At 31.3% G+C, this 144,179-nt stretch overlaps 4 protein-coding genes across 5 annotated transcripts in view; 2 read left to right on the top strand and 2 right to left on the bottom strand.

Moving 5' to 3' along the window:
• Positions 1-7,505: 7,505 nt before the first annotated feature.
• LOC124420216 (uncharacterized protein K02A2.6-like) lies at positions 7,506-9,746 on the bottom strand. Its single transcript, XM_046952429.1, has 2 exons — positions 9,405-9,746; positions 7,506-9,287 (listed from the first exon to the last, which is right to left on the bottom strand). The coding sequence occupies exons 1-2, from the start codon at positions 9,744-9,746 to the stop codon at positions 7,506-7,508; spliced, it is 2,124 nt and encodes a 707-aa protein (XP_046808385.1).
• Positions 9,747-14,876: 5,130 nt separating this feature from the next.
• LOC124420217 (uncharacterized protein K02A2.6-like) lies at positions 14,877-15,428 on the top strand. The gene has a single exon (XM_046952430.1). It carries the CDS (start codon positions 14,877-14,879, stop codon positions 15,426-15,428), a length of 552 nt encoding a protein of 183 aa, XP_046808386.1.
• Positions 15,429-25,315: 9,887 nt separating this feature from the next.
• Positions 25,316-84,348, top strand: LOC111683886 (sorting nexin-33). Its single transcript, XM_023446014.2, has 3 exons — positions 25,316-26,092; positions 61,723-62,375; positions 83,385-84,348. The coding sequence occupies exons 1-3, from the start codon at positions 25,382-25,384 to the stop codon at positions 83,677-83,679; spliced, it is 1,659 nt and encodes a 552-aa protein (XP_023301782.2). The 5' UTR covers positions 25,316-25,381; the 3' UTR covers positions 83,680-84,348.
• A 52,456-nt stretch (positions 84,349-136,804) lies between these two features.
• The window catches only part of LOC111687888, a 112,060-nt gene continuing 104,685 nt past the window's right edge, over positions 136,805-144,179 (bottom strand). For both annotated transcript variants that reach the window (XM_046953253.1, XM_046953252.1), the window contains exons 6-7: positions 137,011-137,190; positions 136,805-136,929 (exon numbers count right to left, since the gene is read on the bottom strand). In XM_046953253.1, coding sequence (XP_046809209.1) covers positions 136,888-136,929; positions 137,011-137,190 — 222 coding nt within the window. In that variant the 3' untranslated portion in view covers positions 136,805-136,887. The remainder of the gene's footprint in view (positions 136,930-137,010; positions 137,191-144,179) is intronic.

The following is a 144,179-nucleotide window of genomic DNA, read 5'->3' on the forward strand; positions in this document are numbered from 1 at the left end:
AATTAAATTAAAAATTTAAATTAAGTTAACATTAAGTTAGATTATTATCTAAAATAAGATAAAATTTAAGAAAATTAAAGTTTTAAGTTAAGATAGATGCAAGTAAAGTAGAAAAGTTTTAGTAATTTAACAAAAAGTTAGTTTTAAGATAAATTAATTAGATTTTTAAGTTAAATTAGAAAAAATTTAAGATAATTTTTTAGATAAAAAGATAATTTTTGTTGTTTTAAGATAAAATTAGTTTTAGTTTATCGTTTATATTAAACCAAATTAGTTTTAGAGGCTTTTTGAAGATAAAATTTGTTTAGATTTAGCGTTTAAGTAGGTTTTGGTGGTTAAATTAGATTAGATTTTTATGTTTAAGTAGGTTTTAAGTAAGATAATTAGTTGTAGTTTTGTTTAAGTTTGATTCTTGTAGGATTTAAGAAAGATGCTGAGAATTTATCGATGCTTGTTTCACAAAACTTCAAAGTAGAGATAATTATTCCGAATGATTCTTGTTCGATTTAAATTTATATTCAAATCCGGTGACAGAATTAAAAAGATTAAATTAACAAATCTTGATGTTCAAAATTGAATCATATAGTTATGTTTCGGATGAAAATTTCCTTTCCAAACCTATGCAAAAAAATCCTCAAATATGGTCACAAAATTTTAAATTTATTATTGTTTACCTTAACTTCCTTCACGAAACCGTTTACTTCTAAATATCAGTAATCCCACAAAATTATATTTTAATATAACGGATATTCTTACAAATAGTTTAATCCGTTTTGCAGTATTAAAATTTTATTTTCAAATGAAAAAAAATGAAGTACAAATTTTTCAATACATACAAAAGTTTGTATAAAATTGTTATTGGAAAATTTTAAAGTATTTGAAACCCAATAAACAATTTGAAAACACATAGCCCTCACACAGTTAAATGACTGTCACTGTTCTTATAGGAATGTTAACAATCATTTTGGAATTTTATTTGCACAAAAACAAAATTGTATTTTATATAAGGGGAACCATAAAAGCAAGTTACCAAATGTTGTACAATTAATAAAAATAAAAAAATACAGTTGTAAATGAATTTATTTATTAAATTTAGAGTTTGTTCTCTTTTTAATTTGAAATTTTAAGACTTTTTGTTCTGCTCTCTTTAAGGTCACTACTAATGTAAAACATCTGTTTTTTTTCTTGGTTTATTGTTTGATTTCGCTAAGACAGAAAAGTTTTATATGCCAGGACTGGTTAAATCGTCATGGTCTTATTCATAATTAATAATTAATGTTCTTATGTTGTTAATGTTGAATGACAGCAGATAAGTGTATAATGGTGTGGTTGACGGGAATGCGTATAACTGGTGGATGGATGATTGTCTGAAGTTGTGAAGTTGTCAAAATTGGGACTGAAAACACTGGTAGTTCGGATAGACCTGGTTCACACTAGGAAACTTTTGATTTTTTTGTGTGATAGAAAGAGATAGAAATATCAACCAACTCTTTCTCTCACACACAAAATCAAAAGTTTCTCAACAAAATTTCCTATTGTGAACCAGGTCATACAGATGATATAGAGATACATTTAGTAGATGAAATATACAGGGATGTAATAGATAGCTATCAGCTACTGGTAGGAAACATTGCCAGTTGCGGCTTGTCTGTGAGTTGCAGTAAAATTTTAGACATATCGAGCTTTGTGTAGACATCATATCTTTTAGATTTCAGAAGGTCATGTATGTTGCTGAATTTTCCAAAAAATTAAATTGAGATCTAGTGATGTTATGTTTGATACAATGGAAGATAAAATGGTTATCGTTTTCCTATGTGTTTCAAGTTTCACACATATCTGATGTTCTACTCCAATCCGTTTGAGGTTTTATTATACGAAGAGTTAGTAGGAAGTCTGTTTATAATTTTTATGTGACGAAGAGGTAAAGGAAGAATGGATCTTGGAGGGCGATGTTTTTGTACTAATCATTCCATTGCGACCAAAGTTGGTTGTAGGCAGAACAGCAGGCATCCTTAAAGGAATGTTAAGCACTGATTTCTTGATCTGCGATGGCAGCAAGTTTAGCAGATTTGTCGGCTAGTTCACAAACACAAATCTCTTGTGTTTGTGCAACTTCAGTTTGACGGATTATGTTTGCTACTAGAAAGTTATATGAGGTATTTTTTCAAGAAGGAGACAGGCATTTTTGCTATCAGTGAAAATGACAGCGTTTGTGAAATCATTTTCGATATTATATCTATCGCCTTTTTAAGGGCGTAAATTTAACCTATTAGAGAAGAGACGCAGTTAGGGATTCGAAAAAGAAAATTTTCCCCACTGGAAATATTACAAACTGCAAAGCCTGTCGAATCGAGGTTAATAGAAGCGTCAATTGCAAGGATGACATATCCTTTTTTATAGTGTTGGTATTTTTCATAGAATACAGCTTTAATTGCTTCGGTCGGAGTTGAATACTTGGATTGGGGAAGTAGGTTTAGAATAATGCTGACCGTATTTGAAGATATCGGGCTTGTATTGGTGCATGTGTTGTCAAAGATTGATTTGATGTTGGGTAATTAGCAATTTGATCATATTATTTTCTGTTAAAAAGTTAAGATTCAACAGTTCCTTAAAGGCAAGATATTCCGATCTCTGCTTGGGGGTATAACTAGCCTAAGTGCATATATTTTAAAGATGGATTGAGACCTAGACATCTTCTTAACATGTGGTTCTGAAATGTCATAATTTTCGTATTAATGTATTTTGGGGCATGTGACATGGATGCCCGAGTATATTCAATTTTTGAGAATACTATTGATTTGGTAAGATTTATGGCGATATCTGGTTTTAAGCCACCCTTAATTGATGTTAGCATTTGATTGCTCTGGTAGCAGAGTGTGTCGGAGTGACTTTCATTGTTAAGCTGTTTTTGATATGTTTCCCAAGAAATTTAAGGCAGTTGACATTTACAATCGTTTGTAATGTGCTTGCACATATTTTAGATATATTTCTTTTGTGTGTTTTAATTCTTTTCAAAATTATTTTTTTTTTATTAACGATCATGGGTTTTTATTTGTTGCTATGCAAACGCCATCTATTTGTACGATACTTTTCATATAGTTTATTGGTGAATCTTATACTTAGTTGACATTTATATGAATTTTTATCAAATTTCTTTCAACATTTTTGGGGCGAAATCGCTAATCATCGGTTCGCGCCAACTTAAGAACCAAAACCGAGCTTTAATGGTAACGAAAACGCCATTTGTCGGCCATATTTTTTAAAACAATTTTCAGAACAAGTCTATTCCAAGCTTTAACTTGATAATCAAATTTTATAATTTAAAATAAATTGTAGTTAAAGGTTTTTTATTAAGAGGAAAACAAACTTAAATAATTTTTGTGTCTAAATAACTTCATTTTTGGAATCGTGAGTATGTAATTATACTAAAAATATTTGCATAATTTTATAATAGGCCAAATTTAATTTTATTAGAAACATTTCTGGCTGTAATTTCTGTTTTCAAGATTGTTTTAAAGGTTGAATAAGAGAATAATTAAAGTACATATTTGCACATATTTGCATGGGAAACGTACTTTTATTAAAGTCTTTATTTATTCCCCATTTTTTATCATTTTACTCCCTTGTGCCATCTCCAAAAGGGTAATATATCTATAATTTAATTCCTCTTTATATAAATTTTTTATTAGATTACTTTTGTTTTTGTAATCTAGATTTGGCATCTTGTCCATAATACAAAAGATTATAAATTGCTCAATTACTCTTGATGATATAAAAGAACAAGAAGAAGACCAGCTTTAATCCTCTCATCAACTCTGGCTTCAATTGTTTCTTCATCTCCACTTCACATATTTTATTGTTCTACCAGTTTCATTAATGCCAGTGAACATAGAACAATAATTAAAAAGTGTTGTGATTGAAAATTTAAGAAAACCAATATTGGTGATCATAATTTTGGACAAAAATATGAAGAAAATTATTTAATATTATTATGATACGAAATTATCTATCTATAATGTAGAAATTTTTTTTGCGTAAGTCGTAAAATTTAAAACACATGAAAATAATACCTAAAATGAAAAATTCCAACAAGAAAATTTAAATAACAGGATATATAAATGTTGAATTGTGATAATTAAAAGTGTTAAAATCGGTTCAAAATTATTAAATTTGGTTTTTAAAATTTGTTAAAATTGGCCTAAAAATTTTAAAATTTGTCTAAACTTGTTAAAATTGATTGTTAAAAATTTTCTATCATTGTTAAAAAGTTTCTATAATTGTTAAAATTTTCCAAGAATCGTTAATATTTTTCTAAAGTTATTAAAATTTGCCTAAAATATGTTAAAATTCTAAAAAAAAATTCCATAATAATTTTAGGTATTTTCTTTTGTTCATTTATTTGTTTTTGTTTAAATCGTGAAAAGAAATATTTAACGGTTATTATGTATTAAGTTTTTATTGTTCTTATATATTAACAGAAGCAAACGTCATAACTCATTATCAATTAATTATTTATTAATTATTTATTTATTTTGTTTTGTGCATTTTTGCCTAATTTGATGTTATCAACATCTAAAAACAAAATGTTGCTAATTATGACTTTTACTCCTGCTAATTACATATGTTCTGTTAAAAGTGTTTTTAAAGTTTTTTTTTAAATGTTAATTGTATCAGCATAAGTCAGTGTTTATAAACATTTATACAGCAACATCACTCAAATGTAAGAGAAAGAGATTCTGAAGCAACATCTACAAAGATCTTTGGATATGTGAGCAGCTGGATAAAGTGAGTTTTTATACGTTTTGTTTTTATTTTGTTCTTTCACTTACATTTTTTATTGATTTTTGTCCAAAAGAGTTTTTGACTTTTAAAAACATTTTTGGTAAATTATTTTAACTCTAATTTAGTCTTAGTGTTTTTGTTATTTCATTTTTTTTTAATTATTTTTTATATTTGTTTTTATTATGATTAAGTTTAATTCATTAAATAAGTATGCTTAATTTAAATTTGAATCTGTTTGTTTATTGGATCTAGGAATATACGTTGTGGTAGAATATTAAAGGGATCATAAATTGTTATTTTGTTGTGGAACATGTTTTGTTTATGATGATGGTAAGGTGGGCAAAGTCGTCATATTCCATCTAATGTCATATCATTTAAATTGAGTTCAGTTTTAAATACAGTTTACATATTTTTATATTCTTTATTTAATAACCATTTATTATATTCATTTGTAAATTCTATAAATTCATTTTATTTAACAAAACGTGTTCATACAAAACTTTAAAAGTAAAAGAATATAATGAAGAGTGTAAGGAACAATCCAAATGTAAAGTTAACAAAAACATAAGAGTTGCCATAGGCTTAATAAAAAATATAATACTGATTGAAGTAATATTTCATATACAACATTTCTTCCCTTGCCTAAGGAGAGAACAACACCCTGGGTCTTCTTTGTCTAGTCGAACGTCTGGGAGCTGCTGTTGGGTCATGTTTTGTCTTGTTTGCTAAATTGGAGGAGGGGGTTGACAAACCTTTTGCTGGCGGTATGTGTTCGGTTTCTTGTGGCCTTATCTCATCAGCGTCCTGCCAACTCCCTGCAGGTGGCGGTATATGTTCGGTTTCTTGTGGCCTCTCTTCAACATCCTGCAAAATTTCATCTTCCAATAATCTTGTATTCAACGTAGTGGACAGTCTTGCGCCGTTTGGTGTACTCGTAGGAAATTCGGTGTTCATGAAATGATCATTGTAACTATTTGTTAATTGAAAGTTTGAATGAGAATTTGATTGTCCAGTGCCACCACACACCGTTGGCATTGCGAATTCCTTATTTTTCGTTACATCATCTCTCTCTTGCCTTATACTACCACTTGAGCATTTAATCTGATCGACATGTCTTTTAAAGAGTTTGTTCCTGAATTCTATTTCATAATGTAGGTCGCCCAAGCGGCTCCTGAAAACACCTGCCATTTTTCCAATCTGGGGTTGCCGGATAAAAAGTAAACGGATTGGTTAAGTTCAAATGTTCTGAATTTTGGGTTGAAATCGATATATTGCATCTCTCTAATTTTGCTGGTAGCGCTATCTGGTCGGACCAAATCTAACCGTGAACGGAGTAGACGACCTAAAAATAGCATCGATGGTGCTTGGCCCGTTGTGGCATGTGGTGCATTTCTGTATTGCCTCAGAAACTGATTTAAATTGTTTTGAATAGTAGATTTTGTTGATCCCATAGCTTTAAGAGCATTCTTTACAGTTTGGACACTTCTTTCTGCCTGCCCATTGGTCGCTGGGTGGTACGGGGCCGTTTTCTTATGGTATATCACACCACTAACTTTCAGAAAATCACTAAACTCCACGGATGAAAAGTTGGTACCATTATCCGACACTACCGTTCGTGGGATCCCGTATGCAGTGAAGATTTCATATAATATTTTGGTTGTAGCACTTGTTGTAGTTGAAGTTGTAATTTTTACTTCTATCCATTTGCTGTAAGCGTCTGTCACAATCAGTAGCATTACTCCTAAGAAAGGACCAGCATAATCAATATGGATGCGCTCCCAAGGAGCGCTAGGATACTCCCATTGGTGATCACCAAACTTTACTGGTTTGTTCGCATGGATTGCACATGCGTTGCATGATTTTGCCACGTTCTCAATATCACTATCGATTCGGGGCCAGTAAACGAAAGAACGGGCCAGACCTTTCATTTTTACAATGCCAAGATGTGCTGCATGTAGATCATTCAAGATTTTATCGCGCAACTTACTCGGTATTACTATTCTGTGCTCAAATACTAGGCATCCAGAAGTTAGCCTGTAGTTGTCTTCTGGTGACGTATATCCGGCTTTTTTTAAACATTTTCCCGCCTCTAAGATTTGAACTATCTTCCCCAAATTATAATCTTTTCGCGTTTCTCGGGCTATGGTTTCTGCTCTAACTGGTAATTGATTTATTTGATTAATTACAAAACTATCAAATTCGTCGTAATCTTTTTCTAGAGGTTGAATACTAGAAATATTGTGTATTCTCTGAGGTATCCTCGAACAAAAATCAGCATTAGTGTTTGCTTTGGTAGGTTTATATATAACATTATAATTAAAGTTGCTTAAAAAATCTGAATAGTTTGCCATTCGACTTACGCATAACGCTGAGAGCCCTTTTTCGGGATGCAAGATTTGGGATAACGGTTTATGATCCGTTACCAATGTAAAGTGCCTTGCATATAAATATTTAAAAAATTTCTTTACAGCCCATACGATCGCCAACGCTTCTTTATCAATTTGTGTGTATTTTGTCTCTGTTGCCGTCATTGTGCGGCTGGCATAGGCAATCGGTCTTTCAAGGCCGTTTTCAAACTTATGCGATAAGACTGCACCTAGTCCATGCTTGCTGGCGTCAGTGGCCAATATCAAAGGAAGAGCAGGGTCGTAGGGTGTTAAAACTTGCGGAGATATAAGTATTTCCTTTATCTTATTATACGCCTCACTCGCATCTCTATTCCATTAAAATTCTTTCTCGAGTAACATATCTCTTAATGGCCTTGATATTGTAGACAAATTCGGTATAAAAGCATTATAATAAGTAGCTTTACCTAAAAATAGTTGAAGTTCTTCAGGTGTTGTGGGCTTCGGAGCATTTTTTATTGCTTCAATGTGTTTGTTTGATTTATGGATGCCATGGCTGTCGATTCTGTGCCCCAAAAATTCTACCATTGGAGTGGCAAATACGCATTTTTCTCGGTTTAGATGAAGTCCTTCTTGATTCATTTTATTTAGTATTACACGAAGATTCGAAATCATATGTTGAAAATTATCCGCATATACGAGGATATCATCAAAAAAACATATGACATTTGGTATATCACTTAGTAGACTCTCCATGCGCCTCTGCCAGATTGCTGGAATGTTAGCGGCGCCATACACTGCCCGTGTAGGCCGGATTAGTCCATGAGTTGGTGTGTTTAGCATTAGCACATGAGCAAGTTCATCGTCTATTGTTAGATGGGAATATGCGTCTGTTACATCAAGATGACAAAAAATCGTTGAACCTCGTATTTTGTTAAGCAGGTCTTCTATTTTCGGAATTGGGTGTTCGTCAATGATTATACGTGGATTAACTGTGGGCTTATAGTTCCCCGTTATACGAATGGCACCACCTTTTTTGGTTACTACATAAGTAGCTGAAGCCCATTCCGAGTACTCGACCTTTTTATAAAGACCAGATTTTATTTTCTCGTCAATTTCCTTTATATACGCATCTTTAAGTGCTAAAGGAACCTCACGGGCCCTAACGAAGATAGGGGTGGCATCTGGCTTCAAATGCACTTTTGATGGTGGACCTTTTAATTTACCCGCAACATTGCTGAACATATTTTTAAATTCTTCTAGAAGCTGATTTAGTTGTTCTTGTTGTTGTTGTGTCAACTCCGGAGATGTTGTATTGATACTATTAACTTGGTTTGGAGCCGTAAATATTTTGACGAAGTCAATTTCCTTTGCAAAATTTGTTATCCATTTTCTTCCCATTAATGTATCAGAATTGCCGTACACAATGTATAAATTAAGCCTGCACAGTGTGTTTCCAATTCGGAAATTAACTGGGAGACGACCCATACAATAAACTTTATGGCCCGAGTAACTCGTAAATTCTCTGTCTGTCGGTTGCAGTTTAAATAAAGGTTTTATTTTACGCAAACAATTTATACTCATTATCAAACAGGGAGAGCCGGTGTCGAGTTCCATATTCACAGCTTTTCCATCTATTAGTGTTGCTATTATTTTCCTCTCATTGGACTTTATCGAGTTTATATTCTCTATTCTATTGAGTTTTTGTACTACTACGTCAGCTGGTTCTTCTTCTTCTGATTCTGTAATGTGATGTGTTTTACTTCGACACATTTTCGAGATATGACCTATCTTGCCGCATCGATAACACTTAGCTTGTCTAAATTTACACTCGTTCTTAGGATGCCTACCACCACATCCAGAGCATTGTGTATTATGTGGAATTACCTTACCTTTAGTTATATTTCGTTTAAAATCCGTAGACGCCGGATGTAACCTGTGTATCTCCTCGTCGTGGGCATGTTCTGATATTGACGGATTTATTTCAGTCGTTGTAGAGTGTGTAAGTTCCATAATGTGAGCAATTTCATACGCTGCCGCAAACGTTTCGGGGTTCTTGTTGATGATTTCATCACATACCTCACGTGATCTCATACCACAAAGGAGTTGCTCTGTTAGCATTCGGTCCAGGAAATTATCATAATCACAGTGAACAGCACACTGCTTCAGACGTAAAGCAAAATTTGCAATGGGCTCACCTTTGTTCTGTACCACTTTACGGAATTTTATACTCTCTGCGTATTTATTTCTTTTGCTGTCAAAATGATTAATTAATACATTTTTTATTTCCTCGAATGTTAAAGTCTCTGGACTCTTCGGACTTATCAGTATCCTTAGTGCGTTATTGAGTTCTGCTCCCATGTGAACACGTGCGTAACTATGATATTCAGCAACAGGTATCTTAGACAATTGCAATGCCCATTCGAAACGTTGAAAGTAATCAGCAATTGTTGCACCGTCATCTCTTTTAAATTCAGGCATAGAAAAAACTGGGACCTTTGCAGAAACTCCCACTGGAGGGTTCATGTCTGCAACAGCGGCTTGTGTTGCATCTATAACTGCTCTACGAATGGCTTCTGCCAAAGAGTCCGTCAAATTTTTCAGTTCCGTTTTCTCCATTTTATCCTTAGAACACTTCTGACACCAATTTTATATTCTTTATTTAATAACCATTTATTATATTAATTTGTAAATTCTATAAATTCATTTTATTTAACAAAACGTGTTCATACAAAACTTTAAAAGTAAAAGAATATAATGAAGAGTGTAAGGAACAATCCAAAAGTAAAGTTAACAAAAACATAAGAGTTGCCATAGGCTTAATAAAAAATATAATACTGATTGAAGTAATATTTCATATACAACACATATGTTTGTTATATTTTTGAGCACGCATAATACTAAAGTTTGTTTGTGTATTCCGGTGGCTCTGGATCTATAGAAGACTAAAACGAACCCCCCTAATTTTCGATGAGCAATAAGGTCGGTGTAAAAGCGTGCCCCTTTTCATAAAGGTCCTATATACCATCTGCCATTGTTTGTTTCTATTTTCTGTGGATACAAGTTACAAATTTTTGGCGCCCAACGTGGGTCCTGAATACGTCAACATGTCTTTTAATAACATCTCTATCACTTACAAATATAAACCATGATTATCGTTGTTCGGCTCCTAATATTACATTTTAGTAATATTTATAGATTTTGATATATTGTCTGGAATTTGTTTATAATTCACATTATATATTTATAATCAACCGATAGTTTTTCAAAATTCTAATATTTTTCACAGCTTCTAGCTCTCCTGTCGACTGCTTGGAATACAGTTCGTTTTGGATAAATAATCTAAATCTGTCCACAGTCCACGTTTCCTAAATAATATTATTATTTATTGCTGTAAAAGGAAATATTGCTTTTCAAGATGAGCTTTCCTCAGCCAAATTTCGAACATATGTAAATATTACTCAATTTAGAAAGATTTTAATAATAATATTCTACGCAACGTATACCTAGTGAAAATAACAAACAGAGCTTTATATATATTTTGATTTTATATAAAATTTATTTTCTCCAATTTAAATATTTTTGCTATTTTAATAAGTTTACTTGTTTATTTCTATTTCCGCACTTCATCTTAGTTATAAATTATCATAGGGAATTATAACTCTATTTGTTTTCCTCATTCCTTATATCATTTCGATTATTTTCCTTCATATTTTCTCATTTTCGTAAAATATTTTTCCATTTATTTGAAATACCATTATTAATATTTTATATTAGTTAGTTTATATTACCTATTTTATCATTTTCGAGACATAATGTCAAATAAGGATCAGGAAACTGAAAATCCTGAGTCATTTTCTACTCCAAATAAAAATCAAAACTGCGAAGCTTGTCAATTAGTTATATCTGCTTCATAAAACTTGTTTATCAAAAGTTATTAAAGTTAGACCATATTGTCCTGTGTGTAATACAAGGATAGCAACTTCACAATCAGTTACAAGATCTCAAACCAAAACTTCTTCAGTAAGAGAACAGAATATGAAACCGCAAAATACTGAGACTAGTAATCAAAATATTTCCGTTTTACCACCTACTACAATTACTTCCGATTCATTGCAGGAAATAGTGACAGCCATAGTTTCCTCTCAACAGGCTCAATTGCTTACGTCTTTGAATAGCCAGATTACTAAATTAGTCGAAACTAATATACAAGCCAGTCTTTCTCGACTAAATCTTGTGAATTCTTCTATACCAGAAGCACAAATTCCCCAAGCTGAGGTACAGAGGAGTCCTTCTCATGGAATACTAACTTTTCCTGCCGTTGAAGAGAGAGCTTTTAGAGAAATGTTAGGTTTAGATTCTAATGGTACTAATACTGATAACAATAATGGCTGTCAATTAGGAGCTGTACCACCTAACGCAAGGCCTAACTCAACCTCTTCAAATGTTACATATCCATCGGATCTTAATGCACGTCCAGATAAAGAATTACAGATTATTTCCAATTGGAAGATTAAGTTTTGTGGAGGCTCTAGTAGTTTGTCCGTGGACAATTTTATATACAGGATAGAAGCTTTAACTGTTCAGACTTTACAGGGAAATTATGATTTGCTTTGTCGTAATGCTAGCTCACTATTTGATGGTAAAGCCAGTGACTGGTTCTGGCGATACCATAGGTCAGTTCCGTCTATAACATGGCCCGGTTTATGTAAAGCTTTAAGACAACAATATCGTGATTCACGCACGGATGTTGACATTCGTGAACTTATCAGGGACCGGAAACAGAAGCCAAATGAGACATTCGACTGTTTTTACGAATCGATAGTACATCTGACTGATAGGCTGAAAGAACCTCTACCCGATAAAACATTAGTGGAAATTCTACGTCGCAATTTGCTCCCTGAAATTCAGCATGAGATGCTCAATATGCAAATTTATTCGGTCGAACATCTACGAGACACATGTAGGCGACGTGAGTTTTTTATTCAGGATATGCGACGAAAACATAGCTCTTATGTAGCACGTCCATTCGGAACTCAGAGACGTATTGCAGAACTAGATAAAGACTTTGGCGAGGATATTTTTGAAGAAACTGATGTGGAGAACAGTGATATATAAGCGCTAAGTTTTATCTGCAGGAATTGTAGAATATCAGGCCATCGATATCAGGATTGCTTAGCCGATCGCACTATATTCTGCTACGGATGTGGTTTACCTGACACCTATAAGCCAAACTGTAAGAAATGCAATTCAAAAAACGGGAGAGCGAGTGCACAACGAAGTGCACCGAAGTCAACCGATCAGTCTTCATTGGAAGCCAATTTGATAGTTTAGATAATGAAAATGTTTTAAAAACAACCGAATGTGACAAAAATACTACCGGCCAGGACAATTGTTTTACAGAAAACCCTATTACGACAAATTTTACATCTTTCCATCATCAATTACAGCAATATTGTGAATCCCAGCGAAATTATCACGAAGATAGTGAGCATGATTATTGCGACAACAATACTAGAAAGCCTAATCGTTCTAGCAAACGTATTAAATCATTCTGGCAGAAAGTTAAAAGCTCTAAAAAGAAGATTATCTGCTCAGTTCTAAATAAACCGGGAGACATTAGGCCATATGCAGAAGTTTTACTATTCGGAGAAAAGTATTTAGGGTTAATGGATACAGGGGCATCTATTAGCTGTCTGGGATCAAAGGCAGCTGGAAGATTTTTGGAATCTGGTATAATTTATAAAAAGTTAAATTCTTCAGTTAAGACAGCTGATGGTAAAAGCCAGAAGATTGCAGGATTAGTTAATACACAAATCTCTTTCAAAGGAATAGAAAAAACCATAACCATTTATATTATTCGAAGTATGGAAAAAGATCTTTTTCTCGGAATTGATTTTTGGGAATTATTTGATTTACTGCCTTCAGGTGTGACCCAGTTTAGTGCTTCTCAAAATGTTCATGAGGTTCACGAATTAGGTTGCCAAATTCCTCTTAGTCCTAGTCAAAAACAACGCCTTGAGTTTCTAATTAATATGTTTCCATCGTTTGCGAAAGAAGGTTTAGGTAGGACTAATGTTTTATGTCATATAATTGATACTGGGAATGCGAAACCTATCAAACAGCGTCATTTCCCAGTGTCGCCTGAAGTAGAAAAACTAATTTATGAGGAATATTAGATCGCATGTTAGCTCTTGGGGTAATAGAGGAGTCCAGCAGTGCTTGGTCATCTCCAGTAGTTCTTCACCGAAAGCCAAGGAAAAACCGACTCTGCTTAGATAGCAGGAAGCTAAATGCTGTCACTGTAGGTGATGCTTACCCGTTACCACATATTGATGGCATATTAAGTAGGTTGCCAAAAGCAGAGTTTATAACGAGCTTAGACCTCAAAGATGCTTTTTGGCAGATTCCCCTTCGATTCAGGATCTAAAGAGAAAACGGCATTTACCGTTCCTGGGAGACCGTTATACCACTTCAGAGTCATGCCTTTTGGGCTATGCAATGCTCCACAAACAATGTCACGTTTGATGGACAAGGTTATACCCTCGGCTCTTAGAACGGAAGTGTTCGTCTATCTTGACGATCTTCTAATCATATCGGAATCTTTCGAAAGGCATCTTGAAGTCCTAAGCATCGTTGCTAAGAAAATTAAAGAGTCTGGTCTGACTATTAACGTGGAGAAGAGTCACTTTTGCGTCCCCGAAGTTAAATATTTAGGACATGTAGTCGGAAATGGTGTAATTCGGACAGATCCAGAGAAAATATCCGCAATAACAGATTTTTCAATTCCCAGGTCCGTTAAACAAGTCCGTAGGTTTCTTGGAATGACTGGTTGGTACCGGAAGTTTATTCGAAACTATGCAGATGTTACTATTCCTATAACTGATTTGCTAAAAGGCAAAAGAAAATTTGTGTGGACCGAAGAAGCTCAAAAAGCTTTTGAAGTTTTAAAGACCCATTTGAGTACAGCACCTGTTCTACATAGTCCCGACTTTTCACAACCGTTTTTCATACATTGTGATGCAAGTAGAACTGGTATAGGAAGTGTTTTGGTGCAAAAAACTGCGGAGGGCGAAGAGATTCCAATTGCATTTATGTCAAAGAAGCTCAATCAAGCCCAACGTAATTGTTCTGTCACCGAACAAGAATGCTTGGCAGCTTTGCTAAGTATTAAAAAATTCAGAGCTTATGTGGAAGGACATGAGTTTACTATTATCACTGATCATGCATCATTGAAGAGGCTCATGTCCCAAACTGATCTCAGTACAAGATTGGCTCGGTGGGCTTTAAAACTGCAGGGCTATAGATAGGCGTGGTACACAGAACATAGTTCCGGATACTCTTTCAAGGGCCAATACTGAAGACTTATCAGCGATTGACAACCTGACGGACAATGATAGTGGTTTATATATTGACCTAAAATCCAATAGTTTTCAATCAAATAAATACAAAGCTTTGCTGACTAAAGTAGGAGAGAATATTGACCGTACACCGGACCTTCGAATAATCGACGGATATCTTTATAGACGAACAACACATGCGACAGGAGATAAGGTGAAAGATGACCTAGCATGGAAGCTGTGGATACCTCGTGATATGATTCCAGAGTTATTAAAAAAGGCCCATGATAATCCGATGTCATCTCATGGAGGAATAAACAAAACCTTAGAAAGACTTCGAAGATTCTACTATTGGCCAAATTTGGTTATTGACGTCAAAAACTACGTCAACAATTGCGAAGTCTGTAAAATGTCTAAGCACCCTAATAAAACTCTTAGACCACCTATGGGTAAAATTGTAGGTACACCGAGATTTTTCGAGAAGCTTTATATAGATTTTTTAGGACCGTATACTAGATCACGTTCAGGCCATATTGGTATATTCATTGCTCTAGATCACTTTCCTTTTTTGAAAGCAGTGAAGAAATTTGCTGCAGATGTCGTGATAAAATATATGGAAACTGAATTGTTTCACACATTTGGAGTTCCGGAAACAGTAGTCTCAGATAACGGATCTCAGTTTAGATCAACGGAATTCAAGAACTTTTTAGATCGATATGGTGTTAAACATGTGTTTACTGCTGTTCATGCACCACAGGCCAATGCATCCGAAAGAGTCAACAGATCCGTTCTTGCTGCTATAAAATCGTATGTTAGGAGTGATCAGAAGAATTGGGATGAACAGCTTAGTAGTATTTCGTGTGCATTGCGCTCTGCTGTTCATTCGGCAGTTGGTACATCGCCTTATTATCTTGCCTTTGGCCAACACATGATAACAAATGGTTCAACATACGCACTATAAATGTTAGAAGATCGAGGAATACAATTTGATAGAGAAGATTCGATACAAATTATGGCCAAAAGAGCTGCTGAGATGATGGAAAAACAATTTGAAAGAAATGAGAAAACCTATAATCTTAGATCTAGGGAAGTATCATATGACACTGGTCAGGAAGTGTTCCGTAGGAACTTTAAACAAAGTAGTTTTGAGCAAGGATTCAATTCAAAATTAGCCCCTACTTTTGTAAAAGCTCGAATAAGACGCAAGTTAGGAAATAGTTATTATGAGTTAGAAGATTTGAAGGGAAAATTTATAGGAAAATTTCATGCAAAAGATATTCGTTAGTGATTTTTGTAGTGTGCAATTGTGCAAGTTGAATCTGTCGTTTCCGGTAATTACCCGTAAAGTCAGATTTTGGCGGGAGAGATATGTGCTTGCACATATTTTTGATATATTTTTTTTTGTGTTTTAATTCGTAATATTTTTTTTATTAACGATCATGGGTTTTTATTTGTTGCTATGCATCTATTTGTACGATACTTTTCATATAGTTTATTGGTGAATCTTATAGTTGACATTTATATGAATTTTTATCAAATTTCTTTCAACATTTTTGGGGCGAAATCGATAATCATCGGTTCGCGCCAACTTAAGAACCAAAACCGAGCTTTAATATTTTTTAAAACAATTTTCAGAACAAGTCTATTCCAAGCTTTAACTTGATAATCAAATTTTATAATTTAAAATAAATTGTAGTTAAAGGTTTTTTATTAAGAGGAAAACAAACTTAAATAATTTTTGTGTCTAAATAACTTCATTTTTGGAATCGTGAGTATGTAATTATACTAAAAATATTTGCATAATTTTATAATAGGCCAAATTTAATTTTATTAGAAACATTTCTGGCTGTAATTTCTGTTTTCAAGATTGTTTTAAAGGTTGAATAAGAGAATAATTAAAGTCAACAACATATTTGCATGGGAAACGTACTTTTATTAAAGTCTTTATTTATTCCCCATTTTTTTATCATTTTACTCCCTGGTGCCATCTCCAAAAGGGTAATATATCTATAATTTAATTCCTCTTTATATAAATTTTTTATTAGATTACTTTTGTTTTTGTAATCTAGATTTGGCACCTTGTCCATAATACAAAAGATTATTAATTGCTCAATTAATTGAAAATTTAAGAAAACCAATATTGGTGATCATAATTTTGAACAAAAATATGAAGAAAATTATTTAATATTTATATGATACGAAATTATCTATCTATAATGCAGAAATTTTTTTTGCGTAAGTCGTAAAAGTTAAAACACATGAAAATAATACCTAAAATGAAAAATTCCAACAAGAAAATTTAAATAACAGGATATATAAATGTTGAATTGTGATAATTAAAAATGTTAAAATCGGTTCAAAATTATTAAAGTTGGTTTTTAAAATTTGTTAAAATTGGCCTAAAAATGTTAAAATTTCCTAGAATCGTTAATATTTTTCTAAAGTTGTTAAAATTTGCCTAAAATATGTTAAAATTCTAAAAAAAAATCCATAATAATTTTTGGTAATTTCTTTTGTTCATTTATTTGCTTTTGTTTAAATCGTGAAAAGAAATATTTAACTGTTATTATGTATTAAGTTTTTATTGTTCTTATATATTAACAGAAGCAAACGTCATAACTTATTATCACTGTTAATTATTTATTTATTTTGTTTTGTGCATTTTTGCCTAATTTGATGTTATCAACATCTAAAAATAAAAAGTTGCTAATTATGACTTTTACTCCTGCTAATTACATATGTTCTGTTAAAAGTGTTTTTAAAGTTTATTTTTAAATGTTAATTGTATCAGCATAAGTCAGTGTTTATAAACATTTATACAGCAACATCACTCAAATGTAAGAGAAAGAGATTCTGCAGCAACATCTACAAAGATCTTTGGATATGTGAGCAGCTGGATAAAGTGAGTTTTTATACGTTTTGTTTTTATTTTGTTCTTTCACTTACATTTTTTATTGATTTTTGTTCCAAAAGTGTTTTTGACTTTTTTGTTTAGGGTGACCAGCTAAGATAATGATTTCTATAATTTTGCTTGATGATCAATTTTAGATTTAATTTTATTGTATAAAATATCATTATTTTTGCTGGAAATCTTCATAAAGAAATTAATTTTTATTCTGTTTAAACGTTTAAAAACATTTTTGGTAAATTATTTTAACTCTAATTTAGTCTTAGTGTTTTTGTTATTTCATTTTTTTTAATTATTTTTTATATTTTTTTATTATGATTAAGTTTAATTCATTAAATAAGTATGCTTAATTTAAATTTGAATCTGTTTGTTTATTGGATCTAGGAATATACGTTGTGGTAGAATATTAAAGGGATCATAAATTGTCATTTTGTTGTGGAACATGTTTTGTTTATGATCATGGTAGGGTGGGCAAAGTCGTCATATTCCATCTAATGTCATATCATTTAAATTGAGTTCAGTTTTAAATACAGTTTACATATGTTTGTTATATTTTTGAGCACGCATAATACTAAAGTTTGTTTGTGTATTCCGGAAGACTATGGAAGACTAAAACGAACCCCCCTAATTTTCGATGAGCAATAAAGTCGGCGTAAAAGCGTGCCCCTTTTCATAAAGGTCCTATATACCATTGTTTATTTCTAATTTCTGTGGATACACGTTACACGGTCTGTTATCCAGTGTTAGATCAATTTTTCGACGGGCGCCTTTGGCAATATACATAGCGACCGTTTTTCTATTGTTTAGTTGAAGGTTAAGATCATTGGCTGATGAATTAAATTGTGTGATTTTATGTTGTAGGTTGTTCACAGCAGTGCTAAAATCTTTATTAATAGAGACAATCACGAAGTCATCCGCAAACTGAAATTCAGTTACAAAGAGTATCCAGTGTTAAGGGCAGGAGAAATGTGCAGTATAAATTGAAGTCGGCTGAGATTAAATAAATAAAAATATACAAAAACTATTGTGAGATTCGTAGATAGGTTAGGTTAGGTTTACACAGGTAGCCAATTTCGGCTTTACTTGGGTCCATGTTGATCCCTTTGTAAAAATACCTGTAAGAAGAAAAAAAAGAGAAGAGAGGGAGAGATAGAGGAGAGTGAAAGAACAGAGACAGTTGCAAAGAGAAGGAGATGATGAGAAATGAGAAAGCCAGGGCAGCTGCCGTGGATGAGTAGTGTGAGTAATAGGATTCAAACCCATTTTGATAAATTAATGAACTCTAGAAAACGTTCTAATTGAATGTTTGACAATTCGGTTAGATCACCAAAGTAGGTCGATCCAAGCGTCTGAAAACGGGCCTCCGCCAAAGCAGGACAATCGCAGAGAAGATGAGTAATAGTCTCTTCTTAATCCTCGTTTTGACAACTCCTACAGTAATCGTTGAACGGGAGACCAATGCGTCTGTCATGGTTCCCAAATTTACAGTGGCCAGTGATTATCGATATCAACCTACTTAACTGCGGTCTTTGCAGACCAAGAATATATTTAGACCTTTGAGGATCCATTTGTGGCCACAGTACTCTACATGTTGCGCATGTATGTTCACGCGACCATTTGTCGCGAGCGATGCAGAGGCATTTTTCACTGATTTGCCTCTTAACTGCAAGTAGTGGTATACCGCAGAACTGATCTATGTCCATTCTGCTAAGCATAGTGCCAGCTCTTGCCAATGTGTCAGCAATACCGTTGCCATACGAATTCCCATGTCCCTTTACCCAAATTAGGGTGATGTTCGAATGTCTCGCCATCTCATTGAGAGACGTCCGGCATTCATGGACAATTTTGGATGTGGAGAACACACCAGTTAGGGATTTAATAGCAGCTTGACTATCAGTATAAATTCTGATATCCCTATTAGATATCCGATAGTACCTTAGCCAATTTACCGCCCTCCTTATCGCCGATATTTCAGCCTGAAGGATACTACATTCATCATTAAGTCGGAAGGAGATTTTCGTTCCAAATTCCTCGATGAAGATGCCACCACCAACTCCTTTCATCGTCTTGGATCCGTCTGTATACACTCGGAAGCAATTATTTGGCGGAAGGAGAGATTCCTCAGACTCCGAAGAGATATGATATTGGAACTTTCTCACTAGAGACGGTACTGGAATACAATAATCAACAATGTACTGATTATCCGGTATAAGATCTATGATCCTAGCATGGCCTATGGAGCATTGATTCCACTTGCCAGTTACACTCAATCTGGCCGCAGTTGACATAGCCAATTTCCTTGCAAGGAGATCGACAGAGAGCCAGTTGAGCATAGTGAACAGCGCCTTCGAAGGAGTTGTTCTGAGAGCGCCTGTAGATAGGTTAGTTGTTTCATAGATGAGGATTTCGAAAGGACTTTCGAAATTATACCTTTTTGGTTTTTATGGATTTTTTGAACAAGCAGGCCACCCCGCCATAATTGTTTTTAGCACGGTTTATAAATAGTTGATGGCTGCCAAAATTTGAACTGTCGTCAAACTCGAAAATTTCGCTTAATACACAGATATCGATGTAGGATATATTTAGGTAATGTTCAAGAGATTTTTTGTTTTGGGAAAAGCTTTGAATGTTGTGTTGTAGAATATGTACCATTTATGAGTGTTATATAATATTGTGAAATTGGGAAGGTGAGTATACAAAATAAAATAAAAAATTAGATAGTAGATTTGGAAGAGCCTGGCTCAGTTTCTTCGATCTGATTCTGGACTTTTATATCAGAAATTTCTTTAAGCCTTCCTGAAGATTGACTCCATCATCAGCATTGATATGGGGCATAATTGAAGATAATTGAGCAATAAAGTTTGTCATAATCCTCTCTACTTCCGAGACTTTAAAGTGATTGGGGTGGGCAAACACAGGGGCTGTGAAAACAATAGTAGTTGGATGTATAGAATATTTAATTAAGGCTTTTTTATTTTAATGTGTCTTTAACAAAGGTTTTTTATTTAATAATGAAAATTTGTATATAAAACGAAAAACAATGTTTGCTTCTTTCAAAATATTTTTTCATGTTATTAAAAACATAACAAAAGTATATAATTAAAAACAAATGACGTCACTACATTACCCTCCCTTCTAAAGTAAAGTTACAGACTTCTTTGTGTTAGTTGTTAGAGTTTTGTCTTCAATGAATGCTGGTTTCAATCTATCTATTGCGATATTCTTAACCACTGAATTAAATCTAATTTTGAAGAATTTTGATCACTTTTCTAGTATTTCAAATTGTCCTTCATAAGGATATGATAATCCTAGTTTATTTGAATCATTCCTCACAAATACATATTTACAATCCTTCAAGTGTTTAGGTGTATATGTTTTCATTGTATTTCTATGTGAGAAATATTGTTACGAACATCAGAAAAATATTAACTGTTTGTGCAGAATCCACCACTAATTCTCAAGGCAATCTTAAACATTGACCATAAACCATTTCAGCTGCTGATGCTTCAATATCTTCTTTTACGGATCGCAAACCTAACAGAATAAAAGGCAAGGTATCTTGATCACTAGTTATCTGATAAGGTACTTCAAATCTTGAAACATATTCATTAATAAATTTATAAGCTATAGTCTTAGCTGTAATATCCCTCAAGGGATATGCTTCCGTCCAACGTGGTTATCGATTATTGTTAATATGTATCGAAAACCATTTGATTCAGGTAATGGACCCGCGATATCAATATATATATGTGAAAATTTTCCTTTGGGTATTGGAATCTTTTCAATTTTTGTTTTAACATGTCTATGTACTTTAGCCCTTTGATAATTTAAACAATTTGAAACCCATTATATTTTTTCATTGTTGGCCAGAAATAACGAGACCTAATTAACCTTCTGAGAGTTCTTGCACCTGGGTTTGAAATATTATGTAATTTATCAAAAATCTCCTTTCTTAAAATTTGTGGAATGTATGGTCGTTTATGTCCTGATTCTTCGCACCAAATAGAGACATTACGTGCTACTTAATATTTTCTGTAAATCTAAATCTGTTTCTTGTTCTTTTGATAATCTAATCACACTAAAATTATCAGTTTCGATTGACTTTATTTCAGGAATTCTGGAAAGAGCATCTGCGACTACATTATTTTCTCCTTTGATATAACATATATCCGTCGTAAACTGTGCGATGAGAGTTAATTACATGCGTTAATGGTTTGTGACCTGTATGTGCAATAAAAGATCTTCCCTCCAACTTATGTCTGAAGTGTTTTATATTCAAATAAATTGCTAGTAATTCCTTATCAAATGAGCTGTATTTAATCTCAGTTAGTGAAAGTTTTTTTTGAATAAAATGCTAATGGTTCAATTATATCCCCAACTTTCTGTTGTGAAACTCCGCCTATTGCTATATTTGAAGCATCTACCATTAATGATAAAGTTGCATCATTGTGAAAGTAATCGAGCATTACTTTTAATGAAAAACTTTGTTTTATTTTTTTATATAATTCTTCTGCCTTTTCAAACCAAGTCAATGCTTTAACTTTGTTCTTAATATCTTCATTTAACATGTCATGGATTGAACATTTCACCTATGTTAGGTACGTACCTGTGATAATAATTAATCATTCCTATAAATTTCTGTAATTGTTTTACTGATAGCTGTTTATTATAATTTAGAATAGCCTTAATTTTATCGTTTGATGGTTTAATACCTTCAAAGGAAATGTTGTATCCCAAAAAATCTACATCTACACCGAAAGTACATTTGGACATTTTAATATTTAAACCATATTTAGATGGTCTATCAAAAACAATATTTAAATGTTCACAATGTTGATTTTCGTTATTACTGGCTACTAGAACATTATCTAAATAAACAAATATAAAGACTTACCCAGAAAACACTTCATTAATAAAATGTTGAAATGTTTGTGCAACATTTCTAAGACCGTAAGGAATTCTTACGAATTCATATAATCCAAAAGGTGTTTTTAATATATCAGATTCCGCGACCGGAATTTGATGATACACACGAACTAGATTTAATTTTGAAAATATATGTTGGTCTCTTAAGTCTATGTTTATATCCTGAATATGTGGTAATGGATATTTATCAGGCACGGTTACAACATTTGATCTCCTATAATCCCCGCAAGGACGCCAATCGTTAGGCTCTTTCTTTGGAACGAGAGGTAGTGGTGATGCTACATGTGAATTTGAAGGTCTACATATTCCTGATTTTACTAAAATTGCAAATTCATTTTTAGCTATTTTGTATTTGATTAAATAAAATCAAAGTCGTCTAGGTTTTAAAAAAGGAAGTGGACCACATGTGTCTATTTTATGAACTTTAACTACTTTGTTATAGTCAGGATTCGATGTGATGGATGGATAACCCTTTAAAATATTAATGTACTTATTTTCTATTGAAAATAATTTTGGAAGAGATACTGTAGTAAAAGCTTCAATTGTACCAATAGATAAGTTAGTAAGAGGATCAATCAACTTCTTATTTCTAAGATCAACTAAAAGTCCAAACTTTGTTAAAAAATCTGCGCCTATTATTATCTATAATATTGGCAATAGTAAATACAAACGTGAAATCTCTCCTTAGACCAAATTTTTTTTTTCAAAATTTTCGAACCAAATGTTTTAATTGTACTACCATTTGCAGCGTTTAATGTTGAGGTACGACTAAATTGTTTAATTTTGGATACAGGCATCACCGAAATTTCTGCTCCACTGTCAATTAAAAATTTGAGTCTATTTTCTAAGTCATGCGCAAAAAGACGACGTGTCGAATTATCATCTTTATTATCAGTCGCCAAAATAATAGGATTATTTAGTTTTCCTGATTGTCAGATCTATAGGAACATGGTTGAACGCATTTTTACTTTCAACTAATATATAATGGAAAAATAATAGAAATAGCAAAACCAATCTTGTTTTGTCTGTCGACTTCTGGACCTACTTCTACTACGGTAAGAAAATGTTGGTCGAAAAGAATTTTTAACTTCTGAAATGTTCAATGATAATTTGTTAAATTGTTCGGCGCATTGCAGAAATAATAAATCTTCAGTATTAACAATATTGGAACCAACAACTGCTATATTAAGTGCTTTTATAAGTTTTCTAAGCCAAACATTTTTAAGGAATTCAGAATTTATATTACGACCAGCTAATTGTAAAAGATACCTATAAAATTCTGAAGGTTTGCGATCTCCTATTACTGAATCTGAAAGTAGTTTATCCAGCTTTCTTTGTTCACTTAAAGAGTGGCGTTCCAAAAGCTTACTCTTTAAAGTTAAATAACGGTTTTATAATAGAAGATTTTGCCCTATAACTATGACTGACATAATAACTTCTTATGGAAGTGATATAAAAATATGTCATTCTGAATTCGTTTATTTCTGAACATTGTTTCTACATGTATAAAACAAGCTTCTCGAAAAGGTTTATGATATGAAAAACTTGAAGGAAAAATTGGATATTTATTAAAATTTGATTTATAACAAAAAATAGATATTTAAATATAACATTATCTTTTATTTTAGATTATCTTTTCATTCATGTTTTTCAATTTATAAAAATTTTGTCGACATTTAAGTTTTTTGTTCGTTTTCTTTTTCTCATTTTTCTTGTGTAGCGTCATATTTTTTAGAATTATTTAGGGAAAAACAGAGTTGCATCACTAAAAACTATTAGACTTCGAGTAGATTTAATTGAAATCTAGTTAGGAAGTAGATTTCGTTTTGTATTGGAAATCTGGTTAAAATCAACTCAAATGCAATATTTCATTAAGATGTTATTTTATTAGTTCATAAATTTATAAAGCAGGATCGCCAATATAGAGGATTTTAATTAAGGCTTTTTTATTTTAATGTGTATTTAACAAAGGTTTTTTATTTCATAATGAAAATTTGTATATAAAACTACAGTTGTAAACTGGTAAAGTGGGTTTTGGGCGTAGGGCAGCTGCTTTGCTGTATTTGATGCGAGTGACTCTTCGGTTAATTTCTACAGTCTAGTAAAAAATTGCCAAACTCAAGGAAAAACATTGAACTTTTTCTTCATGAAAAGTTAAGAAAAAAACATCATAATCAATGTGACTATCAAGGCGGTAGGATTAAATCTATTCAGATAAACTTTTGATAGTGCTGAAAGCTAACAATTTTGTTCTAAATCGTTCACCGAAAAGGAAATACACGAGGAAATAGAGGACTACAACGGCCTGGACGTTATCTCTGTATATCGTTACAACAGGAATGTCGAAGATCTTCTTCTACGATCAAAATTGGCCTTGGATCTTTAGCTTTTCCAAAGACGCTGAAAATGTTCAATTCCATTGTGAATACCGAAATATATGTTCCCTCTCTACGTCAATGCAGAAATTGCGACCGCCTTGCATCTTAATGAATTATTGCATTTGACTTGATTTTAACCAGATTTCCAATACAAAACGAAATTTACTTCCTTACTAGTAGAAATATTTTTTTAATGTAAATCATGAAAATCAATTTTTTTCAATTTTTCCACGTGCATAAACACATATTGAAAATGTAAATAATGAAAACGAGTTTTTTTCGTCTTTTCCACGTGCAGAAACACATATTTGTAAACAAAAATAACTCACCACACCAAAAAAATTTTAATTTTGATAAAACAGCTGTTACGGTTTGTTTTATTTTTCGTCGGGTTGTTTTCTTTATGTGCGACGGTTTGTTTTATTTTTCGTCGGGTTGTTTTCTTTATGTGCGTTAAAAGTCGAAAAGTCGACTTTTAAATTAATACAAACGGTCGAAAAGTCGACTTTTCGTTTCATCTGTAGAACCCTAGTATATGGGTATTGAAATAACGGTGAACCAATTTAAAGACGTTTTTAAGCCGACGCCAAATTTTTATTGTGAGCCGTTGGCTCTACTTTGGTTGGCGCAGATATTTTTTCTTTGTACTTTAACAACACCTATTTTTATTAGATTTTTAGTTTCGTAAATTATATCAGGACAATGTCGTCTTATGTGCGGGCCTTATATGAATTTTCTGGTGAGCCTGACTCATCAGAAATTTCTATCAAAGTCGGTGAAATTCTGTCAGTGACACGTACTGATGTTGGTGAGGGCTGGTGGGAAGGAAAAAATAGTCAGGGAGATATTGGTCTTTTTCCTGCTGCCTATGTTGAGGTAATGTCTGCTGCTGAAGTTAAACATCAACAAAATTCAACTGATCATCAAAACTCTGGCGGACGTTATGATGCAACTATTGACGATTATAATAATGAAGGTGATGATTGGGAAGACGATTGGGATGACGATAATGATACTTATTCTGAAATCGGTCCGTCAAACAATGGATCTAGATTACAAACAAATCCTCTGACACATTCAGCCAGTAGCTACGATAACAAATATTTGCCTGCCACTCCTGGTGATGATATTTCGTTAGCGTCACCTGCAACTGCATCTAATAATACCGCAACACTTAAAAAATCAAGTATGTTTGGAAAGAGCTCCGATTCTTTCATTCTTGGCTTAGGAAATAAAGACAAATTGCCAGAAAGTGAACAAGTCCAAATTGTACCTTTGGATAATTTTTACCAATGGCAACCTAATTATCAATCCTTCTCTGTTATTGTTGCCAGCCCTAAAAAGGAGTCAAAATTCAAAGGGATGAAAACATTCATAGCATATCAGCTGACACCAAGTTTTAATAATATTTCCGTAAGTCTCGGTAATAATTGTAAGATTTTTTCTGCAAAAAGTACATTTTAAAAACAATATACATAGGTATGTAGTGGATTCTTTACAACTAAAAACTCGAAGTGATGCAAATTTGGAAGAAAAACCAACAAAGTGTACATTAAAAAACATATCAAAATTTATGATAGCATGTAGGTAGTTAGTTCGTTTGAAAGGAGGATGTACATATATACATCAAATCCGAAGAAATACACCTAGGCCTCTATCGGCCTGTTGTGCGCTCTTAAACAGTGTCTCAGGTGGAAATCAAATCAGTTCTATCGGACCCGTCCTAGGTGGCGGATAGATAAAGCTATCAACGGTGGTGCGTTACATTAGAACTAATGGTCCCTACACCGCTGGTTGCTCGAGCTAAAGCGATACATTTTTACAAAAGTTCTATTGGGTCTGTCATAGTTAGATTGATATTGTTGCATGGGGGCCAATTCTCATACCTACGTTGCTACGTTTGTGAAAAATGGTCACGTAGAGATTGGAATGGTAAAGGAATAAGTAACATAATAATGATACATTTCGTGGCAAATGGTCACTTGTTGTGTTAGAATTCTCTCTCTTGTCTCATACTTCAATCCGCGGACCAAAACTGTATTCCCCTCTCCCACGTTTTGCAATCCTATCTTTATTCCTCTCTCTCCCCATATTCCTTATCCCCACTTGTAAGATTAAGGTGGTTTGTAGCAGTGCCGATAATCTAAATGGCTAGTCAGTGGTTAAAGAAGACTAGTCGATAACAGCTCCCTTCCGATGTCAGGGTACGGATCGGCTGTATTTTGTATAGGCTTTGTTTTAAAAAATAAAATATCTCCCGTTTTTGTGATATCACAACTTTTTATAAAGTTTTTGTATCAGTGATTACTATGCTGTAATAATTTTTTAAAAATTCCAACTCCTTCCTCTGCATATCTGAGGCGGAAACCAGTAATTTTGGGCGACATTTTTTACAGAGCAGAAACTGCAGAATGATCATAATTTCACACTTTTATAATGCTTCAAAAGTGCATTTAAAAAGATAATAAAATATTTTAAACAAATTTTTTCTTTGTACATAATCTAAGTATGCTTTTTGCTGAGACAAATGGTGCAAACTAAAAAATGTTATTATTAACCCTTTAAATGTGATGAGACTTTCAATTTTCAGATTTTAAACTTTACAAACTTTAAAATCTGAATTTTCAGATTTTAAACTTTATTTCGAAAACCACGAATGTTATAAGACCCAAAATTTGTCATTATACAAGTTATATATGCAACATTAATTGGATGGAGTTTTATTAAATTCGGAGATGATGATGATAAACACCATCGTTTGATGGGAAATTATTAAAATCATAACTCCTAAACGAATTAAAATAAACTAAACATTTTAAAACTATTTTTTAAGGTATTTTCAGACTATAATACTGAGTATTAACACACTTCAAATTAAAAATATTATGAAAATTTTTCGGATTTTCAAAAAATCAATCCGAAAAATACATTTTATGTTTACACTATAATATTTGTAATATTTTTTATCAAATTTTTAATTGTTTAAGCACTTTTCGTTCTTATTTTTAATGTATTTTACACTTTTTGTTTGTTTTTTTATTGTATTTATAAAATACATACCGAAAATAAAAAGTTTTTGAATTGTTTTAAAATATTTATGAATACCGACCGTATGCCAAAAAAAATCAGTAATATTTTTGAAAATCAAATTACAAATTATTTTTAGACTAGAAAATTATATTATGATACAAACATTTTTGACAAGTATTAATACTCGGTATTGTAGTCTGAAAATACCTTTAAGGGCATTTAATATTGTATTTACGAATGATAAAACCAGGTTTTGCATTTTTTATTGCACTTTTTCTTTTGCTGTTATGCATTTATATTGCATCTAAATTCTGTCAAATTTAAATATAGGGAAATGGCCTGACTATTCTGATCAATGTCTGATGAAAACTATTTTCAATATGTATATAATTTATTTTAATAAGAATTTATAAGCTTCCATTATTCATGGCTTCTTAAGGTTGCATAAATTAATAATATGTAATATAACCTTATAGATTATTTTTAAAATGATATAATTAAACCAGACGACTTACATATTATACACGAAAATAGAGTTCATTATATACACACTGAAAAAATCCATGCCTAATATATACGAAAAATGTCGTACATTGTACGAATCGTTCGTTGTTTCGCACCACGAAATTCTTTCGTAATATATACGAAATTGTACGAAATATTTTAGTATATTTTTTTCTTGAAAAAATTAATTTATATAAATTGAAAAAAGGGAATTTTGAATAAATATGGTAAAATTTACGAAATATTAATTTATTCAAACGTTTTTGTTCATTTTAAAAAAATTTCCAATTTTAGTTCAAAATTATTCTCCACACGAATTTTCATTTTTTTATGAAAATAATTCGTGAATAATATTATACTTTTTCTTAAATTTTATAAAAATATTGTAGTTTTATTTAATCATAATATAATTAATATCATTATGTTTAATTTAGCTAAAATTTAAGAAAAAAATATTACGAAAGGTTTTCGTACTTTCGTAAAAATAGAAAAGGGTTTTATTAAATAATATTTCGTATTATACACGAAATTTTTGTAAATATTACGAAAATAGAAGTTACGAAATTTTTTTTCGTAAAGTTGAGCATGGATTATTTTCAGTGCAGATATTTAAAATTATAAAATTAAACCATAAAAAATGATCTAATTTTTCCTAATTTTTGTGTATTAATAAAGTTTAAAGAAATTTAAACAATAATCATCACATAAGCAGATGTTATTTACTTGTTTTTCAAAGACCAACTGAGAAAATAAAAATTAAATTCACTTTTAAAGCACAGTTGATAAAGCACAGACTATTCTGTGAAATATGTAAAGTAAATTTATATTATTTGCTTAATTTCTGATGAAGTTACAAAAACAGTTTTCTTCAGATTATGTGCAGATTTATCGTATGTAATTTGCAAGACATTTTATATTTGTTGTGTTCGATTCGTTTTTATATATTTATCTTTATTGAATTCAAGCAGTAAATATAATACTTTACAATTTAAGAAAATGGATGACTTGAGAATTTAGTACATGATGAGCAACAGTATTGCAAAATTATAAAATTAAGATAATTAAATAATCATATTTGAGTATTTGGTAGTTCAAACATAACACCTTTCCCTTCCTTCACGGAAAGTTTGTTTTCGTAGTCTGGAGGACCTCCGCGATGCTAAGGTGGCTTTACAGCATTCTGAAGTGGTACTTCTCTCGACGTAGAAGCTCGCGTTGTAACAGATGGTGGTGTTTCGAACCCTATTAGTTTCGAAGAGGAAGTTTCAGTGCCATTTGTTGTGAATCAATGTGATGGTAGAACATTTGTTGTACTATGTGGGGCATTTTTGTACTGCCGTAGAAATTCTTTAACATTTTGATTTAAAGTTTGTGCTGTTGTACCCATGGCTCTTAGTGCATTTTTCGCCATTTGCACCCTTCGCTCAGCCTGTCCGTTAGTTGCTGGATGGTATGGGGCGGTATATTTATGATATTTTATGCCAACTTTAGTCAAATAATCGTTAAACTTCTTCGACCTTTACGGTGCTCTAGGGTATTCCCAGTGGTGACCCTCGTAAACTTTCGGTCTATTAGCTATTCTTAAACAACTGTCGCATTCTTTAGCCATACCCTCTATATCAATATATATTTTTGGCCAACATATAAATAGGCGGTCAATTCCCTTCATCTTCACTATTTCTAAATGTGCAGTATGTAAACTTTTAAGAATACACTCCGGATATTTTTTAGGTATCACCACCCTATGCTCAAAGGTTAAGCAGTCATCTGACAATTTGTAGTTAGCCTCAGGAGACTTGTATCTAAATTTAAGTAAGCAGCATCCCTTTTCTTGCAGCTGAACTATTTTCCCCAGCTCTACGTCTTTTCTTGTCTCGCGTTCTAGTTTATCTGCCGTAATGGGTAATTGCTCTATTTGACGAATTTGTGGGAAATGTGGCGTTATACTAGATATGTCAACCTCGGAACAACCCTGATGTTATGCATGTCAACCTCGGAACAACGCTCGCTGTCATATGAGGAAAACAGGTCAGCAAATTTATTATCACGCGCAAAATGTTGGATCCACTCCCGACCGCAAAGCGTGTCAACAACATAGATATTCAACAATTTTGTGGTTTTCCCAATTATGACGTTGACAACCACTCTACCAATGCTGTTTACTTTATGACTCGTATATCTAACTAATTTTATATCAGCTTTGACGAAATTCCATTTGTTCTTGATAGCATATAAATTTCTTCTACTAATGATGCTGCACGGCGATCCCGAATCTACACAATTTGCACACTTACCATTAATCAACACATCTTAAAGTTTACGTTCTACCCCCTTCGATTTACCTGACTTTGCTACTTGGTTTAGTTGCTCCATTACTTCGTGGTCTTCCACTTCAACAGACACCTGGTTGCTCTTTTTACACATTTTCGATATATGGCCCAGTTTATCACATGCAAAACATTTCGAATTTTTAAACTTGTGGTTGCCACCACACCCATAGCACTGTTTATTCTTTCTCTGTGGTACATATGATTTACTACTTTTTGTCTTAACCGGCGCAAAACCAAGATTTTTGTTTAGTGTGAAGAGCGTCGCTTGAATTCAACTCCTTTGTCGCGTTTTGAGTCAGCTCCCTGCTATACGCCAGCTCATATGCTTCCGAAAATGTTGACGGTTTCCCAACAACAGCTGTTCAATAAGCACCCGGTCTAAGAATGTTCCATACTCACAAAAAGCTCCACCCTGTTTTAACAGCAATGCAAAATTTGCGATGGATGCATATCCGCAATTGCATTCATTTGCTCCGGTGAGATACTCATCTTATACCACTTCTGACACCAATGTTGGGTTCACTTTGTTTTTATACACATATTTATGTTTATTGAATTCAAGCAGAAAATATAATACTTTAGAATTTAAGAAAATGGATAACTTGAGAATTTAATACAAGATGAGCAACAGTGTTGCAAAATGATTAAACTAAGATAACTAAGTAAATATTTGAGTATTTGGTAATTCAAACATAATTATATATTACTTTTTTAGAAAATGTGCAGACTATTCTTCTATAATATAGGAATAAAAAAACAAATTGTCCTTCTCCTATGTGCAGATTAGTCTCATTATTGTCGTAAGACTAAAATACCCTTTCGACAAAGTGCACACAAGTCGGAGTTAATCGTTTAATACTTCAGAATATGTGCTAAAAATTCTAACAAAAAGTTTGCGGCTATTCTGTTAATTGTCTAAAGGAAATTTAGAAATTCGTTAAAAATTCTGATAATGTATAAGAATTATTTAAGAAAAATTTTGACATCCGTTATGTCTGAAAAAAATATTTTCTGGGTTGTTTTGTTACGCTGTGTGTTTTGTTTTTTTAATGTTTGGATGCTGTTGGCTTCATTGAGTTATGTATTTTGTTTTTGCTTTCTTTTTGTGAATTCTGTTTGGATGTATGTAGGTTAGTTTTATTGCATTGTTTATTTTGTCTTTCGTTTTGTATGTTTAGTAGGGTTCTATAGTTTAAACGAAAAGTCGACTTTTCGACTTTTTTCATTTAGTTAAAAGTCGACTTTTCGACTTTTTCATTTAATTAAAAGTCGACTTTTATACTTTTCGACTATAAGTATTTTATAAATAGTCGACTTTTCGATTTTTTTTTACTTTTTTAAAATTTTCGACTATTTTTGACTTGTTTCTACAATTTTCGAACTTTTCCGACTTTTTTCGACCTTTATCGACTTTTCGATTTTTTTCGACTATTTTAGAGTTTTTGACTTTTTTCCACTTTTTTTAAATTTTCGACTATTTTTGACTTGTTTCTACAATTTTCGAGTTTTCGACATTTTCCGACCTTTTTCGACTTTTCGACTTTTTTGGTCTTTTTCCGACTTTTCGACTTTTATTAACATAGTCGACTTTTCGACTTTTTTCATAGACGATAGTCGAGTTATCGACTTTTTTGGAACAAAATAGTCGACTTCGACTTTACGACTTTTCGACTTTTTTCGACAAAATGTCGATTATTCGAAAGTCGATTTATAGAACCCTAATGTTTAGATGTCTGTTGGTTCAATTACCTTAAGGCCAAACACATACAATACTTTGCGTCGAACTGTGCCTGACATCTACGCAGCATAAGAAAAGAGATGCCCAATCGTTGCGTTGATAAAGTATGAAAAAATAATTAAATATGTTTAAAAGGTACTTTACATTATCTGATTTTGTATTATTACAAAGTATTATTTGAAAATGTATTGTAGTCTGAAAAACTAAAATAGTTAGTAGTTTGAAATGTATTAAGCTTTTAAAAAACTTTTGGAACAAGTCGGTTTTAGTGACATTTCTCAAAAAAAAAAAAAAAAATAAAAATAAAAAACCCAATATAAAGCGTTTTGAGACGATAAAAGATATATTTTTTTCGGCCACGCCTACTTTCGAGTGGGCGGGGCTCCAAAGTTTAATACATTTTTGTGTATATCTCGAAAACTCTTTTGTTTATAATAAAAATCAAATTAAAAGCATTAAAAATACCTCTCCAATGATATATAACATGGACCGACTTTGGAGTTTTTCGGAAAATATATATTTTGACCCGACTTTTTTTCATCTAAAAGAAATCGAAAAAATGTCTAAGGAGTGAGATCGAAAAATTCTTAACATACATATATGTTTATAAAAAAGAAACCACTAAACTTACAGCTTAATTTTTTTTCTTATTTGATTCAAATTATTATTACAATTTACAAAAAAAAAATTTCACTAGTGATGAAATTTTGAACCCTTTTCGGAAACCCTTCCATTAACGTTTTTATAGTGCTTTCTGTCACTTTGCTCGAACATGTAGTCCATCTCCGTTTAAAATCTACCACACTTTTGGACACCTTTTTTGTACTCTTCAATTCTTTTTTAACAAGAGCCTAATATCTCTCCACTGGCCTTAGCTCCGGGCAGTTTGGGGGATTTGCCTCTCTTGGTACAAATACCACATTATTGTTCTTGTACCACTCAAGGGCTTGTTTACCATAGTGACAGGATGCCAAGTCAGGCCAAAAATAAGTGGACACATTGTAAAGTCTTATGAATGGAAGCAGCCTTTTTTGTAAACATTCCTTGATGTAAATTTCGGTATTTATAGAGCCCGTTGTAACAAATGATTGGCTTCTTTTGCCGCAACTGCATATTGCTTGCCATACCAAGAACTTTCTAATTTAATAACATTGGAAACAGTTTGACGGCAGACCTTTGTATGCTTGGCCAACTTTTTGTAAGACCAAGTTGGGTTTAGTTGAAAATATTTAATAATTTCAGTACGCACTTTTTTCTGGTCACTCATTTTAATCAGATTAACAAAAAAATTAATATAATTGACATTACACATAATAACTGACATGTTTTTCAAAGGTAACTTGATCAAAAAAAATCAAATAATACTTTGGTTGAAAAATGTAATGAATTCAAATCAGCCGAAAAAATAACTTTCCATTTTTATACACGACTATAGTGTGGAGGGTATTATACGTTTGTGCTGATGTTTGTAACATACAAAAATATTGGTCCAATACCCACCTTAAAGTATACCGATCGATTCAGAATCATTTTTTGAGTCGATTAAGACATGTCCGTCCATCTGTCCGGCTGGCTGTCCATGTAAACCTTGTGCGCAAGGTAAAGGCCGCAATTTTTAAGATAATTTGATGAAATTTGGACCAAGCATATTTTTTGGCACGGGGACGAAGCCTATTGAAAATGGTTGAAATCGGTCCATTATTTCACCTTGCCCCCATACAACCGTACCTCCTGATTTGAACTTTTTATGCCATAATTACGTCAAATATTGTATTATCTCTATAAAAATTGGCACAAATAAGTTTTATATAAGTATAAATGACACTGCAGATTTTCGTAAGGATCGGCCTTTTTTTGACCCTAGCCCCCATACAAACCCCCTTCAAAAAATGTCTTAAACGTCTAAAAATGACTTTTAACCATTTGTATCGCAATGAAACTCAACAAAACTAACTGTTATTTAAGAATATATCCTTTCCCAAATTTACCGAGGATATGCCCATATTTGACCTATATAAAGCCTCATTTAGAAATTTTAGTTTTTTTTATCAATAAATTGCTTAAATATTTTGGAATTATGGTAATATTCAACATAAAAGTTTCTTTATAAAAAATAAAAATTTTATAAAAAGTAAAAATAATAAAATATATAATAAAAAATATATAAAAATAAAATGTAAAAAAAATCTAAAAGTACAAATCTCATATAAAGACATTGATAATGTAATTTATATTAGAAAGAAGAATGCTGTATTGGTAAAATTTTCAAAAATTTTGGTTCGAGATAAAATAATGTCGGCATATTTTAAATTAAAAAATCTTGTTCAATCTGACATAGAAGGTGGGAACGAATCTGTCCGGATTTATTTGAATGACAACTATTCATTTCTTGCTTATAAGTTATTTCGAACATGTTGGAAGTTAAAAAAGATAAGAAAATTGAATACTTCAGTATTATTAATAGAGATATGCCAAAATCTAAAATTAAAATGCTTAATGGTAATACAAAAATCGTTAATTTGAAAGAATGTATTGCTCTATATGAGTTGAGCTCTTAATATTATTAATTAAAAAATAATAATAAAAAATATTGTACATTAACATTTAATGAAGGATATTCACACTGACGAAATATCAAAAAGTAACACATATTTTTCGTATATCATTTTTTAAAGAATGTATTTAGTCCTATTACACCTATTATTATATCTCAACCAAAGTATGTTTATTTATATATGCACTTGGTCGCGGAAGTATGTATCTTTTGTCTATTTTTTTCCATAGGCCTTATTTTTTTAATCTTTTTTTCGACTAAATGTATGTATATATAAGGAGTGAGATCGAAAAATTCTTAACATACATATATGTTTATAAAAAAGAAACCACTAAACTTACAGCTTTATTTTTTTTATTTGATTCAAATTATTATAGGAAGATAGCTAGTTAAAAAAAATATCAACTAATTAGTACCGATTTGTCTGAAATTTTGAAAGTGTGTGTACACCTTCATGATTAAATTTAAATACTTATATTTTTTATATATCTTGTAAATTTTAATGTCTTATACATAACAGTTTGTTAAAGGGTAATGGAACTAAGTCTATATGAAATTATTAATTTTTTAAGCCTTTGATAGATTGTTGTTAATATATACAAAAAAAGTATTTACATGCAGGAGAATTCAATCAAGTGGAGTATTTTTATGAAACTCCAATAATTAATAAGTTATGAATTATTTCTACATATAATTTCTGTTCACTTATAAGTACTTGGCTCCCCCATATGAATAATTATTACCTCACCTTTGATGCCGATTAACATTAATTTGTAATAATAATTTGAATCAAATAAAAAAAAATAAAGCTGTAAGTTTAGTGGTTTCTTTTTTATAAACATATATGTATGTTAAGAATTTTTCGATCTCACTCCTTAACTCAAGTGCAAAACTTGAAGAATTTAAAAGTGTGTTTAAAAATTCCCCTCTTCATATTATTGGCATTTCTGAGACGTGGTTTAAAACGAGTACACTATCTCAATCATTAAGCCTCCCTGGCTACAATATTGTTAGAAACGATCGTCCAGATTGCCAAAGAGCGGGTGGTGTCTGTTTGTACCTATCTGACAAATTACATTATAAAGTAGATTTTCGTAGTGAGCATTATGGTATATGTGAATCGTTGAGGTCTTCGGTGATACTCCAGCGTTGATTTGTAGTTTATCTCCCGAATGGTAATATAAATGATTTCGATCTTTTTGATCGATTCTCAAATATTATAGTTATGGGGGACTTTAACTGTAATGTTTTTAATAATTCAGCTTCCAGCAATTTTAGATCCTCTCTTTCGAGATGTGCTCTCAGTTATGTGCACAATAGCATACCTACACACTTGTGTGTTCGCAGTAATTCTACTTCCCTGATAGACTATTTTCTAGTAAGCCGCACATTAACGATTGGTTACCATAGTTAAATTCAGTTTCTGTTTTTTTTTTCATCACATCACAGCTTAAAATTATATCTATCAGATTCTCAGACAGATTATAAGAAAATTGGATTGAATTTAAGAATTACAATAAAATTAATTATAATCAGATCACTCAATGTACTCAAATAGTTATTGCGAGAAACCACAGAGGCTCGGCATATGGTTTTTACTTAAGGGAACGATCTATGGAGAATTGGAGAAATTATTGTAAATTAAGAAATAAGGCAAAGTCTGTAATCAGAAGGGTTCGTAGGGAATATGGTCAACGAATGTTTGAAGGAGCTGAGGGCAGTAGAATATGGTGTAGATTACGTAAGTTAGGTTGCATTGGCCGTAATAGACCACAATATGATGAATCTGAGGTTGAGAATATAGTTATACCTACTCCGAAGAATGGAAACTACAATGCTGACAATTTAAGACCAATTACAATTTTACCCGCCATGTCAAAAATATTTGAAAATTTAATGTATGAACAAATTTTATTACATACTCGAAGACTACTATACCCTAATCAATATGCATTTCGCTAAAATTACAACACGATTTCTCTTCATATTTCTGTGACAGACTCTATACGACGTAAACTAGATGCTCACTCTAATTGTGTAATGGTATCCTTAGATCTAACGAAGACATTCGATCGTGTTAATCACAAAATTCTTATAAGAAGCTATATGAAAATTTTTCTTTTTTCGCACCTGAGTGTAGATTAATGTTTTCGTATTTATCAGAACGGTCTCAATTTGTTTCGTTCGGTAATGTTAACTCGACAGTTGGTCATGTTATATCTGGTTTGCCTCAGGGCTCTGTTTTGGGGCCCCTGCTTTTTCAGTTACATTTAAATGATTTTACTTCTGACTTATCTAATAGTTTAAGTGAATTATACGTTTTTGCAGATGATATATACCCGTTGTATGATGTCAACTCTGTTAGAAATAGCATTTGTAATAATCGTTTAAATGACCATATGGATTCCATTTACAATTGGATGCGAGAAAACTTGCTCGATATAAACTCAGCAAAAAGCTATTTACTTTGGAATACCAAATTCCCCAGCTCTCTATCCACAAATACGTATAAATGGAATAAACATCCAACATGTTGATGTAATTAAATGTCTTGGTCTTATTATTGATAACAATCTTAGATTTAATGGTCATGTTGATTCAGTTTTTAATGGAATCAGTTTCATACTAAGAATATTGTAATCCCTAAAGTCATACACACCTATTCATATCAGACATAGATTAGCACATTCCTTACTTATGTCGAAAGTAAACTATTGTCTTGAAGTTTATTCTGGAACATTGTCCAGCAATTTTTATCGTATCGAATTGTAAGGAGAATTGTTCGTTATGTGTTTAATCTTCGATTGAATGATCATGAACGTGTTACTGAAGCTGTTTCTAAATTTTTAGGCGTAAACTTTAATGATTATGTAAAATTAAGGCTTTTGCTTCAATTTTACAAAGTCATGAAAAATGGACAACCTCCTTCTCTTGTTAATAGTTTTTCATTTTTTAATTCAACTCGTAATAGCCAAATTGATATACCTCGTATACATATGTCAATATTTGAACGTTCCTTCATTATAAGAATAAGTAGAATTTGGAATAATTTATCCAATGCAAAAGAAAAAAGTTTTAGAAATTTTTCGCTCTACTTATTACAATTAATAACAAAGTTATACTCAAATTTATGTGTTATATTATATTTCCGGTTTTTGATGGGTTTGAGTAGTGTTACGAATATTTTTTTTTCTTTTTAAATTATATTTGGTAATAATTTATTCAGCTGGGGGCCACTAATGTATGTATATGTAAATAGAACATATTTTTTTTAATTTGTAATTACATTTATTATATATAATTATCAAAGCTTGGAAAGAATGAATTTTATTTGGAATTAATTCCTTATATTTTTAATTCGGCTTTAAATTTTGGAATGTATCATTCTTTAAAATCATTCTTTGAATTTAAATTCTAAAGCTGAATTCCTAGGCTTTATATTCTATTGAATTAATTCCTAAGAGAATTCATTTCTTATAGGAATGAATTCAATGGAATAATCATTCATATTTGTTTAATTCCTTCTATTACAAATTGAATGAAAGAAAAAAATTTTAATTTAATTTTTAATATACAGAATGCTTTTGAATTATAAAACAAAACTTTCATTCAATCTATTTCAAATTGAATGGTTGAAAAATTTTTAAATTCAATTTGTAATAGATTGAATTAGAACAAAATTTATATCATTCTGAGGGAATTTAAAAATCAATAGGAATTGTTGAAATTAATTTTAATTCAATTTGTAACAGATTGAATGCAAACAAAATTAAATTCATTCAGAAGGAATTTAACATTCTATAGGAATTAATTCATTAGAGAATTAATTCAACTACATCGGAAGCTTTAAGAATTAATTCTGGGAATTAAGTCAAAGGGAATGAGTTTGAAGAATTGTTAATTCTTTAAAATATAACACAATTTCAAATAAAGAATTAGGGAATGAATTCTTTCAGAGCTTTGATAATTATACAGTTAATGACATGAATATAGATCTAACGATACATGTATTATTGGCCAAGAAGGCTTTCTATGTATTGATGTAAATAAATAAACAAATTTTCAGCATTTTTAAAACTTGTTGTTGATGTAAAAATATGAACACCGAACATTGGCCGAACCTCACTTTTTACCGAACTCCGAACCCGTACCCGAACGTTCGGTCGGACACTAAAGATTAAAAAATCATATTTAAATTATTAATATCTCAGGAACTATAATACTTACTTACATATTATACATTAATAAAAATCTCAATATCATAGCTTTTAAACAATCTAATTTATATACTTACCTATAAAGGCATTTTTTCCCGATTTTTTAGATAAACCTCAAAAATATCGGGTCAAAAACTATATTTCCCAAAATTGACCTATAATGGGTCCTTTTTTGTATATCATGGTATATATCATTGGAAAGGGGTTTAATTTTGATATATAATTTGATATATATATATCGGTCCAAACAAATGTATATCTTTCGAGATATTGCCATAAATATTTTGAACTTTAGAGGCCCGCCTACCCTAAAGTAGGCGTGGCCGACAAAATTTTTTTTAGTCATTTCACTCACAAACAAACTCTCTATTAGTTTTCTTTTAGATTTTTTTATTATTATATTTATTTCATTTGTAATTTGTAAGCCTTATTGGCCAATTAATAAATTATAGTAATCCACACTATTACTAGTTATATAAAAGTTAATTTGTAACATCAATAACAAATTAATACAAAATATATAAAAATTTAGTATATAGTGTAGTATATAGAATTAAGTTTTCTCTTGTAAAGATGATATGTCTTAAAACTTCTACAAAGAATTAAAATAATGTGTAACTCTTAGTTGATACGATCGCTCCATCCAAGAAGAATTACGAGGAACAATTAATAAATTAGATATAGATGATCTGGTAAATCTTAAAAAATTAAATATAATAGTTGGATAACCATTATGAAATATGGTATAAAAATAAAGCAATAATCTTATAGCTACAAAATTGAAAAAAGGACGTCTCTAATAACCGTTCTACATAAGGGGATACAGTAGAATGCAGACCCAAAGAATATAGATATCGTACCACCCGTTTAAATAGTATGTGAAGCCTATCCATATTGTATGCAAATGTACCTGTATATACTTCCATACAGTATAAAAATATGAAAATAATAAATAAATAAAAATATGCTATGAACAATTGTATATTTAACATGTAATGGCAAATAAAAGTTAACCCTATACAATCTTTTTAGCAAAAAGTTGGCAGTACCTATGAGGTGTGAGATTTGCCGTTCAAAATTCAATCGATTGTTAATTATTACAACTAAAATTTTAATTTCATCAACAAACTCAACTGCAACATTATTCATTGTTAATGTTATATGTACCTTGTATAGCATTCCGCGTAGGTCTTAGACATCCATTCGGAGATACATTGTACTCCGTAATTCACAATGGATTGAAAATAGATTGAAAAAATATTTTGATTTGTAAATTGGGTTTCTTTTATTTTTTCACCATAATTTTTTTCATAATCAATTTGAAATTGAAAATAAACCAAAAAAATAGGTTTCATAATATATGAATGAAAATTTTTCAATACATTTTGACAACAAATATTATTTTGTATTAAAGACAATGAAACTCTGATATTAATACAAAGTATTGTAATGTAAAACCCCCTTAAATAATATAAAAAATTCAATATGTAATATAAAAAATATTTAATTTAAAAATGGTGTTTTCCACACTCACAAATCTCAAATAAAAAGTTAAAAAAATATTTTTGAACGTGAAGAAGACGTGAATTGCTTTCCCAACATTTATAAGAAGAGGCCCATATATTCCCCTACTCCCCTTGAGCCATCTTGTAAAAAATCTCTTACGCTGAACTCCCTGTAGTAGTTTGATGTTGCACTTTTTGTCTAAAGCAGTCCACCAGATTATTGAAGCTAGAATTGGTCTAATTACACTTTTATAAAGCAAATGTATCATAGTAGGACTTAGACTTCATTTCATGCCTATAGTTCTCCTACATATCGCCCAGCACCGATGTGCTTTGTTGATCCCGAATCCCGGGATTTGTAAAACTCAATCCCGATTGGCATCCATAGTGTATATAAATTACCCTTGCAGCCTGCCACTTAATAGGGGTTTATGTGAATTTCAAGCATGCAGTTAATATCTGAGATAGATGTACGGAAACTAGTCCCGCCTGCATCTGCAAAAGGGCCGGAAAAATGTCATCCGGCCCTGCAGCATTATAGGAAGCAAAGCTCTTGATGTCAAATGTTATAACTATTAGCCTCCCCATCCACCAATATCGGTTCATCTATGTTATTCGATATAAAGAAATGAGTGTTTATTAGGATTTTCTTTGTCTCCTCCATATACTCCAGCCTCGTGCCCGTTTCATCGATCATAGATTCTGAACATTTAGTTATATCTAATACTTCTTCTCTGATTATATTGACAAAGGTAGCTTTATTACCTTAGTTCAACGTGATCAAGTCTTTGAAGAAATGTATTTCTATGCTGAAAGTTTATTTGAGAATGAAAAGTTTTTAAATATTTTTTCATACAATATTTCAAAAGACCTACTTAACAAAATTTACAAAAATCAATTAATAATCAACAAAGTATATAAAAAATAAGATTGTATTAACAATATTTCAATAGTCTTTAGTATTAAGGAAATCCATAAGGGTTTGCCCCCTGCGATTGGTGTTTGTACTATCCCAGACTATATGGTGGGAAATTGCATCACAACCTATTACAATTTTCTTATTTTTCCTTTGGTTGGCGGAAGTTTTAGAGAATCGAAGGGCAGGAAATATAAAGTACTGCTCAAAAATATAGCGCACTTTGTGTTTATTATTTTATCTTTTTATACCATTAAAAATACTCAAAATAAACAAATCTATATATTTCCAGTTTATTAAAACAATATTTAAATTTATTTTAAAATATAAAAAAATAAGCCTTAATTATTGGTTAAAAATTATAGAGCATTTAAATTGACAATAATATACTCTTATATAAAATGTTGATATATATTGTAGGCTGTCCCTTGCAGTTCGCATTAGGGGCACACTTGGGTCCATGTTATGATCCCTTTGTGGTACCTGAAAAGAGAAAGAAAACGGTCGGCGTATTATTACACTTCGACCCACCTACTCTGGTTTCCTATCCAAACCATTTTGTCGCACGAATAAAGAAGTCTATCCTTCGGATGTCAGCCTCAGATAGGTCCGTTAAATCGTGCATGACATTTGCTCCTAGCAGATTCGATCTATGCTCCGCTAGGGCAGAACACTGACAGAGGAAGTGAACAGTACTCTCCTCTTCCTCTTCGTCTTGACAGCTCCTGCAGAAGTCATTACTAGGAAGGTCTAGTCTTCTAGCATGGAGCCCAAAAGGCCAGTGGCCAGTCACCACTGCAATCAAGTTTCGAAGATTTGCTCTCGGAAACTGAATTAGGACTCGTGATCTTCGTGGGTCATAAGACGGCCACATGATCCTCGCCAGTCTACAGGTAGCCTCAGTCGACCATCTGTGTTGCGCAAGCTCGTGGAGTTTTTCGCGAATCGAGCGCTTGCAGCTTGAAAGCGGAATGCCAACGAAATTGTCGGTGTACTCTGTCGCTAGTGAGGAACCCACTTTTGCAAGAGAGTCCGCGATGGTATTACCAGGTATCTGTCGATGACCTGGAATCCAATACAGTCCCACTGTGGAATGTTTCGCCATCTCGTTTAGAGATGCCCGGCATTCTAGGACCAAGTGTGATGTTGTATAAACACCACTTATAGCCCTTAGGGCAGCCTGACTGTCGGTATAAATTCGAATATCTTCCTGGTATATTCGATAGAACCTGAGCCAGTTTGCAGCCCGTTTTATGGCTGATAATTCAGCCTGAAGTACGCTACATTGGTCAGGAAGTTTAAAAGAAACTTCCGTTCCAGTATGTGCAATATAGAAGCCACCGCCCACGCCATCTTTCGATTTAGAGCCATCGGTGAAGACCTGATACGAACCGTCACGGAGGATAGATTCCATCTCATTTGGGTCGTGTTGAATCGACACTGAAAAGCTTATATCAAAAGATGGTTTGGGGATGCAATAATCAATGTTTCCTGGCATTGCTCCTAGGAAGTTGATTATGGTAGAGTGGCCTGACTTAGTCACATGCCACCTACCGATTGTACTTAGTCTAATCGCTGAGTTGAGGGCAACCTCCTGCGTCATTAGATCAACAGGTAACCATTTCATCATGACAAAGAGAGCCTTTGATGGAGTGGTACGAAGGGCACCTGTTATCATTAGCGCCGCTGCGCGAAGGATACCTTCAAATCTCTTTCGGTGGACGTCCAATAGTAGGGATTTCCACCAGACGAGTGCTCCATACATCAGTATGGGCTTGACTACCATGTCGAAGAGCCATTTGGTATTCTTGGGATTAATACCCCAGGATTTGCCTATTGCTCTCCTACATGAGTATAGGCCGCAGCCGCTTTGTCCACTCTGGATTGAGTGTTCAGATGCCATGATAGTTTTGAATCCAGGATGACTCCTAGATATTTTGCACTATCAGATAACTTTAACTCGACCCCATTCAAACGAGGGAGAGTGAAAGTGGGTAACTTGTATTTCCTGGTGAAGAGAACAAGTTCCGTTTTAGCTGGATTTACGCTTAGTCCGCTGTTTGTACTCCAGGTACTAAGTGTTCTAAGGGCAGTTTCCATTCTATGCGATATAGTGTCCAGGTATTTTCCAGATACTATGGCAGACACGTCGTCCGCATACGCAATGACCCCAAAGCCCTTGGACCTAAGTTCCATGAGAAGGGGATTCAATGCAAGGTTCCATAGTAATGGAGACAGAACTCCACCTTGTGGAGTTCCGCGACTAGCCACTTTCGTGACATTTGCTGCTCCCATTTCCGAGATGATGACCCTTTTAGTCAGTAGTCTCTTTATGAAAGCTTGAATAGGCTGGTTTATTCCCAGGCCATGTAAAGCCGATATTATCGACTCAGGGTGTACATTATTGAAAGCCCCCTCAATATCAAGAAAGGCAACAAGTGTGTACTCCCCTTGCTCTAGAGTCTTTTCTATGTGACCCACTAGCGAGTGTAGCGCAGTCTCAACGGATTTACCTTTCATATAGGCATGTTGGGACGCTGATAAGAGGTCAGGATTGATAATCATTCTCAGATGTATATCAATGATCCTTTCCAGTGTTTTGAGAAGAAAGGAGGACAGACTAATTGGTCTGAAGTCCTTTGGCTTCGTGTGAGAGGTCTTCCCCCTTTCGGGATAAAGACCACTTTACACTTAGTCCAGGGTTCTGGTATATACGACCATTTAAGGCAGGCAGTATATAACCGAATTAGCCAAGGCATTAGATGGACAGCATTATGTTGCAAATCCGCAGGTATAATACCATCAGGACCCGGTGATTTAAATGGGTCAAAACTCTTAATTGCCCAGTTGATCCTATCTTCATTTATGGATATTTTGGTATCAGCTGGAAGATTTGTCAATTCTGTTTTCAGGAGATTGACAGCCTGGAAAATGCGTAGCCATTAGAACTTCCAAGGTTTCCTGGCTGCTGGTCGTCCAGTTTCCACATGATTTCTGAATGAAACTCGGGACTGGAGGAGTTGACGATAAGACTTTGCGAAGTCGACTGGTCTCGGAGGAACCTTCCACGCCGCTACAGAAGGTTCTCCAAGATTTGCGCTTTGCATTTCTTATCAGATTTTTGAATCTATTTACAGAGGTCTTGTAAGAAATCCAGTTTCCTGTTTTCTTTGCCTCATTAAATAGCCTTCGCGATTCTCTTCGAGATTTCGCAATGTCCGCAGACCACCATGGAGGTCTGCTTCTGCCATTGTAGGTCTTTTGTTCACATGCCAGTGAAGTCGCGTGTTCAAAAACCTGATTTACCGTTTCCACCGCATTTTCTATGTCCGATATATTTTCAATGATCGGTATATTCTGGAGCGAACGTGAGATTAAAGCAGATTGCTTTTCCCAGTCTGTTCTTCTCCTGTTTCTAAAGGGTCTTGTGACCCCTACATTAGCTACGATTTCAAAATCGATATATTGATGGTCAGAGAAGGAGCAGTCGTTCGAGACATGCCATCCCCTGATCCAATCATGATGCATAGTGCTAACTAGCGTGATATCAAGAACTTCCCTTCTGTTTGAAACAATAAAGGTCGGTTCGGATCCTGTATTTAAAATATCAAGATTATTGCATAGAATGAAGTTAAATATTGACTCACCTCTAGCATTTATATCCGAGCTTCCCCAGACAGTGTGGTGGGCATTTGCATCAGCCCCCATGATGATCGGCATTCCCTTGGAGTTAGCCATCTCAATGGATCTGCAGACCAAGCTGTTTGGTGGTTGGTCGCTATAGTCGTGAGCCATGTAGGCGGATATTACCAGTATAGCACCTACACTGGTTTCCCATGTGGCTACAACGGTGTCTTCATCACTGAAATCAGAGAGGATGAAGATGTTAAGACTGCTTTTAGCTACTATACAGGATCTAATCTTACCAGATCTTCTTTGGTATAGTAGCTTATAGCTTTTCATGCCTAGTCCGCTCACCCTTTCTTTATGGATCCAGGGTTCCTGGACTAAGGCGAGCTCCTCCCCACCGACGCCCATACGGAGGAACAGAGCAGCCGAAGCTGCTTTGGAGTGGTGGAGATTAATTTGAGTTAATCTCACCATCTCCTTTTGTGTCAAAGTGCAACACTGTGACGTTGGCGTCCTCCTTGTCTGAGGCAAGGAGATCGTCTTCATCAACTGACAGTTCCACTCCGTCAAAGAAACCCTTAACCAATCGAGACGTTGATTTAGTGGTACTTTGGCTGAGTGAAACATCAGTCTCGTCGCATGACATCTCTGCAGAAGATTGTTCAGGATCGGGATCATCCCTTTCCAACAGTCCCTTGTCGTCGCCTCGGTAGACACGGAGGAAGATCGACTCGAAGCCGTAGTAGACCTTCCCTGTTTCTCACGAAGCGGCGCCAGTGACTCCTGGTTCAGAATCACCACAATCCTTCTGGAGCTGCCTACTGGTTGAGAGACCCTGACGATCTTCCAATCTTGTGTTGGAAGGTCCGGATTCCCAACCCGTAGGAGTTCCTTATCTCCGCCTTATTATGAGGTTCCGCGGGGATTATGGCGGTGGATCTAGGCCTTCGTGGAATCTCGTCCACAGAGACCACTTCCAGCTTTGCGCCTTCCCACGGATCCTTGATGCGAGCGACAGCCTGCTTCAGGAGCGAAGCTGAACGCTCATTGGAACAAGCCATCAGTTTCACGCGATTGTGAAACCAACCGCCGTCCTCACACTGAGGGGGGACCAGGGTTCTGTTTAAGAACTTCCCAGAACACCCCCATCAGTTTCTTGCGTACTATGTCCCATCTAGATGGGGACATAGCGCCGTCGATGTCACTCCTGTCGATGACAGCACGCGTGAGATGGTCCTTGGCCACCTCACTGAAGGTCCTGTCATGCGGCTTGGGGAGTGACGGTTTTGGACGTTTTGTCCCGGGCTGCTGGCCCTGAGGATTGGTCTCCTCCTCAGAACGTTGCCGTTTAGGCACGTCTTTGGACGTGAGGGGGGGACTTTTCTCCAGAACAGCCAGTTTTTCCATAGCCCATTGGAGAGAGGACTTATCCTCTTCGGTGAGCGACTCAGCTGGTTTACCAGCTAAGCGACTCAAAATCTTTGCGGCGGAACGCCGCTGTAGAAAGGCCCTTCTAGCGGGTGTTATGTGCCTGGGGGTCTTGTCTGCCGAGGTGGCCTTGGGAGATGCCGTTTGGGAACCCGAAGTCTTGTTCGCAGTTTCCGCGTACATAACCGGCACTGGGGTCGCTACCTTGGTTTTCGAGGCCTTGGTAGTCCCCAAAACAGGGGGTTTTATCGGCTTATTGCCAATACGGGCCTGAGCTGCACGTGAGGTACTTGCGGAGAAGTCCAGAGGTACCTCGCTGCTTATTTTTCTGCATCCAGCTTTGAAGCCAGATGCTGATTTTGTGTTGCGACTGACGAATCCAGGCTTCCCTAAATCCGCAGTCGCTGTGGGTTTGGCGCCGGTAACCTTCAGGCTAGCCCGACCCGGTGTCCCCGTCGAACTAGTCTGGGTGGCAGTCGCACTCGACTCACCACAGCCTGTCGCCTTCGCCGTGGGAGTAGGGTCTCCGGAGATTATGAGGCCCCTTACCGGATACGCGGGGCACGGTTTCTTCTCGGACATGACATCTTACAAAATTGTGCATTTTATACTTGCTGCCAAGTATAGAGATTCTGCATTGGTGTTGTTGCAGACCACCTAGCCGCCCAATATGGGAAACAGACGCTAGGTGGATTTTGGAAAGGACGGAACGTTGTACCTTGGGTGTACTAAACCCGAACGGACTGCATTGTCAAAAAGGCCCCATCACAATGATGAGGATAACTTTCTGACAAATGCGAGGACCAGTCGTGGGATGGGTAGTTCTTAGTATGTGCTCGTCATGAGCCCTTCTGGCATGGGTGACCCTACCAGCACGGCCTGCATGAGTCAACACACATAAGCCCTCGCATCGCGTCAAGATGACTACCCTTCGCGAAGGATCTGGGGATGATAAAATACCTATATTTTAAAACACCTATACTTTAAGACCCATTTAGTCCCAGTTGGTATTGAATTGCAGTTTACAATCAATTTATGCAGCTATTCTGAATACATGAATCATTTATCAATCAATAATAATATTATATATTAAATAATAATATTATATATAAAATAATAATATTATATATAAAATAATAATATTATATATAAAATTTAGAGATCCTAGTATTTTCCTATCCTTAAAAATGGACAATTGGCCAAGAAAAAGGATGCTAAGACATGCACATGTGCTAACTCAACACCAAGAAAAATATTTTTAAAATTCTTTTAAATGATAATTGTATTTTCCGTAAATGGAAATTTTTTTTAGAAAATGGAAAATAGAGTGTTATTATTCCATAGATTAAGATTTAATATTAGAAACATTATTTTAAAGGTTTTATACTGAAATTTGATCAGAATCTTAAATCTGCCAAAATGTGACATGTCGTTTTTAGGTTATCTCTAATGTCATCAGATAAAATCCTCATTAAAAAATTGGTATTTTGGCCAACTAGGGGCATATTTTGGCATTTACAAATTGGAAAGGATTGCAGCAGTGTTATGAACCACTGCAGGCACCTGTCAATTGTTTTTAAGAAAGAAGCTGCTGACAATGCGGCTCTTTTTCATTCGAGGTTGGTTTCGTCGATGTTTATTTTAAGAAGCGTCCTGAATTACAATTACTAATCAATTGTAATTATGTATAAGTAAATTATTCAATTGCAAATAAATTTCAATTACAATTAATTGTTATTGGTTATTGCTCTTTTACACATTACAAATAATTGTAATTTGCAAAAAAAAACATTAATTAATATATAAAGATATTGTAATTAGAAATGAAAATTGTAATGAATGCAATCATTTCACTATATATTTTTTCGAAAGATTATTAATTTTGTACTGAAAAAATACATGTTTGTTCTCATGTATGTATGTATATATGTATGTATGTATGTATGTATGTATGTATGTATGTATGTATGTATGTATGTATGTACTCTACAAGCATTTTCTATTTCGGAAGTTACCCGTGTGAAACTTCCAAACGTTCTAAAAGCTCTCCAGCGATGTTGCGGAAGTATACGAATTCTTGTCACCAGTCGGGAAGAACTGATGTCGAGCTGGGGAACGTCTAAGAGTAACGTAGAAGATACGTCTGGAAGACCCGCAGAAGAAACTTTTAGACTCTTCTAGATGTGACTAGGAAGTCACTTCTTGAAGTGACTACTTAGTATCATCTATAAGTGTTCCTATCTTATCTTCTAGAAAATGAGTTTTCTCTTCTTCTAGAAGATGAGTATTCTCGTCTTCTATTTGTATACTCACCAAGATAAAATCTATAAAAAAGTAATATATGGGCATTTCCAACGAAAAGTCCACCGTGGCTAAAAAACTAAAAGTCATAAAATAAAATTTCTACTTCTATTATTATAGAAAAAGATTCAAATTTTATTATATTAAAGACCCCAAAGCTTTTCTTAACCACTATGATGAGAAATCGGAATTAAAAGTTACAATAATATTTCAGGCATATTTTTCCACCTTTAGTAGCATTTGCTTTTGGTAGTGTTTATTATTTTAAAGGCTAATATATAAATGGACTTTTATCGGAAAACATTTGTTGAATTAATAGTTATCTTAAAACATACAAATATAAAAAGATAAAGATCCTTAAAAGGCAAATTTTCGGGTTTCTTTCATAGACTTTTAAATGTCACGTTCGTCACGTTGAAACAGAAGTATTCAAAACTTTGAATCTAAATCAAGTTTAGTATATAGAACTCTATTTAAAAGAAAAGAAAAATAATTCTAGGCGGGGTTATTTTTTATAGAATTTCAATATCTGTCACGTCACATTACAAAAATTTTCTCAAGTGCAACCTTCGAATTGTGAAATATTATTATTTAAAAAGATGTGATATTTATGCAATTTATTCAATTAGGTGATAGTTATGATTTTTTAGTTGATAAGTGGAAGAAAGAGCACAGAAATTCAACAAATGATATTTTTAAGAAATATATGGAAAAAAGTGATTTTCGGATATTGGCTTTATATTGGCGTTATGACTGATTATTGTATTATCATCAGAAGGGTCAGTAGTTGTGCATTTGGAAGTTTTTTGTGTGTTTGTATTATCATGATGGCGAAATTTTAGTTATATATCCAAGTGTATGGGTATACCAAATGTGGGCTTTGTATGGAAGCTATGCCTAATCATGGACGAATTTTTAAAAAAATTAGGATGAACGATTTTTGTGTATATCAAAATTGTTTGTACTGAATTTTATGGTGATATAAGCATTTTTAAAAGTTTTATGTTAATTAATGTTAACTACAGAATATTGAATATACATACTCTTTTATTGAAATTACCAGTTATACTTTAGGAAGCAATAAAAATAGGATTCTCTCATGTCCAATACATTTACCACCAAAAATTAAACGGTCAGATCCATTTTTTACATTTTCTGCAAATAATCGACATTTTTAATGGAACCACGTGATGAAATAAGACATATATAACTTACCAGATCCCTTTTTATACCCACCATCAAAAAAGATGGGGGGTATATTGATTTTGTCATTCTGTGTGTAACACATCGAAATATTGCTCTAAGACCCCATAAAGTATATATATTCTGGGACCTCGTAAGATTCTAAGACGATCTAGCCATGTCCGTCCGTCCGTCTGTCTGTTGTTGGCACGATAGCGTCCACAAAATAAGAGATATTGAGATGAAATTTTCCCAAAATATATTTTATTAATCAGAAATGTTTGGTATTGAAAATGGGCAAAATTGGTCAACGATTTCATATAGCCCCCATACAACTGTACCCTCCGGAATATTGTATAAATAGCTTCAAATATTCACAAATTCGTTGTTTATGAAGCAAATACCACAAAATTTCGCATAGGTCAGTTTTTTGATGTCTGAAAAATAATTCTGCATTATGGCGGACATAGGACCATAATTGGCCCTACCCCCCATATAAGGTCCTCTTTAGAAAATGACTAAATAGCTGATTACTGGCTTAAAAATAGGAATATAGCGATGAAATTCGACACACATAAGTTTCATGCAAGCCAATATTTCTCAACCAAATTTTATATATATCGGTCCATAATTGACCCTACCCCCTATATAACGTCCCCTTCAGAAAATGTCTTTAATACTCATTACTGGCTTAAAAATACAAGTATAGCGATGAAATTTGACATAAGTAAGTTTCTTACTAGCCAAAACCTCTTTATGCAATTTTATGCGGATCGGTCCATAATTGACCCTACCCCCCATATAAGGTCCCCTTCAGAAAATGACTTTAGTGCTCATTACTGGCTTAAAAATGGGAATGTAGCTATGAAATTCGACACACATAAGTTTTATGCAAGCCAATATCTCTCAACCAAATTTTATGTATATCGGTCCATAATTGACCCTACCCCCCATATAAGGTCCCCTTCAAAAAATGACTTTAACGCTAATTACTGGCTTAAAAATGGGAATATAGCGATGAAATTCGACACACATAAGTTTTATGCAAGCCAATATCTCTTAACCAAATTTAATGTATATTGGTCCATAATTGACCCTACCCCCCATATAACGTCCCCTTCAGAAAATTACTTTAACGCTCATTACTCGCTTAAAAATACAAGTATAGCTATGAAATTTGACATAAGTAAGTTTCTTACTAGCCAAAACCTATCTATGAAATTTTATGTGGATCAGTCCATAATTAACCCTACCCCCCATATAAGGTCCCCTTCAAAAAATGACTTTAACGCTCATTACTGGCTTAAACAAACGAATATAGCGATGAAATTTGATATAAGGAAGTATCGTACCAGCCAAAAAATCTTTATGAAATTTTATGTGGATCGGTCCATAATTGACCCTACCCCTCATATAAAGACCCTCCATAAAATTACTAAAACGCTCATTACTGGCTTAAAAATACGACTAAAGCGATGAAATTTAACAGAAGTAAGTTTCATACTAGCCAAAATCTCTATACCAATTTTCCCAGAAATAAGTTTTATACTAGGCAATATCTCTACCAAATTTTATGTTGATCGGTCCATAGTTGACCCTACCCCCCCCATAAGAAGTCCCCCCATAAAATTTATTTAGGTTAGGTTAGGTTAGGTTGATAGGAGGATGTATACTACATCAAATCCGAAGAAATACACCTAGGCCACTATCGGGCCTGTTGTGCGCTCCTTATCATAAACAAAAAAAAAAAAAAACGGAACTGACTGAATTATTTTTCAGTGTTCAGGAACTTAGTTTCCTGAACGTAATTCCTAAGAATCTTCCAATCAGTGTTAGTTAGGAATGTTATTTCCGGAATAACATCACTTCCAAAATACTTGGATCTAACTTCGACGAATGACTGACAGTGGCAAAGAAAGTGCTCCAGAGTTTCACTGTCCTCTCCACATGCTCTACATTCGTCTGAATCCGCACGTCCAATTTTGTATAGATGTGCACGTAATCCTATGTGTCCACTCAGAATACGTACCATCATACTAACCTCAGACTTGCTCATTTTGAGGAGATTTCACGTCTTGCTCTCATCAGGGTCACCCCATAGAATCTTCGTGGTTCTACCCACTGTTTCATTATTCCAAGAGGCCTTATGGGTTTCTCTCACCCATACTTTTAGATCAGTTTTTGTTGCGTCGAATGGTTTTGCGTTTGTCAGGTTAACTGCCTCGAGCTCCTGTTTTGAATCAATAAAACGTTACCTTTCATGAACATTTTTTAAATAACTTGGAATTAAACCGTCTATAAAGATCTGAAATTACTAAGTCATGGATTATTTTTAAAATAATTTACAATCACTAACGTTAGAAACCTCTTAACGACCCTAAACGGGATATTGTTTTTGACACTAATACTACAATACTATTTTTTGTTTTCTCTCTTCTAATTAAGGAGTTATACACTTTCAAAAACTTAAGAATATTAGTATTATATAAAGGTCATTGAAAGACATGGTGTTAATAACTAAAAAAGTACCTATAATTAGAATAATTCAATCCAAAGCTATGTATAAATTAATAAAATTGTGTTTAAAAAAGGTGTGTTTTTAAAATATTTGCTCTTAATATAAAATATAAGATATGGGCAATTTTGTGCCAAGTGACCCAAGTCAAAAAATAATTTATGTATAAAACAGTAGCATTAATTTGAATATAATGATTCCAGCTAACGTTTAAATACTTTAAGTAAAATTTTAATGTTTTTTTTTTGTTATAAATAAAATTTAAGCTCAAAGTGATCATTCGTAATCTAGAAACAGGACCTAATCGCGCAAATAGTTTAAAAAATATTGAAACTTAAGATTTAACTCAAGTAAATCTAAATAGGTTAAAAATACAATGTTCATCAAATGAAAGCCGAAACGTACAACATGAAAAATTCTTTAAATGCTTATAACTCCTAAACCAATTTAAAATAAAAATAATTTTAATTAAATATATTAGACTTCGTTTAAAAATAATGGAAATGGATGTCGTTTAGAGTTGTTAACTTATTCCTAAAATATTACTTTAATGTAAAATATGACAACTTACTTTTTAATTCTATTTATATAATCCTTTTGGCGTTTTTCTGTGTCTTTTTGACATACTTACAGTGTAATTAGAAATAATTAAATAAAAGGCTATATGAAAATAATAAAATTGTATTTAAAAAAGGTGGCTTTAAAAATATTTGATTTTAATATTAAACATCTTATGTGGGCAATTTCGTGTTAAGTGACCAAAGTCAAAAAATAATTTATGTATATACATACATGTAGTATGAATTTGAATATAATGATTCCAGCTAGCGTTTAAATACTTTAAGTAAAAAAAATTAATGTATGTTTTTTTGTTACGATAATGAAATACAAATAAAATTTTATCTCAAAGTGATCATAAGTAATATAGAAACAGGAACTAAACGCACAAATAGTTTAAAAAATATTGAAAGTTAAGATTTAACTGAAATAAATCTAAATAAGTTTAAAATGCCATGTTCATCAAATGAAAGCCGAAACGTTCAACTTGAAAAAGTCTTTAAATGCTTAAAACTCCAAAACCAAAAAGAGAGAGACAAAATTTAATATAAAAACATTTTTAATTAAAAATATTAGAATTCCTTAAAAAATAATGGAAGTAGAAGACGTTATTATTATTTTTCCTTAAATAAATGTAAAATATGACAACTTACTTTTTAATTTTATTTATATAATCCTTGAGGATAATTACTTTTTGGTCTTTATTTAATAAACTTCATCAATTAACAAAAACTTCTTAAATGTTTAATAAACAGTTGATTTTTAACACCACACTGTCATATTGTTTCTTATTACTTAACTAATTTAAATTTTTCAACTGAACATAACTGGACAAAAAAAAAACGAAATTAGCAAAATTTCTGCATTATTTTTTTTATTTTTTTCGCATTTACAATAACAAAATGGAGTATTTATTTTTTTTGTTTTTGTAGTCTTCTTACTATTATCCGGAAGTAACCTAAAAGTAAACTTCCAGACGGCGAAAACTAGAAATCAATGTATTTTGTTTTTGTAAAATGTGTGCTCTCGTCTGACAATCATCCAGTAGTGACTACAATCTACACTTCCAGATGAATAAAATATAACATTAATGTGAATACTCTTCAAACTGTCTTCCAGAAGTGACATAAACATACAAACCAAGAAGATACAAATTCGGAAACAATGTATTTTGTTATTGTAAAATGACGTAGCGTCTGGGGTGATGCGCAACAGTTTTGTCTTCTAAATGTTTGAAGGGTAGAAACATTATAATAAGTATGCCCGGATTAACTGAAAACTTTTCGCTTTTCAAAATGAACTTTTTGAATTTTCTATGATATTGAACCTAAAAAAACATTTTGGTTCTTTAAAAGGTACTTTTTAAATTTTCTACAATATTGAAACCACAGACCAAAGTAAATTAATAAAGTAGCGACATCTCTTGTTGTACAACAACATCTACAACGAACACATGTATTTTGTTTTTGGAATAATTCAAGAATGTGTCAAAATAAAATTTAACAAAAATTTATTTTAACAACAATGTGAACAAAACATAAATGAGAAATATACTTTTAATTTTAAAAAATAAGGTTTTAATTATATTGTTATATTATACAATTTAAAACACTTTTAAACTTCTTTAAAACCACTTTTAATTCACTTTTTCAACTTTTAACAAATAGCAAAACACAATTTAAAAGTGGCGACATAAACAATGTTAACAATTTTCAAAACAAACTTTGACAACTAATTTCATTTATATTGTTAAAAAATAGTCAGCTGTTCAAGTGATGTTACTTTATTAATTTACTTTGCCACAGACATGAAATTGGATATGCTCTGATTATGTGAGAACCTATAAAGTTTCTATAATAATTAACCTAGAGACATGAAATTAAGTATGCAGAGTCGGAATTAGGTAAGAATCGATAAAAGGGAACTTTTTAGTATTTCTTCGTTTTTCAAAAAAAAAACAAAAAACACTTTTTGAAATTACTCTCTTAAAAATACAAGTATAGCGATGAAATTTGACATAAGTAAGTTTTTTACTAGCCGAAACATATCTATGAAATTTTATGTGGATCGGTTTATAATTGACCCTACCCCCCATATAAGGTCCCCTTCAGAAAATGACTTTAACGTTAATTAATGACTTTAACGTTAATAGCGAAGAAAATTGAAATAAGTATGTATCTTAGGAACCAAAACCTTTCCATCAAATTTTATGTGGATTGGTTTATAATTGACCCTACTCCCCCATATAAGGTCCCCTCCATAAAAATACTTTAACGCTCATTACTGCCTTAAAAATACGAGTATATCGATGAAATTTCACAGAAGTAAGTTTTTCACAAGCCAAAATCTCTTTACCAAATTTTATGTGGAACAGGCCTTAATTGACCCTAACCCCAACATAAGGTACTTATCAGAAAATACTTTAAGGCCCATTACTGGCTTAAAAATACGAGTATAGTAATAAAATTCGACTCAATTAAGTTTCTTGCCAGTCAAAAACTCTTAACTTAATTTTATGTGGATCGAGCCTTAATTGACCTACCCCCATATAATGTCCCCATCAAAAAAACGAGTAAAGCAATAAAAAACGAGTAAAGCGATGAAATTCGATATAAACCTGACCTGTAGTAACCAAGATCGTTCTACAAAATTTTACGGAGATCGGTCTATAATTGACGCTACCCCCATATAAGGCCCCTTCAGGAAATGACTTTAAAACTCAGTACTGGCTTAAAAATACTAGTAGATTGTAAGCTAATATCTCTAATCTCTTTTATAGGAACCGAAATCTTTCTATCAATTATTATGAGGATCAGTCCCCCATAAAAATTCCGCCCCAGAAAATGACGCGAAAAATACGAATACCGCAATGCAACTCGACATAAAACAATTTTGATTTAAACTCTCACTACCATATTTTATGACTTTAATGCTCCTTAATGGCTTCAAAATACAAGTAGATCGATGAAATATTAAACAAATAAGGAACTGAAATCTTCCTACAGACTTTTATGAGAATTGGTCCATATATGTATGTATAAATACCCCTACTCGCTATAAAAATTAGCACTGTCAATAGTAAAACCCCCATTAATGGACCTCTTTCAAATGTTACCCTGATGTTCTTAATAATATCGATATATAATAATAAAATATTCAAACTATGGATGGTGGGTATAAAAGATTCGGCATAGCCGAATATAACACTCTTACTTGTTGACATTTAGGAAGATTTTATTCGAAAACATTTCATTAATGTTTTTCAATTAATAAACATTTTGTCCACATTTTGATATTTGTTTGTTTTTTTTTTCTTGTGCAGATTTTTTACTACATTTTGAGTAGATTTTGCCAAAATCTACTAATGAAGTAGATTTTGTTTTGTATGGGAAATCTACTTAAAATCAATAAGATTTTATTGTCATACTTTATTATCATTTTCTATTAAATTATATTAAATATTTACAATATGATCTTATCTTACACTCTACGATATTACAACAAAAGTTGTTCAAAAAGTACTAAATAATGAATGTATTTTAGTTTTTTTTTTTTTTTGGTAAGATATTTTATTATTAATAAACTTAATTCAAAATAAAAATTAAAGTTTATTTAAATATTTTTTTATTTTAAATACTAAAATTTACAACTTCGTTTTTTAGTATTAATTTCAACTCATAAAAATTAACTGTCAAAAAAATTGTTCGCTTGTTAAAATTAAACAGATTTGGAATTGTAAAATAAGTGCGACCAATAAAAAAAAAAACAGTTATGAAGTAATGTGAAATAAATAACTTGAGTTTGTGTTATAAAACTTCATAAAAAATTATAATGAAAATTTTATGAAAAAATGTTGCTAAATCTGTTTGTATTGTTGAAAATTATGTGAAAATCATGCATTTTTATTGGACCCATGTGCCATTTAATATTCATTACATATTATGCGATATTTCATAATTTAGATGCAATTTTCATTCATAAAAAGTTTTTTACAAAAATAATTTTTCTTTTTAATTTATTTTTTTAATTTAAACATTTTTTGTATTTCCGGTGTCCTAGATAACTTAGATTTATATTTGTGCTCTTTGGTCTATTTTGATTAATTTAACCGTTTTTATTAATTTATTTTTTTAGCTGAAAAATGTTGAGTATATACAACCTATTTATTTGAGTGTACCCTGTCAACATTTCTATCCAAATTGTGACCATTTTAAAAAAGGGAATCTGGAAATTATTCTAATTCTACACTCTTCTATGTCATAAAAGCGACTTTATAATTTCTTTATTTCTCTTATTTTATAAATAATTTAAAAAGTTTTTTAAATTATAATTGACTTATGTTTATTTATATAAAACTTATATTTTTATACATAAACTAGCTAATACCCGATGTGCTCCGCTACCTCAATCGAAATTAAATACATAATAACAAAAAAATTCAACTTATTTTGGCATAAAAAACGATAAAGTGGTAAAACAGAAATTAAAAATAAACAGCTGCTTACCAAAACAAAAATAAAATTTTATTAAAAACTGTTTATTTATTAGTTTAAAATGTGGAATAATGAAAATAATAGAATTTTAAATAAAAAGAAATTAATTTGGTTTTTTTGCTCGTTAAAATAGTTTAATATTATTTGATTTTTTAGCATTTGACTGTTTTTTTCATTGTGAATATAAACTTATGACTTGCTACAAAAATCTGTTCACAATCACTGTTACTACACTTTAGTAGATACAATATACAATTTGATTGTGAATTGAAGAAATATATCTCATTTAAATTCTAAAATAATACATTAATGATTTACTTTTATGATCTACTATTAATGATCATACTTTTATTCCTAAAAAAAATTCATATTCTTATGCCTTGGGATATACAATATTTTTGTTTTACCCTCTAGTATAAATAAAAAAACACTTAAAGATTTTTAAAAATTCTAACCACAATAGTTTTCCAGATTAACAATATATTACATATGAGAGCCAAGCCCCCTATTGAAAGCCCGCCCTTTATTTTCTAAATGTTCACATGAATGTCAAAGTTATTCATATAAAATTTGAAGATTCTAGCTCTACTAGTTTCTTAAATATACGATTTTCCAAGATCTCCAGATGAAAATCCTTCCTTTTTCCTCCAAAATGTTCAGATGAATATTGAAATAATTCAATTTCAGACATACGAATTTTCATCTGGGGGGCTTCAAGCCCCCCAGATGAAAGTCCGCTCTTTTTTCTTAAAAATTTTAAGAATTTAGTTGTATTAGTTTCCCAAATTTATGTATTTAATTAATATGGGAAGTGCCGCTCCCCTCTTGGGTAGTCCGTCAATTTATTACCCAAAATGTTTACATGGGTGTTAATGTTTAGTTTAGTTTAAAAGGGTTGTATATCAATGTATACATCCACTCGGAGACCTAATGGTCCATTGTGAATCCCTTGGGTAAAAGACAAGGAGAAAACAGAAGAGAACAGAAGAAAGGAGAGATGAGAAGAGTGAGATTTTCCCTCCAAAAAGAGAACAGAAAAAATAAGTGGTCATGGAAGGGAAATCCTTAATTGTCTATTAACTGAAAATCCAAAAAGTTCCCCTAATGAAGCCCATAATGTCGCATAGGTTACACCCTGCTACATCTCCTAGTTCATCGTGGAATCCTTTACCTAGCCATTTCAGTCTCAGACTCTGTAATCTGGGATAGTGGCATAAAATATGCTCTACTGTCTCCAGTTCTTCTTCGTCCTCAGACAACCTGCAAAAATCCTGTGTGTTACCGACCTCATTACCCCTAAAGGCTCCAATTGAGCAGTGTCCGGTTATTACCCCTACTAAAATCCTTGCACTCTTCCTGTCCAATCCTAAAAGCATTCTGGTTGCTTTTGGATTTTGGACTTCGGCCATAGTGTCCTAGAAACCCTACAATCCAGTCTACTGTAGTAATGACAAATGGGGGGTTTTACCGAGCTGACCCTTCTATCGAGCTCCAGATCCGAGCCCTGTCGGGCCAATTCATCTGCAATCTCATTACCCTGTATGTCACAGTGTCCCGGTACCCAGCACAGCCTGAGTGTGTATAACCTGGGTGTTAATGTTATTCGTGTAAAATTTTAATATTCTAACTGTAATAGTTTCCAAGATAAACGCTTTTTTATTTAATTTATATAGGAGGTGCAACGCCTCCTAACGCTAGCCCGCCCACTTTTTATCTGACAAAATTTGAGGACTCTAACTGTTATTTTATCTCAAATATACGAATTTTATATTTTCTTTATGTGGGCGTGGCTACTCGCCCACTTGAAAATTCTAAATAAAAAGTCTATTACCTATTCCAGACATACAGGAATACGCTGCGAAAATTTCAAGAACATCGGTTCAGCCATTTAGTAGTCTATAACGTTCAAACATACAAACGTATATGTAATCATACAAACAAACACATTCATTTTTATATATAGATAGATTAAATAAATACAATTTAATACGAAATTTCATAATGTTCCACTATACACACAACTGATCACTATGAACTTATATATTAACTGAAATGTTCAAACACTACTTCTTCTATTTGAACAAGAATAATTCTGCAAGAAAAAAAATCTGCATTGAATTACCTCGTTAGCGTATTAAAAAGTGCTCTTTTTATACATTTTTATTTTATCTAACACGAGTTTACAACGATTTTGCTTATGATATAAAACCTATATGGGTTTCTTTATTTTGACCGTCTGAGTCCAGAAAAAAAATATTTAAGAAAATATAGGATGTCAAATTTTAGATTATACATTAAGACAAAAATGCTAAGAAAGGGTTAAAATAGGACGACAAAATTAAATAATTAGGGATGTAGTTATTTTGTATACAAAAAATTTTACTGGACTTTCTCGCAACTCTGTATCAATTGATGCAATTTTTATTACACAAAGTTGGGTAGACGTAAATTTTATATAACTGATTTTTTTTTTTTTTTTTTTTGAGTTGATTGTTAGGTTCCCATAACAGCTGCAAGCTCAAAAAATCCATTTCAAATATTTTTCCATCACTACTGACAAAGGGTGCTTAACAAAAACCACTTTTTCTCAAAATTTCGTAGTATAGGAAAAAAATAAAAATTGTTAATAACCAACCGAACATAGATAGCCCTTTTCAAAAATATATGTTTCATTCCATGAGCAAATAAAAAATAATAATTTGTAAACTTGTGTTATCATTTACATCGAAGTAGAATTTATCAAAAATAGTATAAAAATTAGAAAGTAATGTATTTTGTTATTGTTAATATTTTTATTTTATAATGTTGAGCCCTAATAGTGACTTGTTACTTTATGTATCCAAAGTTAAACTAAAATTTGGTGGAAGGGTAGTAGTTCTGTATCTTTTGTTAGTGTATTGTAAGAATATACTAAACCATTTGCAAATGCAATGATGCAAGTTAGGCTAATTAATTTTGTTTTCATATTTTTAAATACGACTTTTTGAAACTATGTTGGTTTAAGAATTCTACTAGACGACATGTATTTTACATAAGTAAAATACTCAAATGAGGTTTGATTGTATATGTATATTCAATTATCGTTCTAATAAGACATAAAACATAAATATCCTTAAAAAAAATAAAAAAAAAATCAATAAAAATTCCTCCGATCATTTAGTGTTACAAAGCACTTACATGAGAAATATTAATAAAACCGTATAATTATGTTAAAAACAGTTTTATTAACCTAAATGTGAGTTTTAATCCTTATCAGCGTAAACCGTATATAGGGTATAGTCACAAGTAGGAAACCCTTCAGACGTCATTTTCTAAAATCCTGTTTCAAACTTTTATCAGTTTTAAAATGTAAACAAAATCTCCATGTGTCTTATGTAAAATAAAAAAGTGAAATGATGGCCCCTATTCCGCATTTCAATTTGAATCGAAATTTTCTCCGTTTGGCAACTTTTCGACTCCCCGCCACATAAACAACAACTTACAAAAACGTAATTACGATCGAAATCGTAAAGCATTGAAACGAAATGAAATTGCTTCTTATTTTTCTTTCGATTCAGTTATTTGTTGGAATACCTTTTTTCGATCATTGAAACGTAATCGAAATGCAGAATAGGGTGGATATTTTGTTTTCAACATATATAAATGAGACATAGGATATGTTTAAAATGAATACCTGTATTTATGATGAGACCAAAAAAATCAAATTAACAATTAAACGTATATATATTTCATAATTATATAAAATGTCCGTAATATATAAATAAAATTTTCAATGCCATTTTGCGAGAAAATGGTGGGAGATAGAATAACACATATCGGGTTTAGCAGCTAAAAATACATTCAAAATAATCTAATTGGTTTTAAAGTTTTCAAAAACTATCATTTCGTTGGTGTCTTAATTCTTTAGTAAATTCTATTAATTCTGATTGATTTTTAAAATTTTTTATTTGTTTTTCAAATAAATTGGGAAATGCTTCCTGATTATCACTTAAGCAACGTGCAAAATTATCATAGGAACTGTCTATTAAATGAAGGCCTTGAAAATATATAGCTCTTTAACAATTTAATTTACTTAATAAATAAATTAAAGATTTTTATTAAATTTTGAAATAACACGTAATAATTTTAATACTTTTATATAGGTGTCTCGGCGATATAAACATTTTGATTGGTTACATGAGAGACTGGTAGACAAGTTTTGCCTAATTCCAATTCCCCCTTTACCTGATAAGCAAATATCTGGTCGGTATGAAGAACAATTTGTTGAACATCGACGTGTGCAGTTGCAGGAATTTGTTGATTGGGTTTGTCGACATCCTGTTTTGTCTAGATGCGAGGTTTGGCACCATTTCTTAACATGTAATGACGAAAAGGTTTGGAAAATGGGAAAAAGAAGAGCTGAACGCGACACTTATGTAGGCATTACTTATTGTTGGGCTATATCACCTCCAGAAAAACAATTACTACAATCCTATGTAGATTCACAGATGGATAGTTGTTCACAGTTTATTCATTCCATGGACCTGTCTGTCCGAAATTTGTTAGCAATTTCAAATGACATGACAAAACGATATCAAACACAATCAAAAAAAGAATTTCAGCGCATTGGTGATGGATTATCTGATTTATCGAGGGCAATTTGCATTGATGAAAGACGTGCACCTCCATCAAGCAATAAATCTTTGTCAGAAAGTTTATCAAAAATCGGCGATATATTTGCTGCAATTGGTCAACAATGCGGCGAACAGCCAAAATTTGATTGGATACCTTTTTCCGATAGGTTGCACATCTACAGGTATGTTTTTGTACAATTTTTAATGAAGAATATAACAAATCTTTGCATTTCTTTTTCAACTTTGTTCACTTAAAATTAATGGTCTGAGTTAAATTTCTACCATGACATACAATGACTCAAACAAAAATCCTAATTAAAATCCCTACAAACATTTGGAAGATATCGTCCATAGAAGATATCAACGCAATATTAAATTTTTATAATTTGGAAGAAAATCATCCAAGCAATATTTTTTTGATATCGCAATGTTAATATTTAAAAGTAAAATCGGCAATAAACAATAAAAATATTTAAATTAATATTTTTTTGATTTTGTAAAGTATTTTTTGTTGCCAAATTGTTGTATTTATTTCTGTAAAAGGATTTTCATCCTACGCAATACGTTTAGGATATCGTTATGTTATCGCATAGATGATATTATAGCAATAAAAATATTTTTTTCAAACTTCAAAATATTTTCAAAATAAGAAAAAAACTAATTTTTTTAAATAAATCTTACCACAATAAGTTAATACGCGATAAATCAAGACGACATCATTACAATTGTAATTTATACTTGGAAAAATGTAAGTTTATCTTTATTTTCATATAAAAAATGGATAGTCATGATGTTTTGGTTTTCAGAGTACTTAAAAGAAATCAATATTAAAAGAATCTTCCTGTGGGTAAAACAAAATTGTGCTGGGGAAACGTTAATTTGGCATATTTATATTAATATATTTTCCATATTGTAATATTTTATTGCTAACACTAATAAATGTGTATTCAAATTGCCAATTTTTTAATTTCTTATACTTTTCTTCCTAAAGATAATAGGAGAATATCTCCAATATAACTTCCAGACGATTATCTGAAGATATCTTCTTATTTTCACCATGCTGATTATCTAGCAATGTCTCTTTTTTGTCTTCTAGGAGTATTGCTTTCGTATTGCTTAGAAGTATCCCCCTGGCCGCACAATCTCTCCCGAAGGAGGTATCCTCCGCAATACGAATATGATTGTTGCCGCAATAATTTTTTTCTTCTAAGCAATACGAATTCGTATCGTTTTCGTATCTTCTTGCTTGTAGGGATAAATATTGAACATTAGTAGGGTTACCAGATTCCGACAAAAAGCTGGACATAAACAATACTGAGAAAATTTTAATTTAGCTTTTGTGTAAACAATTTCACAATGATACTGGGGTTCTCATATACTTTTGCCATATCGCGACTCATGGACTTTTTAATTTTTACGCAAATATACTATTTGACATCCTTTAAACAAAAATTCCATAAAATATAATTTGTTGATATTTATTTTGACCATATCTCCGATTCTTATAAATCTATTTTAATGGTTTTAAACAGCTAAATTCTTAATGGCGTATCTAATTCAGTTAGTTAAAATTTGGATTCCCGAAATTTATGGAGCCTTTAAAAAACTAATTTTAAAGACAGACGGACAGACATTCGGTGCGTCAACTTTTTTAACAACCGCGAAAAAATAATGACGTATTTTCTTTTTTTGGTCTATTCGATTATGCACAGTGGTATAGGAAAAAAAAGAGGGAAATAATTCGGCAACTTCTAAACGGATTATCCGATTTTAATGAAATTTGGTATGCACAAAGAGGAGGTGTTGTCGAGTTTAGGTTTTGAATTTGGACCTTATAGGCCAACCATTTGAGTTCCGATTTAAAAATCAATATATGTAACAAATTTAAGAGTTAACCTTATAGATGAAAATAATAGTACTAGGTAAATTTTCTAAAAGATGTTGAGTTTTCCCTAATTAATTTGTCACTTAAAAAACATTATATAATTTTTGAAAATTAAAAAATTCGCGGAATACTTTAAAAAAAAATAAAAAATGTTTTTTATTCAGATTATGCGAAGATACAAATTTTTCAAATTGCAATAAAAATTTTATTTATGAATATTTTTTAATGAAATTTTACAGTTAGGTAGATTTTTTTACTCAAAATCCAAAATTAAATAAAAATTTCGAATTTTCTTATTAGAAATCCCGGAATTCCCAAAAAAGTTTTAAAAATCCCAAAAATGGGATTTTTTATGTTTTTTGCCTATTATATCGATACCAGGGCGGGGTTATCGAAACCCGTTACAAAATGATTAAGAACATATTGGGTCATATAAAACAGGTCACTATAATTTGATATCGACTATGCGATTTGAGAGTTGCCGAGGTGTCCTAATTTGAGGACCCCCCGCCGGGGCTCTGGTTGGCCTATAAGGTCCAAATTCAAAACCTAAACTCCACAACACCTCCTCTTTGTGCATACCAAATTTCATTAAAATCGGATTAACCGTTTAGAAGTTACCGAATTATTTCCCTCTTTTTTTCCTATACCACTGTGCTATCTTACGACAAATTGCATACATATACATATGCAACAAATGTCAATAGTTACATATATATTTTGAATATTAGAACCAAAGTATAACAAGTAGTCCGACTCTCGCATATAGGAAATTACACTCTCACATCTACGAGTGCCGTGTGAATTCGACTCTCTTGTGAGAAATTTAAACTTGTCAAAACACTCAAATGTTTAACTTACCTTTTTGGGCACTTTTAAGGATTGTACGCAAAATTGCAGGCATCCACAAAAAACCTGCAATTTTTTAAAATAGTTTTAACGCACTTTTGATTTAGAATTTTGTTTAATTTTCATGAACTGGAAAAAAATGTTGTTTAATTATTGACATTTTTTGTTGTTGTTGAATTTGAGTCATACTCATAAAATCTAATAAAGAACTGAAAGTCGCGGTCCCAGTTTTATAGTGGAAGTCAAAGGTTATGAGTATCAAATCTTTGCATGTCGGACTACTTGTTATACTTTGATTAGAACTATGTGGATTTTAACAAAGTATTCAGAATAACAAAAAAAAAACACTTTAATTTAGTTGTTATTTTGACATATGGCGATACTTTAAAAGAATATGCCTCTTCGCGGATTCGTTTACTAATATATTTAATACGTATTTTGAAAAATTGCTTATTTTTTTACGCGCCATAGTATTTATACACAGTTTTGATTTCATTCGAAATATGAGTTAAGAGACCGTGTAGCGAATGTAAGCATTGCATACATAACATCAGGGCTATTTACCTGTGTAAAGCCACATAAAATCTAATAAAGAAAAGTCGCGGTCCCAGTGTTATAGTGGATTATGAGTATCAAATCTTTGCATGTATCGCGATTATTGTTCGACGTACAATTTTAAATGTTATTACAACTTTTGTAGGGAATACAATTTCCAATATTTTGGAAATGATTATTTTCGCGAGTCATCATTTGATTTCAAATTATTTTGTTTTCATTTTCCTTAGCTATGTTACTTAAGAATATCAGTTATATTTATACTAATAAACATATTTTGGTTTATCTCAGAATTCCGACTTATTCAAGATTTTAAATTGGTCTAGAAGTTACAATTTCACCTTCAATTTGAAATTTAATATTGTGTACATAATTTACTTCCACCAAATTCCATAAAAATCGGAATCGTAAATATAGCCTACATCGTTTTTTCATATAAGTGACACAAGTGCTTTAACAAGATTTGTTCGCCCCAAAAAGTTGAATAGTACACCAATAAAGATATGGATAAATGCTTTTGTGCACATTTTATTTATTTATTTAAGTCAATGGATTAAATCCTTACAGACTTTTATAATATACAAATACAACCAGTAGAGGAAACTGCCGCATAGTGGTATAGAAAAAAAAGAGGGAAATAATTCGGTAACTTCTGTCGAGTTTAGGTTTTTATAGGCCAAAAAGGGACCCGGCGGAGGGTCCTCAAATTATGAACCTCGGCTATGTTAAATTTTTAAAACGATTATATTTCTTCATTTGAGTTCCGATTAAAAAAAAAAAATTTCGTATATAGAATCTCCTCATCGAGCACTATAAAAAATGTTGTCGTAAATTATATCTTATAGTTTAGGAGATATTTGCATTTGAAAATTAAAATTTTAAAATTTTTACCGCCCTTACTTTAGTTTTTTGATAATAGCGGGTCCAATATTCCCGATTTTCGCCATTTTTTTATTCGCTTAACAACAAGTTTATATTTAAAAAACAAGTAGGAAATTATAGTCGGGCATGGCCGACTATATAGTACCCTACACAATGAGTATATTTTTAAATTTTTTATTTTTTTTAAAGAAACTTTTACGTTGAATATTACCATAATTCCAAAATATTAAAGCAATTTATTGATTAAAAAAAACTAAAATTTCTAAATGAGGCTTTATATAGGTTAAATATGGGCCTATCCTCGGAAAGGATATATTCTTAAATAACAGTTAGTTTTGTTGAGTTTCATTGCGATACAAATGGTTACAAGTCAATTTTAGACGTTTAAGACATTTTTTGAAGGGGGTTTGGTATGGGGCTAGGGTCAAATAAGGGCCTTACGAAAATCTGCAGTGTCATTTATACTTATATAGAACTTATTTGTGTCAATTTTCAGAGAGATAATAAAATATTTGACGTAATTATGGCATAAAAAGTTCAAATCGGGAGGTACGGTTGTATGGGGGCTATGTGAAATAATGGACCGATTTCAACCGATCGTTACGTGTGCCAAAAAACATGCTTGGTCCAAATTTCATCAAATTTTCTTAAAAATTGCGGCCTGTACCTTGCGCACAAGGTTTACATGGACAGCATCCGGACAGACGGAAGGACAGACATGTCTTAATCGACTCAAAAAATGATTCTGAATCGATCGGTGTACTTGCATTTGTGTATGTTACAAACATCAGCACAAACGTATAATACCCTCCCCACTATAGTGGTGAAGGGTATAATGAACCCTCCGTCACGCACATGTTCCGATAGTCTCATACGTAATGTATCTATCTGGCGGGATACACTATGTATGTCAGTACATTTATCTGGAAAATATGCCATTTTAGTAACAATGTTACGATATCTAACAATATTTGTAGAGGGTACCTGGAGACTCAAACCATATATATGTATATATATTTATATATATATATATATATATATATATATATATATATTATATATTATATATATATATATATATATATATATATATATAATATATATTATATATATTATATATATATATATATATATATATATATATATATATATATATATATATATATATATATATATATATATATATATATATATATATATATATATATATATACATATATATGGTTTGAGTCTCCAGTATATATATATATATATATATTATATATATTATATATATTATATATATTATATATATATATATCTATATATATATATATATATATATATATATATATATATTTAGAATTGTAGAATATTGATTCTTATTCAATAAATCTAACACTAAGTACCATTCTAGCCACTCTAAGTATGGGGACATCACACAGTGGTATAGGAAAAAAAGAGGGAAATAATTCGGTAACTTCTAAACGGTTAATCCGATGAATTTTGGTATGCACAAAGAGGAGGTGTTGTCGAGTTTAGGTTTTGAATTTGGACCTTATAGGTCAATAATGGGCCCGGCGGAGGGTCCTCAAATTAGGACACCTCGGCAATGTTACATTTTTAAAACGATCCTATTTCTTCATTTGAGTTCCGATTTAAAAAAAATCGTATATAGAATCTCCTCATCGAGCACTACAAAAAATGTCGCTGTAAATTATCTCTTATAGTTTAGGAGATATTCCCATTTGAAAATTAAAATTTTAAAATTTTAACGTCCTTACTTTAGTTTTTTGATAATAGCGGGTCCAAATATTCCCGATTTTTATATATCAAACAGTGAAAGAATTATGTAAAAATCATGACTCGACAACACCTCCTCTTTGTGCATACCAAATTTCATTAAAATCGGATTAACCGTTTAGAAGTTACCGAATTATTTCCCTCTTTTTTTCCTATACCACTGTGCAGCACCATATATCACTATAGAACTATTACATGATAAAATCCTGATTTTCAACCTCATATTTTAAATGCTTTATTTTATGAATAAAATACAGTAGGCATATTAGGATCTGTATAGTTATTCTTGATTTGGGTTCTAAATATTTATAAGTGTATGTATTAGCTGAAAAATATTGCTTTTGTTGACCTTTGGGGTATGATAACCACCTATATTTTAAAACATCTAAAGTGGGTATTTTTCCTGTACTACACGACACTTTTCTTTACATTGGTTTCAAGCATTCTAAGGTCTGTTTAGAGGTCTAAATTTAAACATAGTGTACCTCCTAGTTCGTATATGGATTTTGGAGAAGCTAAATCAGGAGTCCAATGGTTTTCCTTGGATACAAGTTAAAGAATTTGAAGCACCACTCAGTGGGTTTTTTCTAATAATTCTTTGGATCATTTCATCAATTATTCTATTTTATATTTTTTAATGTTATTGATTAAACATCTCATAATTATATTTAATTGTTTTATATTTTTCTGAAAATCAAAATTAAAAATATATTTATATTTTATTATTGCATACGTATGCATAAGAGAAAAATATGCATTTTGGTTACTAATATATTAAAAATTTGAATCTCTGAATTTTATGCAACTTTCATAACAAAACGCTTAAAACTTATTTTTCATAGAGTTTAAAGTAACCAAATAAATAATTTGTCTTGTAGTGAACAAATAAAGCATTGATAATGCCAATAAGTAATAACTAAACAAAATGATATAAAATTCGAAATATGTTGACTAATAATCGCTCAGCAGTTCCTAAGGATCCTAAAAATAAAACAGAAAAGCCAAACATGGACTTTGGAGCTTACAAATGCTTAAAGAAACCATATTTATCAAAAAAGTTTTAAAGGACTTGGCCCACATCTTAAGTTACTAAATCCTTTTGTTGTTTTCAATATAAAACTAAAAAATACTTGTTCGTTCGCATTTAGTGGAACAGGCACTATAAATAATATTGTAATACATTTTTACATTTACACTAATTATAATAAATAAATATTATCTATTTAAAAAATTAATAAAGACCTGAAATGTTGTTTCAGTCCCGAATGTTTTGACCATCAATATATACCTATAGGTAATTTAGGGCGGATTTCTTACTTCTAGTTAAACTAGGATTAACTTGCTGTTAGATTAAACTCGGAACAAATTTAGGCGGACTTTAACCAATGATTGTGTTTTTCAGTTTTAGATTTAAGCTCAGTTAACTTTGTTAGTATTGCCAACTTTTCACTCAAAAACACAAAAAATGAACAGCTGTTTTTAGCAAACAATACTTTTGTAAAATGAAAAATTTTGGAAAAATGTTAAAAAAACATTTAAAAAAATAATAAATAAAGCAAAACAAATCAGAAAATTGCAATTTACTTAAAATATTAAGTTTTTTTTCTTCCGAAATCATTGTTTTATTGTTTTTGTTAAGTGTGTTTTCTCACTTATATCTTGAGTTTAATTGGCCAATTACTCTCAGTTAAACTAATATATTAAGTAACTTTATTGATAACTGAATAACACGAAACATATATTAAACCAGGTTTAACCAAAGAATGAAGATTATCATTATCAAAAAAACTCACCTTTAAACAAATTTTAAATTTTTCAAAGCGCGATATTTTTGGTCTTGAACGGGATTCCGATTAAAAAGTTATTCATTTAAGTAGCACTTCCAAACCAAATTTCTTTAAAATCGGTGTTGGTAAATCCGAAAAAAGGTTTTTATGTCTGTTTTAATACGGATTCTACCTTATATCTATTATAAGAAACTTCTTAAAAGCATGTCTTCAGAAAATTGATTTCAACAGACATATGTACATACAAACGGATAGCTTAATCGACTCCGCTTTCTGTAAGGATCCAAAGTGTATTTACTTTATAGGGTCAGAAAATTATACTGTGGAAATTATAAACGGAATGACAAACTTATACAAATATCCCTTCACATGAAGGTGAAGGATCAACTGATTGAATAACTCCACCTTATGTGAATTCGCCTTGATTATGGTATATGTGTAATTGGGATGAACTAAAAATTCAACAGTGCTAACGGTTCGACCAAAATTGGCTGTGTAAATTCGTGAATGGAATGACCATTTTTCTCATTCAAATAATATATATTTTAAAATATTCATTAAATATATGTTAATAAAAATTGTGTTAAATAAACATACATTAAACAAAATTTACATAAAGCAATACATCTAAAAAATATGGTCACTCTAAACCAATTTATACGTTGTTCCTCTGCGTATGAATAATAAATAGTTCGTTATATATTATATAAAGTATATATATTCTGCATCCTTATAGTCGATTAAGCCATGTCCGTCTATCTGTCTGTCCGTTTTTCTGTCGAAATAAATTTTTTGAGGATCCCAGATATCGGCGAGATCCGAATTTTTAATAATTCTGTTAGACATGATTTCAAGAAGATCGCTATTTAAAATCAGCAAAAACAGTTAATAAATAACGGAGATATGAGCAAAAATCCAAGACACCTTTTAAAATTTCATCAAAAACAAGTAAGAGTGCCATATTCGGATGTGCCGAATCTTATATGAGCAAAATAAAAATTTTTTAAGAATTGGATAAATTTTTTCCTCTGAAAAGAACCATATTTAGTGGATGGATTGGAAAATATTTACACATAATATTACACATATAATTACACATAATAAATATGAAAACGTTAACTATTTTCAGTAATGCGTAAAAGTTATATCGCTTTAAAATTATTAAAATTAAAAAATCTTTTAAAATCTCGGTTAAGGTATTTTCAAACAAAATAAGTACCAATAAGTAAGTATTTTAATTCAGTTTCATCGATTCTTAAAAATATTTGATTTTGCTTATATACCCTTCACCATAGTGTATTTTAAACATATTAGTTTTTTACATTATTTTTACACAAAAAGCAAAACAAAGGAAGCAACAACAATGCTAAAAACAACGAAACACAAAAATGCAGAAGGCAATTTAACCAACAGACATCTAAGTGCCGGTCCACACTAGGAAACTTTCGTAGAGAAACTTTTTCTTAACTCTCTTTTGAAGTTTCCTAAATGTCCACACATAGAAACTTTTGTTTCAGAAACTACGTGTTAATTGCATTGATTTGTTGTTGTACGAATGAGAAGAATAACAAAACAAAACAAGTAAGAGTGCTATATTCGGCTGTGCCGAATCTTATATACCCTTCACCATAGTGTATTTTAAACATAATTGATCTTACAGTCTAGTTAGATTTTGTTTTTGTTTATCGTAAAAAAAATTGTTTTAAAAAGCACTTGGAAAAAATTTGTGTTAGTTTTAAATTTCAAACTTAAATTATTGGCATAAAAATTATTGTACAATAACTCACTATCTACTCTCATATAATTGAAAACGTTTTAAATACTTTTTTTCTATTCACTAAAAAATATATTTGCAAAACAAAAGTTAAAATTATTTTATTATTTTATGTTTGGATTCCAAACATACAAAAAAATACACAGCTGAATAAAACCAAATACATCTACACACATAAAATTTTCAGAGGTTGTCTCGGATTTTTGCTCATATCTCCGTTATTTACCGACCGATTTTGCTGATTTTAAATAGCGATCTTCTCGAAAGCATGTCTAATAGAATTATTGAAGATTCAGATCTCGCCAATATCTGGGATCCTCTAAAAACTGATTTCAACAGACAGACATCCCCCCGGGGGCATGTTGGTGTTATTGCAATCCCGGGTTATAAAGAGGGCCCAATACCTCCAGTCTGACCGGGAATGAAAAATTGGTTGTTTCAGTCTACCGCTTGGCTTAGTCCTTGCATAGATTGCCAGATGTCTGACCAGAGCACCGCATAATCTGGTACTACGGGTGGCCAGTTGCCCGCAGGACTATGTCCTGGCTGGTCAGTTGGTTAAGGTTCCTTCGGGATCCACGTAGTGGCTGTTGGTTGAACCCAAATTCGCGGGAAGAGTACATGTGGCGGTTAAAAGACTGATGCATGATAATAGTCAATATTTCGGGATAGGAGTTCGGTGCTGTTGCCGAAAATCAACAGATACCCCACAGAGGAGTGACTGTGGGACTAAACGTTGGAAATGAGTTGGTGTCAATTGTATATGATACAGAATGAATGGAGGTATACGGGCCTTACCCCACCCGTATACCTAAATAAATGTGTCGTATGTTTTTCTCTATGAATGTGTCGAATAAATAAGATGTGTGCTGGGTTGAATGATGATGGATGAATGATATCATATACAAGAGATATTGGTTAATTTTCCTTCCTTGTCCAGATGTGTTCAGAGTATACTCTGTTCATATCAGACTTACCACAGCGTGTCACTGTGAGTAAGAACGATGTCTACGGCTTATTGATGGATCGTGCTTCGGTCCACCGGTTACGTCTCTAGGTGCTGTTGCCGAATCAACAGAGCCATAGTAGTGTGGTTGTCTTACAACGTGACTACTTTGGCAAGAGATTAGATAGCTCGAGTACTCCAGCAAAGTACTTGCGCATGTTACCGGTCATAGCCAATGTGCAAAAATTGCCACCTGAGTCTTCATTGATGACAAAGGGGCGATGGTAGACCGATGGTTCTCAAGTCTACCCTGTGGGTGAAAAAGACCACCGTGAGATAAGGCCGACACGGCAGGTGCTCACGTTAAAACTATCGACAGTCAGACAGACAGACAGACAGACAGACAGACGGACATGGCTTAATCGACTACGCTATCTATAAGGATCAAGAATATAGGGTCAGAAAATTATATTATAGAAATTACAAACGGAATGACAAACTTATATATACCATTCTCACGAAGGTGAAGGGTATAACAAGTTTCCGAGTACGGGAAACTCCGTACAGCGAGAGAGATGAATGATATTTTTTCTCTCTCATGCAAAATCAAAAGTTTCCTAAAAAAAGTTTTCTAGTGTGGACCAGCACAAACATAAAAAAAGACATAGGAAAACAAAATAAACAACGTATACGAACAGAATTCACAAAAACAAAATACAGAATTTTTTTTAGTGCTTTGATAAACCAGCAACCAAAGCGAATTTATACAAGGTGGTGGCAATTCTGCAAAAACAACATTTTACATGTATTTTTTTGTTTTTGCATTTGGTTTACGTCAAGCCGAATTCATATAAGGTGGTGTTATTCAATCAGCTGATAATTTTTTTCTTAATTCGCCTGGTTTGCGTAGATGTCAAAGTTTGTTATTGTTTACATTTTTATATTTAAAAATGACTGTTAAACGGAGAAAAACGTCGTTAATATTTTGAATTATTTATGTAAAAAATCTGAAAATATCAAGCATCTCGTAAACAAATATCATTTTATTTAAAAAATGGCATAATCGGTATGTATACAAATATGTGATTTAAGAGAAATATTTTTTTCTAATAAATGTTAAAATATTACACAATATTGTTTTATATTTTATATTAAAATTGTGTAGATAACGAGATTAACTAAAAAAATCTCTTCCGGAGCATTTACATTATGGCTTAATTTTGAAATCTATTAAATGTTAGCAAATTAAGCAATATTGATTTATATATACACTATGTAGATAAAGAGTTAACTAAAAATAGTCTGTTCCAGAACGCTTTATATAACAAAACTCATATGAGGTATTTACTCGTCCGGCGGCTGTTACATTATTTCCAAATATTGAAAATTATTCCAAATATTGTAAAAACTTGCGATAAAAATATATTCTGAATTCAATAATGTTTGTTTAAAACGAAAAATTCCGGCATATTAATTTGCAAAATTTAAGTCAGTGCCTGAAGTCAAATAAAACTTTTTTTGTTGCCGCCAGCCGGGTAAATACTTCATATGAGTTTCTTAATATTAAATGTTAAGGAAGAGATTTTTTAGTTAATCACGTTATCTACACAATTTTAATATAAAATATAAAACAATATTGTGTAATTTGTTAACATTTATTAGAAAAAAATATTTTTCTTAAATAACATATTTGTATACATTCTTCATATGTGTTTCTTAATATAAAGTGTTTCGGAATATTAATATAAAATATAAAACAATATGGTTAATATGTTAACATTTAATAAAAAAAATAATATTTTCTAATATAAAAATTTTGTATGCATTTGTATGCTATATATCATTATTTAAATAAAATTATATTTGTTTAAGAGATGTTTGGTATTTTAAGATTCATTACTTGAGTGATTCAAAATATAAAGGAAGTTTTTCTCCGTTTAACGGAAATATTTAAATATAAAAATGTAAACAATAATAAACTTTGACAGCTACGAAAACCAGGCGAATTAAGAAAAAGTTATCAGCTGATTAAATAACACCTCCTTGTATGAATTCGCCTTGTAAGCAACAATACTGTGAATTGGAAAATATGTACATGTGTGTAGACAAGGTGTATTCATATAACATATTACATAATATTGTTTTTAATTTATATTAAAATTGTGTAGATAACGTGATTAACTAAAAAAATCTCTTCGGGAACACTTAATATTAAGAAACTCATATGAAGTATTTACCCGGCTGGCGGCAACTGACTTCTACGTTAATTAATTTTGAAATCTATTAAATGTTAACAAATTAAACAATATTGTTTTATATACACACTATGTAGATAAAGAGATTAACTAAAAAATGTCTGTTTCGGAACGCTTTATACAACAAAACCCATATGAGGTATTTACCCGTCCGGGGGCTGCTATATTATGGCCAAATAGTGAAAATTACTCCGCCGGAATAGAATTATCCATTCGCAACAAATATTCATTCATTCGTAATATAATGTTTTCATGAATATGTACTATTTTATGTTTACTTCTCACAAAAAAATTGAGTTTTACTTAACTTCAGGCACTCACTTAAATTTTGCAAATTAAGCTGCCGGAATAGAATTTTTCGTTTTAAACAAACATTATTCAATTATCAATCAGCTGATAATTTATTTCTTAATTCGCCTGGTTTTCCTAGCTGTCAAAGTTTGTTATTGTTTACATTTTTATTTTTAAAAATGTCCGTCAAACAGAGAAAAACTTCGTTAATAGTTTGAATTATTTATGTAAAAAATCTGAATATACCAAGCATCTCGTAAACAAATATCATTTTATTTAAATAATGGCATAATTGGTATGTATACAAATATGTTATTTAAGAAAAAGTCTGTTCCGAGACGCTTTCTATAACAAAACCCATATGAGGTATTTAGCCGTCCGGTGGATGCAACATTATGGCCAAGTATTTAAAATTACTCCGCCGGTGTAGAATTATCCATTCGCAACAAATATTCATTCATTCGTAATATAATATTTTCATGAATATTTACTTTTTTATGCTTATTTTTCAAAAAAAAATAAGTTTTACTTAACTTAAAGCACTTACTTCAATTTTGCAAATTAAGGTTCCAGAATAGAATTTCAATTCAGAATATATTTTCCCACAAATTTTAATATCTTTATTTTTTAATATAATATAAACATTTTACAAAAATTTTTATATCAAATAAATTCGCCGTACTTATGGTTTTTGACATTTACGAAAACCAAAAGCAAAAACAAAATACATGGGAAATGTTGTTGTTGCAGAACTGCCACCACCTTTTCTGAATTCGCTTGCTGTGTATTTTGTTTTGTATGCAGTTTTTTTTGTGAATTCTGTTCGTATATTTGGATGTAGTTTGATTTTACTGCGTTGTTTATTTTGTTTTTGGTTTTTGGTTTTCTGTTTTTATACCCTACACCACTTTAGTGGGGAGGTTATATTGGGTTTGTGCTGATGTTTGTAACGCACAATAATATTGGTCCTATACCCACCTTAAAGTATACCAATCGGCTCAGAATCATTTTCGATTCTGGTCGATTTAGCTATGTCCGTCCGTCTATGTAAATCTTGTAATCAAACTACAGGTCGCAATTTTGGAGATTATTCAATAATTCCATTATTTCACCTAGGCCCCATACAACTGAACCCGCCAAATAGAGCTTTTAAGTTCATAATTATGTTTAATATACTCCTATCTCGACAAAAAGCTGCAAAACCAAGTTCTATACTAGCCTTGATGACCCTGATGAACTTTATAATTATAGGGCCTCATCAAAATTTGACTTAAATATCCACAGTTTTACTAAACAATAAATGGCTTAGTTATTTCTGATGCAAGATACAATTCAACATATGTAAATGCTTTATTATGAAAACTAAATCACATTTTATTCGTATACAGGTGTAGGGTATTATATGGTCGGCCTCGCCCGACTATAACTTCTTACTTGTTTATGTTTAAATGTCTGTTGGTTTAATTGCCCTGCGTATTTTGTTTTTTTTTTCGTTTAGCGTTGTTATTGTTCCTTTTGTTTTGCTTTTGGTGTAGTAATAATGAAGTCGGGAAATAATTTAAAATATTTAAAATACGCTATAATGAAGAGTATATAAGATTCGGCACAGCCGTATATAGCACTCTTACTTGTTTTATATTTATTTCATTTAATATCTTCCATTAATAATAACACATGCCGAAAAATGCTCATTAAAGAGAATAATGAGAGGATTGCCAGGGATAGCAATAAAAATAAAATAGAATATATCCCAACCACAAAAATATATTTTGTTCTCTATACAAAATGTATAAAAACTCATTGTCGACAGAGGTTGTGGTTCCAATTGTAATCAAGCTGTTAATGTAAGAAGAGGCAACACTAATTACGTTTTTATTGAAAATTTCAAATAAAACATAAAAAGAAGTAAACAAATAAATTCTCCTCCGGCAATTCTAAATTTATGTCCACATATTATTTCAGCTTTTAGTCCCGTATATAGGAAATTCCTCCATTTTATTCTAGTTAGTGAACAATATTAATTTTAATGTTAATTAGTTATTAAAACATATCTTTTTCATTATTTGACTTTCTGTTTAAATTAATTTTTTTTCTTAAAATTTTTACTTTCCGCGCCGTTCTTTCTCACAAAATTTTTCATACAGAAACTTAAATGACAGTTAATTCTCACAAAAAGAAATTACAGTAACACTTGCATGCAAGAAATTATTTTTTTTTTTTCAATTTCTCTGATTCATGCGAAAAATTTTCTCGATGCGAGTGTTACAGAAACGAGGCACTGGTTCTTTGAAGTTTTCCTGAAATCTTTAACTTTTTGTCATCTTTGCTATGTTTTATTTTAGTTGCAATAATCTGGTAACCTGTATATAAATAATCAACTGTTATAATATTCTGTAACTTATATCTTATTGTAAAGCATTCTGTTGAATATTAAAGATCATTAATTAACAATAAAGATATTGTTGTTTCAATACACAAAAGTGGTGTCAGAAGTGGGATAGCGCAAGATGCCGCTGGATTCAGACGAATTGAAGATTATTACTGAAATATTTGCAAATGCGTTAAGGCAGTCTGCCACACAAACTGCGCAGGTGGCAGCGGTAAGTATTTCGCAACCAGATGCAACAGTAAGGACAGCAACACCACTCTCTATATAGACTTACAGAGCAAGTGATGCTACGTCTGTCGATGATTATTTTACTCGTTGCGAGTGGGCATTTAAGTTAAGTCGAATCCCGGAAACTGAATACAGGGACTACATTTTAGTACATATGGGTTCTGAGCTCAACAATGCACTTAAAACACTGATAAGCCCTAAGGTACCAGAAAGTCTATCATTTGTTGAAATCAGGACAACATTGGTAAACCATTTTGACAAGAAGAATCAATATGCTGAAAGCATAAGGTTTCGGCAGGTCATTCAAGAAAAGGATGAAACGTTGTCCAACTTTGTATTGCGTCTTAGACAAGCAGCCACACATTGCAATTACGGGGAGTTTTTGGACAGACTGTCGATAGTTTTAACGTGAGCACCTGCCGTGTCGGCCTTATCTCACGGTGGTCTTTTTCATCCACAGGCTAGACTTGAGAACGGTCTACCATCGCCCCTTTGTCTTCAATGAAGACTCAGGTGGCAATTTTTGCACATTGGCTATGACCGGTACCATGCGCAAGTACTTTGCTGGAGTACTCGAGCTATCTAATCTCTTGCCAAAGTAGTCACGTTGTAAGACAACCACACTACTATGGCTCTGTTGATTCGGCAACAGCACCTAGAGACGTAACCGGTGGACCGAAGCACGATCCATCAATAAGCCGTAGACATCGTTCTTACTCACAGTGACACGCTGTGGCAAGTCTGATATGAACAGAGTAAACTCTGAACATATCTGGACAAGGAAGGAAAATTAATTAGTATCACTTGTATATGATACCATTCATCCATCATCATTCAACCCAGCTCACATCTCATTTATCCAACACATTCATAGAGAAAAACATACGACACACTCATTTAGGTATACGGGTGGATAAGTCCCGCATACCTCTACATTCATTCCGTATCATATACAATTGACCCCAACCCATTTCCAACGCTAAGTCCCACAGTCACTCCTCTGTGGGGTATCTGTTGATTTTCGGCAACAGCACCGAACTCCTATCCCGAAATATTGACTATTATCATGCATCAGTCTTTTAACCGCCACTTATACTCTTCCCGCGAATTTGGGTTCAACCAACAGCCACTACGTGGATCCCGAAGGAACCTCAACCAACTGACCAGCCAGGACATAGTCCTGCGGGCAACTGGCCACCCGTAGTACCAGATTATGCGGTGCTCTGGTCAGACCTCTGGCAATCTATGCAAGGACTAAGCCAAGCGGTAGACTGAAACACCAATTTTTCAATCCCGGTCAGATTGGAGGTATTGGGCCCTCTTTATACCCCGAGATTGCAATAACACCAAGGCGGAGATCTTCGCCAAGGTAACATGCCCCCGGGGGAGGGGAGTTTTTGGACAGTAAGCTCAACGGCTGGAGGCAACACATATGTCTTCCATGGAAATGAAGAGTGCGGCGGGTGGCTTAGTTTCTTTTTAGAGTCAACGTTTAAGGTAGGCTACGATGCGACAAGAATTAGGAACACACCGAAGTGCAATACTGCTCATGCATCTATCAAGGAAAACGTAAAGGGTACCAAAACTAATCGTTCTAATTGTTACGGGTGTGGTGGAGATCATGCCCGAACTATTTGTAAGTTCCGTAATGTTATCTATGCGGTAAAACCGGTCACAAAATCTCAGAGGAGCATACATAAGGTGACAGTGATGTGATTCAACGGTTTAATAAGGTTGGTACAAAAAAGCAATCGAGTAGACATTTAATCGGAGTGGAAATTAATGGTGGTAAAGTGAACATGCTCCTTGCGGTATAATTAGTATGGCAACGTTGAAATCGTGTACTGGCAAGTATAAGTTACTGACAACAGATAGAAAATTCAAGTGTTATACTGATGATAGAATTGATTGCGTAGGACGTGTAATGGGGAACGTGATAGAGGGCGCTACAACCCGCAGACTTAATTTGTACATTGTTGACGGTAATTTTGATTCGTTGTTCGACAGAGAGTGGATTTCACAGTTTGTTGGGGAGATTGAATTTGTGAAATTGTTTTCTACATAAGGACCGGTTGAGGCAGTCAAAATGGATTCTCCTAGTTTATCTCCCCACGAATCTTAGATACAAGTGCTAGCTGAATTTGAGGAAATTTTTAGTGATACTGCCGGAAGTTAAATTTCCCACCTATTAAACTACATTTGAAACAGGATGCTGAACCCGTATTTGCCAAAGCCCAGGAGATACCATTTGCTTTAAGGGAAGCGTATGCTCTTGAGATTGATAGGAAAATAAAATCGGGTATTTACAAAAGGGTCGACTTTTCGGAATGGGCTTCCACGACCCATGTCGTTTCAAAGAAGAATGGTCGAATTCGTATAACTGGCAATTATAAACCGACTGTCAATCCTAGAATTATTGAAGACGAACATCCAATTCCAAAACCGGAACATCTCTTTAATAAAATGAATGGAGCAAAACTCTTCTGTCATCTTGATATAACCGATGCGTATTCCCACTTGCAGATTGACGATGAGTTAGCACATGCCTGAACACTAAACACTCCCACTCATGGGTTGATTCGACCCACCTGCGCTGTATATGGTGCTGCTAATATTCTAGCGATATGGCAACGAACGATGGAATCGGTTTTGCAAGATATTCCAAACGTATGCAATTTTTTTGATGACATATTAATTTATGCCGACAGTTTTGATAATTTGTTATCGGGTTTGAAAACGACTCTTACGCGTTTAATGGATAAAGGGTTAAGGCTGAATCGTTCTAAATGCGTGTTTGCTGCAACTGCCGTAGAATTTCTAGGTCACAGAATTGATACTGACAAAATCCATAAATCCAATAGGCACGTGGAAGCGGTAAGAGATGCTCCTAAACCTACGAGTCATGATGAACTACAGCTGTTTTTGGAAAATGCCACATACTATGGTTCATACATAGCCGATCTGTCTACGCGTAGCAGACCACTTCATGACATGCTTTTGAGAAAACCGTTCCAGTGGACAAAAGAGGGTGAGCAGTCGTACAGGGACATTAAGAATGCACTCATCTCACCACAAGTATTAATGCCATACAAACCGGAATTACCACTACTCTTTGCTACGGATGCCAGCAAAACTGGTTTGGGTGCCGTGTTATCTCACCGCATGCCAGATGGTCGGGAGAGACCCATAGCTTATGCTAGTCGTACTTTAAAGGCTACTGAACCTAAATACCCACAGATTGATAAAGAGGTTCTTGCTATTGTATGAGCCGTACGGAAATTCTTTCTCTACTAATATGCTCGTCATTTTACTTTTATCACAGACCACAAACCACTTACTCAAATTTTGGATCCATATAAGTCCCTTCCTGTTTTGTGTATTAGCCGTATGGCTAATTATGCCGACTTCTTAGGAAATTTTGATGTTATGTTCAAAACAACGAAGGCTAACGCTAATGCGGATTATTGCTCTAGAGCTATTAACGTGAATATGGTCAAACAAATAATGGAGTATGAAGAATATGATGATTTTGATTCATTCGTAATACGACAAATTAATTAAAAACTACCAACGAACGCTGACAAAGTTGCTGCGGAAACACTTAAGGATGATAGGTTGGGGAAGATTTTTAGAATTCTGGAGAGCGGTAAATCCCTCCACGCATATGGGTATAAGTCTCCTGAGATAAATTACAGAATTGCTGGTAACTGTTTGACGAACATAGGGTGGTTATTTCTGACAAGCTTCGTTCCAAGATACTTCAAGATTTACATGCCGGCCATTTGGGCATTGTCAAAATGAAGGGTATTGCAATGTCCTTTGTGTATTGGCCGGGCATTGACGGTGATATTGAGGCTGTAGCGAGAACGTGTGATTACTGTGCTAAATTTGCTAACGACTCACCAAAGTTCAGGGAGCACCATTGGCAGTATCCGAAGGGCCCATGGGAACGCATTCATGTGGATTATGCCGGACCATTTTTGGGCACTATGCTTTTGATAATCACCGATGCGTACAGTAAGTGGATTGATGTCAGAATAACTTCTACAAGTACTTCGGCCGCTACAATTAATATCCTGGATGAACTATTTGCGAGCTACGGTGTGCCAACTACAGTGGTTTCGGATAATGGTACGTGCTTTGCATCAGCAGAATTCAAAGAGTTTCTCACCAATGTGGGTGTCAAGTACCACAAGTTAACAGCACCCTACCACCCATCCACCAATGGCCAGGCTGAGCGATCAGTACAGATAGTTAAAAGCGCAATTAAATCAATGGGCTCAAACAGGAATAACCTTCAAAAACATTTGAATATTTTTCTACGTCAATATAGAATTGCACCCCATTCCACAACTGGCAAACCTCCAGCGCTGTTATTTTTCGGACGTATGTTGCGTACTCGTTTGGATCTACTCATCCCTCAAGATTTGACATCGAGGATGACCGATAAACAATATATGCAATTCAATTCTACTTTCCGCTGTTTCGAACCAATGCAGAATGTCTATTTTTTGTCAAATAACTGCCGTGTAAATAAATGGCTACCAGGAGTAGTGCTGAATCGCCGGGGGATTTGCATTACGAGATCCTTTACGATGGCAAACGTGTTAAACGCCACATTGACCAAATTCGATATCGCGATGATTCAAAAGTGCAAACGAATGAAAAAGGAACACAATCTGCAGATATTGGACAAAATACACGAAGACGGCGGTCACATGTGGAATTTGATACTTCAAATGCATCCCGTTCAAATGGGGAAATCGTGATTGGTGACCCACCGAATAATTTTTCGACACCCCTACAGAATTATTTTGATAATGAAGCTACATCTTCCACTGGTTGTTCCGGGGATTTAACTCTGCGGGAGAGGATAATGAGCATAAACAATTACAAAACAATGCTAATGCCGGAGGTGAGACGGATATTGCAGAACCAGAACCGAACGATATAGGACAGGAAGAACAAGTTCCACTACGTAGGTCCACCAGGTTACGAAGACGCAAGATAATATTTACACCGAAATGATTGGCTATGTGAGGGAGGAAATGTTATGTATTAATCTGGCATCTTTGTTATGTTATATTTGAGTTGCAATAATCTGGTAACCTTTATATAAATAATCAACTGTTATAATATTCTGTAACTTATATCTTATTGAAAAGCATTCTGTTGAATATTAAAGATTATTAATTAACAATAAGGATGTTGTTTTTTCAATACATAAAATTCATATTCATAAAACGCATAAATTATTATTATTATTTAAGTTTTTTTATTATAAAAGTTTTAGATAGTTCAGGTCGTTTAATGTCTTTTAGAAAATACTTATTAACTAATCGATTCAATTTTAAATTTACCGTACGTGATATTTTATAAGTGTCATTTGTCTTTTTTAACAATGTGAACAATTTAGTATGTATTATATTCACCATATGTTATTAAACTTGTAAATGGCGACTAAAAATGGTGTTAAATACTAATATTAAAAATGCAAAAATTTTGTTTTATTATTGTTTTTTTGTTCACTGATCCTATAAGTTAATTATTTTTTATTTATCTTTTAAGGGGAATTTTAAGCAGTTTCCCTGATATTTTGTCGACTCACAAAGGAGCTATGCAGAAAAAAAAAGAATGTGAACGTCTCGCTGCTGAACAAAAGATGAGTAATTCCCAAATGGCTGATGTAAACCGAAGAACTGATATTATTTCCTATGCCGTTATTGCAGAAATGTCCCATTTTAGAATGGAACGTGAAACGCACTTAAAACAAACTCTCAAATCACTTATTGCAGAGCAGATAAAGTTTTATTCTGGTATTGTTTCGAGACTACAGGAAGCTTATTCGCAATTTGATGATTGAACTAAAAGTCGCACACTATTTTTTAAAGAAATACGTTTATGTACGTTGAAATTCGTATATCCATATATATTTTCATATTCCAATTTTTAGTATTTACAATTATAATTGTTTGCAAGATGTATTTTATAGTATGTAATAAATTATATGTACATTGTTATACATATGCATGTATCTATCTACATATGTATGTATATTGTATAAGTTTATATCATGTATTTTAAAGTGTGAAATATAATTATATGTATGTATATCAATGTAATATATGTATAAACTAATCCTAATTATTTAACTGCAGAAGCATACCTAACCATACTAGATCAGTTTGATTCTAGTTAAAAATCAAAATTGTCAGTTCCGCATAAAATTGTTCATTGTAGACCATACTGAGCAAAAAATTTCAAATTTTGGTAATGAGTAATCTAGATAATGCAATTATTTAATATATTATTTGCTAATGAGTTCTCGTAATCAATACCATTATATATTTTTTGTAGCCAATTATCAGTCCAATTATCTAAAGTATCAAAGTTTATATCACAATTTTTATTAAAAAAGGTCGATTTACACTTTTATGTAAAAATACTGTAAAATAAATTGTTTATAGAGCACTGAGTAAGCGGAGAGGCTAAAAAATACAAAAAGAGCCAGTTTTGAGCCCGGGAAAGTCGGGAAAGCACATTTGTTTTCTGAACCTCTTCGAACAAAGTTTTCCTGGGTAAGAGTAAGTTAAATTAAGTTTAACACGGTAAGTGAAATTAATCTTTGGACATTATTTTTATATCTTATCAATTATTTTGTTTTGTTTATTGGTTTAAGAACGGGTTTTTAAGTAGACAATCAAATACCAATTAATAATCAGATTAGTTAATCTAAAATTAAATTGATTCTGTTGTTAATCCCCTTTGATGTTTTTGAGTACAAGATTAAACTTCGCAGTGTTGCCATACAAAACAACAGAAAATCTCACTGTTTGTTATCAAAACAATGCATGTTTTATAAAAAAGAAGAAGACAATTGCAAATGTAATATGAAATTTAATGAAACAAAACAACATATTGTGAAGTTATCATAATTTATATTAATCGATAAATCAAACATTTTAATGATTATTAAAAAAAATTGTATTATTTTTTTTGCATCAGCTGTTTACACCTCTGCATTTCTTGCCCAAGTTTAAATCACCTCCATTGGCCGCTTAAACTAGCACACAAAATTAGCTGGTTGAGTATTCAAAAACAACTTTCGAAGTTTAATTTTATTTTAATCCCTAATCCTTCACCTAAAGATTGGCCCAAAGTGTTACTTCAGGTATTTAAGGAGTGAGATCGAAAAATTCTTTACATACATATATGTTTATAAAAAAGAAACCACTAAACTTACAGCTTTATTTTTTTTATTTGATTCAAATTATTATTACAATTTACAAAAATAAAATATTTTTATAGTTTTAATCACTAGTGATGAAATTTTGAACCCTTTTCGGAAACCCTTCCATTAACGTTTTTATAGTGCTTTCTGTCACTTTACTCGAACATGTAGTCCATCTCCGTTTAAAATCCACCACACTTTTGGACACCTTTTTTGTACTCTTCAATTCTCTTTTAACAAGAGCCCAATATCTCTCCACTGGCCTTAGCTCCGGGCAGTTTGGAGGATTTGCCTCTCTTGGTACAAATACCACATTATTGTTCTTGTACCACTCAAGGGCTTGTTTACCATAGTGACAGGATGCCAAGTCAGGCCAAAAATAAGTGGACACATTATGAAGTCTTATGAATGGAAGCAGCCTTTTTTGTAAACATTCCTTGATGTAAATTTCGGTATTTATAGAGCCCGTTGTAACAAATGATTGGCTTCTTTTGCCGCAACTGCATTGCTTGTCATACCAAGAACTTTCTGGGAAATTTTGTCTGCTTTTGGGTCCTAAACTTTTCTTCAACATTCCCTCGAGCATCAGCAACATAAAACTTTTGTCCTTGAAGTTGCGAAAAATCTGCCAGAACATACGTTTCGTCATCCATTATGCAGCAAGAATATTTTTTTATAAAACTTGACTTCAATTTCCGTGCTCTGTTTTTGGCCTCTAAATTTTTAGCAGAGTTCCTGTCAGGAACTTTTTGAGCCTTGTATGTTTTTAAACCTGCATTAGCTTTAACTTTTCGTACCAAATAGTCCGAGCACTGAGCTAACCTAGCTGCTTTCCTACCGGATGTGTTGGGAGCTCTTTTGAAAATGCGTTCTATTTTTTGGCTTTAGAAACATCATGTGGACCATTCCTTCTACCTGAACCAGGTTTTCTATCAACTGACACGTTCTCCCGGTACTGTTTAATAACATTGGAAACAGTTTGACGGCAGACCTTTGTATGCTTGGCCAACATTTTGTAAGACCAAGTTGGGTTTAGTTGAAAATATTTAATAATTTCAGTACGCACTTTTTTCTGGTCACTCATTTTAATCAGATTAACAAAAAAATTAATATAATTGACATTACACATAATAACTGACATGTTTTTCAAAGGTAACTTGATCAAAAAAAATCAAATAATACTTTGGTTGAAAAATGTAATGAAAAACGTGTGTTAAGAATTTTTCGATCTCACTCCTTAGGCTGCAAAAACGCACACTTGGGTCCTGTTGGTCCCTTTATGATACCTGTATAGATAATAGAGATAGAAAAGAAAGAAAAAAGTATAGTTTTAAGAGAGGTATAGAGTAAGTATAGAATGAAATACTGAGAGTAATGAAGAGTTGAGATAGAAGTAGAGGAGCAGTTAGAAGGTTTGTTCCTGTGGACTAATAAGTGCCTTGGTCAAATATGGCTTGGGTGGTCTTAAAAACCAGTCCTAGCTTGGACAGTTCTGACAAATCGTCAAATAGTCGCTTTCCTAGATATATGAATGGAATGTCTGCTAGCGCAGGGCATTGACAAAGAACATGTTCGATAGATTCTTCCTCGTCTTGACAACTTCTACAGAAGTCGTTGTGGGGTATACCAAGTCTTCTTGCATGGTTACCAAATGAGGTATGTCAGTTGATGACAGCGATGCGAGGACGTTTTAGTCCAAACTTGGCCATATTTTCCTGGTGTTGATATAAGTTGGTTCATTACGCCATCTTGTCTGGGAGAGAACTTTTCATTTATTCGATTTTTGCAAGCTTTTAGCGATATACCGCAAAAGATGTTTATGTCCTTATCGGTCATTCAGGCTCCTATTTCCGCTAATTCATCATCAGTACACTTGCCAATCAAATCCCCGTGTCCTCGTACCCATATGAGCACGATTTTTAATGTCTCGCCATGCTGTTTAAGGATGCCCCACATTCCTGGATTAGTTTGGATGTAGTATATACACCAATCAGGGATTTGATAGCAGCTTGGCTATCGGTGTAAATATGAATATCTCTGTCTGATACTCTGTAATACCAATTTGGTGCATTTTTATGGCTAATAGTTCAGCCTGTAGTGGTTTACAATTATTCCGTATCCTACAATTTATCATAGTCCCAAATTCAGGGATGAAAATGCCTCCTCCCACTCGTTCTCCTTTCTTAGAAACGTCCATATATAATGATAGGGTTCTTGGGGTGCTATTTTCCTCCGATGCAGAGTTTTCGGATATAATGTAGTCGAAATCTCTGTGGAGGAAAGGTTTGGAAGCGCAATAGTCAATATTAACTGGAAGAATGTATGTCTCTTCTATAATACTTGCATGACCGTATGGCCTATATGTACATTAGAGTGCTCCAAGCTTGTATGAAGAAAAAAATTATCCTACAGGCCGTCCCCCCCCCCCTAGAATTGTTCTATAGGTTATAAAAATAAATCGTGCAAAAAATTAGGTCAATAGGATTACGTTAACTGGTGCCGCAACGCCTCTGAAGTTTGAAGATGCATTTACAAGGAGAAAATTTTTTCAGTTTTCACAAAAGTTTTGTCATTAAACAATTTGTTTTGCATTTTATTGTCAAAGAATCGTAATGTACACAGAATTAGCGTTACAAAAAAAACTCAAAAATTGGTCGAAAAATGTTAAAGTTATTAAAAATTCCCCAGGCCATTATAGTGTCTCAGAGCACTTGAATTCGAAATGTGATAAAAAATAAACATATTTTTGAAAATATCGGATCGTAAAAAATATTATCTTTGAATTTTTAAAGAAAAAAATCAAATATAAGAAAATATAGGAGAACAACTTTAAAGATACCATTTTTATTGTTTTAAGCTATATTTTTATAAAATACTATGCTTTTTAAATATTTGATTTTTATTATTTTTTTTTTTTTTTTTGGCAAAAAATAATAATTATTTTCTGATTTTTATTTTTTTTTTTGGGCAGAAATAAAAATCAAAAAATGATTTTATTTTTTTTTTGCGGAAATAATAATTATTTTTTGATTTTTATATTTTTGGTAGAAATAAAAATCATTAAGGTAATATAATTTTTGTTTATTCTTTTGTTTAATAAAGAAATAATTTTATAAATAATAAAATGTATGACTAAATAAATCTGTATTTTATATTATTTGACCTTAAAATAAAATAATGAACAAACAAATAAACAAACAGACAGACTAACGAACAAACAATTAAACAAACAAACAAAGACACTGATGAACGAACAAATAAACAGACTAACGAACAAACATAGAAATTACCTAAGATCAAATAAACAAATAAGCAAAAAAAAAATCAAGCGAATTAACAAACAAATTAATAAACAAAAATGACATTGCCTTAGTGATTTTTTATTTCTGCCAAAAATATAAAAATCAAAAAATAATTATTATTTCTGCCAAAAAAAAATTAAAATAATTTTTTGATTTTTATTTGTGCCCAAAAAAAATAAAACTCAGAAAATTATTATTATTTAAACCAAAAAAATAAAAATCCAAAATAATTATTTTTTGAGTTTTATTATAAAAATCACAACGGTTACGGTCCCTGCTTAAAATACATCTGTAGTTTCTTGAATATGAGTTTTTGTCCTTATAGAATAACGTAAACCTGTTCTCAGCTATGGTCGAAAAATTTTGATATTTTTAACGGTCGTTTCAAAATTCAAATTTTAGTTTTTTTGATACTTTGTTAAAAAAAATTTCAATATTTTTGGGATTTATGGACAACAAATTAGGGAATATATAAATAAAAATAATGAAATCTAAAAAATATTATTTGCATTAAATATTTTAAAATAAAAATAAAACTGGAAAATTATTTCACAAATATGAATTATGATATTTTAGTTTTTAATACCAAATTTGCATCGATTACAAAAAGTATTACTGAAAAAATACTTTGGTTCAAATTGACTCCATATTCAAAAAGGTTTAATGCCTAAATTTTTTTAAACTGAATTAATGGGATTGCTATTTTCCATTAAAAATTCCAAATATTGCAAAATTTTACCTTTAAAGTTTATGGGTTAATGGCGTCCAAATTGCATGAAACTCTTGATTTTTATTTAGAAATATGTGGACTAATAAATTTACAAAAGGATTCATTTAAAATACACAACAATATAATAAAAATGGGTTTTCCTCGAAATCCGCTGAATTCAAATTGCAGGTACAGGCAAACTATAAGAGGTATTGACCTAATTTTTTACTGTTTTTTCCCTAATCTGTTGTCCATAAATACCTATGAGTTCTCCCAAAAATATTGAAATTTGTTTAACAAAGTATCAATCTAAAATTTGAATTTTGAAACGACCGTTAAAAATATCAAAATTTTTTATTCTATAGGGACAAAAACTCATATTAAAGTAACTACAGATGTATTTTAAGTAATACAATTGTTTTATTAGAATATTTTCAAAAATATGTTTATTTTTTATCACATTTCGAATTCAAGTGCCCTGAGACATGATAATGGCCTAAGGAATTTTTAATAACTTTTACATTTTTCAACCAATTTTTGTGTTTTTTATCTTTTTGTAACGCTAATTCTATGTACATTACGATTCTTTGACAATAAAATACAAAACAAATTATTGAATGACAAAACTTTTGTGAAAACTTAAAAAATGCATATTTTCAGAGCCGTTGCGGCACCAGTTAACGTAGTCCTATTGACCTAATTTTTTCACGACTTATTTTTATAACCCGTACAACAATTTTAGGGGGGACGGTCAAAATTCGAAACTCTAATGTACATGCATCTAAGGCATTGAGTCTGAGGGCAGTGCTAAATGCCATTTTCCTGTAGTATATAGGCGAAACTAATTGTCAAGGACCTACTTAATTCCCCTGTCAAAGATCTAACTGGTGAGAATGTAAAAGCACAAAAATAAACACAGTTGTTCAAAAGGTACTAAATAAAAAATGTATTTTTTGGACGTTATTCTTTGTGTGTTATTAATGAAATTTTATATGGCAGTGAATAAAAATATAAGTTATTTATTTTTTTAAAAGATATTTTATCTCAAAACATATTATAAACACGTCTTTTTCTTATTTTTTTGTTGAATTAAAAAAAGTATGTAAAATACTTTTTTAATTTTCAATACTAATTCATTTTTCAATTTTAATTAAAATAAAATGTCAAAGAATAAAAAATATTTATTTTTTGTTTGTAAAATATAAATTATATTCGGGGTTTTAAATAAATGAAAAGTGTTGAAAAAAGTAATTAACATTAAGTTTAAGTGATAAGAAAAACTTTGAAAACCCCTTCAGTTTCACCTATATGTACTACTATATGGTTGGAGTTTTTGTCAAGTGCTTTCTACCAGACTACCGCCCCGTAAAAGAGAATAGGTCTAATGCTTGGATAGGTTTAATGACCGCATGGATCCAGTTTACCAATTTGGAGTTTAATCCCCATCTCTTGCTTATAGCCTTCCTGCAGATGTACATTGCCATTAAGGCTTTATTTACCCTGGCCGTGATGTTTTGCTTCCATGATAGTTTACTATCAAGTATCACTCCTAGATATTTCGCACTATATGAAAATGTTACTAACAATTTGATTTACTTGTAGTATATAAAGTTTACATTTATTAATAAAATTTGGTTGCATTACATCTTAACAGAGACTAAAATTAACTGGGCCACATAACCAAAGTGATTGAATTGTGATTTATTTTTGTTTTTTTTTTTTTAATAAATCACTCAGAATAACAGTTATAAAAAGATTTTTTGATTAAGCGCTTTGTTTTTGTATTCCTTTTTTACTTGCTAATATGAGGGTGGGAGAGTATATTGTTGTTGTTTGCTATGATTTCTGAAGATAGTCTGTATGTATGTGTGTCCTAAACGTGTAATTTATTGTTTTACTTTTGAAACAGACCTTTTAAAAAATTTTACAAAATAAAAATCAATTGTAGCGATTTATTTTGTTCTTCTTTTCGGTTTCTCTCAACCACTTATCAAAAAAATCTAACAGAAAGGTCTCAGTGATAAACTGCAAAAAACACAATTATAAATGGCGATTACAGCAATTAACCTTATAAAAACAAAGTGAACCTTGTTCATTTCACAATCAAGTTGTATATTGTACCTACTAAAGTGTAGTAACATTTATTGTGAACAGATCTTTGCAGCAAGTCATAAGTTTATGTTCTCAATGAAAAAAAACAATCAAAACAAATACACATAACAATGTCAAAAGATAAAAAAATCTAAAAATATTAAATTAATTAAATATGCGAAATAAACCAAATTAATTTCTTTGAATTTTTAATTCTTTTATTTTCTTTATTCCACATTTTAAACTAATAAATAAACTGTTTTTAATAATATTTTAGTTTTATGTTTTTGTAAACAGCTGTTTGTTTTTGATTTCAGTGTTACCACTTTATCGTTTTTTATGCTAAAATCGTTTGAATTTTTGTTTATAAGTTGAAATATGTTGAAATAAACAATTGGCAACACTAAAATTTCTTACAACATTCGAAAAACATATGAAAAATTGTCGTATGAATTGTATAGAGCTTTTGTATAGAAAATACCAACAACATTGTTATGACTATTGTAGCAGCTGCTGACATACAACGCTACAACATCGATTGTAAATTGAACAAATGTTTCAAAACAAGAGTATCTTCTTCACCTTCGTGAGAAGAGTATATATAAGTTTGTCATTCCGTTTGTAATTTCTATAATATAATTTTCCGACCCTATAAAGTATATATATTCTGGATTCAGCGATCGAGAAGATCGCTGTTTAAAATCAGCAAAATCGGTCTATAAATAACGGAGATATGAGCAAAAATCCGAGACAACCTCTAAAAATTGCATCGTGTGTGTAGATGTATTTGGTTTTTCAGCTGTGTATTTCGTTTTGATGCTGTTGGCGTCATTGAGTTGTGTATTTTGTTTTTGTGAATTCTGTTCGTATATTCAGATGTAGGTTGGTTCTATTGCGTTGTTCACTTTGTTTTTGTTTTTCTGTGTTTTTCGTTATGTATGTTTAGATGTCTGTTGGTTTAGATGCCTTGTATATTTTGTTTTTTATTTCGTTTAGCGTTGTTGTTGTTCATTTTGTTTTGCTTTTGGTGTAATATTAATGTAGTTGGGGAAAAATTTATAAAAATAATATGTTTAAAATACACTATGGTGAAGGCTATATAAGATTCGGCACAGCCGAATATAGCACTCTTGTTTAATTTTTTTTTTTTGTATTATATATACAACACTTTTAATATAAAATAAATTATACACATTTTTTCTTGTCGAGAAGAAAACTTTTTTAGAAAAGTTTAATTTAGTTTAAAAGGTAAATAACCATGGCTTTTATTAAATGTTGTTTATGTGGAGAAGAATTTGATTACGGCAAAACCTATTTCGACCATATAAATATTATTCATTCCTTTATTCAATGCAAAATCTTTAGGTGTACTGTTACCAACAATTCAACATTTCGAAAGAATAAATGAAACTTCTGTACCAATGAATGTGGAAGGTGTTTTTGGAAATATATTTAGTACAGAAGAAGAATTACATTCTGAAACAGAGTGTAACACCAACATTATCACCATTAGAATTTTGTTGTGAAGAAATTCTGCTACCAAATTTATAATTAAATTAAATTCATTTAACAACATTTCCTGTTCCGACATCAACTTCATTCGAACATCAGTAACAGAATTAATTCTTAATTCCATCGTTAATTTTTTTAAAGAATGTGTTTAATTTGATAAAACAATTAAAATCCTTCTCGATGATGTAAAAGATATTTTTTCAGACGCAAGATCTGAATTTATATTAGAAAAAAACAATGAATTTTAACAATCTCTTAGGGACAGTTGTAGAATTTGTAATAAACAATAATCGAGATTCTAAAGGAGTTAAAATGCCGCTAGAATTTCAGATTCAAAAGCGATTATTTGGACGATGTAATAACACATATGAAAGAAGTAGAAAAGAACCAAAATTGTGTTAATTTCATTCAACGAGATTTGTGGAAACAAAAAAAAAACTGTACCCAAATATCTTTATATGGATTATTTTGGAATTAATAAGCCACTTGGTTCTAAAGCATATACACGGCTGTTATGGAATCTGATTGCTCTCGGAATCAGATTTGAAACCGACCAAAAATTGATTTTGGTGTCATAGAAACCAATGTTATTGGTTTCATATTCGAATCAGAATTGTAATCAGAATTTGATGTCATAGAATCTGATGTTATCGTTTTTTTGTCAGAAATAATCCCATCAGCTGACTGCTTACAGATTTGCAGTTTTTTTTTTTTTTGTTTTTTGTTTTGTTAGTTTGTGGAATGATGTTGGAAAATGTAAGTTAAATAAATTAAAATTTAATAATTTATAATTATTCAATTATTTTTGGCACAAATAGGGGCAAACATAGAAATGCAACACAGAATGCATTATTTTTAGAGTTCATGGAGAAGAACCCCGATATAGCAAAAGGTTTTACAAAACGCGATAAAGTTTTAGTGGACTCTCTTTGGCAGGAATTGGCGGTTTCTCTAAACGGCGCTGGTCCGCCGAATACCAACTTTCCAACTGACCTTTGGTAAGACCCTTCTGCTAAAAATCGCAATGTTGCAGCCAGTTGAATCACGCAGGAAATGGTTGATGGTAACAAATGTTCTTTTACAATGTCCAACACCATTACGAACGCTTCTTTATTTAGACGGTATTGTCCAATGAATCTGCAAACCACTTAAGTGTTAAAACCACTTCCCGGCCAAATCAAAATCTCTACTTACACAGATTTTGTCAGTTCCAATGGATTGCTGTGATCCCTTAAAATTTTCCGATTAATTCGTTTACAACTTTCTTCCTCCATCAGTAAAAATTCAACTACTGCCTCAACCATTTAATTTTTTTTTTGTATAAATTATTGTAAAAAAATTTATAATACGTCAACTTCTGAAAATTTAACTAAACTAAAAAATGTAAACAAAAGAAAACAGCTGATTCCAATATGGGTTTTGTTTATTTTCGATAGTAGGCAAAATCAAGACGATTTCATGACACCAATTCAAATCGGAATTGATTTTAATTTCTGATAAATTACCAATTCTGACTTGGATTCCATAACAGCCGTGATAGTTTCTCATGCGTCCCGAAAAAATCATCCAAATTTAATGAGGTTTTTCTGGCATGTTCCTTGAAATCTACGGATGAAAAAAGTATAAAAAAGAGTGCTTTAAACCCTTGGTCATAAAATTACAAAGTTTAGAAATTATGGCATTGACATAAAAACAAAAAAAGTATTAAAAAAGTGCACTTTGCTAAGGTACTATTGTTATGCGACAATTTGGGACTAAATTGTACCCTTGGATTTTCAAAACCTTTTGCCTCAAACTACTACTGCCGATTTTGTCTAATGAATAAATGTAACTCAAGGAAAAACAACAGCGAAGTAATTTTTGTTAAAATCAATTACATTTTTAGGTATTTTATTAAAATAGTTATTGAATTATTTAATAGTTATTATTTAATAACTATTATTTTCATATGAAAGAATTTGTAGATATGTATGTCCATGTATGTATGTGTGTAGAGTTACCCCCCTCAAAATTATTGCTATTATGTAATATGATGTTACCCAAAATATTTTCGGTTAAGTGTTGTTCATTCGAGAGGTGGGCAGTTTTTCATGTTAAATTCAATATTTTACCCAGCTTTAAATAATATTTGTTATGTTTTGAAATGGTTCCCAAAATATTTCTAGTCTATCGGTTGCGGTTCGTGAGCTGGACCGCATACAAAAAAGTCCCTTTTTAGTTATTTTTTAAAATTTTATAGCATTTCTTAAAATATACAATATGTGGTATTATTTGGGCAAATTTGCAAAATTGTGAATACATTTTATTTTTATTAGTGAAAAATTTAACAATTTTAAATATTTTGAAATATAAAAATTATGAGCAGGCGGTTATTTATGACGCGGCTTTAAAACATATACCGGCGGATAGAGAGGCAGATAAAAAAATCACCACTACACACACACTATTGGCATTTTTTCATTGAAATTGCACTGAAAAAAATATTTGGTTATTTTTAATTTTGAAGATTAAATTGCATTACTGTAAAATGGGAATATTTATAAACAATGTGTAATCAATGTACTTAAGAATGATAATTTCTTTACATAGAAACAACATTCCTATTTAAAATGTACAAAAAAAGTATGAAACAAGATTAACTTATTTACTTTCATTGTTATGTATTCTAGAAAATTATTTAGAGTGTACGTTGTTTTTGTAAATTATGCTCTTGCTTTTGCAAGTTGCTTTCGCTTTTTTCAAGTTGTGTTTGCAATTTCTTTAACAAAGCGACATCAACCTGCTTTGTTGAATGCTGTCAAGCAACTAAATAAAATATTTGTATTTTTGATGCTCTTGTTTAGAGGTTCGTATGCGATCGTGTTGTGTACATTTAATTTGCCGAAAATCTTCGTTGTCAGAACAATACTAGCGCCGACGTCTGCTTTAAAACCTCTTTCAGACGATACACCATATTGGATGTTTTAAAACAAAACAAAAATTAAAAAAAAAATAATAATTCCGAAATACCTTTTCTTAATTTGGTCCAGCTCACGAAAGGTAATCGCTAGACTTAACATATTTTGGGAATAATCATAAAACAAAGGAGAATTTTGTAACAAAAACACGTTTTTGCTTTCCATACAGAGTGAGTCATAGTATTCAGAATTGTAACCAATGTTGTGTGCTTTACTTTGTGTTACTTACAAATTGATTACTTGTATATAAAATATGGATATAAAGAAGTTTAAATTTTTTAATCAAATTTGTTTGCGTTGCATCTTAATATACTTATAATTAACAAAAATTAATTTAATTAACAAAAAAACCATTTCATTTATTGAATATTTTTTGGAGCATTTTTCAATGTTTAGATGAATTTTAAGCAAAATTAATTGCTTACATTACATTAAAAAAGTATTATGTATTTACATTAAAAAAGTATTATGTATTAATTTGTGATAGGTTTACATAAATTTTCGCGTTTTTAACCCTCTTGTGACCAATTGAAAGTATTTTTGAAACATTTTTTAAACAAAAATAAGCTTTAAAAACATCCCATTTGTAATTAAACAGGCAGGTTTTGTTAAAATGATTTAATGGCAAATGTTTCCCAACAAATTGGTCTAATTTATATTTATTACATTTTTCTCAAACTTCCTACTCTTTTGTTTTATTCCTAATTAAAGACCCTATAAAAATTGGAACCAAAATATAATATTTAAAAAATAAAGTTTGTGAAGAAAAATTTTGCATATTTTAAATTAATGGACAACTTATTGCGAAATAAATTTGTTGTAAATATTTCCCAATATTATGGCCCAATTTCTGGTTTATATATTTTTCTCAACACTTTAAGAATATTTTATTTATTATTAATTGAAATCTTAAAAAAAATATTCAGATAATATTTTTAATTTAAATTTTAACTAAATGGGCAGTTTATGTTAAAGATAGTTGATTGCAAATATTTCTTAACAGATTGGTCTAATAAAATAATAATAAAATTCTATATTTTTCTCAACATTTTAACCATTTCTGTTTTATTCTTAATTAAACAAATTAATTAATAAATTCTGATAACATTTTTTTCAATAACGTAAATTTTAAACTAAACGGGCAAGATATATTAAAATCAGTTGGTGGAAAATATTTCATAACATATTGCTCTAATTTTCATTTTTTATATTTTTCTCAACACTTCAAAAATTTATGTGTTATTCTTTATAAATGTCTATAAACAAATCATTTTTAAATATGTGAATTTTATGAAATACTAAACGAGCAAAATTTATTAAAAAATTTGGATGACAAATATTTCCCAACATATTTAACCGCCTTGTTTTATTCTTAATTTAAGTCTGTATAAAAATCGAACCAAAAATATGTTATTAACAAAAATTTTTAAACGAAAACTGTGTTTAAATAATACGTTTTTTGAACGGGCAAGTTATGGCAAAATAAAATGATTGCAAATATTTCCTAACACATTGGTCTAATTTTGATTTTTATATATAAATAATTTTTTAATGAATAAAATATATCTCACAAGTAAAATCTATATTATCATAAATTTAAATAAGTAATAATAGTGTATTCTTTCCTTTACTAAAAAATCTGTTGGAAAAGAATAATATCAACATTTTAGAAACATATTTTTTTAATTTATGAAAAATTTTTTGCTTTTGTTTGATCGTGCAATACCAACAAGTACAAAAGTGTAGTCGGGCGTGACCGACCATATGATATCCTGCACCAGTTATGAAAAATATGGACCAAGCCCGATAAAGTTTTGAGAATATATTTATATTTATATAATATTTATTTGTGCTGAATTTCATCGCGATATTTGTGTTTATAAGTTAATTTTGGACATTTTCTGAAGATGACTTTTTATGGGAGCTAGGGTCAAATGAGGCCCGATCTTTATGAAATTTGGCAAGGTCATCAAGGCTTGTATAAAACTTAGTTGTGCCGCTTTTTATCGATATACAGTTATATTTAACATAATTATGAGCTCAGGGTTCTATTGTATAGGGGCTTCGTCCTTGGGTCCAAAAAAGCGTGTGTGCCAAATTTCATCCAATTATCCTGAAAATTGCGACCTGTAGCTTGCGCACAAAGAGTACATGGACAGCCAGCCGACCAGACGGGCGGAAGGACGGACATCGCTAAATCGACTCAGAAAACGATTCTAAGATTGGTATACTTTAAGGTGGGTATAGGACATTTATTTTTGTATGTTAAAAACATCAGTACAAACCCAATATACCCTCCCCACTAAAGTTGTGTAGGGTATAAAAATGTATATGTATATATGTATGTACATATATTTAAGCTGGCACTACACGTTGGAATTGTAAATAACAAAAATTTAATTTTTGATATGTTAATTTCTTTTAACAATTTGTAGCAAATAATAATTAATTGTTGTTTTATTATAAAACAAACATTCAAAATAGTTGAAGGCATTTGTATTTTATATCAGAATGTAAAATATTTTTTTTTTTTTTTAAGTTTTATTGCCCACATTTATATTTTAGCCCACAGACACATCAAACTGTTGCATGTAATTGAAAATTTAAAATTTTTTGGATTTGTGCTTACAAAACACCATAAACGAGCAACAGTCGAGCATATACAAATCATACTCACAAATCTAACGTGTATGGTCTGCTTTAGATAATTCTTAATACACATGTATGCAAACTATAAAGTTGTTGTTGATACTTTTTGATACACTTGTGTGTTCTAGCCAGAAATGTGCTATAGAAACAATTTTACTTACTGGGTTTATCGGAAAGAATGTTAGAATAGCTACTTTCCCACATAGTGTGTAATTTTTAAGCGGCCATAACCTGTGTAAAGTAAGCCAGTATATGTGTAAGTTTGAGAGCAATTTCGAATACAAAATAAGCAACACAATATCAATGAAGTAAGCTATACATTTTCTGACACAAAACAATAATTTGCTTTAAAGTCCAAATATTTATTGACCAAAAACTTCTTATATTATTTTTAATTGAATCCTTAATTTCAAAGCATATCGTATTATCTTATATAGAAATTGAACCCTTCATTTGTTTTAAAGTAAAAAAATGAAATTTGTGGTAATTTTAATCGTTTAATTGGTGAATCTAAGTGAATTTTGGCCTTCAAATCATTTTCTGAAGGGGAGTTTATATGGGGGCTAGGATCAAATGAGGCCCGATCATTATAAAAATCAGTAGTGTCATTTATGGTTTTATAAAACTAAGTTTTGCTGATTTTTGTTCACATAACATAACATTTACGTTATTTTATTATTATTATGTATTGGCGCTAGGCAAAATAATGGACGGATTTCATACATTTTCAATAGCATTCGTCCTTAAACCAAATTTCATAAAATTATCTTACACAGACAGACGGACAGACAGACAGAAATGATTCTGTGCCGTTTGTTATACTTAAAGTGGGTCTAATACGAATATTATTAGGTGTTACAAACATCACCTTCTCCTATTATAGTGGTGTAGGGGCTGTATTTTAATTCTGATAATATTAAAGAGAATTCCAGTACTCTTTAATATTATTAGTCATTTTTTCTAGAACTTTTAGTTAATGCATTTTTGAGAATTATAAATAAGTTTTTATGCAAAAATGATTTTAACAGGTAGTTTAAGTACCGGTTAAACAATAATCGGATATTGAGATTGTGGCTCTGAGGTTATCAAATAAGACTCATGGGTCTTAAGTACTGTAACGATTCTGTCATAAGATGGTTTGTTTATGAGAACGATGCTACCTAATATCATGGCCGTGCTCGTCGGCCATGTTCCATGCTGACTAATGCTAAAATTGCCTGTCAGCCCAAATAAAAAAATTATATAAAAAAACTAAATCTTCCTAACCCATACCTGTGACTTAACCTTTTGTGATTATAAAAACAAATTTAGGATTCCACATTGATTATAATAATAATAATTATATATATACACATATATAATATTTATTAAAATTAAATTATAATAATAGTTAAGTAAAATGAAATTAATTAATTAAATTAAATTTTAATACAAATATGTATTTTAAAAAAATCAAAGATGGTCACCCTAATTTAGGCAAATGGAAATTTTATATTGAAATTACACATAAATTATATTTAAAAAAAAATATCATGAAATAAGGTGACTTTGTATTCAAAATGTCATAATATTAAATTTTCAAATTTAGGGATTTTGTAATAAAAATAATATGAACATTTAATATATTTAATTAAAAATTAATGACCTACAAATTAATGTACAATGGCAACTCTGGTTGCAAAATTGAAAGTTAATATAATCCCTACAAACATTTTCTATAGCGGAAGTTACCCGTGTGAAACTTCCAAACGTGCTAAAAGCTCGCCATCGATGTTGCGGAAGTATAAGAATTCTTGTTACCAGTCGGGAAGAACTTATGCCGAGCTGGGGAACGTCTAAGAGTAACTTCTGGAAGACCCGCAGAAGAAACTTCTAGATGACTCTTGGAAGTAAGGTATTGCCAAAGACTCTTCTAGATGTAACTAGGAAGTCACTTCTTGAAGTGACTACTTAGTATCATCTAGAAGTGTTCCTATCTTATCTTCTAGAAGATGAATTTTCTCATCTTCTAGAAGAAGAGTTTTCTCGTCTTCTAGAAGATGAGTTTTCTCTTCTTCTAGAAGATGAGTATTCTCGTCTTCCAGAAGATGAGTTTTCTCTTCTTCTATTTGTATACTTACCAAAATAAAATCTATAAAAATAAAAATAAATAAAATAAAATGAAAAAAATGGTGCTTGAGTTACCCCCCCTCATAATATTCGCTCTTATGTAATATGATGTTACCCAAAATATTTTCGGTTAAGTGTTGTCCATTCGTGAGCTGGACAGTTTTAAAGAAAATATCGTATGGGAACACGATTCTTCATGTTAAATTAAATATTTTAACCCAGCTTCAAAAAATCTTTGTTATGTTTTATAATGGTTCCCAAAATATTTCTAGTCTATCGATGGCCGTTCGTGAGCTGAACCAGTTACAAAAAAAGTCCCTTTTTAGTAAATTATACAGCATTTATTAAACAATATATACAGTATGTGGTATCATTTGAAAGGTTTTTTTAGTGAAAATCCTAACAATTTTAAATATTTATAATTAATACATCATTGGACGCGGCTTTAAAATATCTTTTAAACGATACCCCGTATTGGATATTTTTTTTCAAAACAAACAAAAATAAAAAAAAAATAATTCCAAAATACCTTTTTTTAATTTGGTCCAGCTCACGAACGGTCATCCCTAGATTTAAAATGTTTTGGGAATCATCATAAAACAAAGCCAGGAACATTTTGAGAGGGGTAACAAAAACACGTTTTTGCTTTCCATACAGAGTGAGTTGGTCTAATGTACATATGTATCAAAAATTTAGAATAATTACCTTATAATAAGATAATTTTCAGGAAATCTGTATTAATATTCCAACTGCTGACTGGTATACTTCCAAAAATTGTAAAACGTTGGACTCTAAAATATTTTTGTAATTCTTCATAAATTTTATGATCAATCCATCAAATTGTAAGACTTATATTTTGGAACGCATTAATCCTTCAACAAAATAAATAAAAATAATGTTATAATTAATATTGAATATACATACATTTGTATTTATTGAAATTACCTCTTATACTTTAGGAAGCAATAAAATAGGATTCTCTTATGTCAAATACATTTACCACCAAAATTTAAACTGTCAGATCCATTTTTTACATTTTCTGCAAATAATCGACATTTTTAATGGAACCGCGTGATGAAATAAGACATATATAACTTACCAGATCCCTTTTTATATTTTAATTCGATTAGAAGTATTTTAATAGGGGGTACAATATTAGCTACTACTTTCTAAAAAAAAAATAATTAAAATTTAATTAATTTATTGCTTTTAATCAATAAAAACATTACCTTTCATGAACTTTTTTTAAATAACTTGGAATTAAACCATCTATAAAGATTGGAAATTACGAGGCATGGATTATTTTTAAAATTTTTTACGGTCACTAACACTAATACTGCAATACTATTTTGCTCTCTTCTAATTAAGGAGTTATACGCGTTCAAAAACTATCTACTTAGGTTTAATATCTTGGGAACGGCATGCTCAATATTAAGAATATTAGTTTCATGTGATAGGTCATAGAAAGACCTGGTGTTAATAACTAAAAAAGTACCTATAATTAGAATAATTAAATCCAAAGCTATATGAAAATTAATAAAATTGTATTTATTTAAAAAAGGTGGGTTTAAAAATATATCAGATATCAATAAAATTCAATATTAAATATCTTAAATATTAAATATATTAAATATCTTAAATATCTGTTTCCAGATAGCGTTTGAATACTTTAAGTAAAAATTTAAATGTATTTTGTTACTATAATGAATACGTAATCTAGAAACTGGACCTAAATGCGCTAATAGTTTAAAAAATATTGAAAGATAAGATTTAACTCAAATAAATCTAAATAGGTTAAAAATGCAATGTTCATCAAATGAAAGACGAAACGTACAACTTGAAAAAGTCTTTAAATGCCAATTAAGATGTTACACTTCGTTTAAAAATAATGGAAATGGAAGCCGTTTAGAGTTGTTAACTTATTCCTAAAATAGTATTTTAATGTAAAATATGACAACTTACTTTTTAATTTAATTTATATAATCCTTGAAGATAATTACTTTTTGGTATATTTAATAAACTTCGCCAATTAACAAAAACTTATTAAATGTTTATTAACAGTTGACTTTTAACACAACACTGTCATATTGTTTTTTATTACCTAAGATTCACATTATATTAATTACACTATTTTTCTATGAACTTTAAATTCAATAACTCATTTAATTTTAACAATGAATAATTAAAACTAAACATGACTGGACAAAACACAAAACATCACTGAACTTAGCAAAATTTCTGCATTATTTATTTTTATTTTTTTCGCGTTCACGCTAAAAAATGGAGTATTTATATTTTTTTGTTTTTGTACTCTTCTTACTTTCATCCGGAAGTAACCTAAAACTATACTTTCAGACGGCGAAAACTAGAAATCAATGTATTTTGTTTTTGTAAAATGTGTGCTCTCGTCTGGCAATCGTCCAGAAGTGACTAAAATCCACACTTCCAGATGAATAAAATACAACATTAATTTGAACACTCTTCAAACTGTCTTCCAGAAGTGACATAAACATACAAATCAAGAAGATACAAATTAGGAACAATGTATTTTGTTATTGTAAAATGTGTGTTCTCATCCAACTCTCATACAGAAGACACTAAAACGTATACTTCCAGATAAAAAAAGTTCAACAGTCATGTTTTTTTGTTTAAGCAAAATGTATGCACTCATCTAACTATCATCCGAAAGTAACTGTATTTCTAGAAGACAAAAATTCGATATCAATGTATTTTGTTTTTGTAAACAAAATACAGAAGTGTTTCTGACGTGGCGTCTATGGTGATGCGCAATAGTTTTGTCTTCTAAATGTTTGAAGGGATGTTAATTTTGTTCATATTACTTTATAAGTATGTATGAGTGTATTTAAAATTGAGAGTGGATTTAAAATGGCTGATAATGAAACAATGAAATCAAAATCCAACTTACATTTGTTTATTATCCATCGATGTCAGCAGGCGCCGGATGACAGGTGACGGTTTATTATAATACTCACAATTATTATAGTTTATATGAGTTGGGATAGTATTATATAGATAATTATTTATGGATTGTATCAAAATTGAAGTGTTTATTAACTATTTAAGATACAATCCACATTAAGAATTGTGATTAGGTGTTGGAATTGACTAAATGTTTAAAGTGTAATTTTAGTGTAGCATATTTTTAGGATTTACATTAATTTATATAAACATTAATTATGGTGACCGTATGAATTCAACTAATTAACTAACTTTGACAAAATAGGTAATTTATAACAAAATTTGATTAAATTTCAAATATGATCCAAAATTGCTTTTTTTAAATAAAGATTTTCGAAATTTAAAGTAATTTAAGTTAAGTGAAATTTCATGCAAAATCAATGAATAGTCGAATTCAGATTTAAAAGTAAATTATAATATTGAAATTTTGGATCAGGATTGAAAACAATAGGCGATTATTGATTTACGTAAGTGAAAATACAAAAACTGAATTGAAGTTTTGATCAATTATAAAGCAATTTGGATGGTAATTGGGTAATACACCAAACAGATCTTCAGAAGCAGTTTCAATGAAAATATTTAAAGATCTGGTCAACCTTATATGTAGATTGTTTTGGGGTTTGTATCTTCCCTTATAGGGAAGACGTAATTTAAAAATTATACACAACAATCGATGCAATATTTTCATACTAGTTTTATTCTAAAATTTTTGGTCTTGAAGTGATTTCAATTTTTCAACAATCGTTTGATACAACGAAATGCAGTCAATGTCTCTCCAATAAACGAAACAAGATCTATACCATAAAAAAAATACAATTAAGACTAATATTAACCATCAATCCTATAAAAATCTTACCTTAAGAATCTATGATAAAATTTGCCCCAAATATTCTGATAGTTTTTGGCATTGTTCTTTTTTTATAATTGAATAAATAATTTTAATAAAATTACAGACGTTAGTGACTATTCAAACTATTCAATTCAACAAACTTTTTCAAATGAATAATAAAAAAAATATTTTTTTTCTGAAGAATGTTTAGAAATTAAAATTTCATGGCTACCTAAAAAAAAACAAAGGAAAATCAAAATAAATCCAGTATTCTCATACAAGGTTAAAAATACTAACAAAAACGCAGACACCCTCACAGTACCATCGTACCAATTTTGCCATCCAAAGAAATTACACAAAATTTGTAAAAACAACAATAACACAATTTACAAACAAGAGAATAACAAAGGCGAATAGATCATAAGGTGAAGTAATTTCATTTTTATTTATTCTGACAAAAACCACATTTAATTGGCGAATGAAATAATAATTCACATGATAAATATGAAAACGTTAATTTTGATTGATGCGCACAAAAGTTATAGTGGTTTAAAATAATAAAATTAAAAAAATCGTTAAAATTACAGGTCATGCTATTTTCAAATAAAAATAGTGACCATTCGTAAATATTTATAAGGACTATTAGCGCATGTTTCATATTTCACAAAATACTCTGATGTTTAAAAAATTATTTTAATATTTTTTGCAAATTATTTCAAAACCCAAAATTTTGCAATTTAACAAATTAAAAACTGTCCTGCTCTGTCCTTAAATCTCTGACATCATAAAAAATAACTCTGTAAGTTATGAACTGAGAGTACAGTTTAGACATTTATGAAAAAAAAGTTAATAGGGTAGTGGTCTGAAATTATGGACATGTATTTTGGTTTATTATACCGAATATTTACTATTTTAAACGATTAATATGCCATTTGCACCAACGAAAAACTAGTAGTTTTTGGATTTGTTTTTGTTTTTCATACAAATTAAAAACTACTTTCATTTAGTTTGATGAAAACCAAGTAAGAGAGCTATATTCGACTGTGCGAATATTATGTACCCTTTACCATAGTCTATTTTAAACATATTCGTTTTATAAATTTTAAATTTTTCCCGACTACATTATTATTACACCAAAAGCGAAAAAAGGAACAACAACAACGCTAAACGAAAAAACAAAATACACAAGGCAATTAAACCAACGGACTTCTAAACATACATAACAAAACATATAGAAAAACAAAATAAAACAAAATACATAACTCAATGAAGCATACAAAACAAAATACACAGCGTAATAAAACCAAATACATGTACATCTTTTTCCAATTCACAGTGTTGTTGTTGCTTATTTATTAAAGCCTGAAAAAAGGATAGATTTTGCTGATTTAAATAGCGATCTTCTCGGAAGCATGTCTAACAAAATTATTGACGATTCGGATCTCGCGATATCTGTAATCTTCTAAAAAATGATTTCAACAAACACACAGACGGACAGGCAGACAGACGGACATAGCTTAATCAACTCCACTACCTACAAGTTATGAAATTATGTTATAGAAATTACAAACGGAATGACACACTTATACATACCCTCTCACGAAGATGAAGGGTATAACAATAAAAATATCTGAAAAAAGAACTTCCAACTCTGGATATTCAATAAAACAAATTAAACTAATATTTGTGTAATATTATAGTTCAAAAATAACATTGAAGTGGCTAAAAGTGCAAAAAAATTAGAAATTAAGGTAATAAAATGACAAACCAAATCGAAAACTGTAATTCTCTTTTGAAGTTTCCTTAATGTCTACACCTTCAAACTTTTGTTTCTGAATTTTGATTTGTTTTTTACGAATGAACAGTTTCCAAACTTTCTAAATTTACCGCGAGGTTGATGAATGATATATCTTTCTCTCTCAAGCAAAATCAAAAGTTTCCTGGTGTAGACGGACACTTATAAGTACAATTATCTTTTCCTGAATATTTTTCTTCTATAAAAATTAATTTAAAACAAACCGTTTTCTGCGCAAGAGAAATTTTGATGTATTTTTTGTGGTTTTCCAATAACTGTTTATAATTATGTATGTTCTGCTTTAATTTTTTAATTTAAATAAATAAAAAATATAAAACCCTTTAAATAAAAATCTATATAAAGTTGGGAAAAAAATTTATACACATTAACGTACTTTTTTAATGCATTTAGCGGTTTAGATGTGTCCCTCGAATTATTTTGCAAATTTTGATGAAATTACTTTGGCATTTAACACATCTATTCTTATCTACAATTGAATGCTTTTTCATTTATAAATTTAAATTTAATATTAATCCAAAAAACCGTTAAAATGAAACCCAGTTTGGCTTATTTAAATTTTGTAAAAAAATTATACATCTATATTAGGCTTCACGCAATATTTTAGAAATTGTGATGTCATACCATTTATAAAAGTTTTTGGATCAGCACTAATATTGGTGTAATTATTTTGTTGAAATTTCAACTTCTTCATATGCATATCTGCAGCCAAAACACCGATTTTCGGCGACATTTTTTGATAGACCGAAAACTGGTGAACATATTTCAAAATCCGTATATTTATTTCAAATCCGTATTATTATTTACAGAATTTAGATGCACTATAAATGCATAAAAGCAAAAGAAAAATTGCAATTTTTTCGAAAAAAATAATATTATATTCAAATATTATATTCAACACTATTTTTTAGTGTTAAAATTTTAAATTTATTGTAATCCGTTTAGAAGATATGATGGTTATAATGTTAACTTGTGGGTTAATAATTTTCCATCAAACAGAGGTGTTTTTCATCAACACCTCTGAATTTAATAAAACTACACCCAGTTAATGTTCCATATATAACTTGTAAAATGGCAATGGCAGATTCCAATTCGCAAAAAGCTGGACATTAGGCTTTAAAAAGCTGGACAAAACAAAAAAAGCTGGACATAAAAAATATTGAGAAAATGTAAATTTTGGTTTTGTGTAAATAGTTTCACAGTGATACACCAAAAAAATGCAGGGGTTCTCATATACCAATTCCGTTTTGTTATAGTCCACAGAGTATGAATATATTTTTAGTTTTCCCCGATCACTTCGTTAACTTACTTTTTAGAGCAAAAGATGTGAAAGAGCTCCATTTTTGAAGTTTTAAATTTTAAAAATCATAAGTACGTAAGCTGTACGTAAAGAAATTGACTACCACTCGCAATAATAGGCCTTTTCGTGTACTTTCCTGTAAGAAATATACAGTAACTTCATGATATAGAGTTATTTTCAATTTACTCTCAATCAAAAAAATATCCAAAAAAATTCGCGAAATCCAATTTTTTGTTTATAAACAAAGATTGGTAATGCCCTTTTGCTGAAATCTCAATCGCTAACAAACTTTGATTTTTCCTATAAATAAATGGATATTTAAAGTTGACAAAATATGTAGTATCATTAAAAATATATTACTGTTTTAAAGTTGACAAAACATGTAGTATCATTAAAAATATATTACTGTTTTAAAACTTCATGATACAAACATATTTTTATAAATAAATTTAAAATAAATATAATTACAAATAATTCTTTATTATTCGTGTGTTATTAATTTATATATTTCTTTCAAAAAATTAAAAAATTTACCAAATTTCTTTGGTTTGTTTACATATTCATAAATCAAACATATGTTGTAAATATAAGTTGGATATTTTTTACTGGGGAAAAAATATTCAGTAAAATCAAAAAATTCTCTATCAACGAACAGTAATTTTTACCGCTCTCTTAATCTCTCGTTGCAAGTTTTCGAAAATACGCGAACGGAATCCAATAACAATTGTTGCAAATTGTTACAAATTATCGAGTATGCGAACAGACCTAATATTTATTACGACATTCAGCTGTTCAAGTGTTGAGACATGATGATAGAAGAGGGAAATCATAACATAGTTGTATAACAAATGTACAATCAGAGTTGGCTAACATGATTTGACAAAGATTACATAAAAACAAGTAAGAAAGTATAGTCGGGCGTGGTCGACCATATGATACCCTACACCAGTTATAAATGTGATTTATTTTTCATAATAAAGCATTTATCTTCAATATTCCCTTGTTCCGATACATTTAAGCAATTTATTAATGAAAAACTAATTTTCGGAAAGACGCTTTATATGGGGGCTAGGGGCAAATATGGCTCGATAAAATTTTGTGAATATATTTATATTTACATAATATTTTATTGTGCTGAATTTCATCGCGATATTTGTGTTTATAAGTTAATTTGGGACATTCAAGCAATTTTCTGAAGAGGACTTTGTATGGGAGCTAGGGTCAAATGGGGCCCGATCATTATGAAATTTGGCAGGGTCATCAAGACTTCTATAAAACTTAGTTGTGCCGTATTTCTGTAGTGCTGTATATTTAACATAATTATGAGCTCAGAAGCCCTTTTCGGGGGTTCTTGTTCTATGGGGGCTAGGTGAAATAATGGACCGATTTTAACCATTTTCAATTTTCGTCCTTGGGTCAAATAAAACCAAATTTCATCCAATTATCTTGGAAATTGCGACCTGTATCTTGCGCACAACGTTTACATGGACAGCCAGCCAGACGGACGGACGGACAAAGCTTAATCGACTCAGAAAACGATTCTAAGCCGATTGGTATACTTTAAGGTGGGTCTAGCTAGGATGAATATTTTTGTATGTTACAAACATCAGCACAAATCCAATATACCCTCCCCACTAAAGTGGTGTAGGGTATAATTATTGCCAGGATGGCAACCCTAGTGGACACTGATATAAAAACCTTCTAAAAAGTTGTGATATCACAAAAACGGGAAACGTTTTGTTTTTTGAAACGAATCCTAATGTTTGTATATTTGAAGTTTATAGAATTCTAATCGGCTGAACCGATCTTCTTGAAATTTTCACAGTGTATTCCTGTATGTCGGGAAGAGGTTGTAGGCTACTTTTTACTTTGAAATTTCTCAGATACTGCAACAGTACTAAAATTTTGTATGGACAACCTTGATATCCATTAGAATATTTGTGGGCGTGGCATATTCCAATCCCCACATACTAAAAAATATTAAATGAATATATCTAAGAAAATATAACAGTTACAGTCTTCAAACATTGCCAGAGACACTTTAGTTTCAATATGATCATTTAGAACAAAAAAAAAAGCGGACTAGCAGCAAATAATTTAATTACAAAAAACTCGTTTATGTTGGAAATCATTAGAATTAGAATCTTTAAATTTTGCACGAAGAACATTAATATCCGTGTAAAAATTTTGGGTAATTGCAGACCTATGGGGGAGTGACACCTCCCATATGAATTAAATACAAAAATTCATTTATCTGGGAAACTAGTAGAACTATATTCGTTTAATTTTGCACTAATAACTTTAATATTCATCTGAACATTTAGGGGAAAGAGGGCGAACTTTCTCAGGGGAGGGGGGGTGTTTGTATTCTTGGAACCCCCATATGAATTAATCAGAAATTAGAAACTATTAGAGCTAGAATCTTAAAATTTTACATGAAAAACTTTGTGAACATTTAGAGAAAAATTCCCATATCTGGGAAACTATTAAATTTTTCTTAGACTACATTTTCTACCGAGTGCGTCCTCGTAATGGACAATCTTTCCTCCCCCCGTTTTAGTTGACTCAAGCTGAGGGAAGGCAGATTGTACACTACCTGAAATATTATATTCCCCGCGGACCAAAACTAAATAACCCAGTACCGCCGGCAAGTGTTGATCCACTATCGAATCACGTGTCGTCACGTGTCAAAGCTACCTCAGACACGTGTCTAAGCTACCACAACCTTTAAATATAGTCGACTCTGAATCTTCAGATGATTATTACAACACTATTATAGCAAATCCCAAAAAGGATGAAGTAGAGCAAATGGTGAAACAGGGTAGGTACTAAGAAAAGACTATCTGGAGCACAGAGGACACTCCAAAGGAAAATCGGACTTTATCACAAGATCTGAGACAAAGAGTATCAGGTCTCCCAAAGAGTTGACAACTGAAAATAAACCTAAAAAGAAAAAGAGTTCCCCGTCTTCTAATACCCAGTCGAAGCCAAGCCATACTTCAATGAAAGGAACCTCAAGTCAGAATCCTGAGAGTAAGGGTGACAACGCTAAGAAAGATATTCCGAAGACCACCACGTCGGCGAAATCAACCTCGAAGGAAACGAGGAAAGAGAGGCTAGACAAAACCGGCCCCGATAAGGACACCAAAACACCTAAGATGATACCCAAAGCATCATTAGCAATTGCGGTTAATTTTGGAGAAGTCAAATCCTAAAAGTGAGAAGGAAATCACTCGCCAAAAGACAGAACAGCAGTGCTGTCCAAAATAAGGAAATTGTGGATTAAAACGACTGCTCTTCATATGCCTGATAAGGACCTCGCAGTACCATCAATGAAACCCACTGCATGAATAGAAACTTCAGGTTACACGGAGGAGTCAACTACAACGAGCGGGGAGATGATCACCAACTTGCTAGAAGAAAATTTAAATGAAATTTTAACTGAGGTTATTCAAATAAACCTCCATCGGAGTGAGACGGCTACCATCTCTCTGATGGCTAAAATTAACACAGGCAAGATACATACAGCTTTAATCCAGGAACCTTGAACGATTCGTAACAAGGTTTCTGGATAAAATCACCTAAATTGCAAATTTTTCCATGCTGATACAGGGTCTCGACCGAGAACATGCAGTGTTGCCAATTTAGCACTTTTAGTGCTAGATTTAGCACTTTTTAAACTCATTTAGTACCCAAAAATGTAATCTAGCACCTAGCACCTTTTCTAGCATTTTTCAAATATCTTTTGGCACTTTTTTTAGCACTATTTATAATATACTAGAGTACATAAAGGGAGCTCCGTCTCCCTAATCGAAATTAAATAAAAAACTCAGATTATAAAAATATATATGCAAATGTAAAATGATATGAAATTATATATGTGGCATCACTGGAATACTGTCTTGTTTACTTTTCATATTTTGTTACTTGCTTTGTTTGTTTTTTTTTTATTCAAGCATACGTGAGTGTGACTTTTGTTTCTATGTATTAGTAAATACTTTAAAAGCTTATAGCTCCCAAAATTCTGTTTTTTTTTCGTCAATTTTAATTATTTTTTCTATAAAATATGTTTACAAAATATGTGCTATATAAAAATAAGTTTTAACCGGTTAAAAATTCTAAAGATTTGTCTTTTTTATTCGAAATATCATTATAATTTTAAACTCAATTTCAGAAATATTCACAACGAAAAATTCGGCTCAGAACCATTTTCTGAGTCGATTTATCTATGTCCGTCCGTCTGTTCGTCAATGTAAACCTTGTAATCAAACTACGCAATTTTGAAGAAATTCAATGAAATTTGGTACACGTGGAAAATGGTTAACATGGTCCATTATTTCGCCCAGCCCCCAACTGAACCCCCGAATAGAGCTTGTAAACATTTCAATCAAACTGAAAATGGTTATCATCGGTCCATTATTTCACGTAGGCCTCATACAACTGAACCTGCCAAATAGGACATTTAAGTTCATAATTATGTTTAATATACTTAAATCTCGACAAAAAGCTGCAAAACCAAGTTCTATACTAGCCTTGATGACCCTCATAAACTTTATAATTATAGGGCCTCATTTGACCCTAGCCCCTATTAAAAGCCCCCATTAAAATTTTACTTAAATTTACAGTTATATTAACAATAAAAGGCTTAAGTATATCTAGGGTTAGGTACAATTCAAATTAAATGCATTACTATGAAAACTAAATCATATTCTATTCGTACAGGGTGTAGGGTATTACATGGTCGGCCTCGCCCGACTATAACTTCTTATTTGTTCAAATTGTTGAGATTAAAATCAATTTTGGGAAACAGTCAATTTATATTTCAAAAATATTTTCGATAAATTTGATATATTTTTCACTGGTTTTAAGTAGAAATTTTGAAATTTGTAAATTCCGTATTTAAATCATTCCAAAATAAATGGATTTGGTAGGTATGCGTACTAAGCTAAAACCTTTATTTATGCAGTTGAAAAAAGTACAACAAATAGAGCAATTTTAGAAAAATCAAAAAAGATCGATTTCGAAAATCCACTTTTTGAGATTGTTAAAGAAAGTATCGAAAAATAATCTATATATACATTTGGGTGCTAGTCAGTCTGGGGGTTGTTGGTTCAATTCCTACCAGAGACTCTGATCTTAATTTACCCTGCTCGGTAAATTGGGTTGAGTATAATTTGTAATGGAAAAATAAATAAATCTGTATATAAAATTAAAATTTGCGTTTAACTGGTCACATTATAAATGAAAAATAAAGATGTTTTTCTAGTATTTTTTCTTTATTTTTAGCAATTTCTAACATTTTTTTTAAACAAAATCTAACACTTTTTCCCAACTAGGTTTTGGCAACAATCTTATGTCACAAGAACTTATTTTTTCTTCTCTCAACAGGATTATCCACATCGGCAACATATACCTTGTATTTGTTTACCTGCATTTCGATTCTCCGATACTCCCACCAACGTCGGACCTGATGAAACTGGTCGAAGAGGCACAAAGGAAAAATAGTAGCTTGGGGTAGAACAAACACCAATCGCAGAGGACAAGCCCTCATGGATTTCCTTAACACTAAAGACTTGATCACATCGAACTTAGGTAATAAAGCTACCTTCGTCAATAGAATCAGAGAAGAAGTATTAAATATAACTAACTATAAACGAAATTCAGGATGGGGGAGTTTTGAACGAGCTCTCCTTTTCTGACCATTGTTTTCATTCACTTATTGGACAATGTTCGGTTCTTTACGACTTTTCAATGTCGAAATAAAGAGAATATAACCGCCAAAGTAGAAATGCTCACAAGTGCCTTGGTTGAATTGTTCGAGGACAGCTGCCCTCTGCACGCAGAGAAAAAAACATAGTTTGACATGGTTACTAAAACTAAACTATGTTGATTGTAACAATATAGTGTTATCAAAAACAATATTGTTACTGTAAACATTTTCATGTTTATGACAGTTATAAATTTGTTCATGATTCACTAAAAAATTATTATTCTTTCAATAACTAAATAATGCTAACGATGAAAACTTATTCTGTTATTAATAACCATTTAAACTACTAAATAACCATTATATGTTATGTTGCTATACATGGTTACAACAATGTTTTTTCTCTGCGTGTGCGAGAGCGGAGATCTGTCCAGGTGAAACCCTGGTTAACCGTGGAGATCCGAAACCTTGGTAGGACTCTTCGCAATATATTGACCGGACACGGCGTAAAAAGACCGCAGTATACTGGGATTCTTAAAGCCAAATGAGACGCCTGGAAACTTTTCTGTGAACAGGTAAACAGCGTAAAAGACGAATCAAAGATAAAAAATTCCTATCCAAAACTAGTGTCCAACCGGATTCTATGGTCGGGAGGATATGGAGGAGAATATGAAACTCCTAAGGGACTCACATTTCACACCCGTGCATCCTTTGATAGCAAACTACATACACTGGCGGTATGTATTGACATCGAAGGCGCCTTCAATAACGTGCAAAGGTATTTCGCGGTATAACACAAAGGACCCTAACTGAGATAGGACTTACCCCTGTTTGCAGACGATGTCGTAATACTTTTAAAGGGAAAGGATCCAGAAGAAGAGCTGAGGAGGCTCTGAATACGGCCTTAAGCTGGGCTCAACCGAGAGGCCTCAATGTTAACCCGGCAACGGAAATCTGTCTATTCACAATAAAGACAAAAATTTCTACGTATACCGAACCTTGCTTCCTGGGCACGAAGATATCAGTGACAAAGTCAATTACTTATGTGTAATCCTCGACTGAAAATTAAAATGGAGACACCACATAGAGAATAGGATCAACAAAGCACATAGGTGCTGGGCGATACGTAGGAGAACTATAGGCATGAAATGGGGTCTTAGTCCTACTATGCGAATTGGCAGAGTTGGGGGTAGTGCATTAAATATTTAGTGCACTAAGGTCTCCACTAGATTCCACTATAGTGACGAAATTTTGATTTTCCACTATTTTTTATCACTATAGTGGTAGTGAAACATATTTTAACTACCACTAAAAAAATAGTGATAGTGAAACATATATCAACTACCACTAAAAAAATAGTGGTACTGAAAATTTTTCCACTACCACTAACCATTAGTGGTAGTGAAAATTTTGCACTACAATTAAAAAATTGGAAATGTTTAACAGGCAATACATGAATGCTTTAGATTAGTGAATGATATTATTTTTCCATATTCTATTAGTGGAGAAAAAAATTTGCACTAAGCTGTAAAAAAAAGGGTTTTCACTATCACTAAATTAATTTTAGTATTTTTTTTGTATCACTGCCACTATTGCTTAGTGAGGCTGTACTTTTTGAACTCATTACTAAATATCTATTATTGATAGTGAAAAATTTCGCACTATCCCTAAAATTTAGCGGAAACTGCAAATTTAGTGCACTACCCCCAACTCTGCAAATTGGCTTTATAAAAGATTAATTAGACCAATTCTAGGCTATGCTTCAATAATCTGATGGACTGCTTTAGACATAAAGTGCAATATAAAACTACTACAGGGAGTTCAGCGTACATGCTGCTTGGGTATAAGTGGTGCCCTGTGTACTACTTCAACCAAGGCTCTGGAAACGTTGCTAGATATTTCACCCATTGAGACATATTTAAGATATGAGACTGCGCTTAGAGCCGAACAGCTCTTTACATTGGAAGGTTATACACAATCATTGGACGTGCCTGATCGTATACCAGACATAGGATATGTCGGAAACTTTAAAACGCTGATCCCAGATAGAATAGTCAAGCAGAACATTAGAGCAAATATCAGTAGGAATCCGTTGTTACACGGATGGCTCTAAATTGTTGGATAAAGTAGGGCTAGGGTGCTATAAGATCCAGAAGTAGAAGTATACCGTTTACCAAATCATAACACAAGCTTTCAGGCAGAAGTACGGGCAAAAACGGAATACGTAAATTGGATTAGAATAAATGTGGCGCCCACAGCGCTTAATATATTTACCGACAGCCAGAAGGCAATTAGGACGATATCAGGAGAACTAAAAATATGGATGAGAGAATCCCATAAGACCTATTGGAATAATGAAACAGTGGGTACAACCACGAAAATCCTATGGGGTGACCCTGATGAGAGCAAGACGAAAAATCTCCTCAAAATGAGCAAGTCTGAAGTTAGTATGATAGTACGTATTTTGAGTGGACACACAGGATTACGAGCACATTTATGCAAAATGTGCGGATTCAGACGTATGTAGAGCATGTGAAGAGGACAGTGAAACTCTGGAGCACATTTTTGACTAACACTGATTGGAAGATTATTAGGAATTACGTTCAGGAAACTGAGTTTCTGAACACTGAATAATAATTCAATCAATTCCCTTTTTTCATATGATAAGAAGAGCACAACAGGCCCGATTGTGTGAATCGGTGAAAATGGGAAAAATTGCATCTCCAATATGGGCGGTATCGCCGTTTTTGGTTAGTGTGGAAAAATTAATAAATAAGTATATTAACATGACATAGGCAAGATTAAAATAAGTAAAACTATAGCCAGCATATCTAAGTAACCCAAACAAAAACAAAATATATTTTGTTGTTTTAATTAGAGAAAACCTCAAAAAATTGTATATTCTTATTATTATTTACATATCTATATCGAGCAATAAATAATTGGAATGGAATCTTCGATTGGGGTAGCGAAGCACACCGGATATTAGCTAGTATATTTATATAAATGAACTTTTTTATAGTTTTTGAATGCAAAAACGTAATTTAGAGCACATTTTAGAGATATATATTAAAAGAAGCGTAATTACAATGTCTATTTTATCTCATTGTAAAAATTTAGTTTTAAAGCTTTGCGACCTCTTAACTCTTTACTTATATATGGCAAAACAATTAAATATGGACTATAGTCATTCAACAATTCGTCTTCAAAATATCAAAAAATTGTAAAACAACTAGTTTCAAGCTGTTTTTGAGAAATTTAAATTTTAAGTGTTTATTTCTTCCACTTAGAAGTACTTTTTCAAGTCTTGGAAATAAAAAATCATCATCACTTAATTTTCAAGATTTTCACCCCTATTCTGCATTTCGCATTCAATTACGCAATGATCGAAAAACAATTCCATTTCGTTACAATGCTTTACGATTGTGTGTATTCTGCATTTCGATCGTAATTACGTTTTTGTAATACCCCATTTACACATACACAAAATCTAGTACTTTTGAGATTTCGAGCCAAATCTATTTGATTTTAATTAGATTTCCCATACAAAACAAAATCTACTTCGTAACTAGATTTCATTAACATCTACTCAAAATCTAGTTGTTTTTAGTAATTCAACTCTGTTTTTTCCTAAATAATACTAAAAAATACGACGCTGCATAAGAAAAAAGAGAAAAATAAAAGAAACAAAAAATTAAAATGTCAACGAAATTTTTTAAATTGAAAAACACGAATGAAAAGTTTCTTTAAAGTAAGAGGTAATGTTATATTTAAAAATATTTTTTTACTAAAAATAAAATTTTAATAAATATCGTGTTTCTTTTTATAATTTTTCAATTTCGAGAAATGTTAGCAAAAATTAAATCTTCCTAAATGTCAAAAATATATGTATAAACGGTATAGATTTATACAGAGATTTTAAATGAAATCTAGTAGATTTCGGTTATGTGTAAATGGGATATAAGATTGTTGTTTATGTGGTGGAGAGTCGAATCGAAATGCAGAATGCCAAAGTTGCCAAACGGAGAAAATTTCGATTGAAATTGAAATGCGGAATAGGGGCCATTAAACGTAGGAAATATTTAATGTATAAAGTAGATTTCTTAATTTCTAATCTATAAAGAGAGTTTCCCTTACATTTGAGTTTATATGATCTCCACCAGCATAATTCGAGAGTATTTTCTGGTCTCCACCTGGCTGGTTTTATTAGAAATTTGTAAATAGTAAATAGGGGTTCAGAACCCACTTTTATTGTATCTAAAAGAAGAGAGGTTCTAGACATTACGCTCGGGAGTGCTAAGCGCAGCGAATATACTGCCAATTGAACCGTATCTAATCAATATTCTTTGTCAGACCATCAATATATAGATTTTATGGTTGGTAATATAAAAGGGACCATAGATATATAAATTTTATAATTTTCAATATAAAAGTGAATATGAATACTATTCTTAATAGAAGACAACTTGGTAAGATCAGCATAACATGCGTTCCTCTTCTCTAATTTCTCTTCCTACTCCTAAAAAGGAAAAGACTTCACATACCAAAGACTATATACTAATCAGTCTTGCGTATTTTCTTCTCAAGACTCTTGAAAGAGTCAATGATGAACATCTCACAGTGGGGCAGAATCGAAATTTTTTGGAAATAAATCTGGCATTTCTAAACGGCTGATCCGATCGGGATAAAATTTGGCGTGAGCGTAGCCAAGGAGTATTCGAGTTTATGTTTTGAAGATGAACCCCGAAGATGCCCCAGGGACGGCGCTGTGGCGGCTCAAAGTAGGGCACCTACGACATGTAAAATTTTTAAACTCGTGCCATTTTTTTTACCCAAATACAAAGATTTTTATATCTTCTAAAAGCGCTCGACGAGATCTTGAAAAAACATGCTTGGACATACTACTTGTCTCTTATGATATCCGAGTTATAGGCATTTAGGGGTACAAAATTTACCATACCTTCCATATCCATATCCACCTTTTTTTAATACCAGGCGTAATTTTGGACCAAGTGGACTCAATTTCTTCTTGTTTGTTAGACAACAAAATTTTCAATAATATACAAAAAATTTCAGATCAATATCATTTACAGATCCAAATATACACGTTTTTTAATTTAAAAATTCAAAAATTTTTAGATTTTTGCCGTTTTGTTTGCCAAAAATGTGTCTTAACTCTTTTATTAATAAAATAAAATTTTCTTTAAGAACATATAACAATTTTATAGTTTTCTAAAAGGTATCTTTACGCAGAACGCTTTGGCGTAAAAAACCTGTCCTATTTTTTGAAAATGTTGCCACTGCGTTCTTCCGAATATGACCTATTTTTTATCAAAACTTCAACTTTGGGCGACATGTTCTAAAATCCCATTTTGTCATATAGTACATATTTGTTTAATTTCTAAAACTATGATTTATATCAAAATTTTAATAGGGTCGCAGATAGCTACAACAATTTAGTCCATATTTATATCTTAATATATTTTTTTAGTTAGATATGGAAATTCTCGATTCTTTACAAAAATTTTCAAGCCAATATCTCAATTACATTCAAAAATATGTTCATTTAAACCTGTATCTCTTAATTTCATATTTTTCATATTTTAGTATTAAATATGACAGAACATATTTAAATCTTATATTTACCTATTTTTATTTGTTTTCTTATCCTTATAATTGAAAGGTCCTATTATGCTTAAATTTTCAGAAATTTATAACTATTTTTTACCTAAATTTATTCGACAGATTATTTCGTTTTGTTTTGTCGTAATTTTTTACTTTGGAATACCTGTATAGGGAATGCAAGAATTGGTATATAAGAAAACTTTTCAGATTTTAAGTACCATATTTAATAAATCTACAACGTAGATTACAGTAGAGTACGAAGAGTTGTGTTCCGTTTTATGGAGTGTATCTTCAAAAGGGCCAGAAAGAATTGAATACATTTCAAATTATATAAAAACTACATATATTAGAAAAGTAGACAATACAGGCATATCAAAAATTGAAAACTTTTTAAAATTTTTTGATGTAAAAAAAATCAAAAGAAATTTCGATTAAAATTTAGTAGTTGGATAGAAACTACTACGGAAATCTAAACATACAACACATCAACAGGAGCGCCTTGCAAGTCATACGAAGACTTATGTTCAAGGCCAAAAAAAAAGGGTCACAGAAAAACTTTTTTCAATCTCAAATGAGGTAATTGCTGATACATTTAAGGAAATGCTGAAAAAGGAAAACCAACCTATGGATGCCGTACATATTGCAACTATTCTTCGTAATGCATCACAAAACGACATATTTTTTATTGTATATTCAATGTTATAGTCTTTAATAAAATAATTAACTAAATAATCCATGTAAAATTACTCGTCTCGCTCTCAACATGTAAAATTTTTAAACTCGTGCCATTTGTTTTGTTTTTCACCCAAATACAAAGATTTTTATATTTTTTCATTTGAAGATATATGGATTAATACAACTCCGGGTTCAAAAAATTTTTGTAGACCCATTGGATTTGAACATATAAAGGAGTCAAAGAAAACAACAAAAGATTTAGTGGAATATTTAAAAGATGAATCGAAATTATCATTACCTGTATATTTTTACCTAAATGATCATAAACGAAACAGAACGAAATGATCTGTCGAAAAAAATTAGGTAAAAAATAGTTATAAATTTCTGAAAATTTAAGCATAATAGGACCTTTCAATTATAAGGATAAGCAAACAAATAGAAAATAGGTAAATATAAGATTTAAACATGTTCTGTCATATTTAATACTAAAATATGAAAAATATGAAATTAAAGGATACAGGTTTAAATGAACATATTTTTGAATGTAATTGAGATATTGGCTTGAATTTTTTTGTAAAGGGTCGAGAATTTTCATATCTAACTAAAAAAATATATTAAGGGATAAATATGGACTAAATTGTTGTAGCTATCTGCGACCCTATTAAAATTTTGATATAAATTATAGTTTTAGAAATTTAACAAATATGTAATATATGACAAAATCTTTATTTATAAACAAAACTCAATAAAATCTTCAACGCTTGTTAAATTTGTCATTTCAAATAAGAAAATGCAAAAAAAAAAAAATTAAAAGGTCAAAGGGCATCCCGCAATTCCCAAAAATAGGAATGAAAATCCCAAAAATGGGATTTTTTACATTTTTGCCCATAGGGTCCACATTTCTTTCAGGGCTGGGAAAATACTTTTGGAGTAAATAGAAAACATATTAAGGTTTCTAAAACTGCTTTCAGTTTTCTGATCCCAGCTTTGGGATTTTAGAACATGTCGCCCAAAGTTGAAGTTTTGATAAAAAAGTGGCAACATTTTCAAAAAATAGGACAAGTTTTTTACGCCAAAGCGTTCTGCGTAAAGACACCTTTTAGAAAATTATAAAATTGTTATATGTTTTTAAAGAAAATTTTATTTTATTAATAAAAGAGTTAAGACACATTTTGGGCAAAAAACGGCAAAAATCTAAAATTTTTTGAATTTTTAAATTAAAAAACGTATATTTTTGGATCTGTAAATGAAAATTATAAAATTGTTATATGTTCTTAAGGAAAATTTTATTTTATTAATAAAAGAGTTAAGTCACATTTTGGGCAAAAAACGGCAAAAATCTAAAATTTTTTTAATTTTTAAATTAAAAAACGTATATTTTTGGATCTGTAAATGATATTGATCTGAAATTTTTTCTATATTAAATTTTGTTGTCTAACTAACAAGAAAAAATTGAGTCCATTTGGTCCAAAATTACGCCCGGTATTCAAAAAAGGCGGACCAAGGTATGATAAATTTGGTATCACTAAATTTTTAAATGCCTATAACTCGGATATTGTAAGAGATAAGTAGTATGTCCAAGCATGTTTTTTCAAGATTTCGTCAAGCGCTTTCAGAAAATATAAAAATTTTTGTATTTGAGTGAAAAACAAAAAAAATGGCACGAGTTTAAAAATTTTACATGTCGTAGGTACCCTACTTTGAGCCGCCACAGCTTCGTCCCTGGGGCATCTGCGGGGTTCATCTTCAAAACTTAAACTCGAATACTCCTTGGCTACGCTCACGCCAAATTTTATCCCGATCGGATCAGACGTTTAGAAATGCCAGATTTATTTCCAAAAAATTTCCATTCTGCCCCACTTTGGGACGGCGCAACACAACACAAACCTCTTAACAAGTGCGAAAAAATACAAAAAATTTATTTAGTTGCTTCAAAGCATTCAACAAAGCATGTTAATGTCGTTTTTTAATTACAATTTATTACAAATTATGGAATACATATGAGTGAAAAAAATTAAAAATATTTTATAGCCATTGCTTATTTACATTTTGTCGATTAAAAGTAACTAATTATATTTTATTCTTCTAACAATGTGTTTTGTTTAAATTAACACAAATTTTATAAAATCACCCATAAGTTGCCTCGAAACATTTCGAAACAGATCATACATTATTCCGATTTCTTTTTCATTCTTAACTCCAGTGTCTATATTACTTTTATATTTGTTTGCTTTTACACATGTATTTTTGTGTGTAGAATATCAACTGTTTTTTAAACTTCGGCCGCACCACAGACCATGATAAAAATATGAAGGTAGTATCATTTCTCTCTCTCAAAAAAACTTTTTGAAGTTTGCTGGTATTTTTAAAATTCGTATTTTGTAAATGAATAGAACATTGTTGTCACATATGAAAAAGGGATAAATAGTTTCTAAGAAATTTTGTGTTATGATTGTGGAATTTATGTTTATAATTTTCAAAATAATTTAGGTCCAGTGGTAACTGATGTCAAGCTGTCCTGACTAAAAAAAGGTATTGTTTTAGTTTGTTATTTAAATTGTATACAATGTAGATTATCATTTGAATGGATTTTAAAGCAATGTATAATTGTGTCCAGACAGAGAAACAAGAACACTAAAAGAAAGCAAGAATGATATAAAATATATAAAAAGGAATGATAATTGAAACTGGTCCATTCTCATTGCGGGTTAAAGCAATTTCTTCATGTTTGTTATGGAACCTATTCCCCAGCCATTTCAACATAATATTCTGTGTTCTAGGATAGTGGCAAATTATATGCTCGAAGACTCTAATTCCTACCCGTTAGCAAGCCTATCAGAATCTTTGGAATGCGTTTACCCAGTCCTATAAGTAGCCTTTACATCAAGTTCTATCTCTAAGGCCTTTTATATTTTGCAATCCAATCTACTATTCCAGGACTGCTTAATGATGTAACTCATTCCCTCGAATATTAACATGTAATAATGGTGTCCATATTAGGCAATAAACTGGAAGCAAAGTACTTAAAGATTTCGTAATGTTAATTGCAATTGCTTAATACGACAGCAACAGACATTCAAATTAATATAGGACTTAACAGGAAGTTTATAGTTTTGATTGAATTTTTCATACTTTTATTTAAACTTTTATTGAATTTTTTATTTCATTTGTACATTTTGATTTTTACTTTAGTTTAAATTGAATTTAATTTTGATTAAAAAATAAACAAATAAAAAATGGGATTTTCAAAGTAAATGTGGTGGCTCGATTTATTAAAATTCCAGCAAACGTCAGATGGTTTTGCATTTTTGCATTTTTATTTATTAAATCTGAGGCCGACTTGTTCGGCTCTTTGAAAAACTTTTTCAAGTGTTTCTATATGCTCTTCCAGTGTTAAAGAATGTATCAAAAAGTCGTCAATGTATATGATTAATCCAGAAATGTCACCAAATAACCTAATCATTTGTGAATGGAAAATCTCAGGCGCCGCATTTATCCCTAACGGCAACCTTAGAAACCGGTAGCGTCCAAATGGTGTGTTATAACATTTAAATTTTCCATTCTATTTAATTTTGTTTTTAATTTATCATAAAGTTTGAATGGGATCAATTACTGGAGAAATAACTTCTCTCATTTTAAAACTGTTGTAAAAACCAAGACCTCCGAATATATTTGAGTATTTTTTAATTATATTATTGACTGTTAAGATATTTACATTCTTTATTAAACTCATGTTTGTAGCAAATTTTCTGTATTTTCAATTAATTGAGTTTGATGGCAAGTAGGCTCGGTGCTTGCAAAGCTAGAATAGGCTTAGCTCGTCGGATTGGGGAGGATTCTTGAGCAAACTTTACCTTCACACACTACGCAAACAAAATAAGAAAATAATCTTTCCAAGACTTCACAAAATGTAAATGTAATTTAACAAAAACAAACCTGGCTATTGAATGTAAACTAAATGTGATATCTATCTTCTATATACAGTATTGTTCGAAACCTAAGCAACTTTTTTTGGCATTGTATACAAAGTGCTATATCTCCTATTTTAATTGATTTATTCAAAATTATATAATTGATAATAATAACATAATGTGTCTACATTATAATAACAACAACAAAAGTTTAAGTCCATTTCGCTGTGAGTTACAAGAAAATAATAACAACTTTCTGATGTTCTTATGAAAATCGTAGGTCCTTTTGAGTTCCAAACACCTTTATGGAATAGATTATTTACTAGTGTAGTTCGTAATTAATCCCAAGCGGATTTTAAGCCATTCGCAAGCTGCAATGTTTTCTAAAGCTGCGAGTTTCGGCCCAGCGTTTCAGAATGCCGAACAGCATCTCGAAGGGACTTGAGTCGGGAGATTTTGATGAACAATCAAATAATTTGGGTCACATTACTCGATAACTACTCTTAGATCAACTTTTCCAAAGGTTTTGGTTCATTATCATGCTGAAAATCGCAATAAAGTAAGTTGTTCTCTTCGTTGTTCTCAATCATATAATTAATTTTGTTGGCGAAAAACGTCCCAAGAAGAAAAACAATCCAACTCTGTTTGTGTTTTAACATCAGGACTAACCCTTCTCTTCAAAAATCATGGCCACACCCTTAAATTTTTGCTCTCCATTCATTATTGGGCCTTCACTAAAAGGATATGTTATAATATTTCCTTCAGCCTTTGAGCCTCACATACTTTGCCTGAATTTAAGAAGGAAAATGTGGACCTGTTTATAAATAAAGCAGTTTTTTATTATTCTTGCGTAATCTATTTCAATATTCTACCCAAAATTGTACAGAATTTGTAAAAAAATCGAATTTCTTTAAGTAAACTCTGCGCCATGTCACTGCGGGATTCATATGCGGTTACATGATCGTACATTAAAGACTTAAAAAACATGGAGGTCAAATAATTAAGGTTGCGGGCAAGATTTTTGGTGAGTAGAGAAAGTCCTGATGTTGAAATGCAAATAAAATTGGATTGTTTTACTTTCTGGGACATTTTTGGCCAACAAAATGAACCATAGGATTAAGTACATTGAACAGAACAACTTACTTTATTGCGATTTTCAGCATGATAATGAACCAAAACCTTTGGCAAAGTTGATCTAAGAGTAGTTATCGAGTAATGGGACCCAAACTCTTTGATTGTCCATCAAAATCTCCCGACTCAAGTCCCTTAGAGATGCTGTTCGGCATTCTGAAGCGCTGGATCGAAACTCGCAGTTTTAGAAAACATTGCAGCTTTCGAATGGCTTAAAATCCGCTTGGGATTAATTACGAACTACACTAGTAACTAATCTAATCCATAAAGGTGTTTGGAACTCAAAAGGACCAAAGATTTTCATAAGAATATCAAAAAGTTGCTTAAGTTTCGAACAGCTATTTATGGAGTTAATTCAGTTATTATGTTCTTGTAACACACAGCGAAATGGAATTAAACTTTTGTTGTTGTTAGTATAATGTAGACTCATAATATTATTATTACCAATTATATAATTTTGAATAAATCAATTAAAATAGATATTATAGCACTTTGTATACAATGGCAAAAAAAGCTGCTTAGGTTTCGAACAATACTGTATATATATAAAATTCTAACGTTACTGACTGACTGATTCATCATCGCACAGCCTAAACGGTTAAAGCTAAAGAGCTGAAATTTGGACAGGGGGTTGGTCTCCCACCAAATAGATCCACTAAGACGGGATTTTTGGAAATTCGAATGTCTAGGGGGTAAAAAAGGGTAAAACGGGTAAAATCGGTAACCTCATATCTCCTAAACTAGAAAAGATACAAAAATAGTTTAAAGCTTATCGTCGTTCATTTAAAAAATAAGCGGACAGGTGTCTGGTACTTTTTTCAATTTCGGCCCCTTTAGGGAATAAACGGGTAAAAACTGTATTTTGGTACATTTTTGCACCCCATGTATCTTTTAAACCAGTGAACATTCAAACAATATTTTTGACTCCTTCATAACTTGACGAAAAAATAAAAATATAAATTTAGTACTTTTTGGTTACTCGGATGTTTAAGGGGTGAAAATTGTACCTATTTTTGGTACTTTTTTCATAAAACATTGATTTTGGTTTATTAACTTATACATATAAATACGTAATAACGGGCTCCCACTACGATGTTGCTACATTTTGGGTAGAAAAAAAGTACCAAAAGGGGTAAAAACTGGAAATTTGATTTTATTCAAACACAATGATCCAATTTAGATAAAATTTTTAGATTTAGAAACACTAAATATGCTAATGAGGTGTTATTTGGAAACCCGGTACCAAGTGATATTTTTTGGTACTTTTTCATTCTCCATCTGGTAGTTTTTGAGTTTTCTTTGATATTGAAATCGAAACATGATATTAATAATAAAGACACTTTTCGGTACTTTTTCGTTCTACACAGGTATTTTCTTGAGTTTTCTTTAAAATTAAACCTAGAAGCATGAAATTAAGCATGTAGAGCCCGGAGTAAGTGAGAATCTATAAAAGGAGACTTTTTGGTACTTTTTCGTACTTCGACTGGTACTTTTTGAATTTTCTATAATATTGAACCTAGAAACATGAAATTAAGCATGTAGAGCACGTAGTAAATGAGAATCTATAAAAGCGGACTTTTTGGTACTTCTTCGTTCTACAAAAGGTACTTTTTGAGTTTTCTATAAAATTTAACCTAGAAAAATTAAATTTAGCATGTAGAGCCCTGAGTAAATGAGAATCTATAAAAGGGGACTTTTTCGTTCTTCAAAAGCTACTTTTTGAATTTCCTATAATATTGAACCTAGAAACATGAAATTAAGTATGTAGAGCCCGGAGTAAATGAGAATCTATAAAAGGGGACTTTTTGGTACTTTTTCGTTCTTCAAAAGGTACTTTTTGAATTTCCTATAATATTAAACCTAGAAACATGAAATTAAGTATGTAGAGGATGGATTAAGTGAGAACCTATAAAAGGGGACTTTTGGTACTTTTTCGTTCTTCAAAAGGTACTTTTTGGATTTTTGTATAATATTGAATCTAGAAACATAAAATTAAGCATGTAGAGCCCGGAGTAAATGAGAATCTATAAAAGGAGACTTTTTGGTACTGTTTCGTTCTACAAAAGGTACTTTTTGAGTTTTCTATAAAATTTAACCTAGAAACATGAAACTAAGCATGTAGAGCCCGGAGTAAATGAGAATCTATAAAAGGGGACTTTTGGTACTTTTTAGTTCTTCAAAAGGTACTTTTTGGATTTTTGTATAATATTGAACCTAGAAAACTGAAATTAAGCATGTAGAGCCCGGATTAAGTGAGGACCTATAAAAGGGGACTTTTTGGTACTTTTTCGTTCTTTAAAAGGTACATTTTGAATTTTCTATAATATTGAATCTAGAAACATGAAATTAAGCGTTTAGAGCCTGGATTAAGTGAGAACCTATAAAAGGGCACTTTTTGATACTTTTTCGTTCTTCAAAAGGTACTTTTTGTGTTTTTTATAATATTGATCCTAGAAATATGAAATTAAGCGTTTAGAGCCTGGATTAAGAGAGAACCTATAAAAGGGCACTTTTTGGTATTTTTTCGTTCTACAAAAGGTACTTTTTGAGTTTTCTATAAAATTTAACCTAGAAAAATGAAATTAAGCATGTAGAGCCCGGAGTAAATGATAATCTATAAAAGGGGAATTTTTGGTACATTTTCGTTCTTTAAAAGGTTCTTTTTGAATTTCCTATAATATTGAACCTAGAAACATGAAATTAAGTATGTAAAGCCCGGAGTAAATGAGAATCTATAGAAGGGGACTTTTTGGTACTTTTTCGTTCTTCAAAAGGTACTTTTTGAATTTCCTATAATATTGAACCTAGAAACATGAAATTAAGTATGTAGAGCCTGGATTAAGTGAGAACATATAAAAGGGGACTTTTTGAAACCTTTTCATTCTTCAAAAGGTACTTTTTGGATTTTTGTATAATATTGAACCTTGAAACGTGAACTTAAGCATGTAGAGCCCGGATTAAGTGAGGACCTATAAAATGGGACTTTCTGGTACTTTTCCGTTCTTTAAAAGGTACATTTTGAATTTTCTATAATATTTAACATAGAAACATGAAATTAAGCGTTTAGAGCCTGGATTAAGTGAGAACCTATAAAAGGGCAATTTTTGGTACTTTTTCGTTCTTCAAAAGGTACTTTTTGTTTTTTTTTATAATATTGATCCTAGAAACATGAAATTAAGCATGTGGAGCCCGGAGTTAATTAGAATCTTTAAAAGCAATCAGGGACTTGAGTAAATGAAAATTTAAACTGGAATATTTTCTGGTACTTTTTGAATTTTCTATAATATTTAACTTAGGAACATGAAATTAAATAAAATAGGTCCTTTGGTACTTTTTCGTACTTCACCGGTACTGGTACTTTTAGAGCTTTCTAAAATATTGAATATATAAACATAAAATTAAACACGCAGTATCCTAATTGAACGAAAATTGAAAAAGCATACTCTTGTACTTTTTTGTTCTTTTACTAATACTTTTCGAATTTTCTATAATATTGAACCTAAAAACATTAAATTGAACATGTAGCTTCCTGATTGTTTAAAAATCTTTATGCGATTTTTTGGTTTCTGGTTGAAAATTAAACATGGCGTCATCCTGATTTAATGAAAATATATAAAAAGGCACTGTCTGGTACTTTTTCGTTCTTCAACTGTTTTTTTCTAATTTTCTGTAATATTGAGACTAGAATCATAAAATCAAACTTAAAGAGTTCTCTAAAAGGGGAATTTTTGATATTGCAGATATATATACATTTACAATAATGATATTTATTTTATTCCATTACGATGAGGGTAGCGAAGCACACTGGGTATAGCTAGTTTTACATAAAATTTGTATAGAAAAGTGTTAGTTGTTGTTATCACATAGGACACTATTAAGTAAATAACCCACCCTCATTCTTCTAAGATACACCAGTGTTCTTAAAATTAATGTTTAGTATCTACCCTTCAATTGCGTTAAACTAAAGTTCAATAATTCATCCGTATTATAAAGTTAGTTGTCAGCATTCCCAAATTAAATTATTCTCACTCAGAACTTTTCATGTTTAACAATTCTTAATTAGTTTATTATATTCAGAAATATTCATTAAAAAATTATTAACAGTTCCGAAGAATACTTTTCTATCTTAATTATCTATTAAAATTTTACAATTTTAAATTAATACATTCATATAATTCAAACATATTAAAGTATGTAAAAGTAGCAATTCAAATATAGTAAAACGATCGCATGTTATCTAGTTTTGTTTATTATAATTTACGGTTTTGAGTTTCATTAAAGTTGATGTTATGAAAATGTTACCATTTAATACCGCACAGTGGGGCAGAATGGAAATTTTTTGGAAATAAATCTTGCATTTCTAAACGGCTGATCCGATCGGAACAAAATTTGGCGTGAGCGTAGCCAAGGAGTATTCGAGTTTAAGTTTTGAAGATGAACCCCGCAGATGCCCCAGGGACGGGGCTGTGGCGGCTCAAAGTAGGGTACCTACGACATGTAAAATTTTTAAACTCGTGCCATTTTTTTGTTTTTCACCCAAATACAAAGATTTTTATATTTTCTGAAAGCGCTCGACTAGATCTACACTACTTATCTCTTATAATATCCTAGTTGTAGGCATTTAAAAATTTAGTGATACAAAATTTACCATTCCCTGGTCCGCCTTTTTTGAATACCGGGCGTTATTTTGGACCAAATGGACTCAATTTTTTCTTGTTAGTTAGACAACAAAATTTCCAATAATATACACAAATTTCAGATCAATATCATTTACAGATCCAAAAATATACGTTTTTTAATTTAAAAAGTCAAAAATTTTTTTATCAAAACTTCAACTTTGGGCGACATGTTCTAAAATCCCAAAGCTGGGATTAGAAAACTGAAAGCAGTTTTGGAAACCTTAATATGTTTTCTATTTACTCCAAAAGTATTTTCCCAGCCCTGAAAGAAATGTGGACCCTATGGGCAAAAATGTAAAAAATCCTATTTTTGGGAATTGCGGGATGCCCTTTGACCTTTTCAATTTTTTTTTTGCATTTTCTTATTTGAAATGACAAATTTAACAAGCGTTGAAGATTTCATTGAGTTTTGTTCATAAATAAAGATTTTGTCATATATTACATATTTGTTAAATTTCTAAAACTATGATTTATATCAAAATTTTAATAGGGTCGCAGATAGCTACAACAATTTAGTCCACATTTATCCCTTAATATAATTTTTTAGTTAGATATGGAAATTTTAGACCCTTTACAAAAAATTTTAAGCCAATATCTCAATTACATTCAAAAATATGTTCATTTAAACCTGTGTCCTTTAATTTCATCTTTTTCATATTTTAGTATTAAGTATGACAGAACATACATTTGATGTTGAATAAAATATTTGGACAATTTTTAAAAATTATTTAGTTAATTATTTTATTAAAGACTATAACATTGTATATAAAATAAAAAAATATAATTTTATTATGAGCCACGCACAACAACACCTAAATCAACCCACACAAACCACCTTTCCCGCCCACCGAAATATAAAACACAATTTAATACAATATCATCAGTTAGTATAATAGCTTTTTTTATTTGAACTGTTTATCTTAAACATAATACAATTAATTCTTACAACCTACTTATATAGTTAATTCCTAACACTACTTATTTTCTATAAAAAATCTGTCACATCGGTATACATATCCAGAAGGTAATATAAGTCCTTTAAATCTTCCTTGTTTTGAGATGATAGTTTCATAACAAATCCATCTTTTTCGCATAGTTGAAAGAACAGGATCAGAAGATAGAAGTAAACTATTAAAAATATATTCATTCTGTGATTGCCTGGAGCATTTTCATGAGCTGAAAAGTTGAACATGCTTAAAATCTCGATTCTTCGCTTCCTGGGCTTCTTCTGTTAACTCTCCAATTATTATTTGACCATGACACAATACTTTGTGTACTGTTGGTGTTAGTTCCCTCCATGAATACAGAGATACAAGTAATTTAGAAATATCAGATGTATATTCCCCAAATCGATTTCCATTAATTTTATGTTTACTATTCAGTGCCATTAAAATAGTGTTAACTCTTCGAAGCAACTCCTAGTCGATTCCAGTTATTTTTGAAGTAATTTCAAAATCATGAAAAAACCTTCTCGCCGTATTACCGTCGAGAAGGTAATAATTTTATTATGAGCCACGCACAACAGCACCTAAATCACCCCACACAAACCACCTTTCCCGCCCACCGAAATATAAAACACAATTTAATACAATATCATCAGTTAGTATAATAACTTTTTTATTTGAACTGTTTATCTTAAACATAATACAATTAATTCTTACAACCTACTTTTATAGTTAATTCCTAACACTACATATTTTCTATAAAAAAATCTGTCACATCGGTATACATACCCAGAAGGTAATATAAGTCCTTTAAATCTTCCTTGTTTTGAGATGATAGTTTCATAACAAATCCATCTTTTTCGCATAGTTAAAAGAACAGGATCAGAAGATAGAAGTAAACTATTAAAAATATCTTCATTCTGTGATTGCCTGGAGCATTTCTTGAGCTGAAGAGTGTTAACTTCGAAGCAACTACTTGTCGATTAAAGTTATTTTTGAAGTAATTTCAAAATCACGAAAAACCTTCTCGCCGTATTACCGTCATTTGTAGTACTGCAACTTGGAAGTGGCTTGTCGATGTTTAATCCCATCTTTTTGGATTCTGCTTTTTTCCGCAGCTCTCAGTTCTTTCAATTCTTCATTATTTTTTGTTGATTTAGTAAGATTCTCTGGCACACTTCTATATTTGAGGTCGTATGCTATGTGTAAAAAGTAATCCAAAAATCGTATTCTGGCATGAAGTGGTGAAATTCCGAAAGACAGGACTTCTTCATTAATACTTCTGCTTTTGTTTACATTTGAGAATTGCGACTTTTTCTCATTACATATTGAGCATCTCCAGAAGGAAGAAGTTTCTGTTATGGCATTGCTGACCTTTCCATCAATCATTGTTAAGCTTAGCTAATATGATACGTTAATAGAGAATTCCTTTATTTTTATGCAAATGGGCTCCAGTGCATTTATTTCATCTTTTAAATATTCCACTAAATCTTTTGTTGTTTTCTTTGACTCCTTTATATATTCAAATCCAATGGGTCTACAAAAATTTTTTGAACCCGGAGTTGTATTAATCCATATATCTTCAAATGAAAAAATATAAAAATCTTTGCATTTGGGTGAAAAACAAAAAAATGGCACGAGTTTAAAAATTGTACATGTCGTAGGTACCCTACTTTGAGCCGCCACAGCTCCGTATCTGGGGCATCTGCGGGGTTCATCTTCAAAACTTAAACTCGAATACTCCTTGGCTACGCTCACGCCAAATTTTATCCCGATCGGATCAGCCGTTTAGAAATGCCAGATTTATTTCAAAAAAATTTCCATTCTGCCCCACTGTGTACCGTTTTTTTGTTACTCGGCTGATAGTTTGAGCTCAAAATATCCAGTACACTGTACCTTAGAAAAATTCACATTAGCAAATATTAATCAAACAGGAGGTATAATATACAAAATTTTATATAACATGCCATAAACTTATAAATTAATAATTAAATTAACATTATAGTTATGTGCAATTTAATTAACATTAAAATTAGTTAATGATTATTATTTTATTCATACACTTAACAGTGGCACATTACATCTGTTAGTTATGTTTTATTACAAAACTAAACTAATGTTAAATGTATGAATAAAGAATAAAATATAATTATTTACAGATGTAAAATGACAAAATTTTAAATCAAAGCTTAAGAGAATATCAAGTTTTATGTTAACTTACTTAAATGTAACTTACATAGACTTTAAGCTTACTTATCACTGACTGTTCTTACTCAATAATTTGATGACGTCATATAAGAATCTTTAGGAATTTGTTGTCTCCTTTTTGGTATGCATTCATTCATAAAATAAAATATTACAGTTGTGGAAAACTATTTAGCACAATTAATATTAAAAAAAATCGTGGATAGAATTATTTCGATGGATAGGAGTAGTTAGCATTGAAATTACTTTTAGTGAACTGTTGTGTATTCATTTGAGGTTATGATGAATCAATAATGATATAAGTGATATTTTGATACGTTTTAAGGTTATGCGGTGGTTCCAAAATTATGCCGGTTGAAATGATGCAAATGTAATATTGAGGGTTTTTATTTTTTATTGGCTGATAATTTCCTATTGATTCATAATATTGATGAGATATTGGCTGAATATTTATGAAATATTGGGTGAATGTTGATGAACTATTGGCAGAATATTCGACTATTGAAGAAATATTGGAGAATGTCACATGTATTTTAAAATTGTGTACTTTGGACCTTGGCGACCATTTTAATAATCGCGGCTTATTGACCATATTCATGTATTTTACACAATTTATAGCTTTAAATTAAAAATTCCAATTCTGTAATTATTGACTGGTGACGATGTCATCTTAAAACCTTTCCAATATGTAATTTATTCTAATTTTTCACAATTTCTTAACAAAATAAATTGGATATAAACTTTAATAATACGATAATTTTGCTTCAATAATTCTTAAAATTATTTTCAGAAACAATTATTTAGTTTATAAATTAAAATTTTGTCCAATTTGGATTTAAATTATTAAGAATTTCTGTTCCGTAAAATTACTTATCTCTTTGGAATTCCAACAAAAAAAAAAAAAAAGAGCGGATGATAAAACTTAAGCTTCTTATCTCGATTAAGCTCAGAGATGCAAGTACTTCAAATAAAAGCAATTACTCGATATCCATATTGGTTATCGATATATTAACATTGTAGCCAATTTGGTGATTATTTTATAAGACATAATTAAGAATTTATGTTACGCTATTCAAGTGAGCGTTAATGTATTATGAGAAAACATAAATTTATAATCCACAAATGTAAAAGTATTAGTATAAATTTTGTAGTTATATTTATACTACTCTTAAAAATTAGAACATCATTTATTAACATGAAATATTTCTTTTAATAACATTTATAATTTGTTTTGAATTATTATGAAATGATCTGAGTGTTTTAATTTTTTATAGAATTTGCATGTAAAAATTTCCTTTACTAATAAAACAAATACGAAATCGTTTGATACCATAATAAAAATTATCATTTAGAAAAAAATTTTGTCACATGTTCATAATGTTATTACAATTAAAGTTAACAAAAAAATCATATCTTAAATTTTATTTTCAAAGGCTACTCCTAAAAATACTTTGCCTAAAACACTCAATTTTTCGCCGCTTGCGCGCCTGTGTCTATTTAATTTGTTATTATTTACATTTACCTCAATATTCCATTCTGCCGATGGCATTTTATTTTTGGAAATCGCACCAACAAATAAATTCTCGTCTTCATCATCATCGTCACAATCGCCATTTTTGTCAGCATGAATATTTTTTACTACCTTGTTTTTTAAAAAACATATTTTAGCCAAATGATCTATTCGACTGCAATGATGACACTTTACTCCTTCTGCTGGACATTTGTTCCTGTGAATTTGGCCACATCGATTACAATTGATGTTTGGTTTTATTTGTTGTTGATTTTTATTTATGGGCATGAAATTTTTTATCTTATGTTGCTTATAGGTTCAGAGTTGTGGGTATTTTCAAACATTTGTGAATTTTGTTTAGCTGTTTCCATTGTTTTTGCTAAACATTACTGCCTTGTCTAAACTTATAGAACCTTCAGCCAATAATTTTTACGAACGTTTGCCATTTTGGCGACAAGCCACAGGTAAATATGTCTCGAACCAAATCTTCAAGAAGGTTACCAAACTCGCAATTAAGACTTAAATTTTTTAATATGGTGACATATTCGTCTACATTTTCTTCTAACTTTTGTTTGCACGAAAAAAATATAAACCTCTCCATGGCTATGTTCACCTAGGGAATAAAAAACATTTCCAGCTTTTGAACTAGAGTTGCGTACGTAATCGTATCCTAAGTCAACATTAAACGAATTATAAATATCCAAACAATCGCTTCCAAGATGATGCAATAACAGACCCACTTTACGACGATCCGGTTGGCTTTCCAAATCAGACGCAGTAAGAAATATTTTAAACTGAGTGTACCAACTTTTCTATTCTTTTGATAGATTTGAAGCCTTTAAATTTATTGGCGATAACGTCGTCGTAAAAAATTGACCACTATTTATCTTTATCTCACATATGTTTGGTTGAGTATCCGGCATTTTGTTTTTTTTTAACTTTGACCAATTTTAATATAATACTCTCAAACTTTTCGGTGATTATTCACATATTCTTTTTGTATCAAAGCAACACAAAATTTTTTAAATGTGCAAGAAAATTTTTTTATATTCTCATTTAGAGCGCACTTCTGACACCATGTTTGTTTATTCAAAGAATGTGCTTTTATTTATTTCAGTGATGCCATATTATATTACATAGATTTGTTACCAACTTACATGTTACTTGTCTTTATTCATATATACAACAGGGCCAAGACTTTAAAAATATTAAAATATTAATAAAAGCCACTCCAATTGACACTCGTAAAAAGAAACATGGCTATAAAAAGCTATAACACATCTTGTTTTTCCGGATGAAGAATGTTTAATTTAGAAGGTCCAGTTCGATATAATTATTATTTTTATGATTTTTGAAAGGAAGCGCTCTACCTGTGTCGTTTGTATAATAAATTTTTTCTTTTATGTTCAATTTTATTTAGTCAATAACATTTTCATTTATTATCCATGACAACTTTATAAAACTTACTAGCTATAATCACCTACCCTAAAAGCAATGTAAAAACACTACGATTTTGAAGATTCTAACTATAATAGTTTCCCGATATCAGAAATAAATTTGTTTACATATTGGAGATGCCACGCAAATTATTGCAAGTTGCCCAATTTTTCCAAACGTTAATTTAGATTTTAATTACAAATCCGCCCTTTCTTCTCCAAAATGTTCAGATAAATATAAAGGTTCTTCGTGCAAAATTTAAAGAATCTAGTTTCCCAGATAAACGAAATTTTGTATTTAATTTATATGGGTGGTGCCTAGCCCGCCATTGAAAGTTCTCCCGTTATTATCTGAATGTTCACATGAATGTAAAATTTGAAGATTCTGGCTGTAATAGTTTCTCAGATATACGAATTTTTCTATTTAATTCAAATGGAGCGGATGAAAGTCCGCTCTTTTTCCTCCAACATGTTCAGATGAATATTAATGTTCTTCGTGCTATTAGATTCAAAGATATACGAAATTTTGTATTTAATTCATATGGGGACTCCAAGCCCCCCAGATGAATGTCCGCCCTTTTCACCCAAAATGTTTACATAAATATTAAAGTTTTTCGTGCAAAATTCTATTAGTCTCTTAGATAAACGATTTTTTATATTTTATTCATAATGCGTGTGAAACGTCCCCCATTGGTAGTCCGCCAATTTATTACATGGATGTTAATGTTCTTCGTGCAAACTTTTAAGATTCTAACTCCCAGATAAGCGATTTTTTGTATTTAATTTATATGGGAAGTGCTTCGCCCCCTACTTCTAGTCCGCCAAAATTTGAGGACAGATATACTGATTTAATAATTTCTACATATGGAAGTGCCACGCCCACTATAGCCATTCCGCCCCTTTTTTCCAAAAATTGTCAACAGTCAATTGAAGTAATGCATTAAATTAATGCGAGGTGAAGTATCTCTGTCTAGTAGCTAAGTTCAGAAAGGATTTATCATTAATATCCTCCTAAAGAGAAGGCCATACTTTTTTTAATGTTAATAAAAAATCATTTAAAAAAAGTATTTCAAATGAAAATTGATACATAATTTTATAGTCAAAATATGATACCGGACTATAAATGTTGATTTCTTGAACACCACCTAAATGGTGCTTTTGCAATAAAAATGTGCTATCAATACGTAAACGTAATAATAGGGGTGAATATAATATGCAAGTACTTACTTTTTAACCTTAAAATGTTGTTTACGAAATAAGGAAATATTTAATTTTAATTTTTTTTTTTGGTAAAAACTATAATAACTATAACTTTCTCAACTCCTTATTTGCAGGAGATCGCAGTAAGTACTTACCTATCTCCTTTACTTATAACTGGTACAACAATTAAATACGGACTATAATCACTCAACAAGTGTATAATTGGCACAACAATTAAATACATTCACTTAAAATTGGAACTTAAATGAGCCATTTTTATTCAATTTCAGTTGATCAATGTAAGAAAGATCATTACTTAAAATTATTCTCAATTTTATATAAACTGTGTGTTTGCTGGAAATCTGACTTGTTAAGACATCAATTTTATTTTAATACTAAATAATTTGGAAATTTTTTAAATGCTCAACAAACGATATAAAAAAAATTAAAACTCTTTCTTCGCTATGAAATAATAGACACAAAATATGTTGTATAAACTTTAGTAGTACTGTTCTGAAGTATTATTTTATTAAAATGTTTCTTTTGTTTTATAATATAATGAAATAATTATTCCGTACACAGTTCAGAGTGCTTATCCCAAGCAGATATCTAAAACAAAAAATATATAAATGTTATTATAAATAAGTGCATAACTCACATACTGCATAAATTTTATTTATCAACAATTACCTGACATTTTTTACTACAGTACCATTGGTTTCCACAACCAGCACAAACAAAACGAGACTCATTTGTTTTACATTCTTGGCATAATGGATATTGGATGTTTTTGGGACATTTTCCATCAAAATCTCTTTTTACTGGATTTTTCATATAGTTTTCTTCCAATCGAATATTGTAAGGATTATTCTGTAATTTAATTAAGATTTAAATATTATAGTGATAATTTTTTTGTATTAAAAATTTTATATCATAAATTCAAATGAAACAATTAAGAAACTATTATCGGGCGTGGCCGACAAAGAAGCCATAAAATTTGGTGGATGGATTTATATGAGAGATTTGACGTCTGAGTATTATGAAATTTGGCAAGGTATTAATGCTTTTATAAATCATAGTTGTGAGACTTTCTGATGAGATACAGGTATATTTATCATAATTATGAGCTCAAAAGTCATATACGGTAGAAAGCTAGGTGAAATAATGGACCGATTTCAATCATTTTCAACAGCCTGCAAACATTAAATCTAGAGAAGATAAATATTTTAACAAAATATTTTGAAAATTGCGAACTGTAGCGAGCAGACAAGGTTTTTACATTGTGGTGCAATGTGCACATTAGATAAATAGAAGTATATTAAACGTAGTTATATACATAGGCCTAAAGCGGATGTATGATGCTAGCGTAAAAATTTGGCCGATCATAAATTTAATTTCCTAAAACACTCCAAAAGAAAAATCGGAGTATCTCACAATATTTGAGGCAAATAGGATCAGGTGGTTTACCGAGGAGTGACACTAAGAATAATCCTAAAAAGAGAATCTCAAATGTGACATATTTTACCATTTAAGAACAATAAGTGAAAATAAATGCTTTCCAATTGATTAGTTAGTTATTATGGCAACATTAAAAAGTCTATATAATAATGAAAAATAACTAAAAACATAGCAAAGTTGCTTCATTTTATTAAGAGTGATGATGAGGCTCCTTCAGCAGACATAGACAAAACGTCGCTTTATACGAAAAAATATACGAATATTCGGCGACGTTCTGGCTTAGTCCACTTCCTGGCTGTTAATGGTGGAAACAAGAACTTCTTAGAATTCTTAAAACCAGCGTTTAAATATGCCGCACTAGCACCACCTCTCTTGTATATGACTATAAAATAAATATGAAACTTTATCATTTTTGTATTACTTTGCTACTAATATATTCGTATTAATATAAAAATTACAACTCGTGTTTGCAATTAGCAGGCAATAGCAAGCAGACATAATTGCAGGCCAACACAAATATATTCTTGTGCTTTAGCAGCGCACACTCAAATTTGTTAAACTAATATGACGAGTATTGATGTTATTTTTGTTTGCGTTAAGTTTTTCCTAGCAGCAATGTAACTTTATTTTGGTTTTGCTACTGCCAGTTGTAGTTTTATTTATTATTTTTTGGCAATATTGATGCTGTAATTTGTAAATAAACATATGTAGGTATGTATGTAAGAACACTGACAGTTTTATGACATTTCATGAGCTTAAATTCAGTATTACACTTTACATTTGTTCGTATGTATGTATGTATGTATGTATGTATGTATGTATGTATGTATGTATGTATGTATGTATGTATGTATGTATGTATGTATGTAGGTATGTATGTATGTATGTACGTATGTATGCATGCATGTATGTACATATGTATGTATGTCGATATTAATATGTATATTTATTACCATCCCTTCGACATGTAATATCCTGTACTGATTAACATATTAATTATTAAAATATTGTTTAAATATTCTCATAGTTTGATAATTGTTGTTTTTTCCTTAATGTATTACAAAATAATATTAACTACATTTCTTAAAAAAAATTATATAATAATCTTCCACATTTTAGCAGTTTAGTTTTCGAGATATCGCTTATTATGATACTAATTTGATTTTATATTAAATTAAATAAAAAATGTATATTTCTATGAAAAACTCTCTATCTGAAGTTTGAAAATAATTTTCGTAAAAAAAGCTCTATCTGATATAAATTTGTGAATAAGTTTGCAAATAATACAAAATTTTAAATTCTTTTCATATAACGATTTAGAATATGATCGTAAAAATATATTGTAAAAGAAAAAAATCAAAGATCTGTATAGTTTTTTTATTTGATTTTATAAAATTTAATAATTATACTGTTTAGTTATGACAAAACAATAAACACTCCATAGACCTGGTTTACACTAGGAAACTTTTCTTGGGAAATTTTTGATTTTTGTGTGTGAGAAAAATATAAAGAAATATCAACCATCTCTTTCTCTCACACTGAAAATCAAAAGTTTCCCAATGAAGCAGGTCATAAAAGGTTTTATTAGTTTAGAATTTTTTATATATCTATATAGATTAATACTATTCATTCGTGCTGCTAGAGATTGCAGTGTAACGTCGCAATTGTCGTAGTTGTACATAAAAACAGAACGGCAATATGTTGATAGATCAATATTACTTGATAAATTAAATACTTAACATTTTTGTATTTTTTAATTTATAAATAACTCTTTGAAAAAATATTCGTAGAACATTTGAAATATTTTGTCACTTCTGAAAAAAACTTTTAATCTGTTCAATATTATTTTGTTAATAAATAAAATACATTATATTATGGGCCAACTGGTTATGGGCCCAGGACACACAATGGCTCAAGATTTTAAGTCATCGTTTGAAAAACTTAACAGAAGTAATTATCAAATTTGGAAAAAGAAAGCAGAATGTGTACTAATTAGAGATGATAAGTGGTATGTTATCCGAGATGAAAAACCAGATGAAGTGGATGCAGTTTGGCAAAGAAAAGATGAAAGCGCAAGAGCATCAATTTATTTGATGATTGAAGATGATTTGTTTTATCTTATTGATGAAGTGGAAACTGCAAGAGAATCATGGTTGGTTATCAAGAATCATTTTGAACGTCATTCTTTCAGCGAACGTGTATTTATAATGAAGAAAATTTGTCAAATGCAATTAGAAGAAAATGGTGACATGAAGAAACATTTAAGCAAGATGCAACATGAAATCAAATGCCTTTGCAGCATGGAAGAGAAACTTAGTGAAAAATGGGAGGTTGCTATGATACTTCGTAGTTTACCCGAGTCGTACGATGTATTAGTAACAACTCTTGAAGCTAGAGGTGATGGTGTACCTTCTCTATCTGTAGTTAAAGAAAAATTGATTGAAGAATCTAGAAGAAGGACTCAAAAGCAAACGTATATTAATGATGAAAATTCCGTTTTGAAAGTATATGGTAATACTAATAGAAAATTAAAACCCCGTTCGGTTGTGACTCACCCAATTGGTATGCTGACTCTGGTGCTACAAAACTTGTGGTAAAGGTTCTGGTGTTTTGAAAGTAATAAAGGGTGATGATAAAATTCAAAATATTCCAGTAAATGATGTACTTTATGTTCCTAATATTGAGAGTAATCTTCTTTCGGTAAAGAAATTAACAGAAAAAGGCTTACGTGTAATATTTTATAAAAATATATGTGAAATACAACTTAATTATGAAATTATTGCGACAGCTTCATTAAAGAATGGACTTTATAAACTTAACATTCAATCAGAAAATCAACGTGCTTTATTTGTAAAACAATCTAAATGTATCCATGAATGGCATAAATGTTTTGGTCATCGTGATATTGATTGTGTTAAGAAGATGTTATAAATATATAATGAAATACCTAAAAATTGCGATTGCGAAGAAATTTGTAAAATTTGTATAAAGGGAAAACTGTCGAGAAATCCATTTCCGAAGTATTCAAGTCAACAAACAAATAGTGTAATGGATTTGATTCATACCGATGTATGTGGCCCCATGGATTCAGCGACTCCTAGTGGCAAAAGATATTTTGTCACCTTTATTGACGACCATAGTAAGTATATTACTATATATTTGTTGAACTATAGGTCCGAAGTTGCAACCAAACTAAAAGAATATTGCCAAACTATAAAGACGAAATTTGATAAATATCCTAAGGTTATTCGATCGGATAATGCAGGAGAATACGTTAACTTTGAAAATGAAACTTTTTGTAAACAACATGGGATAAAACAACAATTTACGGTACCTTAAAATCCCGAAGAAAATAGTGTGACCTAAAGGCGGAATAGATACATTGTAGAAATGGTTCGTTGTATGCTAATTGATGCTGGTATGCCTAAATATTATTGGGGAGAAGCAGCTATTACTACAGCCTACATACAAAATCGTGTTTTAACAAGAGCTACAAATTGCATTCCGTTGGATTTTCTAATATTTGGATGTCAAACACTTGTGTTTATTCCTAAAGAAAAAAGGAAGAAATTAGATGAAAACGCCCAAATGTTGACTTTTGTTGGATATTCAGATCAGTCTAAAGCATTTACGACTTTTAGATAAAAATACAAATAAAATTGTAATTACTAGGGATTATAAAGTAATTGAATCCGAAAATTGTACTAAAATACTGAATAAAAATAACAATGAAGTATACATAGATCTTTTTACACCATCTAATACATCTATTGAAAATAATGAGAAACGTCAAAATAATGAAATAATACGTTCCGAAGAAATTATAAATAATGATGAAGTATTAGAAAATCAAAGTGAAATTTTGGAAAATTCTCCAATCACAATTACGGATGAAGAAGAAATTCGAGAGCCGCTAATTAAAATTAATAATATAATATCAGATCAAGAACAACAGGTGTTAAGAAGATCTTCAAGGATAACAAAGGGTCAACTTCCAGAGAGATATAGAACAAATATAGTAACCAATTGGTTGTAAATGGGTTCATAAATTAAAACAAAATGCAGATGGTGTCATAACAAAGTATAAAGCTAGACTAGTTGCTCAGGGATTTAATAAAAAATATGGTGTAGACTATGATGAGGTTTTTGCGCCAGTCGTAAGCCAAACAACGTTCCGTTTATTTTTAACAATTGCTGGAGAATATAAATTAATGGTTAAGCACTATGACGTTAAAACAGCATTCCTCTATGGCGATCTCAAGGAAGAAATCTATATGAAACAAACTATTGGATTTATTATTAAGCAAGCTACAGAAAAGTATTTTTGGGTTAAAACAAGCAGCTAGATGTTGGAATTAAAAAATAATTAAAATTTTTATAAATAATGGTTTCCAAAAAGGTTTGGCGGATTCCTGCATATTAAAAGCGAATAAAGATAACAGCTGGATTTTTATTTTAATATATGGAGATGATATACTTGTCGCCACGAAATTATCCACACATCAAAGTTATGTAGAAAATTAATTGCGCCAGAATTTTGAAATATCTGATCTTGGAGAAGTCAATTTTTACTTAGGAATAAAAATTGAGAAGGGGAATTATTAAAGATGCTGGAGTGGAAGAAGCAAAATTTTCTAAAATTCCAATGAATACTGAATATATTAAGGAAGAAGGACATTATTTACTAAATAACGAAAATTATCACCACTTAATTGGAAGTTTATTGTACGTTTGTGTCAACACAAGACCAGACATAGCAACTTCAGTATCGATTTTGAGTAGAAAAGTGAGCAAACCAACAATTCGTGATTGGAATGAATTAAAACGTTTAATTAAGTATTTGAACGGTTCAAATAAAATTAAAATTGTCATTAAAATGTGAAAATAAAAACAGTTTATACGGATTTGCTGATGCTGATTGGGCACAAAGTCAGGCAGATAGAAAATCTAATAGTGGATTTGTATTAAAATAAGAAGCCATGTGGTTACGAAGATTAGTGACAGATTTTGAAATAAAATTAACAGATCCAACTATCATATATGAATATAATCAAAGTTGTTTAAAATTGGTGAAAAATGAGAAATTTAGTCGTAGAAGTAAACATATTGATACAAAATATCATTTATTAAGGACTTAAAAGAAAAGCAATCTATTAAACTTATATACTGTCCTACCGAGTTAATGAAAGCAGATATTTTAACAAAGCCTTTGAATTCAATTAAAATTGTGCAATTTAGAAAACTACTCGGATTATTATCAAGTTAAATTGATAGATCAATATAACTTGATAAATTAAATACTTAACATTTTTGTATTTTATAATTTATAAATAACTCTTTGAAAAAATATTCGTAGAATATTAATCTTGTTCAATATTATTTTGTTAATAAATAAAATACATTATATTAATTAAATACTTATATTGAATATATATTGAGCTGCGCCAACTCAATATTTAGTACCAATGTTATTTAAATCTGAAAAGGTTTAAATATTTTTAGTATGACGAGTGATGAGATGGGAGGGATTGCTAAATTTGGTCTTGACATTGTCAGGTACCCGAAACATGACAGAACTAAAGAAGCTGTGGCAGCCTCAGCCGTTTTAGTAACCTTCCTCATCAATTCGAAGACGGGCATGACCCTACGGAACATTGAATCAACAATAAGAAGGTGCTTGGTTTAAAGGTCAAAGGATACACCTTCTGAGGACAAAGTAAGAGATTTTATAATCTCATCATCTGCAACAAGGGTGATACGCCGTCGTTTAGATATGAATATATGGATACTGTTATAGATTTGACACTAATTACCCGTTTAGAGGATATTGTTATGGATTGGAAGGATGCAACGTATTGTCATTTTTCGGACCATAGTCGCATAACCTTCACACGAAATTTTCTCTTGGCTAGGAGTGCACCTTTTAGGGATCCTAGGAAAACAAATTGAGGGTCTTAATTTAAGGGTTAAGTCAGGGCTGGCACAACAGACTGTATGCAATTTGTTTTCAACTGATTTAGAGGGTTCGTGAATTAGTTTATAGTTTTACTTACGGAAAGCTACTAGCTGTCTTGTCCAGTCACCAAGGTGCACCAAGGAACTTAGAATTCAAGGGTATACTGTAGTTCAGTTGTGATATTTTTAATCGGTTAATTGATGGAAATTATTCAATTTATTCGTTATTTGAAATTTGACAATTTTTATTTATTTGAACGATTAATGGACGAAAATTAACCAATTAAACGATCGACGATTAATACTTTGCTGTTCAATAAGGCTAAGCTCACCAGCCAAGCAATTGACTGGAACAACTATTAATTGTGAAAATTAAATTTTATTACAAGCAAATTAAATTATTTTTAACACAAATTAAAATTTTTTAATTGAAATTCACTATATAC

The sequence above is a fragment of the Lucilia cuprina genome, chromosome 5 (assembly GCF_022045245.1).
Source record: "Lucilia cuprina isolate Lc7/37 chromosome 5, ASM2204524v1, whole genome shotgun sequence".
NCBI classification, from domain to species: domain Eukaryota; kingdom Metazoa; phylum Arthropoda; class Insecta; order Diptera; family Calliphoridae; genus Lucilia; species Lucilia cuprina.

Excerpts from the sequence above, each read along its gene's own strand:
- LOC124420216 (XM_046952429.1), bottom strand. The coding sequence starts at position 9,746 with ATGGAGAAAACGGAACTGAAAAATTTGACGGACTCTTTGGCAGAAGCC. Across the intron at positions 9,288-9,404 it reads CATTCGAGGAAATAAAAAAT|TGTGCTGTTCACTGTGATTA; the intron begins GTATTAATTAAT and ends CGTCTGAAGCAG.
- LOC124420217 (XM_046952430.1), top strand. The coding sequence starts at position 14,877 with ATGTCTAAGCACCCTAATAAAACTCTTAGACCACCTATGGGTAAAATT.
- LOC111683886 (XM_023446014.2), top strand. The coding sequence starts at position 25,382 with ATGTCGTCTTATGTGCGGGCCTTATATGAATTTTCTGGTGAGCCTGAC. Across the intron at positions 26,093-61,722 it reads CAAGTTTTAATAATATTTCC|GTGTCTCGGCGATATAAACA; the intron begins GTAAGTCTCGGT and ends ACTTTTATATAG. Across the intron at positions 62,376-83,384 it reads GATAGGTTGCACATCTACAG|GGGAATTTTAAGCAGTTTCC; the intron begins GTATGTTTTTGT and ends TTATCTTTTAAG.